The sequence below is a fragment of the Muntiacus reevesi genome, chromosome 14, assembly GCF_963930625.1.
Source record: "Muntiacus reevesi chromosome 14, mMunRee1.1, whole genome shotgun sequence".
NCBI lineage: Eukaryota > Metazoa > Chordata > Mammalia > Artiodactyla > Cervidae > Muntiacus > Muntiacus reevesi.
In genome coordinates this window covers 15,124,734-15,268,912 of record NC_089262.1, presented here as the reverse complement: position 1 = coordinate 15,268,912, position 144,179 = coordinate 15,124,734, and the positions used below count along the sequence as shown (strand labels likewise).

General features: G+C 41.5%; 1 protein-coding gene across 1 annotated transcript; it reads right to left on the bottom strand.

The window, feature by feature from the left end:
* Window positions 1-48,259: 48,259 nt before the first annotated feature.
* BASP1 (brain abundant membrane attached signal protein 1) lies at window positions 48,260-100,112 on the bottom strand. The gene is made up of 2 exons (XM_065905330.1): window positions 99,885-100,112; window positions 48,260-49,847 (listed from the first exon to the last, which is right to left on the bottom strand). Exon 2 carries the CDS (start codon window positions 49,836-49,838, stop codon window positions 49,158-49,160), a length of 681 nt encoding a protein of 226 aa, XP_065761402.1. The 5' UTR covers window positions 49,839-49,847; window positions 99,885-100,112; the 3' UTR covers window positions 48,260-49,157.
* Between the last annotated feature and the right edge of the window lie 44,067 nt (window positions 100,113-144,179).

Genomic DNA, 144,179 nt, shown 5'->3' with positions numbered 1-144,179 from the left:
GATTTATTTTTCCCATTTACTCTGTAAAATCATCATCATTCATTTGGACCACCATTATGTGAGTGACCCTATAATGTACCAGGCAGGCATTTGGGGTTCAAAGAAGTATAAATTATTGCTCCTATCTCCACAAAAGATTCACTTTTTTGGAAAAGGTATAAAAAGACGATCAGCAAAAGACTTGAATAAAACTTTCCTCGGTGAAAGTATATGTTGAAAACAGGCTCCACATCATCAGTCATTAGAGAAAAGCAAATGAAAACCACAATGAGATGTCACTTCATACCCACCAGGATGGTTATAATCCGAAAAAAACCAATAACAAGTATTGATGAGGAGGATGTGGAAAAACTGGAATCCTCACACATGGCTGATGAGATGTAACATAGTACAGCCACTCTGGAAAACTGTGTCTGTTTGTTAAAAAACTAAACATGAAGTTGCCATATGACCCAGCAATTCCCTCTTTGGAAATTATTCAAGAGAAATAAAAACATATGTCTACATGAGTATTCCTAGCAGTACTTGTATTTCATAACAGCCAAAACGGTGGAAACAATCCAAATGATCATGAATTGGTAAATGGGAAAGCAAAATGTAGGCTATTTGTACAGGATATCTGTATGCATTGTCCTGAAATGTAAATGAATGAAGTATTAATACAAACTGCAACATGATGAACCTCAAAAACACATGGTAAGTGAAAGAAGCCAGTTACAAAAGAGCACATATCATATAATTCCGTTTATTTGCAGAGTCTAAAAAGGGCAGATCTACAGGGACAGAAAGATCATTAGTTGCCTAGGGCTGAAGGTAGGGACAAGGAATGCCTGTGAACAGACACCCAGGAGCTTTCTGAGATCACACAAATGTGCTAAAATTGAATGGTGCTGATGGTCTCATGATTGCGAGTAGGGTATATTATACTTCCACAAATCCGTTTAAAAAAGATAATCACATATGGTGAAACATGATAAATGTCAAATCAATGGTTTGAAAAAAATGGTCTTCAAACTTCTAATATCATCTGATCATGCATCTCTCTCATTAAAAAAGTGTCCATCATCAACTTATATGCATCTGTGTGCTTAGTCACTCAGTCATGTCCAACTCTTTGGGACCCCATGGACTGTAGCCCACCAGGCTCCTCTGTCCATGGAGATTCTCCAGTCAAGAATACTGGAGTGCGTTGCCCTGCCCTCCTCCAGGGGATCTTCTCAACCTAAGGATCAAACCCAGGTCTCCCACATTGCAGACGGATTCTTTACCTTCTGAGCCACCAGGGGAGGCCTTATGTGCATTTATTTCTTAACAAATAATGAAGTAATGTGTTGATATACTGTATAAATGGTAGAATATACCCCCAAAATAAAGCTAAAAGAAGAAGGATTGAAAACACATAACCAGGTAACATTTTAATACAAAATTATTGGTTTGATCACAAGATTTTTAAAAAGAAAGGAAACTAGGGGTTAGAATTAGTGAACAAAGTGAATTCTAGAGTAATAATGTGAGTGCCGGAAGCTGCCAAAATTGACTGGGGATTCTATGACGGACAAGACCATACATGCATAATAAACTCTCAGAATATTCATCAACTGAAAATCATGTCCAAAGTGATGCTGTGTTTGCATAATGAACAATGAAACATCCATCAAAATAAATCCAGCTGTTCCAAGGATGGCAAATATTTAGGAACGTGGGACAGCAGGAGTGTTAATAACAAAAGTCAAAGAGGAGAGTTCAAAAGAAAATTACAGAGAAAGGAAGCTGCAGGAAGGATTCGTATGAAGAAGAAACTCCCTATGCAATGTGAACTTTTGCTTCCAGGTGGAATGGATTTAGTCACATCACTCTGTCTAAACCACCTATTGTGACCAAAGTACAAAGAAGAATGTGCCGAGTTTCTGTTTCAGGAAATTTACATCCTTAAGTAAGTTTCCTGCATCCATTGGTGTGTTCCCTTAACCTTCTCCTCTGAGGTTTCACAATGTAAAAATAATAATCTTTGTTGGTTTTGATGTTTACGACGTGGTTCTCGCAGGGAGTTATAAACAATAAATGAATATAACCAAGATAGAGGCTCCTTATTAGTGAGCTGTAAGAGACAGCTAAAGCTGGATGAGGACGTGAGGGCCAGGCCCTGAAGGGACTTGAAACAAAATGATGGAGTTTGGGCTTTTCCTGTGTAAGCCATCCATCATGGGGGCCACTGAATGTTCTTGAACACAGGGCAAGTTGAGTTGTGCTTGCCATATTGGACTTGACAGAGTGCCATACACACTGTGGGCAGGTGTGGGGAGAGATGAGAGGTGGTATTTTAATGTGAAGAGGAGGGAGAAAGTGAAGAATTCCTAGATGGCTGATGGTGATGTTTGTGACGGGTGATAGAAGCAAGCTCTGATGCTGTAAAGAGCAATATTGCATAGGAACCTGGAATGTTAGGTCCATGAATCAAGGCAAATTGGAAGTGGTCAAACAGGAGACGGCAAGAGTGGACGTTAGCATGTTAGGAATCAGCGAACTAAAATGGACTGGAATGGGTGACTTTAACTCAGATGACCATTATATCTACTACTGTGGGCAGGAAATCACTGCAGATGGTGATTGCAGCCATGAAATTAAAAGATGCTTACTCCTTGGAAGGAAAGTTATGACCAACCTAGATAGCATATTAAAAAGCACAGACATTACCTTGCCAACATAGTTCCATCTAGTCAGGGCTATGGTTTTTCCAGTGGTCAAGTATGGATGTGAGAGCTGGACTGTGAAGAAAGTTGAGCACCGAAGAATTGATGCTTTTGAACTATGGTGTTGGAGAAGACTCTTGAGTCTCCTGGACAGCAAGGAGATCCAACCAGTCCATCCTAAAGGAAATCAGTCTTAGGTGCTCATTGAAAGAACTGATATTGAAGCTGAAACTCCAATACTTTGGCCACCTGATGCAAAGGGCTGACTCATTGGAAAAGACCCTGATGCTGGGAAAGATTGAAGGCAGGAGGAGAAGGGGACATCAGAGGATGAGATGGCTGCATGGCATCACCGACTCAATGGATATGAGTTTGGGTGAACTCCAGGAGTTGGTAAGGTTCATGGGGTTGCAAAGAGTTGGACACGACTGAGCAACTGAACTGGACTGAACTGATGGTGATGTTGGAGTTTATAAATCCTGGTGCCAAAAACCCTCCAACACCAGGCCAGAGGGCAAATTCAAATGAAGTACACAAAGATACTCTACGAGCTCAGGCTCCACTGGGCACCTCTGAACCGGCCATGTGGCCCAGAACACTTTGGAGCAGGCTCAAGAGCCAACGGTGCTCTATCTTGTCTGGTTCAAAATGTTCCCACCTCCTCAGGCCTGCCTCACTGCTTCGCAGTGGACTATTAAAGAGAGAGAGGAAAGGATTGTCATCGATTTTTTTTTAAAGTACTAAATAAAATCATCTTACTTTGAAAAGGGGTACTTCCTCTACATCCATACTTGAGGAATTTTTTAAAGAAGACTCAAGTAAGAATTAAAAGATTCATAAAGTCCTGATCCAGTTGACTTGGGTACATTGTGGTTGACAACTAACTCCAGCCTCCCTGGGAGAAACAAGGCCGTGATTTTCAGAAACTTGCTATCTACATGTTCTGATGCACCTTGGAGGCTATAATCAAGTGACCAAAAGAGACACAATAATTCGTACATCTTGAGGGGGAAAAAAAAGTTAATAGTTCATCCATGTATTTCTGTCATCACTATGGAATCATTCTGAAGGAAATGGACTTGGAAGTTTGTCCTAATATTCTATTTTCTTATTTGCATATGTACTTACCTCCAAGGGCTTCCCCAGTAGCCCAGCTGGTAAAGAATCTGCCTGAAATGCAGGAGATCCCAGTTCGATTCCTGGATCAGGAAGATTCACTGGAGAAGGGATAGGCTACGCACTCCAGCATTCTTCTGCTTTCTAGGTGGTTCAGCGGGTAAAGAATCTGCCTACAATGTGGGAGACCTAAGTTTGATCCCTGGGTTGGGAAGATCCCCTGGAGAAGGGAACGGCTACCCACTCCAGTGTTCTGGCCTGGAGAATTCCATACATAGAGGTGCCTGGCTGGCAGGCTACAGTTCACGGGGTTGCAAAGGGTCAGACATGACTGAGAGACTTTCACTTTACATCCAAACTCAAGGTTTGGATTTTATTAGAGAACCAAACTGGAAAAAAAAAAAAAAGCAACGGAAGAAAGATACTGTTTTCTATATCATCTGGTATCAAATTTTAAGATCAAATTATCTACCAGATTTGTTCTTTCACTTTCCAACATTTTCAAATTTTCAGGTTGGTTGATGGTGATGTTCACTCAAATTGTAGAACTTCATCTGAGTAGCTTACTTGCTAGACATTTGGCTTCTTAGAGAGTCTGTTCTAAAGACCACAACCATCAAAGTCACCTTTTGCTCTCACTTCCCTTATGGAATTGCCTCTTGGGGGTGTCTAAAGAAACATTTTCCTGCTCTAAAGATTAAGAGTAGAAACCACATCTTCTTATTTAGTTTGCTCATTATTTGGTCATTATTTAGTTTCCCTGGTTTTAAATGGGCAAAGCATTCATTTTTAGTGTCACCCCCATTTGCTGCAGGAAATTAAAAAAAAAAAACAAAACTGAGCATCTGGTACATGGTCAGATGAAGTTGATGGTTTGTTTAATGTTTTCTGTTTTGAATTTTATTTATTTATTTATTTTTGGCTGCGCTGGGTCTTTGGTGTTGCACGGGCTTATCTACTTGCTGCGAGCAGGGGCTACTGTCTAGTTCTGGGGTGCGGGCTTCTCCGCATAGTGGAGCACGGGCTCTAGGACACACAGGCTTCAGTAGCTGTGGTGTGCGGGTCCATAGTTGCAGCTCCCAGGCTCTAGAGCACAGACTCAAGAGCTGTGGCGCACAGGCTTAGTTGCTCCACGGCATGTGGGATCTTCCCAGACCAGGGATTGAACCCGTCTCCCACACTAGCAGGTGGATTCTTTACCAGTGAGCTACCAGGGAAGCCCTGTTTAATGTTTTTGATTACAGTAAAATAAAAAACCTCATCGCAAAGGTTTGTATACCATCAGTATTCTAGACTACTTCAAGACAAGACATTAAACTCCTGTTGAAATTGTCTCTCCCTAGGAGAAACTCAATATGCCAGCAAATTTGGAAAACTCAGCAGTGGCTACGGAACTGGAAAAGGTCAGTTTTCATTTCAATCCCAAAGAAAAGCAATGCCAAAGAATGCTCAAACTACCACACAATTGCACTCATCTCACACGCTAGTAAAGTAATGTTCAAAATTCTCCAAGCCAGGTTTCAGCAATATGTGAACCGTGAACTTTGAGATGTTCAAGCTGGATTTAGAAAAGGCAGAGGAACCAGAGATCAAATTGCCAACATCCGCTGCATCATTGAAAAAGCAAGAGAGTTCCAGAAAAACATCTATTTCTGCTCTATTGACTATGCCAAAGCCTTTGACTGTGTGGATCACAATAAACTGTGGAAAATTCTGAAAGAGATGGGAACACCAGACCACCTGACTTGCCTCTTGAGAAATCTGTACGCAGGTCAGGAAGCAATAGTTAGAACTGGATATGGAACAACAGACTGGTTCCAAATAGAAAAAGGAGTACGTCAAGACTGTATATTGTCACCCTGCTTATTTAACTTATATGCAGAGTACATCATGAGAAACGCTGGGCTGGAAGAAGCAGAAGCTGGAATCAAGATTGCCAGGAGAAATATCAATAACCTCAGATACGCAGATGACACAACCCTTATGGCAGAAAGTGAAGAAGAACCAAGGAGCCTCTTGATGAAAATGAAAGAGGAGAGTGAAAAAGTTGGCTTAAAGCTCAACATTCAGAAAACTAAGATCATGGCATCCGGTCCCATCTCTTCATGGCAAATAGATGGGGAAACAGTGGCTGGTTTTATTTTGGGGGGCTTCAAAATCACTGCAGATGGTGATTGCAGCCATGAAATTAAAAGATGCTTACTCCTTGGAAGGAAATTTATGACCAACCCAGACAGCATATTAAAAAGCAGAGACATTACTTTGCCAACAAAGTTCCATCTAGTCAAGGCTATGGTTTTTCCAGTAGTCATGTATGGATGTGAGAGTTGCACTATAAAGAAAGTGAGCGCTGAAGAATTGATGCTTTTGAACTGTGGTGTTGGAGAAGACTCTTGAGAGTCCCTTGGACTGCAAAGAGGTCCAACCAGTCCATCCTAAAGGAGATCAGTCCTGGGTGTTCATTGGAAGGACTAATGTTGAACCTGAAACTCCAATACTTTGACTACCTGGTGCAAAGATCTGACTCATTTGAAAAGACCTTCATGCTGGGAGGGAGTGGGCGCAGGAGGAGAAGGGGACGACAGAGGATGAGATGGTTGGATGGCATCACCAACTCAATGGACGTGAGTTTGGGTAAACTCTGGGAGTTGGTGATGGACAGAGAGGCCCAGCGTGTTGCAGTCCATGGGGTCGTAAAGAGTCGGACACAACTGAGCGACTGAACTAAACTGAGGAGAAAGTCATATTTTTTAATATTCTTCCCTCTGATCTTAAGGAATAATTTACAGGACACCTCCTTCTGGAAGTATGATCACGATACTACTGAGTGTACCCCAAAAGGGGAACCTAAAAACCTAAAAAGCAAGCCAGTCCCAAACTGGCTCTATTCTGGGGGGGTTGTGCTGAACCCTGGGAATATGATGAAGCCCAGGAACATCCAAGCTGAAATCTAACAGGTAAACCTTTATCTAAAGCTGAGACCCCAAAGGGAAATAAATATATCATGCACAAAAGGAGACCAAAACCAAAATGAAACAAAACAAAAACTGTACATCCATCTCAAAGCTGGTGTTGGATGAATGAAAAAGAAACTTCCTTTAGGATTTTATCATGGTAGTCTGGCCTTTAAATGAGTTTTCAGTCTAAATGTACACTGGCCATGTGATCTAAAACATCTCAACAGAGAGTTTCATTAAAATAGTCTCAGTTTCATTGCGAACAAAGTCAAGATACATCGTCTCCCAAAGATTCCAGTTCAAACCAAATCTCAAAGAATTGCCACTAATAAACTCCCAAGGGAAATGGGGAGCTCTCATTCAAACTTCAGGGAACACACAAGAAACAGACATCTCAATGAAATTCAGCAAAAAGAGGAAACATCTGAAACAGACATACTAAATTTTAGATACTGGAATTATTAGGCACAATATAGATAACTAATAGTTTTTGAAGGACATTTTTTGAAAGAAGCTTTAATATATAAGGAGGAAAGAGGCAAATTTTTTTAAAAAATCTCAAAGTGATAAATATAATATTAGTAACTGAAATAAAAACTCAGCAAACATAAATATTTTATAATCTGAAGGAATTATTTTTAATGATTATTAAGTGTGATAATAATATACTGGGGAATGTCCTTATTTTGAAGCAATGCATGCCAAAGTATTTATGAATCAAAGCTGATGATATCTGCCACTTATTTTCCAAAGGTTCTAGAAAGAGAGACAAATAGGAAGACACATCAGTGGGTGGGTGCTTGAATGGATGAAGGAATAGAGAAATGAGGAGATAGAGGGCCAAGTGTTAGCTGAACAGATAGATAAATTGATGGGTGAATAAAGCAAAAATAGGGACATGTGAACAATTTGTTTAATCCAGCTGGGTGGATATACAGGAGTTCACTATTTTTTCTACCCTTCCACATCTTGAAATTTTTCAAAACAGAAACTATAGGAAATAGCAATCTGTATAAATAAAACAAAGACCTCCTTCTCAGTCCTGGAGTCTTTTCTCCTTCTAAAATTCCCCATGCCTTTCCTTTTTTCTCTTCACCTGAGGCTGCCCTATTCTTTTCTTCCCAGACAGCACAGAAGAAAAATGCAGTTTCCTACCCTCTCAGTGGGCACTTCTGGAAAGCTGTTCTTTACAGGGAAATAGAACAAGATTGTCTAAAATAAAATTTTTGTTAATAATGAAATGTAGATCCTTTCGTATTTATTGCCTTTGGAAATTTCCATGATGATTCTCCTTCATTATTTTATTTTATTGATTGAGACATAGTTGACATTTAATGTTATATAGGTTACAGGTTCACCACATGATGATTCACAAATTTTAAAGCTTATACTCCTTCATTCTTTAGTGCTAAGTCTAGAACTCAGTGTCTTTCCCTCCTTACAAGAGGACACATGTGTATGTATACACACACACACACACACACACACACACACACACACACACCCCCACACACACACCTTTTCTGCTACATCAAATTAAAGTCCAGCTGGCCCTATGAGAGTTGAACAGAGAGCTGATGAAGCAGACCACACAGTATACTGAGACGGATCCCTGGAAGGAGTTGAGAATTCCTTGATGTCCCCCCAAGGAAAACTAAAGCAAAATGGTGTCATTCTCAGACACTCACATAATTAAAATCACATACAATTAAGGCCAAAATGAAATCTTCTTCTTTGTGTTAAAAGTAGTTCATTTAAGTCGTCCATGTACTATTGGCTGCTCCTACTGCACATGAATAAGTGATTGAAAAGATAAATTTTAACAGAAATCACAGTTTCGGTAGTTATTAGGCTAGCATTAAGCAAAGCAGCATCCTGCCTCTGAAAGAAGCTGATGGCTGCCGGGCAGAGAGAAAGAACAGAATCACCTAGTTTTGCCACAGGCAGTACAATGGCGTTCATATTCCTCATTTCAGTTTGCAGCTTGCATACTTGCCTGTATGCAAGCCTTCTACTTGTGACATGTCAGGAGAGGACCCGTTTCAGGAAGTGAGAGTCTGAACTTGACATCTCGTCTCATCTAGAATGACAACTGCCTGGTTCCTAAACCACAAGTATTCATTTCCACAATTTGCGACCATCAACCCTGCGCATGCCAAACCATTCTGGACAGAACCAACAGTAGCTGGCTGGTCTTCTGGCCCACAGCCTTTTCTGCTAAAACCAGGTCCCTAATCAAATAGTAAGAAAATATATGCCCTAAACCCTGAAACAAAAATGTGAATGCAAATTATATGAAAGGAAGGTTCTCCGGGAGCAGAGACGTGTAAATCTAGTTTGCGTATGGAAATCGAGGTTGCTTTGCTAGGTACATCACGCTGAAACAAAGGTTAACAATTTCTTTGACCCTGACTGGGAGATAGGAGACTATTAGTGACCCCCAATGACACAAGCTGACCTCAGCCTTGGGGAGGACAGAGGGTGGAAGGAAGAGAATAAAGGAACTAAGGGTTTAGAGCGGGGGGTTAGAGCAAACTCTTTCTGGGAAGGGTCAGAATAGTATATTTTTAGGCTGCGTGGGCCACTGCGTTTCTGTGGCAGCTCCCTACCTCTGCCCCTTGGAGTGTGAAAGCTGCCAGAAGTGATCTGTAAATGAATGGGTGTGACCATGTTCCAGTGGAACTATTTGCAGACACTGAAACCTGAATTCTTCATTATTTTTACACATTATGAAACAGCGTTCCCTTTTTGAAAAATCATTTTCAAATGTAAAAACCATTTCTATTCCATCCTTGATCATTTGCCAGGTTATGGCACTTTGTTCTAACAGTCTGAACAGAGTAAGATAATAGGTCTGGGTCCCAAGGGTGGAGAACCCACACCTAGCAGTGTGCAAACACTTAAATCTTCTTGAATGAATGAATGTATAAGTAATACTCATCTATTGCCAATAGAATTAGTCAGTAAGGAGTTCATGATCTGATTAGTTTGCTTAATTGTATTTTATAGAAGTAACAGCCCAGAATGGATTTGAAATTTAAAAAAAAGCAAACAGAAACACAACATTTTTTTCATAGATAATTATTAAAGCTCTAGTTTGAACAACTTAAAATGTAAGTTAATTTTTCTCAGTGTGTTCAAGGTTTCAGTTCTATTAAAAAAGAAAATCTGTCCTATGAGATTATTGCATCTATGAGACAATCTATTCAAATTAAATGATACAGATAATTTCAACATGGAAACTCAATCTAAAGCCTTTTGAAATGAAAAAATTATTAAATATCATTCCCAAAGTTTCTCCCCAACTCTTCATATTCCACTTGTTGTAAGTCTTTTCACGCTTCTAGTAGTAAAAACACTAGTGGTGGCCCTAGCAGTAAAGAACCTACCCACCAATGCAAGAGACATAAGAGACGCAGGTTTGAGAAGAGCCCCTGGAGGCAGGCAGGGCAACTCACTCCAGTATATTATTGCCTGGAGAATCCCATGGACAGAGGAGCCTGGCAGGCTATAGTCCATGGGGTCACAAAGAGTCAGACAAGACTGAAGTGACTTAGCACGCACGCACACATAAACTCTTTCCATACGTGAAAGATCATCAATTGGCAATATTTTCAATTTCATGAAAAATAACGGTTTCATCTTTTTTGTCTACTCTGCCATCTACACTGAACTTGTTCTTCTCATTATTGAAATTTAAAACTACTAATTAGAGCAAATCATTAGGACATGATCTCATAGTTTCACTTGAAGCAGGGCTTCTCAAAATACCTGGAAAACTTGTTAAAACACAGACTGCTGGGCCCACCCCTGGAGATTCAGATGCATTTCTCACAGGCTCCCAGGAGGTGCTGATGCTGTGGCTCTGTCAATCATATTTGGAAGAAGGAGCAAAACCACCAGGTTACTTTGTGAACTCAGCGGAAATATTAGTTCATTCAATTATTTTTATATGGTAAATATTGAAAAATAAAATGTAACATCTTAAGAATATTTTTAAACAGATTCAGATTAAAATCCAAGATAGTTGAGAACCATCCTCTTTTAAGATGACTCTTGTGAATGATAAACTTGACACACTTTCTAGTATGTAGCTTTTTATACACAGTAGGTGTTTCATGAATGTTTGCAGAAAAGGAAATCAGGAGTGACAGAGAGTGTACCCAGTTCAAGAGAACAATTAGAAATGGAACTACTGTTATTTCAGATCATGAATGCTTTAATCTATTCTAGTATAATCATGAGCACGTCACTAAACCAGATTTTGCCAAATATGCTATCCCTTTCATTTGACCCTACTCTCAATTTAAAAATACTCCCAAAGAATATTCTCAGATGGTTTACAGTATCACAAAAGTAGCAGAGAACTCTCATTCTGAACTTTCCTATACATGTTCCCCAGGAACACACCCCAGATCTCTGTTCTTCTGTGTGTTGCTTGGTCTCCAATTCAGTCTCTAGTAGCAGACATCCTCTCTGTCAATCTCCCAAAAGATTTAGTGAAGCATTCTGGATTTGTCCCATTTGTCAGTCTATTGTTAGGGTGTATGCAACCTAGCAAGCTCATGTCTTTATCATCGTCATTTCTTGGTAATATGCAAAATACTTCCTAGTTGAATATTTTATCTTAGACTATCTCAGATTGATCGTTAATCTAAGACATCTATTACCATTCTTCAGCTACATCTTGCATGTCTGTGCAACTTAAATAAACATTTAGCTTATGCTAATATAGGGTCAGCTTAATAGCCTGCCACACAGTAGCCATCTGGGCCATATTGCCATCATTCTTCCTGACATCTATGAATTACAACTCAAGGTTTCCAGGGATGAATTGAAGAGATTACTTTTCCATGTTTTACTGCCTGCATATTTTACAGAAAAGAAAATTGAGGCCTAGAGAATTTAACTAATTCGTATGATGGAATGATACTTAGAAGCATTATAACCCAGTTCTTACTCTCATTCTGTTTATTTCATCAAAGAACCATATCAAGTATATTCAGCCAGAGTCCATATAGGCAGGAAATACGGCAGAAGGGAAGGAAGGAAATTCTAGTTTTAGGGAAAAAGGGGAAAAGTTAAATACATATATAAGCCATTCTCTTCTCCAGGGTATCTTCCTGACCCAGGGACTGAACCCAGGTCTCCTGCATTGCAGGCAGATTCTCCACCATCTGAGCCACCTGGTATGTACCTAAATATATGTACCTAAATATATGTCATTATAAGTAGTATGACCCCGGAGGAGGGCATGGCAGCCCACTCCAGTATTCTTGCCTGGAGAATCCCATGGACAGAGGAGCCTGGTGGGCTACAGTCATAGGCTTGCAAAGAGTTGGGCATAAATAGTAGGAAACAAAATAAAAGAACAAGTATGGTGAAAAATAATCAGGCATATTTCAAGGAATAGAGGAAAAAGAAAGAAAATTATATTCTACCTGAAATTAATGCAGAAATGTTCCCAAAAGGGAAAAAGAACTAAAAGCAAGAAATTAGTCATATGTTGGGTCACATTTATACAATAACCTTTAGATTGTTAAAAAAAATTCAACCTCGTTTTTGTTTTCACCGCAAAACAGTATGTGTCCCAGAATAGGTACTCAATAAGTGTTTGCTAAATTGAATTTAAATTACTCTAGTTTAGCAAGATTATTTCTTTTTCATAGTGCTCTGAGGAGAAAATCATTAGATGGATTTTTAACCCACCTTTTATAAATGATTCTATAGTGCTGGCCCACTTGAGGATTTTCCTTTGTTAGATCGTAATATTTTGCTTTTGGTCTGTTGTAATTTCCTTCTCTGCTCTGGCACTAAAACTGCATATAAGACAGACTCTCACTTGCCAGGTCCCTCCTGTCAAATTTCAAAGATCCCAGCAAACATGTTAAGGGTCTTCAAGCCAACTCCTTTATTCAAAGAGCCAGCCGCACCCTGATTTTTGCTTGTCTGATATTGCTGCCCTTGTTCCATTTCAGCCATCCCAGGCAGAGAAGAGCATTTTTGTTTGGACTTCAATGCCATGTTCATGTTTATCTAGAGTTTGTGGCTATACTATTATAAACAAGAAAAATGTCTGGGGAACTTTAGAACTTCAGTTGGAGAAATCATCGCAATCAGAGCTTTCTCTGGTGGGTAGCCTTAAAGATCCACTGAAGATCCTATCAACCTTTAAGAATTTCATTTTTCTGGTACAGTGATAAATTTCCCTGAGAAGTTGACATCATGAATAAGCCAAACTTCATGAATGTATCATTTTCCAAATAAGGATTGTTGTCTCAAAAAGCCTAAAATATAACTTAGAACTCATTCCCACTCACATTTCACAAAATTATATATATATAAGCAACAAAATTTCACATTTGAAGGAAATTTTCTTCTTTAAACTTATCCCATGTTGGGGGGGCAGGGTGGGGTGCTGGCGGAGGAAGAGTGACTGATCTGATAACTTTCCTATCTCGGGTGATTTTCCATTTATTTAAATGCATAGGACTCTTTTCCTTTGCCACGCACATGTGCATAATAATTATAGTTTAGAATGGGTCAGAGAGGCCATCTGGTCCTAAATTCACTGATGAGAAAATTGAGGCCCAGGAGATTAAAATCCTCTCCTGAGAGGAAGAAAAGAGCCAGAATTAGAAATGAAATCTAATGCCTCCCAGATGATTCTTTCCTTTGCTCTAACAACACGTTATTCTTTTGCATTGTCATTTAACTTTTTGTTTACTATCTACCTCTCATCTTGCCAACTATATTGACCTTAGTTTAGTTCCAAAGCTACTCAAGGAGCATCATTTTGCTCTGGATGTCATCCTAGATCTTGGAAGTAAAAAGTAAGTGACACCTATCCTTCACCCAAGATGTTTGTCTTTATAGTTCCTGTGATGATGAATGTTGAAGAAAATCAGGACCCAGTACTGATGTTCATTCATGCACTCCTTCACCAAATATGTATTGAGCACCTGTACTGTGACAGGTATTCTTTTTATATACAACAGTGAATAAAAATAATAAAAATTCTTGCTCTTGTAGATTAATATTCAATTGGAAGGAGAGGCAGGAGATTAACAAATAAATACATATGCCTGTTGGTGAAAAGTGCTATAAAGACAAACAACGGATGAGGGGGCCAAATGATGAAGGCACTGTTATAAATGGGCCAGAAAGTCCTTTCTGATAAGATGACCTTTGAGCCAAGATCTCAAGTAAGTTAGACAAATCAGCAGTTTTGCTGGTTTCCATTGGGCCTATCAGAAAGGTTACAGTTGGGAATGAAAAGGTGTGACCATAAGAGGTATAGAAAATTAGGGTCCTTTTGTTTTATTCTAGGTTTAATCTTTTTATTTTTTTTCTCATTTATTTTTATTAGTTGAAGGCTAATAACTTTACAATATTGTAGTGGTTTTTGTCATACATTGACATGAATCAACCATGGATTTACATGTATTCCCCATCCCGATCCCCCCTCCCACTTCCCTCTCCACCCGATTCCTCTGGGTCTTCCCAGTGCACCAGGCCTGAGCACTTGTCTCATGCATCCACCCTGGGCTGGTGATCTGTTCCACCCTAAATTACTCATTGAGATGAAATCCACTTAACATAGAATGAACTATTTGATGTGTACAATCGGGTGGTATTTTATGTGTTCACACGTTGTACAACCATCACCTCTATTTCTGAAAGACTGTCATCACCTCCAAAGAAAACTCCATTTGCATTAGCAGTCAGTCTCCACTCCCAGAAGCTCCAGGTAACCCCCTCCATCTACTTCTTGTTCCTCTAGATTTATCTTCTGGATACTTCATGCAAAGGGAGTCGTACTGTCAACTACAAATTGGCACTTGTCATCCAACCTCTACAAGGATTAAATCATGTGCTGCTGCAGCTGCTGACCTTCACCACCCCCTGAAAGGAGTGCAGGGTGGAGAGCAGAAATGAGGCTCTCTGTGTTCAGGGTAGTGGCAGCAGGGACTGGCAGAACAAGTCTTCAGATAGTTAGATATTTTCCAGCGAACCAGTGAAGTTGCTCAGTCGTGTCCAGCTCTTTGCGATCCCATGGACTGTAGACTACCAGGCTCCTCCATCCATGGACTTTTCCAGGCAAGTGTACTGGAGTAGGTTGTCATTTCCTTCTCCAGGGGACTTTCCCGACCCAGGGATAAAACCCAGGTCTCCCGCATTGCAGGCAGACGCTTCACCATCTGAGCTACCAGGGAAGCTTGGGAGCTGATTTTATGAGCGTAGTTCTTGTATCTCCTCATATCTAGAAAAGCACTAAAATCCTTCATGGTGATGACTGCCTCTCATGACTAGCAGAAACCTTCTAAAAAAAAAAAAAAAATATATATATATATATATATATATATAAGCTTGACTGCATGTATTACCCCTTCAACAAAATCACATATATATTGACCTGTCCCCCTACATCTTTGGAGCAATTTCTCAGAGCTATCTGAAATTCTGTGTCCCAGGCCACAGTCCTCAATTTGCCCCCAAATAAAACTGAACTCGCAACTCTCACATTAAGTCGAGAGTACAATATGTGAAACATTTTGTCTTGGGCTTTTTCTCTGGGAAGCATGTTTACAAAGTTTATCCACATTGTGGCATGTGTCAGTACTTCATCCTGTTATAGCTCAATAATTTTCCATTGATTGTATAAGCCACAGTTTATAGACTATCCACAGATCAGTATTGGGCTCTTTCTACCTTTGGGCTATTGTGAGTAATGCTCCAAGGTAACTTTTGTACAAGTATTTGAGCACCTATTTTCCAATTTACTATTGCATTGCCCCTCTTTAATCCATTTCTGAATCTGTTCACAAATCATCTTTGAAACTGAAAAACATTTAAAATGCCACAGTGGTGATGGAATAAGTATACTTGAAGCCTCTAAATGAATGCCTGGTATATATTGCTGCTGCTGCTAAGTCGCTTCAGTAGTGTCTGACTCTGTGCGACCCCATAGACGGCAGCCCACCAGGCTCCCCTGTCCCTGGGATTCTCCAGGCAAGAACACTGGAGTGGGTTGCCATTGCCTTCTCCAATGCTTGAAAGTGAAAAGTGAAAGTGAAGTCACTCAGTCGTGTCTGACTCTTAGTGACCCCATGGACTGCAGTCCACTAGGCTCCATGGGAGTTTCCAGGCAAGAGGACTGGAGTGGGGTGCCATTGCCTTCTCCAGCCTGGTATATAAGAGGACTTCAATAAATGGCAATTGTTATAATTAAAATGATAACCAACAGGGACCTACCGTATAGCACATGGGACTCTGCTCCATGTTATGTGCAGCCTGGATGGGAGGGGAGTCTGGGGGATGAGGGATACATGTATATGTCTACGTATGGCTGAGTCCCTGCTCTGCTCGCCTGAAACTGTCACATTGTTAACCGGCTATGCTGGGCTGTGCTTCGTCACTGTCAAGTCTGACTCTTTGCCACCCCACGGACTGTAGCCGTCCAGGCTCCTCTGTCCATGGGGATTCTCCAGGCAAGAATACTGGAGTGGGTTGCCATGCACTCTTCCAGGGGATCTTCCCAACCCACGGATTGAACCCAGATCTCTCGAATTACAGGCAGATTTTTTTTTTATCACCTGAGCCATTAGGGAAGCCCAAGAATACTGGAGTGGATAGCCTATCCCTTCTCCCGGGGTCTTCCCAACCCAGGAATCAAACCAAGGTCTCCTACATTGCAGGTGGATTCTTTACTAGCTTGCCATCTACACCTCAAAACAAAAATTAAAAAAAATATATATATATATATATATAGAAGATGTTATTTTCAATAATAAGAATTAAAAGAACACAATGTTAAATAGCACACAGTGAGTGCAAACGTCCCAGAGAATTTTTCCAATCTGGAGGGTAGAAGTCATGAGAGAATCAGATCCTGGTGTAGAGTCAAGCTTTTTGCAGCCTTTCCCTACACTCTTCAGCGACCTCATCTACTTCTCAGTAGTTGGAGAAATGGGCTAGAATTTTTCTCAGCACTCAAGTCATTTATCTGCCATATTCTAAGCTGTTCACTAGTCTCCAGATTTGCCAGTGGACCTCCTCTGGGTTTTGCCCTGTAGTTACACAAACCTTGTGGTGAAAAACGAATGGAAAGAGATTGTTGTGTTTCTGATTGTGTCCCTTGGCATGAAGTGAATCTCTAATTTATTTCTTTAACACGCTACTGCTGACATCATTGCCTGAAGCATATCAAGCGGGTCTGATTCCAACTTGTTTGCCACCCACACTCAACACCATTTACATGAATTGTGACAGTAGAAATTCCATTTTTATCTAGAGCACTGCTCAAATAATCACTCAGTCTTTTGAAGGGCTGGGACTTTGGAGATGCTCTAGAATTTAGGTAGTCTTGAGGTATTCCTAGTCCTTCTGTGACTTGTTTTGACCACCAAGAACATAATCTTTTCTTTATTCTACTTCCTCATTATATTAAGGTTAGTTTATCTGATGCTATGTACTTCACCAAAGGTTGCAACACTAGGTCTATATTTTTGCTTACCTAGTCCAATCAATTCCTTCAACATGGTTATGAATTGTACAAGTCATTTAACATCAATTTTGCCTTCTCTTTTTAAAATTTCATCTAAAGTTTCTTTTATATATTGTTGCTGTTTAGTTGCTAAGTTGTGTTCAACTCTTCCCAACCCCATGGACTGTAGCCAGCCAGGCACCTCTGTCCATGCAGTTTTTCGGGCAAGAATACTGGAGCGAGTTGTCATTTCCTTCTCCAGGGGATCTTCCTGACCCGGAGATCGAACCTGCATCCCTTGCATTAGCAGGCAGATTCTTTACCACTGGGCCAACAGGTAAACCCAAAAAGGGCGTGTTCTCTCCCCACTGGGGAATCAAACCTCAGTCTTGAGTGACAGGCTGGGATACTCACCACCATACTAACAAGGACGGCCTGTCGTGCACTACAATGTTAATAATGTCAATGAACGAAAATTGTGACAATTGAACTAACTCTGTAATTTGTAGTTCCTGGCCAAAGTCAACTTAATATCCTCACAGGAGGGAGGCGGGAGGTGGGATCAGGATGGGGAACACATGTAAATCCATGGCTGATTCATGTCAATGTATGGCAAAAACCACTGCAATATTGTAAAGTAATTAGCCTCTAACGAATAAAAATAAATGGGAAAAAATATATATCCTCACAGAAGTGGCAATTTTAAGAAAACCAGGTCCTTCTTAAGCAAATAAAAGAGTCCTCTTTACAATAACCAAGATCCCTGCTCCTACATTTGTACTTGGAGCTCCTCTACTTACAGAAATCACTACTGGCTCTGTTTTTAGTCCCTCTGTAGCCGTCTACCTTTCCCATGTACCATATTGTAGACAGAAGGAAGCTTTCAGTAAATTCTCTGCAAACATTAAAAGAAAAACACAGCAACAAGATGCCTTCACTGTTTCAGGGCTGAGTGACCCAACAGACTTACCATCACAGCTGGGGCCAAACACCAAATAAAACAAATATCACTGTAAGCAAAATTTCTCTGCAAGAAAAATATTTTGCAACTTTGAAGCTCTATTGTCATTGACTCGGTAAACTATACCAGGCAGACAACGATGCAAAATGAGTTTCTGATGCTACAATCTCCACCTTCCTGCTAGAATGTCTTTAAGAACAAGGATTTGTATCTCTGGTGCCTGGTGATTACTATAGTGATGCTAAAAGAATTTGGAAATGAATAGGTACTTAATTCATGTTATTTTTTGGGCAAATAGGTCCAATAAATTCCTCTTCCTATAAGTATATGTATATGCATATCTGATTCATTTTGCTGTATACTTGAAGCTAACACAATATTGTAAATCAACTATATGTCAATAAATTTTTTTTCTTAAAAAATAAATAAAATATAGTAATTTTCAGTAAGAGAAAAATCCTCTTCCTAGAGCTAGAAAACTCAAGGAATAGTCAGTAGGTAAGTATTGCCAAGTCTATTAGAAGTATATTAATCCTTTATTTGTAAGTATTGAATAGATTGTTTTGGAATAATAAACCCAATCATTTTGTAAGAAAGAACCATTTTTATTTATTTCAAACTTGCCCCACTATCTGTCTTTCTACTCCACTGGACAATAAATTGTTTCACGGAAGAAACTCTATCTTACTCATGTATATAACTATAGCAGCTAACATAGTACCTATCATTAGTTTAATAATAATTTCTAGAATTTCCAGTTCCATAATAATTTCTGTTACTGTTAAATCGAATCCTTAAGAGGTTAATTATGGAATAAATAAGTAAGATGGGATGAAGGCCCCACTCCGAAAAACAATGACTGATAGACTGAGGGTTCTGCACAGAGGCAAACATGGTCCCATTGAACCTATTGTTGAGGAAACTCTCTTCCATCTAGTATTGATACAAGTGCGTGGGAGAGGACCTGGGTTTTGGCCAGCAGAGGCCAGTGGATTTTGGCCACCCTGATTTAGAAATGCCGTAAGTCTTTCCCAAGTCCTGTCTCCGTGGTGCGCCAGCTCAGAGACATTATGCCCTGTGTTGATTTCTCCATGGAATTGAGGTTTCTTGATGAAATTCCACTGCTTTCCCTTGAAATGTAAATACATTTCCTTAAGTGCAAGAGCATCTGTTAGGAATCTTTCATCATAAGGTTAGGATTTCTGAGACAGAGGATGTTGCCTACAGAAAGGCTTTCTATACAAACCCACACCTTCCACCATTCCCAGCTTGCTGTTTTGGACCACTCTCAAGGCAGTCTAGTCCCTGTCGGAGTCCTGAGAGTGGTAAGGGCTTCAGAGAAAAAGGGTCCCCAAGATGTGGGGGAAATTCCTTTGGAAATGTGAATGAGTGAATTTTCCAAAAGTTGTGGTATAGTAGAAAGAACACTGGGAGAAAGAATGGAAGAAAGGTAGGACAGGAAAGAGGCGGAGAGTGCCCAGAGGTCTGGAGCTCATGGAAACCTTATGAGCAAGGCAAGGCAGGGGGCTTATGTTCACTTTACTAGTGAGGCGACTGAGCCTCAGAAAGGCTGTTTGGTCTAACTCTCACAAGGACTGGAGCTGAGGCTTGAACTCAAGTCTCCTGACTCCTGGCTCTGTAGTCTTTCTGCTACAGAGACTACAGTATCTTTCTTCCTTCATCTTCCTTAGAGTTGTGCCTACTGGAAATTTCTGTGAAACATTGATTCACACCTGGATGAAAGGGCATGGGTACAAGGACCTCTGCCCTGAAGTGTCTGTGATCAAGAAGTTTGGCAGCTCATCAGGAGGAGAGTGATGAAATCAGTTATCCCAGGGGTTCCCTGAGCGTGCAAGACGACCTGATATGGCGTCATCCCAAGACATATCGTTAGGTGTAAAATAAACCTGATTTTTTCTTTAATTGGAGTATAACTTGTTTACAATGTCATGTTAGTTTCTGCTATACAATGAAGCAAATCAGCTATACATAAAAAACCCTTCCCTGTTAGGCCTCCCTCCCACCCACCTTCCATCCCACCCATCTAGGTCATCGCAGAGCACTGTGCTATGTATCAGCCTATACAGTGTCAACCCAAGGTTCCCCAGGGACAGGGCTTCTCAATCAAGAAAGGAAAAGTCCTATGGCCTCTGCTCTGCCCCACTGGAATCCACAGTCACTCGTCTGCCCCACCCTCCAGCTTAATTAAGGTGCAGGGCTGTGAAAGCCAACTCCAGAGTGCTCCTAGAGCAGCTCTCTGCAGAACTCTGGGCTGTGTCTCCAGAGTGAGAAATCCTCTAGCTAGGACACCTGGGAGGAGCCCCAGAGGAGTCCGCTCCTCCAGGGAGCAATTTACTCCGGCTAGATGTCACAGAGTAATAATAAGAGGACCCGTCAGCAAGAAAACCTGGCGGCAGACAAACAACTCAGAGCTGTATGTAAGACGTAGCGAAGTAAGTGTCCAGCAGACTTCAGCAGAAATCCTGGGGCAGCAGCAGAAGTGGGGGGTGGGGGGTTTTCTGCAGAAGTGGGGGTCACAGAAATAATGTCTCAGGTGGAAAAAGTGACATTGCAATGGGGACCTCGACACAGCGGTTCAAGCAACTAATTGGTTGCTTAGCAGAGCGATGGTGGAGTCTTTGAAATCCTCAGAACTGCAAGGCTGGTGTGGATGTGAAGCTTCAAGGCTGAGAGAGGTCCAAAGAGAAGCCAGGTGAGTATATCCGTGGTGAACTAGGACCTCCCTGGAGATGAAACTGCAGGAGCCAGGCAGCGGGACTCTGTGATGACCACCATCATGGAGGTGATGAGCATCTTCAGGGACACCTGAGAGTTCACATCAAGGGAATGAAATGTTTTGCTTTCCTCTCCTCCCTTCAACCTGTGTAATTAATTCAACTCATTTGGCATGAATCTTAGTGCCACAAAGTCATCTCAAAGCTGATAAAAGATCCCTGAATTAGCCTGAGAATTTTATTACCCAAGGCTAAATTGGGGGGATACAAAGCCAACATCAAAGGAGATAAAGGAAATTATTAGCAGCAGTGGGACTGTCCAGTGTTTATTAAAGGCAAGAACGTTGCAAAGGGGTCCGTATGACAATGTATATCTGCCAACAGAAACTGTTAGACCAAATGAAATTTTCAATAAAGTGTATCTCATAAATTATATAATCCATTCCGACTTTCCTGTTTCCTACTTTTTTTTAACTAAAATGCATGTTTGTTGTACTATAGGCATGATCATAAGTACATTTTACTTAATCTGAATTCTATTCCTAAATCCTAAATATGCCCCAGGACACATCTTAATAGTTCAGGGAGATTTACAGCTACCAAAGATTATTAATTAAAACTTTCTTTTGTTCTATTATGAATTCAGGTTTTTTAAAAAATAAATTATATATAAGCTTTCTTTCCCCTGATGTGTAATTTATAACTAAAGGATATACAATTCTTTGGGAAATATATTGCTGTCCACGGCTGTAGTACTACAACACACTATTATTATTAGAGTATATATTACAGCATATTATTACACAAGATTACTGTTATGATCTAGCTTGAAGTCATGTCTTAATACACATCTTTGTCCTTTATACATATTTGATTAGACACAGGTCAGGTGTGGAGAAGACCCAGAGAGGAAGTGAATTTCAGAGATAGCTGAAGCTGAGGTAACAGACTTGAGCCTATGGACTAGACGTGTCCTAAAAGCTGTTGTTTTCATTCCACATATTTAAAGATGTTACATTAATTTTTTTAAATTGCTGAAATCTCACATAAAAACTATAACTGGGGGCTTCCGGTGAGAGAGGCCTGGCTTTTCTGTGCCCGGCCTCGCTTATAACCACCGTCTGTGGGAAGGGAGCGCGTGGCCCTACACGGCTCCCGTAGAGGCCGCCGGGGCCGCAGCTCCGGAACTTGCAGCCTCTGAGCTGAGGAAGAAGCAGTGTGAGGGAGCCAGGCGGGGTGAGACGGGGCAAGAGCTGTGATGGGAGGAAGGTGAGGATGACGGCCACCGTTCTGTTGGCTCTACGCATACGGTGTGTGAGGCACGTGCCTCTGCAGCTTGTTGTGACCCCAGAATGCTTTGCTTAATGCTGAAGACTCTCGCACTCTGTCCTTCTACTCAGAGACGTGACGAAGAGACAGAGGAAGAGGAAGCAGCCGCTGACAGCAGCTAAGTCAGGAGCATTCGTCACTTGGTTTGGTCTGACTCTTTGTGACCCCCATGGACTGTCGTCTGCCAGGCTCCTCTGTCCATGGGGATTCTCCAGGCAAGAATACTGGAGTGGGTTGCCATTCCCTTCTCCAGGGGATCTTCCCGACCCAGGGATCGAACCCAGGTCTCCTGCATCGCAAGCAGATGCTTTACCACCAGAGAAGCCTCCGAAGAAGAGACCAAGGAAGAGGAAGCAGCCATTCCTGCTCACAGCATAACCAAGGAAAGTGAATATCTGGCAGAGGAAATGAAAGAAACTGAGTCAGGAGTGACCCTGAGCATAGTGAAGCTTTTCTTTGTGATTCCGTCATCCCTGCTGCTGCTATTTAGTCACTAAGTCGTGGCCGACTCTTTTGCGATCCCACGGACTACAGCCCACCAGACTCCTCTGTCCCTGGGATTTCCCAGGCAAAAACCCTGGAGTCGGTTGCCATTTCCTACTACAGGGGATCTTCCTGATCCAGGGATCAAACCCACATCTCTTGCATTAGCAGGCGGGTTCTTTACGGCTGAGCCACCAGGGAAGGCCTTGGTCACCTCCACACACATCAAATCTTTTTGTGTGCACTTCAAGGCTTCTTGGGAAATGTTGGCAGAGATTCCTAAAATTAATTTTCAATTTTTCTGCCCTTATCACTTCAGTAGAATATAATTTGTACAAACTTTTATTTTTTATCGAGGTATAATAGACAAAACATTATATACATTTCAGGTGTATAACAGAATTATTTGATATTTTATATATTGTGAAAAATTACCACAATGTCTAGTTAACATCTGTCACCACATATAGTTACAGAACTTTTGTGTGTGTGATGAGAACTAAACATATTTTAAACAAGAAAAAATAAGGAGTTTTTCAAATTCAAAAAGATACATGCACCTCTATGTTCATAGCAGCACTAATTACAATAACCAAAACATGGAAACAACCTAAATGTCCACTGACAGATGAATGGATAAAGCAGTTATGGTATCTATATACAATAGGATACTACTCACCCATTAAAAAGAATGAAATAATGCCACTTTCCGCAACATTGATGGACCTAGAGATTATCATTCTAAGTGAAGCAAGTCAAAGAAAACTATCACATATCGCTTGTATGTGGAATCTAAAAAAGAATGATATGAATGAACTTATTTTACAAAACAGAAATAGACTCACAGACACAGTAAAATTACAGTTACCTAAGGGGAAAGGGGGGGTATAAATAAAGAAGTATGAGATTAACAGATACACAATACTATATATAAAAATAGATTTTAAAAAAGGAATTACATATATATATATAGTATAACTGAATCATTTTGCTATTCACCTGAAACACTATAAATCAACCATATTTCAATTGTTTAGAGAAGATAGGAGAAAATAGAACAGCAACAATTAAAAAAAAGAAAGAGTCCCTCTGACCTATGGCATCACTTGCCCCAGGCTTGATGGACTGACTGTGGTACTTCTGCCCAACTTTTACAGATTCTCTGTCTCCTTTCTCTATAGACAACCATTATGTAATCTGTCATTTTTCTTATCCACTACCTTGTATGCAGGCTACTATCTAAGCAAGAGACTGAGAACTTCTGGAGAGCAATGCCTAATAAGTTTCATAACAAGAATTTTCTTTGATTTCTGCTCATGGTTTTCGTTGGCTTATTTTGGGGTTTGCATCTCATGAGCTTCCATAAGGTAAGGTAAGAGGAAGGTCACAGCACTTATGTGTCCACAGACTGAACTTTTGGGTCTTCATAAAAAACACTTAAAATATTTCATTGGTTAAAAAGTTTTATTTCTTTAAAACAAAAGCGCATTTGTATTGTTCGAAATGTGTATGGCTGTGCTTACCAAAGAGCTTCAGTTTTTAACTGTTTATGACTTTAACTCCAAATATCTACTCATGAAGGATGTTTCCCTAACTTATGAGTAACACAGATAACAAATAAACATTTCTCAAAGGCTAGAAAATGTATAATAAAAACAACTTTATAAGGTCCAATCATTTTTCCATTCTCAATTCTGCTCTGGTCTGACAGAAAAAAAAAAATGAACTAGTTCTTCTAGAAATTGCCCTTAATGCAGCAATAATTCTTAGATTCTGCAGTCTCAGGAGAGTTATGGCAGTGATGTCACTCTTCCTATAACGCATGAGTGTCAGCAGTGCTGTGAAATGATCACTGGTGTTCTGTGATTATTATCTGTTTCTTCAGTGTGTTCGCTTTCCAGCTGCTTAGATGCACCTACATGCACATGCAAACAGACATACACAGACACGCTTTCTACCAATTGCAACTTGTCCATGTCTAAACTCAAAATAACCAAAAATCTGTGTCTAAATCTGCAACATTTAGGTTTAATTTCTTTTTCCCTCTTTCTATCTCTAATAAATATGGTATGTCAACCACACCTTCATTTGAACCCACTATCTATAAGTAATAGCCCTTCTCAAACCATATTATACTTCTAGTGGTCTCTTTAGCCAACAAGGCATGAAGCTCCAGCCTGATTTCCAACATGAAGAATAACTTTTGTTTTAAATCATGATTTTTCTCTGATGAAAATAGTGAATTTAACTTTCAGTGACCAAAGCACAATGCCTCAAGACAACAGTCGAACAGCATCTCCTTTATTCTAGAAGTCAGGCTTTGGAGAAATCTAGCCATCTTGAACACAAATATGAATACAGAAGTAAGTTAGGCATGTGTGTGGAAAAAATCCAGATCATTAAGTCATAAAGTATGCCTAATGTTGCATTTATTTAGCCAGCCGCTTGCTGAGTACGCACCAAGCATGTTTATTATGCCCTGTGCTCATTGCTTCCCCCTTGCAATAATTCAGATCAGAGAAAAAATTACTGTCAAATAAAATGGCAGTTCAATCAAGAACAAGTAAGGCTTTAAGGCAGATTTAAACTAAGACACTAGCCATAAATCCACAGAAAGTCAGGATATTAGAAAATAGCGGTGTAAGAACATATGGATGCTGTCAAGCATGCATTTGAGATTGAGATTTCTATATAGTATAAAATTTTCCAAGGGCCTGACATTGTTAACCCCATCCATCCCCACAAGAACCCCAAAACATAGGTACCCATTTTACAGATGTGGCTGAGGGTAAGTAATCCAGCCAGCATTATCCTCAGTTAGAGTCAGAACTAGATATCAAGTCATGGGAGATGAAACCTCTGAGTCTGTTATTAATAAACAACGCTGGGCATCCCTGGTGGTCTAGTAGTTGGGAATCTGCCTGCAAACATAGGGGACAAGGGTTGGATACTTGGTTGGGGATGATCCCACCTGCCATGGAGCAGCTAAGCCCACCATGCTCCACAACAGCTGAGCCCAAGCTCTGGAGTCCACAAGCCACAACTAATGAAGCCCTCAAACTCTGGGGCCTATGCTCTGTAATGAGAGAGGCCATCACAATGAGAAGCCCGCTCACCACAACAGAAGGTAGCCCCCACTTGACACAACTAGAGAAAGCCCACTCACTGCAACAAACACCTAGGGTGGCCAAAAATAAATAAATAACTCTTTTAAAAAAACTGCACCATCTATTACCATGGTACCAATGAACAAGAGAAATAAAACTTTTTTTTTACCTGAGGATGTAGCATTTTGTAAGGACTTTGAAATGCTAAAACATGAAGTGTGGTTGTTGTTTAGCTGTGTGCTACTCCTTTGCGATGCTATGGACTGTAGTCTGCCTGGTTCCTCTGTCCATGGAATTCTGCAGGCAAGAATACTGGAGTGGGTTGCCATTTTCCTCTCCTGGGGATCTTCCCATCCCAGGGATCAAACCAAGTCTCCTGCATTGCAGGCAGATTCTTTACCAAGTGAGCCATCAAGAAAGCCCCAAGCCCCTCCTGATTTCCCCTAGTTGTCAAGGCAACACATACTAGTGAGCCTTAATTTTCAGCCTTACACCGCAGGTGGAGGAGTATGGAGAGAAACCGAAGAAGAGAGATGAGAAAAAGTGGAGAACTTAGCACCCGGAAGCTGAAGGAAAAAATTATTTGAAGGGTAGGCTAGGGGCAGCTCCAAGCAAACCCTAGGGGGAAACCCCTCAAGGGCAGAGGCAGTGTAGAGACGTAGCAAATTATTTCCTTTCCTTAACTATTATTTATTAATACATATGAAGTGGCAATAAGCTAGTGACAGAGTCAGTTAAAGGAGCTCTCCAATACTATTTAAAAGAGGACTGTATTTGATCAGATTCACCTTTCTCTTTTCAGCTGACAGTGTTAGCAGCTTAGGTGCAATAGGAACTATGTTCAGAGCTGCAGGAAGATGGTTTCTGTTTAGCATGGGCACAGCTGGATCATTGATTTCCATGCAATGTGATGTCTATCCTGGGGACTGGCAAGATGATGTTAGGTGGTTCCAGGAGCCAACATAAATAAATAAAAACACACAGTGGTTTCCTTTTCAGCCTTCTTCAGTCTTACTAACGAAAGCCAGGTTAAAGTCTCAGTTTGATCTACCAGGTCTTTGTCTCCACCCTTGCACTGACTAATCTCCTCGCTGGAGTCAGGGTACCTCCCAGCGAGAGGCTGTGGCAGCCCACGCCATCTGGCTAGCATTCAATCCTTCAGGTATCTCCTATTCATGCCAAATGACAGTGGTTTTCCATTTTAGTAGTGAAATAAATGTTCCTATTTAAATAAATGTGACTCAATAGAAACAAACCAGTGAATAAATTTGAGGCAAACACTTAAGTAAACAAGTCCAGGTGTTATATAAAGGTAGCAAAACTATCAGTTTTGTAGATGATAGGCTGAAGAAGAAAACACTAGGTTAGAGACATTTTTAATGTATGTGTATGTGTGTATGCATACCTGTAAATTTATTACATATATATATATCCTGATTAGTTTCAAATCTCCTTGTCTGACAAAGAATATCCTTAGAAAAATCTAAAAAGGAACTAAAAAGTATCTATGTAGTAGCATTAGTCACTCAGTCATGTCCAACTCTTTGCAATCCCATGGACTATAGCACACCAGGCTTCTCTGTCCATGGAATTCTCCAGGCAAGAATACTGCAATGAGTTGCCATTCCCTTCTCCAGGGGATCTTCCCAACGGGGGGATCAAACGTGTGTCTCCTGCATTGCAGGCAGATTCTTTACCATCTGAACTGCCAGGGAAGCCCTGTGCCTATTTTAAAAAAATAAATAAGTTGTCAATTCCCAATGATAGTACCAAGGGTAAACATTTATTTCACTAAAGAATGCTTTTTCCTAACTAACTGAGAGTTAGCATAGTAGGTAATCAGTAAGTACTCTGTAATCATTTCTAGAGATGAAATGGTAAAGGAAGACAGTAAGCTTTATTCTTCATGGTAATGGAATATGAGTGGTTCATAGAGTCTGAGTTCCTGACCAGAGATTAGGCAAAAAGACTCTTCCCCCAAACTTTCTGTAGTACCTTTGTCTCAAGATTTGATCACATGGTTCTTCTATTGGATGACCACCACCAAACACTCAAAACCATCAGGAGCATCCACCCCTCTTGGTGCCCAGGTTTCATCTCAGGACATTGTCAGGCAAAGTCAGAGTCATTGTGGTGGAAAAATTAGACCAGAGGAGGTGGACCCAGAAATAGGTATGCCCCTTAATGTGGTGAATGTTCCAATTCCTGCCAGTTCAGGGGTAAAATTGAGAAAAACTCAGAATTCAGAGAATTTGGTAAATTACCAGTCTAGGCAAATAGTCAGGGTTAGGATATATAAAATGGAATAACAATATCAGGATTATCTGTACAGGTAAGAGGGTCAGGAAAGTGAAAGTGTTAGTCACTCAGTCATGTCTGACTCATAACAACCTCATGGACTGTTGCCCTCCAGGCTCCTCTGTCCACGAAATTCTCCAGGCAAGAATACTGGAGCTGGTTGCCATTTCCTCCTTCAGGGGATCTTCCCAATCCAGGAATCAGACCTGGATCTCCTGGGCTGCAGGCAGATTCTTTACCATATGAGCCACCAGAGAGTCATGGGATCCAGGTAAAAGGCAAAATTCAGAAATCCTGCAGGCAGCAGGACAGTTCACGAAGGCATAGATTCCAGGATAGGCTGCTGATCCTCTTATCCTAAGTAGGTCCACGGGTAAATTGGGTCCCAAAGCCTAGGTCGTACTGCCATCATTAGCCTCAATGTTGGGCTAAGGCTAAGTCCCCTGACGGGACTGAGGTCAAGAAATGGTCCTCTATCTTGGAAGCAAAGATGAATCTTCATGTGCAAGTAAAGTCTTCCCAGAGGCAGGAAGAAGAGCAATTCAGAGCATGGGAATCAGGCAGGGGCTGTGCACATAATGGAAGGTGATGGTGTGATCTTTCTGTGATTACATGGAGCAATCATGACCTGTGAGGATCAGCAGTTCAGCCTTCTAAATTTGGTAGGTATGCTTCAAAGGTGACTCAATGATAAAGAATCCGCCTGACAATGCAGGAGACTCCGGTTTGATCCCGGGGTCCAGAAGATCCCCTGGAGAAGGGAATGGCTCCCCACTCCAGTATTCTTGCCTGGAAAATCCCATGGACAGAGGAGCCTGGCAGGCTACAGTCCATGGGGTCGCAAAGAGTCGGACACAACTTAGTGAAACAGCAACAATACTCTGATCAGTGGTTCTTCCAGGGGCAGGGATGACATGAGTCCATTCTCTTTGAGAAGATCACTCAGTGATGAGAATTCTTACATGCCCCAGCATTCTATAAATCTCTGCTATGAACAAATCAAAGTTATGCAGGCTTAATTTAACTTAATTTAACTTTGGGGGGGGGGGTCACAGCATGGCTTGTGGGATCTTAGTTCCCTGACCAGGGATTGAACCCATGCCCTCAGCAGTGAAAGCATGGAGTCCTAACCACTGGGCCCCCAGGGAAGTCCCAATTAAAGCTTATTTCTATTTTAGTCCTCTGTGAATGTGGGGGTGGAGGGTATGCTGGGAAGCTTCTTCCTTGAGAAAAAGAAAACAAAACCTCTCCAAGTATTTAAAGACACAGAAACTGTCATTTAGCCGGTCTCTTGTTGGAGGTCGAGCAATGTCTGTTCAACATTTCATGAATTAAGTTTAGCAATCATTCAGATATAGACAGCAAAGCAGAGAGCCTAGGAATTTTTTTTTTTTCAGTGCCAGACTGGAAAAAGTTTTAGATACACACCTATGACATACATTTGAGAAATAGACAGTTTCCAATTGCATAGAATGAATATCAATAATTATTTGAAATCCCTTAAGACCTAGCTATTGATATGTGGAGTAAGGACAAGCAGTGTGGGCATCCCTTGGGAGGTTTTCAGAAATGATGAGCCTTTGCTTCAGCCTAGACCTACTGAATCAGAATCTTTGATTTAATAAGGTTTCCCGGTGATTCATATGCATGCTATGTTTGAGAGATACTCTGAGATATTTATTAGTACCTTTACCTTTTCAGTATGTGCAATAAAGAAAATTTAGAAAACTACATTCATTTCATATGCAGAAAACTCTCCATCATAGTTACCATTTTTTGTTTGTGCTGTTTGGTCAGTAAGTTGTGTCCAACTTTTTGAGAACCCATGCCAGGCTCCTCTGTCCATGAGATTTCCCAGGCAAGAATATTGGAGGGAGTTGTCATTTCCTTCTCCAGATTTCTTCCTGACCCAGGGATCAAACCCGCATCTCCTGAATTGGCAGGCAGAATCTTTACCGACTGAACCATCAGGGAAATGAAGTTACCATTTGTTACCTTGAAATATCGCTTTTAATTTGTGAAAATAAATATACTAAGGAACTACTTCCTATCTCCACCCTCCACCTCAACCATTTCAAAATGGTGAAAACTCCCTTATACTCAGCAAACTTATGAGAAACACAAGTGGGATGAGGAATGGTGTGAGTAGCAGAAAGGAAGTCCACACATTCAGGAAAAGCCCTGGGAGGACTGGGAAGAAGGCAAAAGGCTGAAGAGATAGACTGGGGAGAAATTGAAAGCATGGATCATCTATGGTAAATGCACACATGGTTGGATGTTTGGTTTCATAAATCACAAAAATCTCCGATTTCTGACCTTGCCTCTTGACTGGATGCTCAAGTAGAGAACCAGCTTCTCCTTCATCTGACTTGCTAGTTCCCAGTTAATATGCTTATACCTGGGCCCTGTTGGTTTTCGGGTATCTATTCTCCCTGCAACTATTACTTCCACACTTTTATCTTTCTAAGTGATCATCTTCAAAGATCACACAAGCCTCTCTTCTAACTCTTCCATAAGCCAAGTTATCTCAAGGTAAATTGGAGAACCATAGTTTAGAACATTTTTTTTAAAGGAGCCAAAATTCAAATGCAAAGTATCTTTTGGCTCAACTTAACAAAGCCTTCTCAATCAGGACCCATACTTTGGCCACCCCTTCCTTCTGGGCGTGGTGGTTGCTTGTAGCTGGTATGAAATCTCTCATGAGAATGAGTTTGTGTTTGCTTCAGACAGTTGGAATATGGGCAAAGTTTGAAGAATTATGATTAGAACATCAGAAGGACCTCGTGGGAGTGACTTTGAGCTATGGAGTATAGACGTTTGGGCAGCTGATAAAATGATGGTGCTCAAAAAAAACAACAAGATTTGATCTAGCAACTTCTCAGTTGATAGACCCATTGATAGATCCAGATGTTTCTTCAAAGACCAAGCTTATAAGAAAGTATCAGCCAAAAAAGGTAGCGTGACTAGCCAGAATTTCTCCCTAAAATCAGATACCTAGGATAAACTACCAATGTGAATGCAGTTTATAACAAATATAATAATCCATATGTCTATAACCTTATACAGACTTTCATTGTATTATAAATTGGATAACTGAACAAATTTAAGGAAAATAGTGGGATTTTTTTCTTTTTAAAGGTGCATCATGATTGCAGTATCTTTTGGTATGTTCTCTGTAAGTGAAGAATAATGTTATTTTTTAATTATTGAAATATAATGAGGATATAAGTCTTCCCTTGTAGCTCCTGCCTGCAATGCTGGAGACCCAGGTTCAATTCCTGGGTTGGGAAGATCCCCTGGAGAAGGAACTGGTAATCCACTCCAGTATTCTTGTCTGGAGAATCCCATGGACAGAGGAACCCAGCAGGCCACTCTCCATGGGGTTACAAGAGTCGGACACGACTTAATGATTAAACCACCATCAATGAGGATATAGGTATATGCATGGTAGCATAATATGCTTGATGGAAATCATGAAACATATAATTTTTCCATAAGAAAAAGAAAATACCATGGTTCATAAAAAGAAAATCTGGAAGAGAATAATGTACATTTCCACTAGAAGTTACCAAACCATCATCCATTACATAGAGAGAGAAGATAACTTGTATGCTAGTTTACTTTAAGGGCTTTGCCAGAATAAATTCACTCTCTAGTTACTTAATAGCTCTGATAGATTGATTATAGACTTAGTGTGTAAACACCTAGTTTCTTGTTTTAAAAAGATAAAGCAATTCAAAGATTATTAGTGGTCTTTAGGTAAATTAATACCAGCTCTTCTGACTGAACTTCTTATGGAACTTTCAGGAAAAGGCTGAAAATCCAAGACTATGCAACAGACTTCAGATTTCCAGAAACCCATGAAAAACTCAATAATAAATGTTACTTTCCCCAAAGAATATCAAGCAAAGCAGATTGTTACTCTAATTGCTTTCTAATTTCTTTTATTTTCTCCAAATTTACGCTGAAAAATACAGCATTTTTAGCAAGATCACAGTAAGCTCATCTGCTCGTTACCACCCAGTTCCATAGGAAAACTATTAGAGAGCCACTGGAATCTATTCTGAGATAGAAAGCATATGAGGTAATTTCATTCAACATCTTCATAAAATAAAAATGACTGGCTTCAATTTGTGATTCACAGATGCATGTTTTTTACTTATAATATTTAATTTAGGACAAGTACTCACATCTCTTCTTTTCCAAACACTAGAGACTGCTATATTTTAAATTCCTTAATAAGATAACAAACTATGCTGTTTTCATATCATGTATTTGTAACAAATACCAGATACAGATTTGACTTTATTAGTTGAGAAAGTCAAAACCAGCCACCCATGATGCAATTTCATTAGTTCTAGGAAGATCTTCATCAATAATATTGTTTTGCCCACCCAATGTCACCTCAATCTTCCCCAAATAAATACCTCTCCTATGCCTAACCATCTACCTGAAACTGGACAATTGAGTCATTTTTACTTAAACCTTTTGTCTTGTCTAATAAAGCAAATAAGTCTGGGAGAAGACATAAGAAATGATATTACATAAACCACTTAACATCTCAACAAATATTTTAAAAATACTCAGTGTGAGACAACATTCAAAAGACTAGAGATAAGAAAAGGAGAAGTTATATTTCTGTCCTCAATCACTCCCAGCTAATAAAAGACGTCTATGACAGAAAGGATTTGAAAAAGTCCAGTAAGGCTGGATTTTAGGAAATATTTGGAGAAGTAGAGAGAGATAATCCCTCAGGTTTTCTTTAGTCTGTCATTGGACTCCGGGGAAAGTGAAAATTGGATTCCAGGTACTGTGCATCCGGTCCCTGATAGCATTGATCTTGGTGACAACCCTGCAAGTTGGGTGAGAGTATTATTCCCATTTTACAGATAAGGAGGACAATGCACAAAGAGGTGAAGTAATTTGCCCAAGGTCGCTGAGCTCAGAAAGTCTCAGAGACAAGCTTCAAACCAGGGAATCTGCTAACATCTTCTCGGTGTAGGGAGTGAGAGAGGAAGGGTCCACGAGAATGGAGACATGGGAGGTCTTTGGAGAGATCCAAGGTGATCAGAGCAGTGAATGCTGAGCCTAAGTGTAAAGCAGATTCACCAACATAGACATGTGCTTTGTCTGAGGTCCAGCCTGCAGGGTCCACTGAAGCGAAGTGGAGAATACATCTTTGCCCACTAGGGCCAGAATTCACTGTCCTCAAAGGGAGCATTAGAGCTTAATCTCCACGTCTCTCATCTCTGATTACTATCGGCCAACACAAAAGTCTAAGTTACTGGGGTCACCTATTTGGTGCAAGACCATCATTCCCATAATGCACTGCTTCCTTGCTGGGCCTCTGCCCCGGAAGCACAGCCTCAGAGCAAGGAAATGCCTTTTACCCTCCATTCTCTTTATGAAACATCCCCTTCCCCTCCTTGCCTTAACTGAAGCCATGAGGATGAGCTCCCCAGAGACCTCTCACGTGAGGCTGGTGAACTTTTTGCCTCCTATGGCAAACTCCAGAAGTGTATTTGGCAATGGTTCTGTGAAAAATCTTCAGTGGAGACCTGGATTCGTTTCCTGGGTGGGAGAGATCCCCTGGAGAAGGGAACGGCAACTCACTCCAGAATTCTTGCCCGGAGAATTCCATGGACAGAGGAGCCTGGTGGATTGCAGTTCGTGGGGTCACAAAGAGTCAGACATGACTGTGTGACTAACACATTCACTTTCTGTGAAAAACAGCACCGTATGCTTTGAAGTTTATGCCCTCTGGCCACAGCATTCCCTACTCCTCACATTTTCATGCGTTCCTGTTTACGCCTTCTCTTTCCCCACGTCTTGGCCACTATCCTTGTGCGTGGCGTCGCCTTTCACATGGAGAGCTTAATTCAAGTCCTGGCTCTCAATGGCTTAACGTCCTCTTATTCCATAACACATTCATCTCCTCAGCAATCTTCTTCCTCAGTCACAAGGAAAATTGTCACCGTGCAAAACTTCTCCACCTCCAAAACTTCCTATTCCAGTGTCCTCCTCCATTTCTCAAACATGCTTTTCCAGCCACTCATCACGACTGTGACTCAGCTTTCTCAGTGTGTTGTCCGCTCCCTGCTTTCCTTTCTCCCCATCCACCAGTTTCCTGTTGGTCACACTCCCTTGGTCTTATTGTCATGTAATGGCCACCATATCAACAAAGACCTTGCCAGTTCTCTAGTTGGATTTTGAGGCCTGTATTTCTGTCACATGCACTGGAAAAGTCCAACCCTGGAGGCCCCAACTGTGGTCTTTTTATATGTTTGCACCCAAGTAGTCAAGGAACTCTGAGGAAGAACAAGCAACAGAGCCTCATGACTCATTAGTCAAGATAAGCCATCTCGGATGGGCCCTCAAGTGTGTCTTAAAAGAATTAGTCATTCAGTCGTGTCTGGCCTTTTGACTCCGTGTACTATAGCCTCATGAACTCCTTATTGCCAAATTAAAACTTAAACTGAAGAAAGTAGGGAAAACCACTAGACCATTCAGGTATGACCTAAATCAAATCCCTTATGACTATATAGTGAAAGTGAGAAATAGATTTAAGGGACTAGATCTAATAGACAGAGTGCCTGATGAACTATGGACAAAGGTTCGTGACATTATACAGGAGACAGGGATCAAGACCATCCCCATGGAAAAGGAATACAGAAAGGCAAAATGGTTATCTGAGGAGGCCTTACAAAGAGCTGTGAAAAGAAGAGATATGAAAAGCAAAGGAGAAAAGGAAAGATATTCCCATTTGAATGCAGAGTTCCAAACCCATAGCAAGGAGAGATAAGAAAGCCTTCCTCAGCGATCAATGCAAAGAAATAGAGGAAAACAACAGAATGGGAAAGACTAGAGATCGCTTCAAGAAAATTAGAGATACCAAGGGAACATTCCATGCAAAGATGGGTTCAATAAAGGACAGAAACGGTATGGACCTAACAGAAGTAGAAGCACCTCTTTAAGAAGAGGTGGCAAGAATACACAGAAGAACTGTACAAGAGAGATCTTCACGACCCAGATAATCGCGATGGTATGATCACGCACCTAGAGCCAGACATACTGGAATGTGAAGGCAAGTGGACTTTAGAAAGCATCACTACGAACAAAGCTAGTGGAGGTGATAGAATTCCAGTTGAACTATTTCAAGTCCTAAAAGATGATGCTGTGAAAGTGCTGCACTCAATATGCCAGCAAATTTGGAAAACTCAGCAGGGCCCACAGGACTGGAAAAGGTCAGTTTTCATTCTAATCCCAAAGAATGTTCAAACTACTGCACAATTGCACTCATCTCACATGCTAGTAAAGTAATGCACAAAATTCTCCAAGCCAGGCTTCAGCAAATACGTGAACCGTGAACTTGCAGATGTTCAAGCTGGTTTTAGAAAAGGCAGAGGAACCAGAGATCAAATTGCCAACATCTGCTGGATCATCGAAAAAGCAAGAGACTTACAGAAAAACATCTATTTCTGCTTTACTGACTATGCCAAAGCCTTTGACTGTGTGACTCACAATAAACTGTGGAAAATTCTGAAAGAGATGGGAATACCAGACCACCTGACCTGCCTCTTGAGAAACCTATATGCAGGTCAGGAAGCAACAGTTAGAACTGGTCATGGAACAACAGACTGTTTCCAAATAGGAAAAGGAGTATGTCAAGGCTGTATATTGTCACCCTGCTTATTTAACTTATATGCAGAGTATATCATGAGAAACCCTGGGCTAGAAGATGCACAAGCTGGAATCAAGATTGCTGGGAGAAATATCAATAACCTCAGATATGCAGATGACACCACCCTTATGGCAGAAAGAGAAGAGGAACTAAAGAGCCTCTTGATGAAAGTGAAAGAGGAGAGTGAAAAAGTTGGCTTAAAGCTCAACATTCAGAAAACTAAGATCATGGCATCTGGACCCATCACTTCATGGGAAATAGACGGGGAAACAGTGGAAACAGTGTCAGATTTTATTTTGCGGGGCTCCAAAATCACTGCAGATGGTGATTGCAGCCATGAAATTAAAAGATGTTTGTTCCTTGGAAGGAAATTTATGACCAACCTAGACAGCATATTAAAAAGCAGAGACATTACTTTGCCAATAAAGGTCTGTCTAGTCAAGGCTATGGTTTTTCCAGTGGTCATGTATGGATGTGAGAGTTGTACCGTAAAGAAAGCTGAGCACCGAAGAATTGATGCTTTTGAACTGTGGTGTTGGAGAAGACTCTTGAGAGTCCCTTGGACTGTAAGGAGATCCAACCAGTCCATCCTAAAGGAGATCAGTCCTGGGTGTTCATTGGAAGGACTGATGTTGAAGCTGAAACTCCAGTACTTTGGCCACCTGATGCAAAGAGTTGACTCACTGGAAAAGACCCTGATGCTGGGAGGGATTGGGGGCAGGAGGAGAAGTGGACGACAGAGGATGAGATGGCTAGATGGCATTACCGACTCAATGGACATGAGTCTGAGTAAACTCTGGGAGTTTGTGATGGACAGGGAGGCATGGCGTGCTGCAATTCATGGGGTCGTAAAGAGTCGCACACGACTGAGTGATTGAACTGAACTGAACTATAGCCTGTCAGGCTCCTCTGTCCCTGAAATTCTCTAGGCAAGAATACTGGAATGGGTTGCCAAATCTCTTCTCAAGTGTATCTTACCACCTTACTAAACTTGGAGGTCATCTTGCAGATATTCCTTCTTCCTCATCTTTAGGTTTCCTACCAAGCTATCTGCCCAGCACTCCAACTGGTCTGCCTCAGTCACAGTAAATACTCTTTCCTCAGAGGAATAGTCATGACTTATCTGAGAACAAGGGTGTGACTTTACCTGGAACCGATGCTACATTCATTTTCAGTAGTTGTATGGGCTTTTCTGGTAACTCAGACAATAAAGAATCTGCCTGCATTGCAGGAGACCTGGGTTTGATCCCTGGAAGGGGAAGATCCCCTGGAGAATTGAATGGCTACACATTACAGTATTCTTGCCTGGGAAATCCCATGAACAGAGGAGCCTGGATAGTTACAGTACATGGGGTCAAAAAGAGTTGGACACAACTGAATGAATACCACTTGCACTTTTGGGGCTTTTCTGGCTGTTATGGCAATTAACAACTGTCATGGCCCTGGTGGGTGTGTCTTTAGCATTCTAATGTATTATCATGAGTGTATAAGGAGGTTCAAGGTCTACTGGAAGTCAAGGCTTTCACCATCTTGGGCCTAGCAGGTTCTATCCAGTTCTTGCTTTGTTCTCTCTGCAGCTTCCTCCTGAAACTTAGATAAGGGTAGTTTGTTTCCGTCAGGGAGAGGCAAGGTTATGATTCTAGGGTAACAGTCTTGGTAACACTTATGCACTGTGCTAAACACATCCTTTGATTCTCTCCACAATCCCCCACCCCCACCCAGAGACAGGCATGCTCTCTAATTTTCAGATTAGCATATTGATGCTCTAAGAAGGTAATGCTGTCCTCAGTTCACAAAGTTAACTACACAATAGAGGTAGGATTCCAAGGTCTTCACCTGCCATACACAAAGGGGATTCATTCTCCCTCATTGATTTATATCTTAGTTATCTCAGTGACTTAATATGAACATTCTCAGGAAAGCCATCTTGGATTTTGACCTTCCCCACCTCCCCACACCAAGTGGTTTCTATGCCTTGCATGTGTGTTTTATTTTTTACCTACTGTTAAGTAGTTAGAATAGGAAAACGGAGTCCAAAATGGCGGTGGCTAAAAGACAGACAAAGAACGGGAGAGGCCCGAAGAAAGGGAGCAAAGGAAATATCCTCAGACCTGAGTGAGAACTTCAGGTGAAACAAACATCTCCCCTGCTGGCTGGCCCTAATTTGCATAGGGCAGGCTCAAGGGGGAAGAGACAAAAGGTGTAAAAAGAGGGAGCCAAGGCTTGTTGAGGCTCCTCCTTTGTGGTTGGCCTCCCCTCATGCTTCTTGCTGCAGCAAGACAAAACCAAGGAAATGACACAATCTCCCAGCACTACAAACTAGGCTGTTTCGTCTAGGATAACCTGGGTCTCGAGTCCATAGTCATTGTCTTTGTATGTCCAAGAAAACATTAAGAAATGTCTTCCCATTACATTTTCCTTTGCAATTTAAATAGGATAGACAAGCCAGAGCTTACAATCTCAGTTTTTTTTTTTTTTTAGAAACTGAAAGCCTTGCTGTGGTTCACTGAATATACGTTAAGAGTTGGTTACTTCTGGCTCCTGCTAAAAATATTCACTGCAACTTATTATTATTCCCTTTTTTTCCTAATGAGGTAAGTGAGCCTCAGAGATGTTAAGCAATTTACTTAAGATTAAATTATCCTGAAAAACAGATTCTAACTCAAGTCTCTTTGAAAATTGTATGAAAGTCACACTATCTCAGTGAACTCCCAAAGAAGGGCTTTGTGAAAGTCTTCCCCTCCCTCTGCCTTCCATAGGTTCAAAGTCATGGCTTGGTGCCTGGATTCTGTTTATTTCAATGTCCTAGAAGTTTTTAGGTAGTCAGGTTGTATGGCATTTCAGAACCACTGCCCTGCCTTCTGGAACAGTTTCTTGATATGAAACCTTTAGGATTCCCTTTTAATGAGCATTCCACATCAAAGACCATTTCAAATTATGTTAGATTCTGATTTAATCCTCCCTTAATCTCCCTGTTATTCTTATAGATAAATGGGGGGAGGGGGAAAGTAAATAAAGTACAGATGAATTCCAAGAAAAGTACATCGTTCTTCCTAAGCAAAGAACAAATGAATAATATGTTGTGCAAAGTAGAAAACAAAACAGTACACTTAATGTGTATTTAGGAAGTACACACTTAGGATATATATACTTTTTATAGTTTTTACCCAGGGTTTGTATTTGCCTCAGTGTGAATTCAGTGAGAAAAAGGAAGGAAGGAAGGAAGGAGGGAGGGAAGGAAGGAAGGAAGGAAAGGAGAAAGGAGAGAGACAGTGACAATATCTTTTTAGAATTTTATTAGCTGACCAAAAAAATAAATAAATAAATAGAAGCAGGAGACATGATGGGAAAGACAAAATACAGAGGAAGAGAGGGAATAGGAAGAGAGGAAATATAAGATTTTAAAAAAGCTATAATGAAATTCTGGCTAGCATCAGAAATGTAAGCAACTCTTTTTTGTCTTCTAATTACATTATTTTTGGTTTCATTGTTTTTACTAGTGTGTGTGTCTGTGTGTGCATGTGTTATTTAGAAAACTTAGAATTTGCCCTGAATGTCAAGGTATTTTTCAGCCCCTGTTAGAGAAAGCAGATGAATAGGTAGCAAGCAAAATATAGGCTCTATTATACTCAGTTTAAATATATATATATATTTTTTTTTTTTTTTTTTTTAAGAAGAAGAAGGAAAAGAACCCTCTGGGGAATTTGCATACTAGTCAGACTCTGGTGGCTGCGGTGGGTGGTTCCGGCTGAGAGGCAGCTCTATTCTTAGACGTCTGTGCTGAGGATGGAAATTGTTCACTGCTGCTACAGGACCTTCTTCTAGTCAGTGCTTTTAATGGGGTTCACCTGTCAGATCAAATTTCCCAAACCTGCGTAAAAGGCAATTGTAATCAGACGTGTCATTCCCTTCTGCTCATGGCAAATCTCCAAACAGGGCTCTTTCTGTCAGTAAAGCACTGAAATGTAGTCTTTCCCTTCCATTAAGAGGATTGCTTTCATTTTAGGGGCTCAAGGATTTTTTTTTTTCTTTTGCAGTTTTTTTTCACTGTTCTTTTTGTTAACAAAAATGTATTACAAGTGACTATAGTTTACTCTAGTTTTTTTTAAAAAGTGCCTTTTTCCTTTGAGTAACAACATTGGTGAGCCTGAGTTTCTGAATATGTGGCTCTTAAATACAAACCAATTGATATTAAGGATTAATTTAGTCAACAAGGCAAGAATAGTCTTTGGTGCCTGTTTCACCGTAGTTTCTACTTGAATAAATTCATAGCTTAAAAAGCCAAAAGATAGTGAGGTTGCCAGTAGTCTATCTAGTGATTGAAACTGAGTCTTGAAGATATACATGTTTAATGTATCAGAATATTTACATAAGTTTAAAACAGCAAATTTCATTTTAAGCTTTAGTAGACTTTCTGACACCCATGGCTTTGGGGAAGCCTGCAGCCTGTCTGGCTTTGTTTTCGTTATCTGAAACTGCCTTAGAATTAGGGAAATGGATGTAAAGCCATATTCAAGATGAGAATTCCTCAATACAACTTCTTTGGACTCTTTTCTCTTACTCTTAAATCCTGGACTATATAATGAAAAACATATGTGAAGAAAGCAAATACAAAAGTTTCTTGATGATTCTTATCGCACCATTATTTTGTCATTTGACCAGTAAAGACATGAATTTGGGGGAGTTAAAACAAAAGTAGATACATTATAGAAGGCTTATTAATTTGTAAATGAATGATGCTAAATGTGAATTTTCCTAGACTCAGAGGGAAACTTGGGGGAAACATAAAACCACCTTCAAAGGAAATGAAATGAGGAACAAATGTGATATTTGGACCTTAGGAAAATATGAAGGTCAAGTGTACATGAGATAGAGCTATATGATATTGCTATTTGATTTTCTATTTCAATGTGTACAGTTGTACCAAGTATCCTTTGAGCGTAGTTCTTTTGCAAAAAGATTTTCCTCCAGGAACTTAAATATGTAAGTGAATGGAAGTACACCGCTTTAGAAGAAAAATTGCCTTTAATAAAATGACTGAGAAAAGTTTGGAGAATTGTACTTAACCAATGGTTGATGGATTTTGAGATTTCATACACTAATAGAATTTCTATCCTTAAAAAGGCACAAGGCATATATATGCTCATGAAAAGAAATAATTTTTTTATTTTTAATGAAGGACATATAACTTTATTTAAAACTGTACTCCTAATACAGGGGGCACAGGTTCGATCCTTGTTTGTGGAACTAAGATCCTGCAGCCTTCATGGCACAGTCAAAAAATAAATAAACTTTTAAAAAGACAAATACCTGTATGAAAAATTCTCTGAATTACTCTCTTCACTTTCCCATGAGCAGGAAGGGTTAAAAACTCCTGGCCAAATAGTAGTAGTTGACTAAACATTTAAAACATGAGCTACCTGGCTGACCAACACAATGTCAGTTATAAATGAGGAAAGCTTGGTCTCCTTTTATAAGGATGCATAGAAAAATTCATCTGATTAATCCCACAAATATTAGTGGCACTGCTATTTGGTATATTGTTTTTTTCTTTACCTTAGCAGTTTTTTCTAATTGGAGGATAATTGCGTTACACTATTGTGTTGGTTTCTGCCATATATCAACGTGAATCAGCCACAAGTATGCATATGTCCCCTCCTTCTGGAATCCCTCTCCCATCTCCCTCGCCATCCCACCCCTCTCAGTTGTCATAGAGCAATGGGTTGAGCTGTGTCACACAGCAAATTCCCACTTGCTACCTGTTTTATATATGGTAATGTGTATGTGTCCATGCTATTCTCTCAATTCATCCCACCCTCCCTTTCTCCCACTGTGTCCCTAAGTCTGTTCTCTAGATTTGCCTCTCCATTTCTGCCCTGCAAATACGTTCCTCAGTACCCTCTTTCTAGATTCCGTACACGTGTTAATATACAACATTTGTCTCTTTCTGACTTACTTCACTCTGTCTAATAGGCCCTAGGTTCATCCACCTCATTAGGACTGACTCAAATGCATTCTTTTTAACAGTTGAGTAATATTCCATTGTGTATATGTATCACAATTTCTGTATCCATTCACCTGTTCATGGGTATCTGGTTGCTTCTGAGAGAGCCAATTCTTAGGCAGGTTGATAAGAAGTCTGGGGTCCTGGAGGAGTTGAAAGGGGTCTGGGGCTCTTAAGAAGGAGAAAAGGATAAACTTTTTTTCTACATTCCTTCATCTTAATCTCATAAAACGTTTTTTTCTTTAAGCCCAGAGCTGATGATTACAAAACAAACAACTCGGCTTAAACTCTGTGCCAGTGATTATATAACAACAATGTACCCTGCTCCAGGACATGTTTCTACTTCTTAACACCCTTCTGACTAATTCTGTCATCTTTAAATGTATATTATGGGAGTGGATCTAGTAAGATCTTTCTATTGTTAGCTCTAATCCCTTTATCTTAAAATGTAAATCATGGGAGTGGGTCTGGTAAGACCTTTATAAAATTGAGACATTCTTTTTATTTACTGTAATAACCAATTAAAAAAGTATATAGCTCTCTTGCTAAGACTAGCAAAGGGGCACTCTCCATCCCCCTTCTGATGTCTATGTCAGAAGCATCTTCTGTTCCTTTTTATACTTTAATAAAATTCTGCTATAGCAAGGAGAGACAAATCTCTTTAAGAAAATTAGAGATACCAGGGAAATATTTCTTGCAAAGATGGTTACTATAAAGACAGAAATGGTATAGACCTAACAGAAGCAGAAGATATGAAGAAGAGGTGGCAAGAATACACAGAACTATACAAAAATGATCTTCACAACCCAGATAATCACGATGGTGTGATCACTCATTTAGAGCCAGACATCCTGGAGTCTGAAGTCAAGTCACTGTGAACAAAGCTAGTGGAAGTGATGGAATTCCAGCTGAGCTATTTCAAATCCTAGAAAATGATGCTGTGAAAGTGCTGCACTCAATTTGCCAGCAAATTTGGAAAACACAGCAGTGGCCACAGGACTGCAAAAGGTCAGTTTTCATTCCAATCCCCAAGAAAGGCAACACCAAAAATGTTCAAACCACCACATAATTGCATTCATCTCACACTTTAGCAAAGAAATGCTCAAATTTCTCCAAACGAGGTTTCAACAGTACATGAACCGAGAACATCCAGATGTTAAGCTGGATTTAGAAAAGGCAGAGAAACCAGAGATAAAATTGCTAACGTGCGTTCTATCATGAAAAAAGCAAGAGAGCTCCAGAAAAATATCTATTTCTGCTTTATTGACTATGCCAAAGTCTTTGACTGTGTGGATCACAACAAACTGTGGAAAATTCTTAAAGAGATGGGGATACCAGACCACCTGCCCTGTCTCCTGAGAAATGTTTATGCAAGTCAAGAAGCAACAGTTAGAACTGGACATGGAACAATAGACTGGTTCCAAATTGGGAAAGGAGTACGTTAAGGCTGTATATTGTCACCCTGCTTATTTAACTTATATGCAAAAGACATCATGCATCATGTGAAATGCCAGTCTGGATGAAGCACAAGCTGGAATCAAGATTTCAAGGAGAAATATCAGTAACTTCAGATATGCAGATGACACCACCCTTATGGCAGAAAGTGAAAAGGAACTAAAGAGCCTCTTGATGAAAGCAAAAGAGGAAAGTAAAAAGTTGGCTTAAAACTCGACATTCAGAAAACTAAGATCATAGCATCTGGTCCCATCACTTCATGCCAAACAGGTGGGGAAACAATGGATACAGTGACAGACTTTATTTTTTTGGTTTCTGAAATCACTATAGATGGTGACTGCAGCCATGAAATTAAGACACTTGCTTCTTGGAAGAAAAGTTATGGTCAACCTGGACAGCATACTAAAAAGCAGATATTACTTTGCCAACAAAGGTCCATCTAGTCAAGGCTATGGTTTTTCCAGTAGTCATGTATGGATGTGAGAGTTGAACCATAAAGAAAGCTGAGTGCCGAAGAATTGATGCTTTTGAACCATGGTGTTGGAGAAGACTCTTGAGAGTCCCTTGGACTGCAAGAGATCCAACCAGTCCATCCTAAAGGAAATCAGTCCTGAATACTCATTGGAAGGATTGATGCTGAAGCTGAAGCTCCAATACTTTGGCCATGTGATGCGAAGAACTGACTCATTGGAAAGACCCAGATGTTGGGAAAGACTGATGGCACCAGGATAAAGGGACAACAGAGGATGAGGTGAATGGATGGCATCACCAACTCAATGGACATGAGTTTGAGCAAGCTCTGGGAGGTGGTGATGAACAGGGATGCCTGGAGTGCTACAGTCCATGGGGTCACAAAGAGTCAGACGTGACTGAGTGCCTTAACTGAGCTAAACTGAAAACTCTGCTATACAAAACCTTTTGAGGGATCAAGCCTGGTCCCTGGTCCGGAAGCTAAATCTTCTTTGGAGATCACGAATCTGACATCGTTCACTGTAAGCTATCACTTCCATGCCCTAGCTATTGTTTAAAAAGTGCTGCAACGAACATTGGGGTATATGTGTGCACACTCAATCACATTGGTTGTGTCCAACTCTTAGTGACCCTTTGAACTCTAGCCTGCCAGGCTCCTCTGTCCATAGGATTCTCCAGGCAAGGATACTGGAATGGGTTGCCATGCCCTCCTCAAGGGGATCTTCCTGACTCAGGGATACAACCCAAGCCTGCCTTGTGGGCAGATTCTTTACCACTGAGGAACCAGGAACACCCAGGGTACATGCGTATCTTTCACCTGTGATTTCTCAGATTATATCCCCTGTAGTGGGATTGTTGGGTCATAATGTAGTTCTATTCCTAGCTTTTTAAGGAACCTCCATGCTGTTCTCCATAGTGGCTGTATCAATTTACATTCCCACCAACAAGGAAATAGTCACCCAAATCCAGGAAGCCCAGAGAGTCCGACACAGGATAAATTCAAAGAGAAATATACAAAGACACGTGTTAATCAAGCTAACAAATATCAAACACAAAGGAAAACTATCAAAAGCCACAAGGGAAAAGCAAAAAATAACGTACAAAGGAATCCCCATAAGGCTAACAGATGATTTTTCAACAGAAACTCTGCAGGCCAGAAGTGAGTGGAAGGATATATTTAAAGTGATTAAAGAGGAAAACCTAAATCAAGGTTACTCTACCCAGCAAGGACTTCATTCAGATTTGATGGTAAGAAAATTATCTTCCAAGCATCTGATTTCCAATATTGTGTAAACTGGTTAAAAATAAAGACTAAAACAACTGCGCTGTTATGCTGGAAAACAGAAATCAAAAGAATGAGGACTAATCGCATCAACCTTGAGGAAAGAATTTGGATTACAACAAAATAGTAAATTCTCTAAATAGATTTTTTTTCCATAAATAAAACTTGAGTGAAATTTAGTGTATATCAAAGCCTTATGTCTGTAAAGAAACAATGTCAATTTGTGTTCCTAAGCCAGTTTTGACAGTGGATGGACATCAATTGATATGTTGAGTGTTACAATGAAGATAATGTGTTTCACTAGAGCATGGTATTTCATTTAATGAAAATTAAGATTTTGGGATGTTTTGTGAGAACAAAGTGTGTAGCTGCTGCACCTAATAATTTTCCCAACTGAGGCAACTAAAGAATGTCTAGCCAGGTGGTTGACAGCCACTTGCCTAGTATATACCGAACCTTGGCCTTGACTCCACTAAGAATGGCAAGTAGGGTTCCTGAATGGTAGCCATATGAGGCCTCTGCCTCAGTGACCACCGACAGGCTGAAGATGGCCTGCTCTTAGGGTTGAGGCCAGGTGGGATCAGATCACCATGGCACACACCAGCTCTTGAGGACTAGAGTCTATCCCTACCATGCAGAGGCAGTGTCAGCTACTGGACCGGACATTCAAGGTGAAGGGACAAAGCTGGTCGCTGTGGAAAAGTTCATTTCACTCTCCGTTGGTTTTTGCTGTAGGTACTTAGGCACCCAATGAGTGCTAGCACCTGGAACCCTTTCTTCTCCGTAAAGCAGATGTTAAAACACGCATGAAGTGGTGAGCCAAACATGTGGTGAGTCCCCAGATAACTTGCCAGTGACGCACAAGTCTGTGCAGGACCTTCCCTTTATTTAAGACCATTCACGAGAAGGGAGCAATTGAGCTTCCTCCAGATTGAAAATGGACGCTCAACATTTCCGGGCTGAGTGCATCACTCCCACACACAAAACACGTTCTGCTGAATACACAACTTCAAACCAAGGTTTTCTTCACTACAGTAAAATTAAATGTCATGAGCCATGGTTGGGTTGAAATTCTGATTTTGGTATTTAGGGGACCACATTTCTGATACTTTTTCATTGCTGGAACACTGACTGGAGTTAGAAAAGAGAAAAATAACTCAAATTTTTAAATTCTCCAACACAACTTTAAGTGTAAATAAACTAAAACTAAGAAAAATGCCTCCTTGCTTTTGTTTATCCCTCAACAGCAATTTATAGCGATAAACACTAATCCAGGAGACTGATTTGATTGTTCTAATCACCCAAAAGCCTAGTGAGTTTCTTATGAGAAAAGGATGAAGAGAGTGAATTTATATGACTTTCATCAACGAGCACGTCTATCTGCAAGAAGTGCATGGTACTTAATATTAGTAATCATTTAAATATCCTCCATGGTTCAAAGAATCTGTTACCGCTTTACCAGCGCCACCAATCCACCCCCGAGCTATTTTACATAGGCCAGGACACACTGGTAATAATGTGGACATTTCTCTGCTATTTTTTTTACCTAAAACAGCTGCTTGGTGGTTAATGTGTTTACACATTTCTTGCTGTCCTTTCAAGCATTAAGAGTTCAAATTTATTTCACTGTAGAAACAACCCGCATTGAACCCTAGTATCGTTTCACCATTTCTTCTTCTCCAGTATAATCCACTGGCAACATCTTAAGTATGGTACAGACTAGACTGAGATGATAATTGGAGGGGACTTCTTTCTCTTTTGAATCCTGTGTAATGTAACCCATAAAAACCAAATAAGGTCCCTCCTCATCCACTGTTCACTAGTGGATGAGGATGAACTAATTTTGGGAATTAATCCCAGTATACTGGCCCTTCACAAATCCTGAAGAAAATTTCCTAGGTTAGGGTCTATTTATTACTCTATTACTATTATTTATTACTCTATTACCACCCAACCCACTCTTCCCAAACCTGCCATTTGATGGACTCAATCATGATTCAATCATGAGAAATCTTTGTCTAGGATTAACTTCAGGGCTTCCCTGATAGCTCAGGTGGTAAAGAATCTGCCTGCAATGCAAGGAGACCCTGGTTGGATTCCTGGGTTGGGATGATCCCCTGCAGAAGGGATAAGCTACCACTTCAGTATTCTTGGGCTTCTCTTGTGGCTCAGCTGGTAAAGAATCCACCTGCAATGTGGGAGACCTGCGTTTGATCCATGGGTTGGTTAGATCCCCTGGAGAAAGGAAAGGTTACTACCCACTCCAGTATTCTGGCCTGGAGAATTCCATGGACTAACAGTCTGTGGGGTCACAGAGTCTGACACGACTGAGTGACTCACTTTTCAGGATTCACTTCACTTTTAAGTGCTTTATATTTGAGATTTGGCTTTTAATAACCAATTGCAAAAGACCCAAACCACTATCAAGAGATTTGAGACAATTCCTTCTTATCTTACATTACAGGACTGATGTGCCTGCCTCCCTGCTCCATAAAAGCCACTGATGATACCAATTTTCCAACCCCTTCCCCATCTATGGAATATGGGCAAACTGAGGGCCGCCATTCCAGTCCTGGGGGAGAAATCGAGGAACAGAGGTGACATACCTTCTGTTGGGACATACCTGTCCACCCCATAAAATCATCACCAGGCATATACACAAATTAGTATTTCAGAAATGAAACAGGTTCGCTTTAACCCTCTTACATGTAAGAGAGAAGCCTGCAATTAGAAGTGACTTAAAAGCCGTAAGTCATCAGTGCAAAACCGGAACAGCTATCCGGTCTCTGTAAAGGTCGGTTCCAGGTTTGCTTTCACTCCACAGCTACCATGAATATGGTACACAAACAGATAAAATGACCTTCAGTGGTTTCACAACTTACATGCATGTTGTCTATCTATAAGGCCTCATCATTCTCTTCTACCCACCCTTCAAGTTCAAATCCATTTATTGTCTCACAGTGTATTTGATTCAAAATATAACTTTTAATTAATCACATCTTCATTTTTTATAGAGTTTATCTCCATAGACTGACACTGATCTAGCTCATTGTTTAAACTAATAACCTTGAAGATTCTGCTTTTTATTTCTATTTAATTATACCCAAGAAAACTCTCGATAATTGTTCTGTTCTCTACTGAGGCAATGACCCAGGAGCAGGGAAGGGTAATGGTGGTAAAAAGAAAACCAGTAGTCTTCTTGACTTCATTTTAATTGTTTAACTTTATTACTGTTGCACCATTTATACAATTACATATAATTTCAATGCATCCATTGTACATTTTTTTTGTTTTTTTTTTTTAATTTTTATGTTTTTCCATTTTCCAATGAGTGGTGTGTTGGTGTCTGTGACACAGAATGGAAGAGAAAACTGGAACTGCAATGAACGCAGACTTTTTTAAATTTTTTTTTCATTTCCACTGACCAATAAACAGAACTACAGGTGCACCCAACCACGGACATGCATTAACTCGTCATGAGAAATCTAGGGAGGCTAAGTAGGATGAGAGAATGTTTGTTATTCCCAAAAAGACCGGGGGAGGAAAAATGGAGTATTGGCATCAAGATACATGTGGACAGGCTACGGTGGGTTGTCTGAAAGTTGGCATTCATCCACAACATTAAAAAAATATCAAAATAAGAAAGGCTGTAAATGAAAAAGAAAACACAGAAAATACTGCTTTCATAAACATCTGATTGCCTTGGCACAGCCCTGCGGGCAGAATCACTCCCCACCTCCCGCCCCTTGCAGAAAGACAAGATGTTCAGATCTTTAGCGGCAGGAGCGCATGTAATAGCAGTTCAGGTACAAAAGATGTACTGCACTTTCAGACATTGATCTTGAAAATCCAGGGCTGATTGGTAGAGTTGACTGAAGGTATAATTAGATATTTCCCCACAAAAATACTATTTGGATTCTCCCCACCCCCTCCCTCCCTTTGATGGGACCACATCCTTATTCTTGGGCAATACATATGATTACTTCCGATTTGAAACAAGTTAGTATAGGAGAGAGAGAGACAGAGAGAGAGAGAGACAAGAGAGACAGGTCGTCGTCGTTAAGCTGTATTCTTTTTTTTTTTTTCCATAGGCTGTCCTTTGTTACTCTTTCACTGCTACGGTTTGATCGGAATTAGCTGCCGGGGTCTCGGCAGGTTTGACCTCGTCTGCGGGGGCTGCGGGGGCCTGAGCCTTGGGCGTGGAACTCGGCGCTTCCGTGGCTGCCGGCGTCTCCTTGGAGGATGGGGCAGCCTCGCTGCTGCTGGGTTTTGAGTCTGAAGCTGGGGCCCCGTCACTTTTCGTCTCCTGTGCGGCAGGAGCGGCGGGAGCCTCAGTCTTTGCGGGGTCCCCTCCCTCCTTGCTCTTGTCATCCTTGGTGGGCGCCGCGGGCTCCGCCGCCTCGGCCTCCGAAGCTTTGGGGGCGTCGCCGCCCGCGGAGGGGCCGGAGGCGGCCGCCGGCTCCTGCTCAGCATCTTTGGGGGGCTCCGGCTTGCCCTCGGCCCCCTCCGTCGGCTCAGGCTCTGCCTTCGGGGCGTCTTCCTTGGCCGCCTCTGCGTCTTTCTCGCCTTCCTTGTCTTCGGGCTTGGCGTCCTGGGCATCCTTCTCTGGCTTCTCCTCTTTGCCTTCCTTCACCTCTGGGGCCTCGGCAGCCGCCTGGGTCTCATTCTCCTTCGGGGTTCCCTCCTCTTCTGTGCCGGCTCCCTCGGCCTTCTTGTCCTTGTCCTTGGCCTTCTCATCGTTCACATTGTATCCCTTCTTCTTCTTGCTCAGTTTGCCTCCCATCTTGGAGTTCTGTAACAACAGGACACACAAAAAAAACGAGGAGTGACTCGAGGCTCTAGACAGAATCCCCGCGTCCCCTGCACATTCATGGCTTGACATTCTAAACCCCAGGGCGGCAGTATTAGGGGGCAGGGTGGGGTGGGTGGCCTTCCGGAGGTGATTAGGACATGCGGGTGGGGCCCTCACGGGCAGATTAGCACCCTCATAGCAGCGACCCCGGCACAGACCTCTCTGGCCCCCTTCCCCATGTGCCCTGGAAGCCAGAAACCAGCCCCCTATAATCTCAAAGCAGGTCCTCACCAGATACCAAATCTGCCCACACCTTGACCGAGGACTTCCCACCCTAGCAGAACTGTGAGAAATCAATTGTTATTGTTTATAAGCCACTCTGCTGCTGCTGCAAAGTCGCTTCGGTCATGGCCGACTCTGTGCGACCCCATTGACCGCAGCCCACCAGGCTCCTCCATCCATGGGATTTTCCAGGCAGGAGTCCTGGAGTGGGTTGCCACGGCCTTCTCTGACAAGCCACTCAATCTATGGTAATTAGCTACAGCAGTGCTAAGATGCTTGTCAAGCATTAAAAACTGAAAGAGGCTTCTATTTACAAAGTAAAGGGTTCAGAACACTACTGAACCATGCACCTTAGAATGGTAAACGTGGTAAATCTCATGCTACAAGTATTTCATCACAGTTAAAAATAAAATAAAATTTAAACAATGAATCATTTTAAGCATCTGATCAGTAGTAAGCCAAGGACATACCAAGCTAAAATCAAAGAACAGTGATTAAAAAGACCATCAACTGCATAGAGAAGCGGAGCCACTATTTGTGTATCTGCTTCCTCACGTCCAGCTCAAACACCAAGGACTGAACACAATTGCAGTGACAGCCATTTTAGATTTATAGGAGAGCTAGTGAAAGGTGTCATAATTTTAAAACACATTCCAGAGAAATGACACAGTTGGGAAAAAAAAAATCACACAAATCTCAAATTTTGACAAAATAATCTCAAGCTTCAAACTCCACTATTCATATATACGTTCACATATGCACTCACATCTTCAAAGACCAACTCCACTATTCATATATACGTTCACATATGCACTCACATCTTCAAAGACCAAAGGCAAGGAGGATTTGGTCTATCTCATTATTAAGAAGGACCCATTAAAGGAAAACTATTGCTCAGAAAAGGGTGTCACAGTTACATTTGGTGTGTTAGTTGTGTCAGATTTGTATTCATTGCTCTTCAAGGTATTTTTGGCTTAGAAGAAATAGTTTCATAGTAATATAACAATGTCCTTCATGATCAATTTCCTGATGAGAATTCAAACTAGATACTCAACTTTATTGGTCATTAATGGCCTTTTCACTCAAAGGTAAGTCTCCAACTTCCTTGAGGCTGACACTTCGACCTGGCATAAGAACCTGGGAGTGTACTTGATCCTGAATCTTCCTCCTCTGGCACTAAAGCATTCATCGAAATCAATAATCAGGTATAAATTTAGTTCAAATGTATTTTTATGGCATCATTTATCAGTGGGAATCCACTGGAATGTTGCTCTTTAGAAGCAAATTGGTTGCTTTTCCTTGATGAAGCATGGCAAAAATTACATGGCAATATCCTCTTTCACTCCCACAAATAAGCTCAGGAGAAAAAGAAAGAGAGAGAGAGAACGCACACTTTGCTTTGTGTTCCCACATACAGGTGACACCTCTGGTTCTGTTTCAGGTCAGAACTGACCCCTGGCAGAATTATACTGTACTCTGTGATGTCTTTTTTTTTTTTTTTTTTTAAAGTATTTTCCATTTAGAATAGAAAATTTTCTGCTTATTCATTCCATCCCTTGGACTCATGATTCAGGACAGTGATAACCTGCATTTATCTTATTTAAATAGAGCCGGGTGTTAGATACAAAAGTGCTATTCTTCAGTCAAAATTTGTCTCAACATGATGTACGTGAATTTCCTATCCAGAATGACTTTAATAGTTGGGGAGGAAAAAAAAGCAATAAACCAAAACATGATGAAAATACTGTTCCTGTTCTCAAAGAAGACCTTTATTATGTTATCAAAGTAAGAATTTCTCTTATACACATTTCTTTTTCAAGAGGGAGTGACTTTGGTCATAACCTACTTCAGACATCCGACAGGCTGTATTTGATTTAATTTTTGGTTATTTTCCCCTCAGAAGTGAAAGCAAGCATATATGGTAAAAAATACTTTAAATGCACCTTTATCCTGTAAGCAATCACAAAACAATAAATGAAAATATGAAGAAATAAACTGGAGCAGTATTTTAAATTATAATTAAACTCTTTCACTGAATTCTAAATTACCCAGTATGTATGAATGGTGCATGTCAAAATGTCAACTCTGGTATTTCAAGATATTTTGGTACATTAGGTTAGAGCTAAGAAACCGAAAACCTGACAGGTCTGCCTGTAGGATCTTCTCCCAATTTCATAATAGAAACCCATGAACCAACTTAGAAAGTACAGAAGACCAAGTATAAATGTGGTGGGCGTATGACCATAACCAAGTGTCCTCTCTGAAATACAGAGCATGAAATTGTATACAGCTATCCCTAGAGACTTAAAATCATGTTAGTTTACAAACCTAAAATCTACTTTACTAAAATTGGCGTTCTGAACACAATTAGGGCCAATTTCTATTCTTTGTTTCTGGGCAGGAAATGAACATACATAATCAAATTCTAAGTAAGAAAGTATGTCTCAATTCCTACTGGTCTCTGAAAATTAACAAACACTATTACTTTTTGCAAATTTTCCTGTGTTAGTTATAGTGAGGTATCAGAGGAAGTCTTATAGAATTGTCTAGAACACTGGAAAAGCAGGACAGTTTGATTATTTCTCAAGAAAATATGGGTGAAAACCTTGCCAACAACCAGGGATAAATTAGAATTCTAATTTCAAGTCTATTAACTATTTCCAGTGGTCCAGGAACAACCTTAATCCCAAATGTTATTAAAGTTTTCTCAACAGCACCATGAGATCATAAGTATACCATTATTATCTTCCTTTTATACCTATCCAAATTCTAACTAGCTGAGTTCATGGAGCAGTGTCATAAAAGAAAAAGGCCAAGTCCTACAAATTAGGTGAGGCAGGATGGCACTGTCTAGGTTGTCATAAGGAATTTCCACTGAGAAAGTGGCAAGTGGGCAGAGTTCTCATCTCAGGAACAGTACCCATCCTGAGTCACACGGTTGGTGGTTCAGCTGTCGTGTGACTTATCTGCTCCTCTAATCTTATGAAAGTGAGCCTCTATCTAGTTAATTAATCCCACTTGGCTATACACAAATACTCCAGAAGAATGACAATTCTGCTTTTTGGTGAAGAGAGAAAGTGACATTCTAGCATTGCTATGTGATCAAAGCAACCTGGAAGGGAAGGTAGGGAAACATGAGAAGCCGTGAGAATCAGAGGGAAGACTGGTGGCAAGTGTGAAGCCGTGGAGTCTAGTTCTTTGCCTACATCACATCAGGACTCAGAAAAAGATCACATCCATGTGATACAGTACCTTCTGTGCCTTACCTTAAGTAAAGTAAGGCATTTTTTGGCCTCAGAAATAAATACATGAAGTAAATAATAAATGGCCTTGATATCAGATTTTAATTGTTTCTCCAAAACAAATATTTGGAGGATTTTGTCACGTCTTCGAGCTAACAAGTATTTATTTTCTTGTAAAAGCAATTCCTGTTTATAAGGTAATGGTCAACTACCAAGTGTATATACCATTAGTATATATACTAATAATATAGATCTATGAAGAGAAAAAAATGTAATCCTACATATCACCACTACTGCAAACCTTAAAAAAATTTTCTTTGAGGCATTCAGGTGAAGAAATACTTTGAAACATTATATGTTAATAAAGATACTCTAATAGACAAAGATAGTCACTTCCAGAAAGTGCTTCAAATTCTTTGATCCTTTTGCTCCAGGAAGGCTGTCAGAGAACATGGAAGATGGTCCTTAGCCATTCAAATCATCTAAATTTGTGTTTGTTTTGTACACACAATCCCAGGACAAGCTGGGCAAAATTACATCTGTATTAGATGAATTATCATGGGATTTCACTCAAGAACCACAATTCTTGCAAATTCTAATATGATCAACTCATCCAGGACTTTCCTAATATATTTTTAAAGAACTCGCCTACAATGTAGGAAACGTGGGTGGGAAAGATCCCTTGGAGGAAGCCATGGCAACCCACTCTAGTATTCTTGCCTGGAGAATCCCATGGACAGAGACTGGCAGGCTAAAGTGCATAGAGTCACAAAGAGTCAGACACGATTAAAACAACTGAACATGCGTATCAGCATAGCCTACCAAATTAAAACTTAGCTTTCATTTTGGGAAAATAAAAGTAGACAGGCAGAGGACCAAGTGTCGTTTTGGAAAAATTATAAATATTTTCTTTACAACTCATGTCAAAAACAAGCCACCTAGCACTCACTCGCAGTATACCATTTCCTTTGAAAGGAATCATTTTTGCTTTGTTTTGCTTTGAACTGCATTAAGCCTAGAAAATGGAATATATTTCTTCTAAGAAGAAAAAAAAATTTTTCACCACAGCCTCATTGTTACAGAACTATTTAGAATGCAATATTTTAGAAGATTTTGTTTGGAGTTTATCATAAGTTGGGAAACAGTTCCAGCCAGTTATAGATTTTTAATACCAACATCTTCGCTTTGGGAATATCAGCATGAGGTCATGGTGACTTTAATACAGTAAGGGCAAAGATTCACTGCGTGCTAAGTTGCCTCAGTCACGATCCGACTCTGTGCAACTCCATGGACTGTAGCCCACCAGGCTCCTCTGTCCATGTGATTCTCCAGGCAAGAATACTGGAGTGGGTTGCCATGCCCTTCTCCAGGGGATCTTCCCAACCCAGGGTGAACCCGAATCTCTTTTGTGTTCTGCACTGGCAAGTGGGTGCTTGGCCACTTCTCCAGAGGATTGCAAATGCTCCTCTTTACACCTCTCTTTATTGCATATGAATATCTGCTCTTCCTCTGGATCCAGTCTTTCTCTGCACTTTAACTTATATAGACACTGAAGCCAAATATTCAATCCCACAAGCTTCTTGAGGAGGACAGCTTCAGAGGCAAGATAAAAGATCCAGCAGTAAAGGATTTAAATCTTGACTCCATCCTGCACCAAAGGTAAAGGGATGGTAGTAGGACTGGAAGCCCACTGGAGTAGTCTCCCTGTTCCCAGTGCCAAGAAAAGGAGCCAACTGGTAGACTCTGTGGGTGCAGTCTCTGAGCCAGCCTGGTCCTGGGTCGTCTCTATAGGAAGCAGTTCTGCCCCTTCCAGTGACTAAGGTTCTCAAATAACCCGGTTACCATGAAAACACACAGCTCAGTCACCCTGCCCACATAATCCTTTGCTTTCCATCACAACTCTCTGTGTCTTAAGACACAGGAGCTCAAAACCCTACCTACCAAGATAGGACCTAATCAATATTTTAGCCATTATGAAAGTGTTCTTATGGTTTTCCAGAAAGTTAAGATGTTTCTGGGCCTCCTATTTACTCTTTCCTTTCTTTAGTCTGAAATAAAGCACTAAGTAATCTGGTTGCGTTCAGTGAGAGAGAATGGGGTAAATATTGGATTGAAAGGAGTTTTAAGTTGGAGAAATAAAGAAGGTTGTCATCACCAACTTTAAAATTTCAGTTCTTAGAGGCAGGTCTAAGGAACAGCATGCCTTTGGGCATTCTAGAAGAGTCCCTCTAGATAGCTGGGTCATCCAAAGAACTCTCAAGAACCATTCTGCATTCTGAAAGCAAAACTATTGATGATTAAATGTAAAATATTTATCTCAGCCCATGTACTGAATTTTAAAGGTTCTGATATGCAGATGATCACCTAAGTGATGATCACCATCATTTAGGTAGCACTTTGTTGGTTACATTCATTAGTTAGCTTCCTATATCTTCAGATGAAAAATGCAAGTCCCAATTATAGCAATGACTCATCAGAAAATGCAACCTTGCATAATGACACAGTTTCTAGGCATTAACTACCTGGAAACCACAGGGATTATGTGTACTATATTCTTCCTACAATGAGTACATACTTCATGACATTTCCCAGTTCCATTTCTCCTTAGCATAAATCTGTATTTTTGTTACTTTGTCAATGAACAATGATGTAATGCTGTGACAATGAAAATCACTGGCATACATTAACTGGTGTATAAAACAAAACAAGAAAATGATTAATAGAGTATTTCTCCATATGGCCTGAAGGTTATAATATTATGACTTCAATGCTATTTCTATTTATATCTTCTCTCTCTGCACTATTATCTAGGCATTTTTCTATATAGGACAGCTTGAATCATACAAAGGTCCCACCCACTGCCAAGTTTCTACTTTGAAAATACGAATTTGGATTAATTAATCATTTCAACTAGAACCAGGAGACTATAAAGTTCTTAGGGATAATGTCAAACAGATTACAGTGAAAAAGATGACGCCAAGTCAATGGCAAAACCTAACATGAATATGCAACAGTATGTGTCAGGGACTGAAGTGTTATTTCTGGTTTGATTGCCGTTTCATGGTGTGATCAAGATGAGGAATAGTGTCTCCTTTTGATTCTGTTTCCATCTGCGAGGCAGATATATTTTCTGCTGATTATAAGATGGAAACAGAATCAAAAAAAGACTACTCGTCTGATCACGTCATGAGAACCAATCAAGATTTCTTGACAAATATGCGGTCATAGCAAATTAAACTGTGTCACTCTGCAAATTCAGGGCTACAAAATCTCAACAGGCTTAAATACAAGACAATCCAATTATTGTTGTTTTGTTTTTTTTTAAGGTAACATACAAAGTTAGAACTGACTCATAAAATGCATCAAACATCACCAGACATGCTGGTTTCATAATGATTCTGGCTGAAAGAATCCAAGTTGTTGATCAAACCTACTTGCATTTGCTTCAGGTAGGTTTGATCAACAACTTAGATTTTTTTTTTTTTTTTACCTTAAGGAAAGAATTTAAAAAATACAGAGAAACATAACAAATTCAAAATACATTTACAATAAGAGTAGAGGGGGGAAATCTAAAACATGATTGTTTATGTCCAAAAATTTGTTTTTAATAAATGACTGGCCCTTTCCTTTCAAATGCCAAAACTTTTATTCTAGAAGAGGAAAATGAAATGAAGATAATATTGCCTATGTGTATTTTCAGTATTCCTACCAGGACGCACTATGTCATAATGATTTGCTCTTAAGTGTTATCAATGCCTGGTGATAATATCGATTATTGGAATTATTGTTGTTGGTATCTGATTCAATGAAAGCTTCCATTCAGAAACATAACCAACATTTAGGGATGGGAACGTCCTCCAGGGAGAGGGTACTACAGTAAGAACTGTCAACTCATGTCTAAATTTCTAAGGCAAACCTATTATATACGAGTAAAATTTTAGAGAAACATTTTCAAAGTTAATTTATATCCTTGTCACAATAAAAATGTTCAACATGGTAAAAATGTACTGTAAAATGTGCAGATCTGTGGAAAGCACACAGATACACAAACACTCACCCTGCTACAACCCAATTTTCCTAGAGAGCTGGTTAAGATGAGTTGTAACTACAAAGTCAGAAAGCTCTCTTACAGAAAGGGAGATTAATCACAAATGACATTTCCATTCTCCTTTATGAAGTCCAGGCCCTATAGAGCATCCTCTAGTATCTTTAAGGATCTCTCATCAAAAATTCAACACGCACAGACTTCCCTGGTAATCCAGTGATTAAGGCTCCGTGCTTCCAGTGTAGGGGGTGTGGGTTCAACCTCTGGTCAGAGAACTAAGATCCCACATGCTCGGATTAAAAAAAAAAAAAAAAAATCCAACATGCAGAGTTGCCTTAAGAACTTAAAATCTTCAGAAATTATTCTAGATTTAAAAATAGACTTGCTCCTTAGTAGGAAAAGGAAAATTTTTTTTCAAGTTAAGACACAGCAGAGACCACATGAGAGCAAAAAGTCTACTCGAGTCTAGCAGGAGGGTTAGACATACAGAGACAATTAAAATGAGAGCAAGCTAAGCCTCACGAGACAGCAAAACATAAGTTTTCCCAGAAGAGATGACCTTTAGTTGAAGTTGGGAGATAAGAAAACTTTTACAGACGAGGTGGAGTTGGAAACAGTAGAAATATCCAAAGTATTTATACAGTAGAACTCACTCTGTCTAGGACTGTCTTACTATTTAATTTTTACATATATTAACCCATTAGCCCATAATCTCATCCATCCTACAAGGAAGAAATTATTACTACTTCCACTTTATTACAAGAAACCTAAGCCAAAGAACCTACCCAACATGACACAACTAGTACTCTGGAGACAGTGGTGTGAACTCACACACTCTGGCTCTGGAGTGAGGACTCTTAATCACTCTGATAAACGCCTTGAAACGTGACTATGCTACCTTTAGGTGAAAATAGGGAAGTGGAAAGCACTTCCGTCAGAGCAAACAAACAGGATGCTTTCAAATTGTGGGGCTGGAGAAGACTCTTGAGAGTCCCTTGGACTGCAAGATCAAACCAGTCAATCCTAAAGGAGATCAACCCTGAACATTCACGGGAAGGACTGATGCTGAAGCTGGAGCTCCAACACTGTGGCCATCTGATGCGAACAGCCAACACGTTGGAAAAGACCCTGATGCTGGGATAGATTGAGGGCAGGAGGAGAAGGCGGTAACAAAGGATGAGATGGTTGGATGGCAACATCAACTCAATGGACATGAATCTGAGCAAACTCTGGGCCACAGTGGAGGACAGGGAGCCTGGCGATCTGCAGTCCATAGGACTGCAAACAGACACAACTTAGTGACTAAACAACAAACAACAACAAGTTCTTGACTGGAAGAATCCAGTCAAGAGTGTATGAAAACCTTATCTACACTTTGGAGCTAGGTGAGGACTCATCTACCTGGAGGGAGGGGTGATGGAACATACTCTATCAAGGTTGCCTAACAGAATGTTTATACCTACATGGCAGAAAGCAGAAAACCAGATTTTTCCAGAAAGGAGGAAAAAAATATATGTGTCAGAAGTCAAGAAAGAATTTTAGGAAGCAGCTTGGAGGAGTTAAGATTCTGCTGCAAAATGATTTAAAAAAAAAAAAACAAAAAAACCAAGAACAGAAATTGTGCAATTTGATCTTGTGATGAGTTGTTTACTACTGACCCTGGAGTGACTCAGGTAGGAGTGAAGACATTCGCCTCTTTGGAAAAGGCTCAAAAAAGACATGAGCCAGAAGAGATATCTACAAAGGCCCACACTGAAGTGTTTTGGTGAAGTGAAAGCAATCTCAGGGCAACAATTTACCATTTTGTCAATATTGGGTTTTATTTGCTTCTAAGAATTTGGAAGAACTGAAAATACATATGGGAAGATGGGATGAGACAAAGAATAGAGAAACTAAAGTGGAAAGATAAAGAAGAAATAATGGACAGGGCACAGTTCTGAAAGACTCAGGTCAGTCAAGATTAAGTTTGGTAAGCAGGTACCCTTGCTATACAGACAGAAGAGGGAGAGAAGTTAAGTGAATTTCAAATCCAGTGGTTTTCCCAGACTGGCCATTGGCACAGCTCTCTTTCAGGTGCATGTAGTCAAATCTGAATCATTCCAGACCAAAGACTCAGTAAGTCTCTCTAGAGTCAACATGAGGTCATGTGTCTTGGAAACAGTCATTGACCTATGGTACTTCATCTTCTCGTTTCTTTCATGTAACAGTTAAGCGATTTCTCAAGTACTGGGAGGAAAAGGACTGATATTTCATCAACTAAAATGTTTGAAAATGCTAAAGAATGAATACAGTGACCACTAAACCAAGAGAGGCCTTATTGTGAAACAATCTGATGTGCAAAAGGAGAGCAAATAGGCTTAATGCATTACAAAGGAGTTTATGAGTTTCTTAGATAACGAATGCATAGTTGATATCTAGACCCATATTCATATGTAAATATAAAGGAAATTAATTTCCCTTTTGCTAAAGCCAAAATTTATTTTATTTTATTTTTAATTTTTACGTTGGAGTACAGTTGATCTACAATGTGTTACTTTCTGGTATAAAGCAGTGATTCAGTTTTACATATACATGTATCTATTCTTTGAAGGCAGGAGGAGAAGCGAATGACAGAGGATGAGATGGTTGGATGGCATCATCGACTCAATGGACATGAGTTTGAGTAAGCTCCGGGAGTTGGTGATGGACAGGGAAGCCTGGCGTGCTGCAGTCCATGGGGTCGCAAAGAGTCGGACATGACTGTGCGACTAAACTGATTCTTTTTCAAATTATTTTCGCATTTAGGTTATTACACATATTGAGCAGAGTTCCCTGTGCTGTTACAGTAGAACCTTGTTGGTTATCTATTTTAAATATAGCAGTGTATACCAGAAATGTTAATTCTTAAGAACCTAATTACTACCCTATTATTTCCTTATTATGCAATCTAGTCTTAGATAAGCCTCTATCTTTGGTTATTTATCTATATCATCATTTCTTAACCCTTTTACATTGTGTTGTATTGTGTTGGAAGTTTTAGGAGTAAGATAGACTGGACCCCATTTCAACACCAACCTGTAGTCTAACTTCAGATTTATTCAACGTAAATATAACAATACCAGAACAAAGATGCAGTTTAAGTTATAAGCTCAGAAGATGAAAGTCTAAACAACCATATAAATTGAGTCATATAAACTCAGCTTTCACTTAGCAGTAGCAATAAGGCTAACTTAAAACTGAAATGTCCATTCCATTAAATGGGACATGGCCAAGATCCAGGGATCATCCATGATGACAAACTCTAAAGCATTAGAAGCCATCACATAATTAAAATGAGAATCACAGAAACTACTACACTAATATTGACAAGGCATTTTTCTTATAGATCACTATGTGTATATTGTAGAGATCAATTTTTCAAAGTATATCTCCTAATTGAGACTGCAAGCTTTGAGCATAAAACTCTGAATTGATGCTGCTGTGATAAATATGGCAGGTGATGGTTAAGCTTGTCTTGGAATAACTAAATGCAGACCTCATGCAGAGGGTTTCTTATTCCCCCACTTTTAAAATATCCTACCATACAGAGCAAACACTATCAAAGAACATGTATTATTCATTCTCATCAATTGTCTAATACGCTTTTAGAGTCTGCTGTACACACACATCATTATTTATTTGCACTTAACGGGTGAGGTGGTCCTTTCAAAAGCCATGCTTAACTTCATTCTAACATATGAGTTTAAATGAATCACCTGCTCTTTTAGTCAATAAAGCTGGTAAAGGAACAACAATCAACCCAGGAAATGCAAGCCACTGAGATCACTTCTGAACCATTCGTCTTCTTCCACAGACACAGGAAACTATCATGTCTTATCACCACAGGCCATTTTGAACTCTCAAAACAGAGTTTTTAAAGCACAGGGAAAAAACTTACAGGAGCTAAGATGGATTAGACAGACCATCATGGGCTCTGGAGCTGTAACAGACTTGCTCAGTGAGGCTCACCCAACAAAAACAGGCTGGTGGCCAAGGAGACAGAGAGGCGGCCCACCTACACTAAGAACTGCAATTTCATCCCAGTAACTTCTACATCCAATCATAAAGGGAGGCCTATACTTTCTGTGAACACCTAAAGTTACCACATATTAACGTTTTAATGTGTCTTTTTCTTCTCCCATGGCACCAACAGCAAATGCAGTATTTCCAGTCCTGACCATTTTTGATGAAAACCATTCCAAAATTCTCTATATGCATCCTTGATTTTATTTATTTTAATTGGAGGCTAATTACTTTACAATATTGTAGTGGTTTTGCCATACATTGACATGAATCAGCCATGGGGGTACATGTGTCCCCCATCCTGAGCCCCCCTCCCCCTCCCTCCCCATCCCATCCCTCAGGGTCATTCCAGTACACCAGTCCTGAGCACCCTGTCTCATGCATCAAACCTGGACTGGCGATCTATTTCACATGATAATATACATGATTCAATGCTATTCTCTCAGATCATCCCACCCTCACCTTCTCCCAGAGTCCAAAAGTCTGCTCTTTACATCTGTGTCTCTTTTGCTGTCTCACATATAGGGTCATCGTTGCCATCTTTCTAATTCCATATATATATATATATATATATATATATATATATATATATATATGCATCCCTGATTTTTAAACAAAGAATCTGCTTTTTTCCTTGGTATTGTGCTTAGCACAAATAAGGATTCAATAAACGTATTCTGAATTAAGATACACTGCATTAAATCCACAGGCAAATAGTATGTGCTATATCTATCTTCAAGAGGCTATTGCAATAGAGTTTAAGCAAGAGTGTAACATTTAATGTCATATGTCCTCCAGCCTCTCCATACAAATCAAATTTATTTGTCAAAACTTCTCAATCAAACATTCCAGCCCAAGCTGCCCATGTTCACACTACCTGTGAGGCTTTTGCCATCTTCAAAACTGAGCATCTTGGCTACTTAATGAAGCACTGAAGAGACATTAAAGGTTTGAGACTCAGGGGGCTATGAGATTTAAAAACACAACTGAGGGGTATTTCTTCCTAACCATGCAACTACTGAAAAAAAGAGACTGCCTTTTATTCCCAGACCAGGCATATGGCAAAAGCTCAATAGGTATCTTTTCAAGTAATGAATCAATGGGAAAGAATTCTAATTAAAGCAACTAGAATTCAGTACCAATTTGTTCCTTATTCATGATGTCATCTGAAGAAAAGTCACTCAAATTTTCTTTTTGGTTGATATTTTAATATAATGTGTCAAACAGTAGTAGTGAAATCTGTGTACATAGAAATCACCAGTGAGGAGCCTGTTAAAAATGTAGAACCAGGGTCTCATTACAGAGGTTAATTAGGGGGTCCAGAGTGGGTCCCAAGAATCTGCTTTTCAACACATTGAGCAGGTGGAGCCAAACCTGGTGACTCAAGAGTCATTATTGAGAAATACTAATATATGGAATTTGAAGAGACATTGAGTCAGTTAAGGAATTTTTCACCATCTATAAAAACTGAAACATGGAACCAGTGTGATTACTGGTGGTTATAAAGCTAAAAACAATCATGGCAGGACATCTAGTTGGGTCCAACCCAGAGATAAGGATGGAAAGAACAGGGTGGTATCAGCCTCAATGAATGAGCCATTTTGTCTTTGAGTTCTCTTTGCTAACAGAATTATCAGGGCTTATTCTTCTCCCAAACGCCCCAGCATTCAATCATCCCCAGCTTCCCTGGTGGCCTAGATGGTAAAGAATCTGCCTGCGATGTGGGAGACCCAGCTTCGATCCCTGAGTCGGGAAGATCCCCTAAAGGGCATGGCAACCCACTCCAGTATGCTTGCCTGGAGAGTTCCATAGACTTAGGAGCCTGGCAGTCTCCAGTCCACGGGGTCACAGAGAGTCGGACACAGCTGAGCGGGTAACACACACACACCACCCCTCTACCACCCTCTCCCCACCACTCTCCTCCCTAGGCCCCTCATTTTAGCCATGTGGGACACCGCGTGAGCAGCCCACTTAGAAGAGCAAGGCTCCTTCCGTTGTTACCCTGGCAACGCTGCCCATCACAGGAGAGGAAACTCCCTTCTTACATAACGTGGGGCTTCCACTGCTGTTCAAGGTTTACAGTCTGCCCTGTAACGCCCTGAGACAATGCCGTTTTCAGAAGCATCCATTTTACGTAATTAAGAGTTCACGTTTCAGAAAACAGGTTTTCCTTTTTTAGTTTCAAACGGAACTTTGATGGCTTGCCAATGAGTTTTGAGACCTGATCCAACACTCTGTGGGGGAAAGTGTATGGGCAATGGGGTCAGCAGGCCAAGTTCAGCTATGTGAACTTGGGCATGAACGTTAACCGCAGCAAACGCAGCCTCAACCATAAAAGAAAAAAGGAGGAGAGGAGGTTATCAATAGCACTTAAATGGAGAATTTTCACGAAAGGACACAGTTCAACTAAAGACACACGGTAGGTATTCAGTAAATTTTTTGTTTACTCTTTTACCTAAAACCATCTCTCAGTTGTGTTAATATATAATAAGGAGTAATCTTGAATTTCAAGATTAAGGAAAACAGAGGTGAATACAAATTACTGTATTCAAAACAGGCAAACAAATGAAAATGGATCCAATTATAATCAAACTAGTAATCACTTCCGTTAATGTTTACATTCTATACTGAAGCCCACAATATCCATTCTATAATCTGTAGATTTTAAAAGCAAGTAAATGTTACTAAATGGAAAAAATCTTGAAATGATGAGAACAGATGTTGGTTCTAGGACATGAGCCTGCCTTCTCCCAAGGTTACTGGCCTCCTGAATAAAGCAACCTTTCCTTCCCAATCAACAGTCTCTAGTATTGACTTTCTAGCAGTGAGCAGCCAAACTTGAGTTAAGTAACATTGGGAAAAGATGAATGCCAAACTGGAATACCAAAGGATCAAGTGAGCCCAGCATACATGAGAAAATGCTACAGGAAAAATCAGAAGGGACAAAGGGTCTTAAGATATGCTTTAAAGCAACCTTGGGGGGAAGGGAGAGTCCCTTCCCGACTATTTTTCTAACTTGCTTTAGATTGAGCAACTGTGGCGATGGGCTATACAGAGTACCCTGTTTTGCCCACTTCACCTGTCTGGAGTTCACACCGTAAGGAGGAATGAAGTTTGGGCACGTGTTACCCCATAGATGAACCTTGATGACTTTACGAAATGAGCCAGACATCAGAGGACAAACACTTTATCATTACACTTATATGAGGTACCCAAAGGAGTTAAATTCACAGAGACAAGAAAACAGATGAGAGGCTACCAGGGGCTGGGGGATGCTGATGGTAAAGGGGAATTTTTACTTAATGAGTACAGAGTTTCTACTTGAGATGATGAAAGTTTAGGAAATAGAAGTGGTGATGGGTGCACAGCACTGTGAATGTAATTAATACCCTGAATTAACTGCACACTTAGCAATGGTTAAGATGGCAAATTTTATGTTATATGTATTTTCCTATAATTTAACGGAGTTTTAAATGAAATACACAAAAACTATGGTGTGTACACTTAAAACAGGTGGATGTATGGTATGTGAATCACATATCAATAAAGTGGCTATAAAATGATAATATCAATAAACTTTTTCCTTAGGGATATCTTATTCTTCACCTTCAGCTATAAAATAATACATTTAAATACAAAGTAAAGGACGGAATTACCAGATATCCTTTCTAGGTCTCAGAGAAAAAATTCAGCAAGAAGCCAGTCACTTCTCTATTTTTGCCTATAGACTTAGAAAAGCAAGCTAAGAAAATCCAATTGTCTGAATCCATGAGCATGTTTCTTAGGAGTTGGACAGGTCCTAGGGAATGTGGCATTGAGTTCTGAGACACACCAGCATCACGCTAAGACTCAGTCTGTTGACCAAGTGTTAAATACCATCCCAACATGGGGAACTTAAAACAGGCCACCCATTTCATGCCTCAGTGGAGTCCTTCTGGGGCCGTTCAAGCCACACAAAAATTCACCTGAATCGCTCTCGCTCAAAAAAGAACTGACACCACTCCCTGTGAACCTGAATCTTTACAAATATCTGTTAAGCCTGAGCTTGAGTCTCACCATAACCAATGTTGGCTGCTTATGTTAAACAAGGCATGTTACTCCCCAGGGCTTGGTTATTTCATTTGTAATATAAACAACTAGAACTATATCCCTTAGGTCTATAATCTTTCGTCTTTACCCAAAGAAGCTGTAATAATGCACAAACTTAATGAGATGTTGCTGAGCACTCAAATCTGCTAATGCGTTTATTTCAAGAATGCCACTAACGTCCAGGCGCTGTGTTGGATGCCCAATGGGAAACAAAATCAACACGGATAGCCCCATCCTTTAAGTCCAGGTCAGAGGAAAATTCTGCCTCTGAAAAAGGTCAAAGGTAACAGCAAATGCTAGTTTGTGGGCTGGATGCTAATGGTATGGCTTAAACTATTTCATCAAAAACATTTCCACTCAATTTATTTTGCAAATGTTAGAGCAGAAGTAGGGACCGAAATCTTTGCCAATGAGGCTTTCCTTGGGGTGTCCTTCAAATTTTTTCCCCAGTATCTGAGATGCAGACCAAGGTGGGAGCTGAAAGGACCACGAAAAGCGCTGAAAGGCGGAGTGGGAAGGCATGCTGATACCAGACAAAGGAAGGACGAGGGACACCTCTGATGTCAATGACAGATACATCAGGAGTCACTCGGTTGGGCACAAATTCCTTCTGACTAGGAAACCAAGGGTCCCATCCGTACACTCAACCCGCGTCTCCTATGTGCGGGTACCTGGAGTTCACAGTCTATAAAGTGCTCTGACCTGTAGGACGTTGCTAAATGGAATACACCGGTGACGGCCTGAGTCTTAAGCAACCCTGGAGTTGTGACAGATACATTTGATGAGAGGTGTGCTGTCTTAATAAGAAAGTCAAAGGCAAACATAAAATCCGTTGAAAACAGAAGGTGGAGGTGATAAAGAAGATGCATTCAACGTGACAAAGTTTACCTGATTTAGACAAGCAGGAAAAAGTAAGCCTCACTAAAATCCTGAGGCTTCTACAACTCATCCCCACCACCAAGCTTGCACCCCCACAACTTCCTGCCTGGTAACACTTTCAAGGGCAGTGGGTAACAATTACCACATTTCCTGATTGACACTAGGCATCAGCATGGAGCAAGAGATTTCAAAAGACACAAAGCCTTAGTCTGGCACAGGTACCACAGATGCTACACAACTCTTAAGATCCCTACATCCCAACAAGTTCTGTTCCAGTCAGTTCAGTTCAGTTTAGTCGCTCAGTCGTGTCCGACTCCCTGAGACCCCATGAAGCACAGCACGCCAGGCCTTCCTGTCCATCACCAACGCCTGGAGTCCAACCAAACCCATGTCCATTGTTGAGTTGGTGATGCCATCCAACCATCTCATCCTCTGTCATCCCCTTCTCCTCCTGCCCTCAATCTTTCCAAGCATCAGGGTCTCTTCCAATGAGTCAGCTCTTCACATCAGGTGGCCAAAGTATTAGAGTTTCAGCTTCAACATCAGTCCTTCCAATGAACACCCAGGACTGATCTCCTTTAGGATGGGCTGGCTGGATCTCCTTGCAGTCCAAGGGACTCTCAAGAGTCTTCTTCCGTTCCAGTAGCACATTTTAAAGTCCAATTTGTTCGTAAGTCCCACAGAGTTAGCCTAGGTGCCCAACTAACACAATCAGCTACACAGTATTATACTGCAGTGGGTTTACAGTATTAACATTGGAGAAAGAAAGGGCACCCACTCCACTATTCATACCTAGAGAATTCCATGGACAGAAGACCCTGGCAGGTGACAGTCCATGGGGTCACAAAAGAGGCGGACATGACTGAGCAACTAACACTTTGACTTCACACAAATAATACATAAAAAACATGTGTGTACCTAAATACATAAAAAAAAAAATCTGTATACCTATGGCTGATTCACGCTCATGTATGGCAAAAACCAACACAACACTGTAAGGGAGTTATCCTTCCATTGAAAATAAATACATTAATTAAAAGAAGTATATAAAAATAAAGAGAATATTTTTAACCTTACAATACAGACCCTTGAAAAGTACAGTGGCACAGGACAACAGCTGGCGCTGCGTGGACAGGCAAGTTACCGACTGGAAGAGGAAGAGGTGGGAGGTGGTGGAGATGAAGAGTCACAGCAACGGGGGACAGAGGACAAGCTGCACTTCACTCACGTCTGACACTGATGGCAAAGGATCCAGCTCCTTGCTGGAACCAGACGCATGTCCACATCTCTGAAAGTCTGCATGTAGGGCTCTTACTGTGCAGAATCAAAGAGTGGAAGGTAACACTAGGCTATGACTCATGAATCTGTGTTAATGGGAAAATCCTAGTGAACCTATTATAGTGTGAAGTGGGTATATTATTCTACTCTGTCATTACCAGGAGCCCTAAAATAGATTAAGTTGAACCAAAGGGAAGGAGAATCTCTGTTAGAATGGCATCCGCTTGCTTATATCACGGTCCACCTGTTCCCCACCTCTCTAGACATGTAATGTTTTTCTATAAAACAAAGGGACTGAGTTATTTCCTCTCTAAAATATCATGTGTCTAAATGATGATTACAGTAAACACAAATAAAGAGGAATTCGCATGTCCCAAATTATTAACTTGTTTGCCAAGATGGGTCCAAATAAGTGAATAAATAAATGTTGCTGGTTAGAATTATCATGTAATGTGAAGAAAAATCAAAGCTATACCTTCAGTCAGATGGAAGGCTAAAAGGAAGCACAAAGTGAATTAAAACTACCTAAGACCACCTACAAGAGATGGAGCATGTATTAAGGGCAAGATCAGTGTCTGAACCTTGTTACTTCCTTTGGTGCCAACTGAAATAGGCCATCCAAGGTGCCATCTAGTGAAATAAGGACATTCAGCATAGACACTGCCTTAAGATTTACTCCCTCCATTTTAATATTGGATCACTTACTAATTTAAGCCGAAAATGTCTTAGGGATCATTACCAAGCATGGTGTACAGTAAAAATTCCTTATGGTAAATCATGATTCAACTTAGTGATGACTCAAACATGGGATTTGCGATTCGTACCAAATTCTTCCCTGAGAAATGAACACAGTTATTGAAAACTTATTGAATTCTTCATTAAATACAGACGATCTTTTGCAAATTAAACACTTCTAACAACTTACCTCACTTTACCTATTCACACAGATTTATTTCCATTTATAACATAGCTGTCAAAGCAGACAACATTAAAATCCAAACCATCTTCTTTGGCAAAACTCTCTGTTTTCACTCGGAATTAGTGAAAAAAAAAAAAAAAATCCCAGACTGTCACAGGTGATTATAATAGACTCATTATAATAGACATCCAAACTCCACCTGGACTTCTCAATTCCCCCAGGCATTCAAATTTCAAAGACCTTCTGTGCAAGAATTGTATATTTCCTGTAAGCCACGAGGAGAGCCAAAGGGCAAACAGATAAGCGGGACTCAGCAGTCACGAGGGGGCCATTCCCCAAAGGTGTATCCTGTGTTACTGTGATGCACGCAGCGAGCCTGGCCCGGGGGAGGAGGGGCTCTCCGAAACGCACACCCACGACGGATGACAACTATTTTAGCAAAGATTTGCTTTTTCAATTACAAATAAATGAGAACTGCTAAAGAGAATCAAGAAGCTGCTTATGATTCTTTTACAAATTCATTATGCTCATTTGTTATAATCAGCGCTTATTTGCATATAAAGTCCTGGGAGTTTGTTCTTTCATGAGAAAAAGATAATTCCCTTAAAAACCCTGTGTAGCTCATATCACCCCCAATTCTCTACTATAATGCAAAAGCAGATTTGCAATTTGAACCTACTGTAAAACTATCAACAGGCGAATTCCACTTAGAATGCTTTTCTAAGATATATATATATATCTGCATAATACAAATTTAAAAAAAAAAAAACAAAAACAGGAGATAAAGTAACTGAGGTGCAGACGTTTTCTATTCCATAAAGTCCCCTAAATGTCATAGTGATCTTTTCATTGGTAAGTAAAATGCAAGAAACTTTGCTAATAATGCAAGTACCCAAACATTCAGATTCCAGTCTGTAACCCCACAGATGTTGGGATACGTGCACATGGATGATGATCAAAGAACCCAATGTCTCAGTTAGGTAATCAAGGCTTTCGATGATTTAGGGACTGACTTGAAAGATATGAATTACTTTGAGAGATGTGGAGGGACCTTCATAACTCAGAATTCCATCAAGACTACACAGGAGAAAATAAAATAGAGAACAAAGGAAATCCAATTTCATACTTTGCAGCTGCTCTTCCCAAACTGTCATTACACTTATAAGAGATCATTATAGAGGTAAGTTAATTTTAAAAACAAAATTGGCTAAATATTTTGAGTTCTGGAAATGAGAAAGAACAACTGCCTTTTTTTCACAGTTTTGTCAGATGATTTTACTAGCAGCATTAAAAGCAGAAATTCTAGAACTTGGCTTTCTTCTAGAGCAGGGGTCAGTAAACTGGGCCACCTGCTCGTTTTTGAAAATAAAGCTTAACTGGAACACAGCCATCCCATTCATTTACACATTACAGCTGCTTTCATGTCACGAAAGCAGAGTGGGGTAGCTATGGTAGAAACTGTAGGGTCGGCAAAGTCTCAAATATTTACTGTCTAGTCCTTTAAGAAGATGTTTGCTGACCCCTGTCTAGGCTAGAGACTTGGATGAACATACTTCACCAGTGACTCAGTTCCTACTATCAGATGAAAGTGTGATTCAAGCCTGAAAGATGCTACAAAGATTAATCAGGCTCTTTTGAGCCTGCAACAATATTATCAGTAAAGAAGAATGTCACATGGAAATGTTTTAAGATTGGGAAACAAGATAATTTTTTTTTAAAAAAAAAAACCTCTGATCACATACTTTGTACTGTGACTGCCTGAGAACAGAAAGACTTAGGTTTGATATCAACACAGCACCTCCAGGTTAAAAACTCTGGACAAGCCAGTAGCAGAAAATTAGGTTGATTTTTCATACTTATTATAAAGTCAATGCAGGTAATCTCACACACACACACAATAGACAAGTTCACCAAAGAACACACTTTCTGTAAAGGGCAAAGTTTTTATAAAGAACAAAGTGACTTCTTATAGTCAGGAAGATCATCCATCAACTGAAATAGCAGGTGCAGTTTAGTCAAGATGGATCAAACAGCATAAGCAAGAGTGACTCTTAGCTGTAAGAAAAAAGCAGAAAGGAGCTCTAAAAACACATGTTTAAGGGTGGACAAGAAAAAAGTTGAGGGTTGAAAAAAATTAAGTAGGAAGGAGCAAAGCAACCAAGGATAGAGACGTGCTGCTATGAGAGAAAGAGCCCTTTATAGAAAACATGATAGAATCTGTTTATTGGGTTGGCCAAAAAGTTCATTCAGTTAGTCAATCTGTTGTTCAATCAAGTTCTTGATGAAAACTGAAAATATGTCTTATTTTTACTTAAAACCAAACGAACTTTTGGACCAACCCAAGAAAATGGCAACCCACTCCAGTATTCTTGCCTGGAGAATCCCATGGACAGAGGAGCCTGATGGGTTATAGTCCATGGAATCGCAAGAGTCAGACAGGACTTAGTGACTAAACCACCACCAATGAACTGATGATCAAAAAAAGAAAAGAGGCTGTGCTTAGCAAGTGACTTTAAATAGTGTGTGTGTTTTTTGTTTTTTTAATGTATGATGGGAAATACTGCCTTGGCACTGATTAAACAGGACTCCTAGGGTCTCATGGAACTAGTACCTGAATCTGGCTTGGAGAAGTACCCTGAAGAAGGACCTGAACACTGCAACTCAGGGAGATACAAGCTCAGAAGCTCAGATTTGTTGCTACAGGCTTAGAGGAGCAGATGTCTTCTCACCTGTGACCAAATTTTTTTCCGGGTGAAAAATAAAAGGCTTCAGGAAGACTGACATATACTGAATCCTTTGGATAGCAAGGAGATCAAACCAGTCGATCCTAAAGGAAATCAACCCTGAATATTCATTGGAAGAACGATGCTGAAGCTAAAGCTCCAATACTTTTGCCACCTGATGTGAAGAGCTGACTCACTGGAAAAGACCCTGATGCTGGGAAAAACTGAAAGCAGGAGGAGAAGGGGATGACAAAGGATGAGATGGTTGGATGGCATCACTGACTCAATGGACATGAGTTTGAGAAAACTACGGGAGATGGTGAAGCACAGGGAAGCCTGGCGTGCTACAGTCTGTGGGTCAATAAGAGTCAGACACAACTGAGCAACTGAAAAACACAGGTCAGACCGACCAAGAGCGGAATTCAGCAAGGCAGAGCCAGCAACAGGGATGGTCCCAAGTCAGGCCCTGCAGGTATACGGTTGAGGGTGTCTGAGTTCACAGGGGCCCCTGGAACGTATAAAATTTTGAGATCTCAAAGAAATTAAAGACAGCCTCCAAATGCAAAAAGAAGACCTCCAGATTTTAATGAGTAAGTATTTAACTGTTGCTACAGATCGAATGTTCCCTCCCCTCACCCAAAATCCACATGTTGAAATCTAATCCCCAAAGTGATGGTGTCTGGAGGTGGGGGTCTTTTTGAGGCATTAGGTCTTGGAGGCAGAGCTCTGATGAGTGGGATTAGCGCTCTTATAAAACAGGTCCCAAAGAGCTCCTTGTCCCTTCCAGACACAGGTCTGCTGGTGTCCTGATCCTGGACTTCCCAGCCTCCAAAGCAAAGTGAAATTAATCTTTATTTTTGGAGCCCAAAGGACTCAGACAAATGCATCTACAGTAATACTTATACCAATGAGCACCAACACCTCAACACAACGAGATTTAGTTATGTAAATTATATTAATTTGGGATTCGAGTGTTTTCATGTTTAATATGACATGGAATAAGCCTTCCATAATTAAGAGATGCTAGAACTTGGTGGAATGGTGGTATATGACTAGAAAAAGGTAATGAAAGAGCCTAAAAGAAGTGCACTTTACCATAGGTAAAAGTGCTCAAAAATGATAAAAAAAAGCACAAGTGCAATGTGGCATGTGCTTATAAGCAATGATATTTGTTATTGTTATAAACAAGATATTGTTATTGTTCTAACAATGATACTGTCTGATATGGTATCAGAGTCATCCAGTGCCCTCCTGTTTGACAGAGGGCCCCAAACATGCTTGTTTTAGGACATCATGCTCTACCACGGACTGCAAACCACCCAGGGCAACACACTGCTCCTTCCTTCTGAGTTCAGGAGAACACTTCCGTGACTGAACTTGGTTTCATTAATCCTCCGGTTTATGCAATGGGAATGTTCCACGGTAGAATAAACACTGGACAGTGTAATGGCCAACTCAAGCTGAAGCAGATCTTTTTCAACGGTTCTGCTAAAGGGACTTCCCATTTAAATTCACATAGTCGACTAGAGCAGCAACAGGCACTGACATTTGGAAATAAATTTGAGTTACAAAATCCTTATCTGGCACATGATGAAAACAGTAGCAGCACATGATGAAAACACCTTTTATTTTAAAGTATGATGTAGCTGTTTTCACACCAAATCAAGAAATTAAGGTCACAACAGAGGCTGCTCTGAAATGCACACTTGTTGATCACTTTCTCCAGGTAATAGACACAGGGTGTGAATGTGGTCCTTTCGCTGCAGTAGTTTATAAACAATAGCTATACTTAAGTGTGTGCAGAGAAAGTCACACTATTAAATGAGAATTCTGACAATATGACTATAGGTGACCATCTAAAATATATTTAATGGAATACTGACCAGCATGAAACCATCTGCTCACTATCCTAGATCTGGAATACTTAAATGTTTGAACTGAAACAACTCATAAGCAACCAGCAACAAGACAGAGGAAGCCTCAAGACCGTGGGGCTTTGGATCAGTCCATGCCTAAGACAGCTTCATGGTGGCCCAGATTCAAAGAGATTCACAATTTCTCTGATCACTAATGTTGCTTTTCCAGGCAACAGTGGGGCACTGCTAAAGAGACCACAAAAATGCTAACTATTTCCCAAATCCTCTGCAATACATTTATCCCCTGCTTCTCATAACACAAACTCCACCGATTCTTTTAGTTACATCTGGGTCATGTGAAGTGCCAAAGGATTTCTTCAGCCACACTCATGTACCTCATTCCTACCACTGTCTTATACACTGAAAGAGATACATTTTCAGACACATTGCTTAAATCTGACTGAGGGGCGATTCCATCAAAGGCAGGCTTAAGTGCCGACCCAGGAAGCTCATGAGCCACATCAAAGCTGATTCCCGACCACAGATACCTTTGAAGGATCACCATCCATGATACAGTTACAGCTTCACATCAGTCTCGAAAGCCTTACAGCACAGGGAACACACACCCACTGGACGATTCAGATAACTGCTTCCTTAGTTGAATGAAGACATGGTAACATGTATGTTTTCCCCAATCTCAGAACTAAAATGCAAATATCTCAAAAACCCCTTGCATGTATGAAGTCAGGATTTGCATCCTTTAGAGCCGATTGGAGCCCCCTTTACACACGGTAGGCTCCTGGATCAATAGCCTCCCAGATCCAGTGACCAGTACTTTCTATTCTGCGAACTTTAATCCAAGTAAGAAGCCAACCTTCAGAAATCCCGATGACTTTTATAAGGTAACACAAAATGACAGAGAAGACAGGGCAACTTTCCTCTACAGTCACAGAGTTCAAAAACCCAGAGACTCAGAGGTAGAAAAATGCATTTTGAAAAAGATCCCGCTCTTCAGATTTTGCCAAGTTACAAGTATCTATACAAGCTTGTATCTAAATGCAGGGATGTGAGTTGACCCAAAGCACAGTACCATTCCTTTCACAGTGAGCTGCATTTAACAAAATTTGAACTAAATCAGCCATTACTGCAATAATAACCTGGGTTGGAGTCTAAACCTAAAACTCCTCTCTCAAGTTTACTAGTTTGTATGCAGGTTAGCCCCTGGCACATGAGTTTCTCTCTCTCCCTCCGAAGTAACACCTTTATGCATTGGAGAGCTGTGGATTTGGGGAACTTGGTGTATTCAGTTAGTTACCAGTCTAACTCCCCACTGCCATCTTGCAAGCCCCAGTTTTAACCTATTAATATTAATTATTATTAATAATGGGATTCCCTGGTGGCTCAGATGGCAAAGAATCTGCCTGCAATGCAGGAGACCAGGGTTCAATCCCTGGGTCAGGAAGATGCCCTGGAGAAGGGAATGGCAACCCACTCCAGTATTCTTGCCTAGAGAATCCCATGAACAGAGGAGCCTGGCGGGCTACAGTCCATGGGATTGCAAAGAGTCAGATCCGACTGAGCGACTAATTATTATCATTAATTAATATTAATAGGGTTGTCTTCTGGTTCCTGGGATCTAGGCTCTCTCCCTTCCAAAGGTCTTTATAGGGAGTCTTTTGTTCTTGTCAACACAGTCACGACTGTCCTCTGAAGGGGCTAATAAGTCTATACTCAATGCAGGGACAAATCTTGTTGATAAAGCCTGCTTCAAATACCTTTGGGGGGACTTCCCTGATGGTTCAGTATAAGACTCCATGCTTCCACTGTAGAGGACAGGGGTTGGATCCCTGATCCAGGAACTAAGATTCCACATGCCGTGCAAAAACAAACGAATGAACAAAAACCACACAAAAGCTTTGAGTACGATGAGGCTCGACTATGAAGCCTTTCCCAGTAATTCTAGAAAACTCCAGGGAAAAAATTCTAGAAAAAGCTATTCCCTTTCCTTTTTGAGAGTGCTCTTCACACGTTTGTCTCTATCCGTACATTTACTGATATCATTCAACACATCAGTACCTCGACGCTGCACCCCAGGTTTGTTCTGACTCCAGGAAAACAAGCACAAGTTCAAGCTTGCACACACCGTTCTGAATCCTGGTATTTCAGAGCTATTCTGAGCAACGTATTTATTCACTCTGATCTCAGTTTCTCCTCCTCTCTCTCCTTATCTTCCCTCCCTTGTTCTTTTCTCTATTTTTACCTTTTCCCACCCAGCAAGTTCTCTCTCTTCTTTTTTTTCCAAGTGAGACAAACAGTAAAGACCAAGGAGATTCTCTTTCTAGAGGGGAAAAAATGCTAACTTTCTGTGTGCATGCTCAGTTGTGTCCAACTCTTTGCAACCCCATGGACTTTAACTAACTAGGCTCCTCTGTCCACAGGATTCTCCAGGAAGGAATACTGGAGTGGGTCACCATTTCCTATTCCAGGGGATCTTCCCTACCCAGGGATTGAACCCATGTCTCCTACATTGGCAGGTGGGTTCTTTTACCATTGAGACTCCTGGGGATGCCCCAACTTTCTATGTAGAACCTACTAATTTTTAAAGGCCTATAAAATTATGTTTATCCTTAATCTCAGGGTCTCATATATTAAATTGCTGAGGTGAGAGTGTTTATAAAAGAAATAAAATTAATAAGGGAGGCAAGGTGGCATTTATAGATTTGTATTAGTCTATATGCAAATATTATGTAGCTAGTGTTTATATTTAGCATTTATAAAATGTCTGTTAACCATTAAAAGAGTGAAACCAATCAGTGTTAATCAAATAGCTCCACTGAGACAAAACAGCATAAGGATAAAACGAATTCCATCTTCAAAACCAGTTAAAAAACTAATTTTTTTAATTTTAGTTTAAAAATAATTTTAATGTTAAAATACTAAAATTTAAAATAACTTATATATAATGTATTTAACATCCACTAAAAGAAAAAAAAGTTGTAACTACCTTTTTAAAAACTGTAATGACAGTATTTTGCACATAAATGTAATTATACATATTCAGTGCCTAAACACCTATCAAGCCCCCTACACATTAAAACATAACTTTAGGATCTGACAGTATACATAACAGCAGTGTTTGTGGGTAACTCATAGACCCTCTGGTCATCAGTTCCTCACCCCTACAAGGGAGAACTGAAATACAAGGCTTCCAGGATTCAATGTCAGACCTCAACTCAGCAGAAGCTACTGGCTAGAATGTAGGTCCCCAGATATCCACGGATACCATACTCCCAAGTCATTATGTGTTTCCTGATACTGGACAGCTCTTTGATGTTTTATTCACGTTTGTGACTTGATATAATTTTTACCTGTCCTCACAAAGCAAGTCAAACAAAAGTGACATTATACAAAATTTGGTCTGAAGTTAAAGCAAGATCACTCAGAAGTATAAATCCAACTATACTGGCATGAGTTAAATTACTAAATTTAATTAGCTAAATTAACTAAATTTAATTTAGTTAATTACTAAATTACTAGTTTGGAAGGAAAAAAAAGCGTAACACTGGACCAGCCTTTCATCTATTCTGTCCTCCAGACCTTGCGATGTATAATACATACTGATACATTCTTACTCAAAGGGCATATATTGAAATATTTAACACAGAGATCCTCACTGAATAAAAAGTTATCATCCAATATTTGAGAGCCTGAACTATCAAAGAGAAACCTTCAACTCTGTGTTACAGTTTACAGTGTGAGGATATATTTGCAAGGAAGTAATGTTACCTGATTTCACGTAATATGCAGCACGTATGGCCCTGGAGAAACTGTGTCTGATAAACTCTTTGGAAAGAGCTCCAGTGCTTGGTTTTCTGCCGGCAGGGGATAATTATGCACTGAGGATGTGTAAGGGGCACAGCGCTGGAGAAAGACCTGGGCTGGTAGCAGAGAGCTTACATCACTGCCTAGTAAGGAGATAGACAGCGCCACACACATTCAAGACCAGACCATCAACGATAAGATCGGTAGGATAGGATACAGTCCACAAATACATGTTATAACAGAGATCTGGATTAGAGCCAGGAGGGGAATAACAGTAACTTATCACTCCTTCTGGAGGGACTACTCCAGGGCAGAGGAATCCTTATAGCAACAGGAGGTAGATACAGTTCGTGTCAAATTAGACACAAAGTGATTGAAGCTAAGAAGGATGGAGGAAGTGACCCAAGTCAATGTAGATACAAATAAGGCAATATAACTAAATAAGGCAAAGATTTAGGTCCAGGCGGGTCTATCACGACTCCCTCTTACCATCTGTTGTGGGACCCTGGTTGGAGACAGTAGGGTACAGGTGTTCCAGAATGTTCTTTTTCCCTTCACATACAAGATCCAGTCTTATACTCAGATTTTACGGAAAAGGGCAAACTTCTGGGGATGGAAGGGCTTATGAACACATCATTTCATTGTGCTGGCCAAAAAGTGCATTCAGGTTTCCCCCTATGACGTTGCTGCAAAATGTGAACAAAGTCTTCGGCCAACCCAATATTAGCACCCCTGGTGGTTCAGATGGTAAAGAATCTGCCTGCAATGCAGGAGACCCGACGTTGATCCCTGGGTTGAGAAAATCCCCTGGAGAAAGAAATGGCAACCCACTCAAGTATTCTTGCCTAGAGAATCCCATGAACAGAGGAGACTGGTGGGCTACGGTCCACGGGGTCTCAAAGAGTCAGACATAACAGAGCACGCATATACACACACGAACTACAAATTCAGTGTGCTGGTGGAGGTTTAGTCACTCAGCCGTGTCCAGCTTTTTGCAACCCCATGGACTGTAGCCCTCCAGGCTCCTCCATCCCTGTGATTCTCCAGGCAAGAACACTGGAGTGGGTTGCCACTTCCTTCTCCAACAAAATCAGTGTAACTGATAGTAATTCCCAAAACATCAAGACTCTTTCCACTCTAGGGAGCAGCCCGAGAAGCTAGCGCCTTACTGTGGTTTCACTCCTCTCTCTGCCACTCAGGAAACCACACAGAATGTGAGGGAATAGGGTATCTTCTCAGAGATAACCTTTCCTTAAAATACGGCACACCTCGTATTTTGTAGGGAGACCACAGTATGGTTCAATATTTCAGTTAAGAGTCCTCTGATTTAATTCTTTAAGCTTCAATTTGAGTCTCAGGAACTGCAGAGTCTGCATGCTGAATCAGTGGACTAGCTTTGCAGGTTGGTGCCCGAGTCCCCATCTCCTGGTCGCCGAGAGGGCTGGGGTCTTGGTTTTCTTTTGGTAAATTGACCCACAGGGTCAATTCCCACCACTGCAGCCAAAGGGGCTGGATGAGAGGCAATGAGACACTGGGGGCCCTCAGTCTCACAGGCAGACACAGGGACCTCTGCGTACACTGGCTCCACTCCAGCCCTCCAACAGACATAGCTTGACTCCGGTTCTATTTCCAATACAGCTAATGTATGGCACTTACTTAAAGAGGTCAAGAGAAGTGACCCAAATTGGAAGCAACAAATTAAGTTTTTCCATTGACTGGAATGCTTCTGGCAAGTGAAGAGCATGGCTTGTGGCCCAGAAAGGGTTGGTCTCACAGGCTGTGTGACCTGGGATTTACTTCTCTGTGCATCAGTCTTCTCATCTGTACAATGGGAGGATAACAACACTCCCCCCCCTCAGGTTGCTGTATCCTAAAACGTCGGCATCTGCGAAGTCTACGGCACTGCCTGCTTGATCCCTGCTAAGCTTGTGTTCAACACACTATAAGGCTTTATTTTATAACATAATTTCAAAGCATTATAAAATGCTGTGAAATGCCATTTGAAAACCATATCTTTGTATTGTTTTACCTTCCCTGTAATGGTGGTTAAATGTTGTCAACTTAGAATCAGAACCATAACAACCTAGGCCTTTTATTTAGAAGAACCTTTGAAACTGCATCAACTATTAACAGTGTCGAATACAGGCCTACAGGTTGAAAGTCTGAAAGAAAACACAACCACTACCACACTACTGGGTGGCTTTCCGGAAGACTCCACTGTGCAGAGGTTACCAGTCAAGAGGATTTCACACACGGGGGTGGAAGGGGAGGGGAATCCAAACTGGAGCAGTTTCGCTTCCCTAAGGGAAGCTTCTGTTTTCAACCATTAAAGGTCATTAGCAGACGCATATATGCCAGACACATCTCAATTCCTAACTGGGTCCAAACTGGGATCAGTCTTACATTGCAAAGATCCTGGACGGAAGGTAACTGAAGCTGTAATTAAGATGATGGCCCTGGCTATCTCAACACATCCTTCAGGACTCTCAGACCTAGGTTCCAGCTGAGTGTGAGGCCAATGGTTATCACCAAATACATGGTCCTTTGTGCATGGACTATCATTGACCTTCTTATCTGGACCTGGGGTCTGGCAACTTAAAAAATGGTTTACCTGAAAATCACCTGAACTTCAATTAAAAAAAAAAAAAGAAAAAAAAAATTGAGTGAGACTTTTCATCTGTGCTACACGTTCTTTCAGAAGGAGCTAGAATAATGAATAATATTTGGTCGAAGAGAAAGGGAAAGTCACTCAGTTGTGTCCAGCTCTTTGCAACCCCATCGGTTATAAATGCCAGGCTCCTCTGTCCATGGAATTCTCCAAGGAAGAATACTGGAGTGGGTTGCCATTCCCTTCTCCAGGGGATCTTCCTGGCCCAGGGATTGAACCCGGGTCTCCTGCATTGAAGGCAGATTCTTTACAGTCTGAGTCATCAGGGAAATCCAATATATTCAGTCAAGTGTTGACTTATCAGTCAGTTAAGAGTAAGGACTCGGTGGTTTTACTATCACTACTGTACACATTCCTTTGGCTCAAAGCAGCTGAACTGACTTCTTACTGGACTGAAATGAGCAAGCACCAGACCAGTCGTCCTTTTCTAGCCATTCACTAGAGAGCTGTGTAGTCTTCACCTGAGAAGCTGGGTCCTTAAAACATGAAGATAACCAAAGTTGGAGAGAGGTAGATGATTAACAGTTTACACTCAGAAAGAAGTTTCCACATATTCTTTGGGAAACCATTGTGATATCAATATTTAAATGATTCATAATGAATCACGTTTAAAGAGTCATATTCTTTATGCCACACTTCAGGTATTTATGAGAAATTAGGTGCCAACGTGGTGCTGGAAAATGGGATGGCAAACTGGAGATGCCATGAGGCACAAGAAGAAAAGATGAAGAAAAGGTGGGATAAGTTCAGGTGGGAAATGACTGGGGCTACCCATGGGTACATTTGGTTGGGGAGCCAAGCAAGCATTTTAACTCCAAGCTTTCATGGATTCCACAGAAACTCATGATCAGAGAGCATCAAATGCTCAACAAAAAATATTAAAGGTTTCTGCACACTGTTCTGAAGCTTGATATTAGTCTCTATTAACACCTGACTACATGTTTCATCAAATAAACCTCAAATTACTCCCAAGATAAACATTAGTAGGTGTTAGTTGAAAGGGAGAGAAGGGATGCTCAAGCTGCTTCAGCGTCTTTGAAGTTTTATTTTGCCTTCAATAAAAACTCAGATAGGCAGCTTCGTGAAGTGAGGTGGCTGAAAATGGTGACCACTTTTCCTGGATGAAACTAAGATGCTGAGGAGAACCAAATAAATCTGGAATGAGTTTAAGGAATAGAAGGTGCAGTGCTGTTCTGAAAAGAGAAAGCGGTTGAAACAGAGGGGGAAAAAAAGAAAGGCACCTAGACAATAGAATAAGTATAATTCACAAACATATTCCAAGTCACACAGCTAATAAAGTGTTAGGGGAAGTGTCTCAAAACTGCTCAGAGCCATGCAAGAGAATGTGACTGAGAACTGGGGAAAGCCAAGACTCCAAATAAGCATTTGTAACATGAAACAGCCTCTTCACACACACGTTTGTACTGGTTTGGGGACACAGGTTACTGTCATTGTTCAGACGTGTCTGACTCTTTGCAGCCTCATGAATGGCAGCACATCAGGCTTCCCTGTCCTTCACCATCTCCCAGAGTTTGCTCAGATTCATGTCCACCGAGCTGGTGAGGCTACCTAACCATCTCATCCTCTGCCACCCTCTTCTCCTTCTGCTCTGGCCAGGTTACAGAAGCCTCATTTAAAAACCTGTCTCTAGAGGGCTACATGGTAATGCCTTCAACCCCAACCCCAGATTTAGGCAGTTTTCCTTCTTCAGAATGAAAAGCATCCAAGTCAGTAACATTAAAAACAGATCTTTAATCTGTGCTTTAATTCAGAAATGCATTCCTGATGCGCTCAAAGAGGGTTCTTTGCTTCCTTCTCAGAAAGCCTTATCAGTCTTACTTACAACACCTCCAGAAAGAATTTGCGGTTGTTTACTGCAAGATGAGCTGGAAAATTCCACTAACAAACTTTAAAAGGTATACAGAAAAATTCCAGCTCTTGACAATTTCAGGATTTACACAGTGGCTTGTTTGATATGAAGATCGATATATTTACATGAAGGCTTTCTGTTAAGAATTTTTTAAGATGGATTTAATTAGAAGTGTGCTTTACTCAGTACATTTGACTTACTCAATGTCTAGATATTAGAGTCTACAAAGATGATATAAATAACAATGACATGAAAACTAAACTCTTAGAATATGGTCTCAGGATATATCCCATAGCCATTTAACTATTTAAGAGACTATCAACAAAGCATGAATACTGTAATTCCCATCTATCAGCCAGGAAATTAGTTCTCTGAATGACTTGCCCAAGGGACTCACAAATGTATCACAAATTTTTAAAATGTAAAAAATAATCATTCTTGCATTTCTCCCTCAAGGTAGATAGTCTCTAAGACTAATATATTCATTTATGTTGAACAATATTTCTGAGACAACTGTTGCCTAAGTTGTAGCAAGAACAGCAGTCAGTGGACACGGTTTCTATGTCCAGTGAGTTTCCCTGCGGGGTTGAAAAATAATCATTTGTCAGTCAGCTGGTACAGACGACAGGTAGTACAAATCAAACGAGAAGGTGAAGGTTAGAGGAACAATATGAGATTGGTTACTAAATTTGCCATGAAGTCATTGAGATTTCTTTTTACACTTTAGAGCACAAAGGATTAGACACATAAGGAAATATAAGCCCCATGACAAAACATGGAATATTAATGGGAAAATGATCTGTTATTAACTTTAGCACTGCAAACTTGCCCAATCCAAGAAACTCTAGAATTAAGATTTTCCAAACCACCTTTTATCAAAATGAACTTTGTACAGAGATACTCCTCAGTCCCAGGTCAGAGTCATTTCCTCACCCCTCCCACTGTGTTCCTAGAGATTCCATCTCTCTCTAGAACAAAGGACAAGCATCATTCATTCCTGATTCAGGGAGCAACTTCCCGAGAATAAAGATTTGAAGGATCCTACAAACCATGAAGCTTTTCTGAGACTTTCGAAGAAAGAGCAAGGGAAATTCTTCCCTCTTATTTCTCAGGCTGAGCAGCTATCTTAAAGTGGTCAGGGGGCACCAGCTGGGAACCCTTCCCCAGTAGGTCCCTCAGGTACTGAAGAGGCTGCTCTGCTTGGGACCTAAAGCGTATTCGTATGTGTTCCGAGAACTAACTAGGCTTGAAGGCTTTTTCCTAGTTTATAACCCCAAAGTACTATGTTCTTAATGAAAATGTAAGATATGTAAATTACTCCTCTACCGAGTGATTAACACCTTGGAATTAGATGAAACCAATGCTGGGTTCTATATTCTCAAAAGTGATAGTTACATAAAACTCTTTAAAAAATAGCCTACTGAACTCAGAATATCCCACATGGATGGCTGAGTCAAGTGGAAGAGATGAATCTACCAACAGCAGAACAGAGAGAGGACAGAGGTAATGATTGATCCATGCTGCTAATTCAATAATTCTCTAATCTCTCTATGTGGATACAGACTAACACTTTTGTCTCACTGTAATTACTGGTGTACCTGTTTGCCTCCATCAACTGTAAACTCCTTAAAAACAAGGTTAACAGGTCTTTGCGTCTCTCAGCTCACTCAGTAAACAAACATTAACTCTACAAGATTTTAATGTGGTTTGTATTTTCCTACACTGCATTTAACAGAGTAGTAAACTCCCACGTCGGCTGCTCATTTGAACTGCTTTTAAAAAGCTTAGTCTTAAAAATATGCTTACCAAAACCACTGCCTTTTTTATTTTGTTTTTTAGAAAACCACTGATATTAAAATAAAGACTGAATTCATCACCAAGCAATACCTGTACCTTTTAACTATATAAAATAAATTTTTAAGCTTACATCTTCAAATGTGTGAGTGTACATCATGTGCATCCAACCCAATAATGCATTTATAGAACAGAGATAGAATTGTCTTCACAAAAAACTGAAGGGGAATGACGTAGGTATCCACAACAGCAGGAGGCCCACACAGAATGCTTCCTGGAGCTGGGGGATGGTGGGACCTGAATATCTAAGCCAACCATGCCTTGGGCTTCCTCACTGCATCCACAGCAAGTTTTCTGTTTATAGTCCTTAACTTCAAAACCAAAATGACATCTTTACCCTAGCAAGCCACATTAAGATGACTTTTTTCTTTTTTAAATAAAGCAAGGAAAATATTGCTTAGTAAATTGCTTGGAAATACACATCCAAGGTCTATCAGTCATCCAGTTACTCATTTGTGTCATAAACCGCTGCTCAACCATCAATACCATGTCATTCCAGCTAATTACATATTCCAAGTACATAATCTACAACCTCAAGGCTTCAAAACAAGAAGTCTGGTATGTGAGAAGCCAGCTGTCAGTATGGTGAGTTAGGGATACTCAACAGCACATAAGATCGAAAATTAACTGCAAAGAGCCATCACTGCCCTTTTCATTCTACTAGTCAATTTAAATCCAACTCATGTGACCCTACAGAGTCGATGATCCCAGGCTGAGCTCTCCCTTCTGATAGCCAGTTTCCTTCAATCCATACAGAAGTGCCATCCTGTGTGTTAGCGGGGAGGGACATCAGTAAGGAAGGGGGAGATAAAGGAGCCACAGCTGCAGAGAATGTCACTGGCTAATTCACAAACTGAACTCATTTAAAATGAGACCATGCAAGTCTACAGCCATCTTGTAGAACGCGCCCCATTTCATCTTAAAATGAGACCATTTTAAGACAAAGTATTGATTTACTAGTAAAAGTAGCACGTGTTTATGGTATTAATCATGTAGATGGCCGACAGCCCGATAGCTGGCCAGAAATCATTTCAACTATTCAACATTGAATATGTTTTAAAAAGTAGACAATTAAAATAAATGCTGCAAATAAAATATCAATATCTAGAAACGTTTTGGAATAAGTCGTATTGCCAGATTAGACTTGCTTTAAACTGGAACCTTGCATTATTATTTCATAACTACAGGTTATTTTAGAAATCAACTTCCTATGATTGTCACAAAGTACAAACTTTTTTATTTAGTAAGAATTCTAGCATTAAGAATCAGGTTTAGGGCACCAGATACTGTCCTGTGAGAGATCTCAGGGCTGAGAAGAAAGTACTTACCTCTAAGAATCTTGGTTCACGCTGAAGCTAAAGACACTCAGGGATGAGACAATGAAAGCTGAATACTGACCATCAGAGAGTATAGGTAAATGGTAGGGATGGGGTGAGGAGTAAATCACAAATGTCTAAATTGTGTTCACCCCAACCAACCCAAAGGAAACACTGTGATATTTGCTGAAAGTCTGTTACAAGCTGGTTCCTGGATGTGAAAGTACAGCAAAGGTCAACGTTCTGAAATATGCCTTCATCTGCATAGCATGATGTCACATGGTCATAAAACATGACCTCATGCCTTCAGTTCTTACAGGACCATAGGTTTTGTGCTAGAAACTGACATCCAAAGATGAAAGAAACAAAGCCTTGGTCTGGAGAAACTCACCATTTAGAGTAAGTGGTCACAGCATAAAATCAGAACTGTGTGCTCAGTCACATCTGATTCTTTGCAACCCCGTGGACTGTAGCCTGCCAGGCTCCTCTGCCCATTAAATTCATATTTACTTCATTAGGTTTATAATCTACTAGTGTTAAAATCATTATGCTCATCTGGGGGCCTAATACTCCTGACCTCACAAAGACTGTTATAAAAATTCAATGGTTAAGATGCTTAATACGACTGATTCATGACAGACCCGTGACATTCAACCTCTTGAAAGAATTCATGAGAAGTACAGCTACAATCTGCCCCGACATTCACGTGCTGTTTCTGTCTGTAAAGACCTCACAGGGTAATACTGCTCGTTTCCCAAATAACAACACGATTTCATTCTTTGACACCCTACCTTAGGAGGAAGCCTGGATGCATGCGCCATTAGTACTAATTACTCCATAATGTCACAAGCCTGCAGAACAATTACCACTAAGGTTAGTGCTTGGAAACAGAATAATTACACTAATTGAAGTTCATCAGGTATTCATCTTCACAGTAAGCACAACTGATGAGGTGAAATTGCATGTCAGGACATGGAAGTTAGCTCAGCCGCCAAAGGTGACTTTCAGAGGCTGTGTGCCCTCCACGAAATACATGGTCCTGTGGGCAACCTTGACCCCGAGCAAATATGAAGCGAATATGGACGTAAGTCCCAGAACTGCTGGACAGCTCTGTCACGGATCAACAAAACTGACGCATCCCTGCCTCCTGGGTCTTTCCATCCAGAGAAATGGAGACATTAAATCATCACATCATGTTTTGATCAATTAAGAGCCAAAAATGCCAAGTACTCGCAGAGGTATGGGGACAGCCAGGAAAGGAACGTCTGAGAAAGTGGCAATTCTAGGTTGAGGAGTACTTGGGACAATGGAACAAAGAGTATTCCAGGCAGAAGAACGATGGGAAAGAGCTTGGAGCATCTGGAAGAACTGACAGGCAGGACGCATGGGTGAGAGTGGGCATGAGAGGAGGATGAAGAGGAAAACAGAAGGTGAAGAGGAGGGAACTTACAGATCGGGAAAGGATTTTGGTAATTTTGTTCTCAGTGTAACAAAAAGTCATGATAGAAAAATGTTCAGCATAGGAATGCCATGCTTGCCTTTAGCAGAGTATGACCACAGTAATCGAGGAAAGGCGTAAAAACTTCAACTAGAGTCACAACCTAGTGTAGAGAGGAATGGATGAGGAGCAATGACCAGGGAGATAGATGCCAGACCTTTGTTTGCAGGAAGATCCCGTTTTCTGGAACGAATGGAAGAAGGTGCTACTGACCAGAAGCTAAGCACCGACAGAAGACTACAGACATGGGCTCAAAAACAGATATCGCATAAATTAAAGAGTTTAAAAAAAATTGTACAGTAACTCACATTGCAGGTTTTATGAAGAAAATTATTCCTATAAAAGATATTAAACAGTACCAACTTTCAATTAGTTTAGGGCCGGTGGTTCATCTAGTTTTCTCAAATTGAATTACTATATTCAATTAGACTGTGGCTTAGTGAGGTAATATTTTTATTGCTATAGTTAAACACAACATGACGTGACCCGCAGCTTGAAACAGAAAGGCAATGACTGAATCACTTGAGAGGGCACTTTCAAAAGTCGTAAAGTGCTTTTTGAAAAAGAGCTGCCAAAGTGTTACGTGAAGATACAGTCACATCCACATTTGTTGAGAATGCCCCCTCAAAGAGTCCCTTCAGTATCGCTACTTCTTGGAAAGGCCCTAGAATTCATAAGCCTTGTTTTTTTGGTTATGAAAAACTTCATATATCCCTGACACGCACTTTCCTATCCTCACTGTCCCACTGTATAGAAACCTATCAAAAGTCCAACCATTCTTTCCACATTTGCTTTCTGTTAAAACCTGTATCTTCTAATGTCTTCAAGCTTCCATCCAATAAAACTTGCCCACAGTAAGATTCTTCTGTATCCTGAATCCCTACCAACAAGCATGGATGCTGGTATAGGATTTTAAACTAGCTTACACATCTGGTCAACCCTTCCAGCTACATTAAGAAGGTCTCTTGATCAATGCCACTACTGGTAGTTGTCTTTTTTCTTTTTATCCCTCCCAGAATACCTCTATTTTAATTTACCCAAGAATAGGTGTCCTTTACAAGACCTGGGCTATGTAAATCCTTCTCGCTTTCTTTATTTACTTGCTATATTTAGAAATATGGATAACCAATGGAAAAGGCTTAATGCAGAGGAAAAGCATGATCATGTAGTTCTGGAATGAAAACAGGCTTCACCACATATTAATGCCTACTGATTGGTGGCAACTGCCTAGAGCACTGTGTCAAGAAGGATTCTGAGGCCTCATCCCACATCTATCCTGAGTACAACAGAGAGAACAGTACCTGCATACACCCTTTGCCATCCCCAGCCCGAGGGAGCCATAGAAGCAGGCTTTGAATTCCACATAGGTTCTACCTTTCCTAGTGATGTGAGTCTCAGGGAAATTAACTTCTCTGCATCTCATGTTGTCAAAAGAGAACACTACTCAGGCTTGCCTCACATGGATTTGCAAGGGTTAAACCACAGGCATTGGAAGGAAGGACTGATGCTGAAGCTCCAATACTTTGGCCACCTAACGCGAAGAGCAGACTCTCTGGAAAAGACCCTGATGCTGGGAAAAACTGAAGGCGGGAGAAGGGGATGACAGAGGATGAGATGGTTGGATGGCATCACCGACTCAAAGGACATGAGTTTGAGCAAACTCCGGGAGATGGTGAAGCACAGGGAAGCCTGGTGTGCTGTAGTCCCTGAGGTCACAAAGAGTCGGACTTAGTGACTGAACAACGACAAAACCAGAGGCTCCAGGGTAGCTGATTCTCCCCACCTCCTACATCGTGAGGGCAGGGAACGGGGCACTTTGCACGGGGCTTTGGCTATTCCTCACTCTAAACCACCTTTCCTGATGTGAAATGTTATGAGCTGTGCCCTGCTCTCATTCATATGCTAAAGTTCTAACTTTCTGTACCTCAAAACTTAAGAGGTAAATTAGGTGAAAATGAGGCCATGGAGGTGGGCCTAAATCCAAGAGAACTGGTGTGTCCTTATACAAAGAGATTGGGACAGAGAGAGAGAGAGAGACACCAGCGGTGCACGCTCAGACAGAAGACCCTACGAGGACATAGCAAGAAGGCAGCCATCCGCAAGACAGGGAGAGACATCTCAGGAGGAAACTGAACTGGTCCACACCTCGACTTTGGCACTGGAGCCTCCAGTCCGGGGCATTCTGTCACGGCGGCCCTAGCAGAGGAACCCAGGAACAAAGGGTCCTGCCTCTGCGACTCCTATCACAAACGAGGATCTCCAGCGCTCCTCCCCTGCCCTGCCTCCTCTCCCCCTCCAGTCTCCTTTTCTCCCTGGAAAACACTAGAAAGAGGGGGCTGGGGCTTCGAAACGAGCTCACCAAAACCTGATCTAGAACAATGCAGTTTTGCTTCCTGTATTGTACTTACCAGAATCCCGCCCACACAAGGGGAATCCAGACACTCTCAGGAACAGAAAGGAACGGTGTTCCCCTCTCTCCATCCAGAAAACACAGCTGCAAAAATACCCCGTGGAAACTTCCCTCAAGCATAGCCATTTCCTTCTTTTCAGAAGGATTTTCACAAACCTCAGTATTTAATAAGAAATGCTATTTCTCCCAAAGGCCTCTCCCTCTCTCAAGACGGGATGGTTTAGTTAGGGTAGTAGTCAAATGTGTTATCAGAATCAGAATTCAATGGACGTTCTTCTGCAGCCAACTTACACCTCACACTAACTACGGAGCACGTTAGCGATCTAAAACATTTGTTCTAGCAGTTATATCTTCTCTGCCAGGTAAACTATGCAAACAATTGCTAACATGTCAGGGCTTGCTGGTTCACCATGCTGTGTGCTGCTAACAGTAATTTTATTATATGATGCTATCTAAATACCCTAAGGGTTTAGGAAATTGAGGGGGTTGGTTTTTAGATATTATCTGCCCCAGATGACACCCTCTTCCAACAGAAATCATGCTCAACTCTATTGGGTTGAGCTTTTCTTCATTCCACTTATAACAGCAGTAACATTTTTTGCAGTATTACATCATTCTGGACTTCTTTACCATTTATCTGGGATCCTTGGCTATCTCATTACAGATATGACAAAGAACACTCCTTAAGTAGTATGCCTAGCAAAGGGGATCACTAACAGGAAAGACATATGCAAGTGGTCACTCTTGGTCATAAAGAAGGCAAGTTAAAGGTGGCAGCGTGTGGACAAATCCTAATTTAACTGGGGACAAACCCTAGTTTGCCAACTGATCCCTCTAACCACCATGTCTCCCCTTGACATGGTAATATTTGTTGCTGGAAATAAGGATACGGTCATAGAATGTATTACTACTGACAACGTTAAAGTAAAACCATGTGATACTTTTCAGGCAGGAAAGGACCAATTAACATGGTTGGGTGAGGCAGAGACATGAGAAGCTTGGTGACCTTCAGACTTCAGTAGTCAATTAAACATCATAGCTGAGAAACATTACAAAACTCCTTCCCCATTTAGAACTACAACTCTTACCTTAGTGAAAATATGTGTCATAACCCCATCATGCAGTTGTTTCTCTGCATTGTAGCCAGTAGAGTTCTCCTAGGAGGACCTCGTACCCACCCACCCAGGAGACTTTAGTATAAATGAAATGAAAGCTAAGCTCTCTGGAATGTAGAAGCAAAGCCAGTTAGAACAGAAAGGGTGGAGGTTAAGTGGAGTGAGCTATTGGTTCTGTCTCTTATACCAATGAAACTTTCAATGAGATTTTTCCTTAGTCGACCACTGGGTTAGGTAATGGAGAAGAGTGATACTCAGATGTGAGTCACATGTAGAAACACATATGGAGGAAACCATCAACCTTGTGTTAACAACCTGTGGGAGACCATTGCTACAAACACTTGTTACTATTTGTCTGAAAACCACACAGGAGAAATTCTGCAACCAGGTTTCTGAAGTCCAGCTGGGTGAGCCCTGGGAATTCAAAGCTTGAAGTCTCAACAAAAGATGACCAGGGTTACTGAGAAACTCTAGCACTGTAATAACCTCTGGTCAATTGTATTCACTGAGGCTGGGCGATCACAAGACTCTGTAAGAGCTATTGTCACCATTAATTGTTAATCGAAACTCTTTTTTTCTTCCTTAGGAAAATGAGTCATGCGAATTAGATTCCAGAACACCTCATTTAATCAATCTTTAGTGAATACCCACGTGGTCATATAATCTCACCCTACCTTCTGGATGGAATACAGGATAAGGGAGGAAAGCCATCTCAAATCTCTCCATCTGCAAGTCACTGATTTCTCTAGATTTTCCTTTTTCCCAATAGTCTTAAACATGCCTAATGCAAACTCAGATGCTCTTATCCCATGTTGAAACAGCTGAGAATATTCATAAAGGTCAGAGTCAGCAAATATTCTACAGCCCTATAGTTTCCAAGACAAGCTCAGAGAGGCTTAAAACAGGACTGTGGGAAGATCCAGTGATTCCAAGGAAATCTGGATGTCCTCAGAGGCATTGTATGCTTGTTATTGCTTTCTCTTTTGATATACTATTTCCCCAAGTAGATCCTGTTACTGTTTAACTTGGCTATTATATTAGTCTATTGGCAATGGTGTTTTGACTGGCCACCATCAGGTAAATGATGTGGGTCTTTTCAAAATTAGTTGGCCAAGCAATCTAGGATATTCATAATTTAGAAAGCTTAACCAGGAGAAGCTGTTCTCTGATATCCTTTGCTTCAAAAACTTAAAAAAAAAAAAAAGGTTTTAATTTGGCTTTATTTAAGAAATATGTCCATTTCTGAACCTGCAAAACTATAATAATTTAAAAGCATTATCAAAATTGCAAAGTCACTTTTTTATTCAGGGTTCCCTGGGGAAAAAATATAAATTTATCTAAGACTCATTCTCTACTTACTGAAATGTCTAAATAGATTGTTTTAAATATGAATTTGAACTCTCTTATCTAAAAATAAACTTATCATAGCTTCTCCAAATACAAATGCACACAGTTTACATTGCTAAAATTCATTTCAAACATCTGAATATTAAGCTTTATCAACTGTTTTAACAACTTAAGTACTTCGGTTTCATATTTTAATGACTACTTCAGAAAGTTACTGCCCTTTTAAATCCTATAAACCATCCCAAATACCACAAATGATCATTCTGATCATTCTAAAGAAAAAAGATCAAACCTTATGTTTCATGCAGCTCTTGAGCCAGTAAACCAGACTGTCTGTGTGTGCTAAGCCGCTGTGTCCGACTCTTTGCAACCCTATTGACTGTAGCCCACCAGGCTCCTCTGTCCATGGGATTCTCCAAGTAAGAATACTGGGCTGGGTTGTCACGCCCTCCTCCAGGGAATCTTCCTGACCCGGAGATCAAACCCACTGTCTTCTATGTATCTTGCATTGGCAGGCAGGTTCAGTACCATTAGCACCACCTGGGAAGCCCAGATAACTCTAGGAATGGACAGAAAAACTCATGTCCATCTCTACAATACTGTGCAAAATGGATCTTCCAAGAGATTCTGGAGCATTTCTAGGGCTCAATGCTTCACTGCTCTGCTCACTCCACAGCCCCCAAATTAGTCTAAAACCAACTGGCTTTCTTTTCAAACTCCTACCCTCCATCTGCAGGCTCCAAACCCTGCAACATTTGTTTATTTTAGGAGAGAAACAAAGATACGACACAAAAATTTAGTCTTCTGGGCGAAATTATTTTAGCGCATGCCATAAATTCTTCAGCCTCTGAAGGAAACCACACGCCTATAATAAGAAGAAAGCGGAGAAGATGGCATGTAGAAAAAGCAGCAGCAGGCATTAAGCACAACTGGTGTTACTGAGAAGGCAGAACTGGTTCTCTGATGGAGAGAACACTGGATCAGGACCGGATTTTCAAAAACTGTTATCAGGGACTTCCCTGGTGGTCCAGTGGTTTAGACTCCCCCTTCCAATGCACAAGGTGTGGGTTCCATCCCTGGTTGGGGAACTAAGATCCCTTGAGGGTCAAAAACCCAAAACATAAAAAAACAGAAGTAATACTGTTAACAAATTCAATAAAGACTTTAAAAAAAAAAAACCCCAAAACTGGTATCAGAGTCAAAGAAAGGAAGGAGTTTTTTTCTTAAGTTGAAGACAGTAAGAGTTTGACTCAATTAGACTGAAAGGAGGGTTGGTAGGAATGGAGCTTTAGTGGGAAATAACCTGGGTTTCCACTTGGCCACTAACCAGCTCATGGGACCGTGACTAAGTCACTAACATTTCTAAGGTCCTCTGAGTTCCAAAAGAAGTATTTTAGTGATGAGCTTACAATTCTTCTGTTAGGATGACACAAGAATTTACAAAAGACTGAGGTTGCATTGATAATTAGGAGAGTATTTAAATCCAGCCACCGACTTTGTGTAAATGAATCCTGCATGGAGGCAGAGTGAAAATGGGGTCATGAATTTAGGACTTGGTTTATTTCTAATCAGGCAACTACAGAGCTGAAAGAGGGCTGACTAGTGTCTCTGATTAGTATTTCAAAAGTAGAATTACAGGTAAGGTATTTGAGTGATTATTTCCACCTGTGAAGTGCCACGAGGTCATTTCTCTATAGTCCTCAAAAGCGGCCTTTATCATCGTCATCCCAGAAAAAGAGATGACTTAAAGACACCAGCCCATATTCACACAACAGGAAGCATTTCTAATCTAGAGGCCACTAAATGTATTTATCGATTAAATATTTATTAGACAGTGTATCTCTTCTAAGATAATTTTTCAGAGAAGAAGCTAGCACAACTCTCTCTAAATGAATATTGAAAAGGTTAATGTGTTATAATATATTAACCATTTTATCCCAAGTGTCCACATTACATGAGATAAAAAAATAGCCAAGGCTTATGGGAAAAAGTAGCATTGGCCAGCAGAATAGGACTATTAGACATGGATCCAAATTCTATTAATTTCTGTTAGCCCTAGGATCTTATGCACGTTATTTAACCCTCTATTTTTTTTTTCACTTATTCATAGGTAAAATGCCTCTTACAATTTGTTTGAGGGGATAAATTTCAGTTAGAGCATAAGACACATAATAGTCAATAGAGGTCCGATTTCATCCCTTAACTTCTCCAGATTTATAACGAGAAAAAGAAAAACCTTTGATGGAGGAAATTTCTACCATACCCAAAACCACTTTCCCACAGTGGATACCTGACAAATTAATTTCCCTCCTGATTCCATAAAATTCAAAATCCTGTTTAAAGAAACTATTAGAAAAATAATTTAACCAAAATGAAAATGATTTTACCTTCACTCAACAGCAAAGCCCACTGTCCAAAAGGCCAAAGATGAATCACTTAGGCAGAACCCTGAATTAAATGCCTGAAAACTCAAATTCCAGGATGAACCATCTCAAATACCTGAAAGGCCAAAGAACTTCCTTTTTTGTTTTTTTGTCAGTGATTAAGGTTGCCAGGGGGATAATTATTTCCAGAGATTTTGTCAACAGGTAACAATACCTTCACGTCCCTGAATAAGACAAGCTTTGGTTTTACTCCCGGTGTGGGTGGTGGGGATGTGGAACTGTGTCCTCAGGATTTTAAATATCTAAATTGGTTTTTACCAATCTTTGTACTAATGACTAAGACACTCCTTTCAGATGCTAATGAATGTACCTTGATTCAGGACACCACAAAGCCAAGTCTTTTCAGGTTATGAATGAATTGTGTCTACACCCCAGGTCATCCAGTGGAGTCCAGATCAAAACAGAGAGCCTTTCTCTGAAGATCTCCAATGGAGTGGGTTGCCTTATCTCTCTTCAGGGGATCTTCCTGACCCAGGGATCAACCTGGGTCTTCTGCATTCCAGGCAGACTCTTTTACCGTCTGAGTCACCAGGGCCTTTAAGTTCCAAGGACTTCCACAGTATTGTTTTCCATTGTGATACTCATCAATACGGGGGCTGGGCTCGTATGAGTCGACTCACTCTGGACTTTTAAAACTGGTACAAGTGTCTTGGCAACAACTACATGGTATCAGAGCTGCATTTGGAGGGTTTTCTAAACCAGATTTCTATGTTCTACCAACTCCTGTCCAAGGTACCCCCACCAGACCTTCTTGCAATAATAACCTTTGAAATAAAAATACAGAGGATGAAATAAGGCAAGCTGGTCCTCTCACCACTTCACAGTGAAATGTGCATTATAAAGGTACACAGTATGTGTGAGGCATTCTCCTGTTTGGTTACTTAATCTTTACAGAAATTCTGTATTGTAACCTTCATTTTACAGATGAGAATTGAAGCACAGAGAAGCCAAGCAATTCGACAAATGTCACACAGCTAGTAAATGGCTGAAATGAAATTCTTAAGTCATCCAAAATGATCAGTTCAAAAACAAGTTTAGAAAGTGTCTTAAGTGATAAGAGGGAAATGTGGAACTACTTGGCCTTCCCTGCTGAACACCATTTTCTTATATAATCTTGAAATGTGTCCTTATGACCTGGGTCCCTGTGGTGCCTGCAGATGGCTTCCATTTCAAAGACTCTAAAACTTTCAGGAATTTATTCCTAGACTTCGAGGCATGCTCAGTTACAACCTCCCCTATCTGACGTCCTTGGCTAGTCAAAAAAACTCTGCTTTCCCTGTTTTTGTTCAAAAACATCTACTGCCTTTGGAAAGCCTGATTTTTAATGTTACTTAAACCCTTAAACCCTTAGGGTGCAGAAGAAGAAAAATATACTATGAGATTCTGCATCCACGTCATCCCATTTCTGAGTTCCAGAGCAAAGAAGAGAATGCCATTTAATCACTTTGCTTCCTAGGCTGGTGTCTTTTCAAAATTACAATTTAACTATCCACTGGTATGGCTCAGAGGTTAAAGCGTCTGCCTGCAATGCGGGAGACCCGGGTTGGATCCCTGGGTCAGAAAGATCCCCTGGAGAAGGAAATGGCAACCCCCTCCAGTATTCTTGCCTGGAGAATCCCATGGACAGAGGAGCCTGGCAGGCTACAGTCCACGGGGTCACAAAGGGTCGGACACAACTGAGCCACTTCACTTCACTTCAAGATCTATATGATTATCATTTACTTCTGATAAGGTTTACTGGACATTTTCTTCTTACATAACACTTACCTAGATGTCTGTCTTGATAGCAGGGGAGGGGATGGTATTTAACAAAAGCTTTTGGCAGGCTGGGAACTTCTGTGGTTTTAAGACCACCCCTGTATTTTCTCAAAAGAATTGAAATGCCATGTCTTGAGTTACGTAGGCAGCCGTGGGAAATTCAGTGAGGGTGGCCATTCTGGCGTCATTCATCCCACATGGGAGCAAACTCCCATATGGTGTCTCAGAGTTTCAAATATGTATCTCCATGAGGTTTGAAATATCCTATTTCTCACTGAATATACTGAAACCCTCAGGTCTTAATCAGCATGGAACAAAAACACAGCTCAATATATAGAAATCAGTTACTGATGTCAATCACACCGATGACTGTGTTGAAAATGCAGACTGAGAGGTCCAGGGGCCCCGAAGAGCCAACCACTGTACTTACACCCTTTTCAGACATGTGTGATCTTTTTTATAGCCTAAAATTAAGAATTATTACTTCAATTTTACAATTGGATAAAATGAAATTCAGAGCAGTTTGAAGCAATTTGGTCAAAGTGGCCCAGCCAAGTGCCTAGAGATTTTTCAAATTGACTCTCCTTTCGACTACACCCTAGGAAAAACCCCCCATTAAGAATATTTTCTCTCTAAAAAACATTCTGGCTATTCACAGCCTGGCTTATTTCCTGATACTAATCCACCAGACTTAAGCTGCAAAGTAAAGTTCCCATTGCATTGTATTACCCAAAGTCTTAAGAGTCAGAATAAATGGAAAAGATTCAACGAGTTAGGAAAACTTGATAAAACAACAGATTCCGCTCCCATCCCCCCCACCCACCTCCAGAACTTCAACTCATATACAAGCTCAGTTTTACCTCCACAGTACCTGGCTTCCAGTTTACCAACTAAAATAATCATCAGGATGTTAATCTTCTGATAGAGGACACAAAGTAGTACGTTAAAACTACATATTAGAAAGATAAAGACCTAAGCAATTCAGAACATCTCTTTCAACAGAATCAGACACCAAAGGAAATCAATTGCTTTTGACGAACAATAGTGAGCAGGCCTCTTTTTAAATATTTTCGAAACAAAATTTTAAAAACAATAACAAAAATAAGGCAGAGCAACTTTATAAATCTTTTGTTTAGTATAAGCATTTGTTTATTACAGCTTTTAAAATGCTTTCATGTGAATGTTTAAGGCCCTAAATGAACACGCTAATTTAAGATGCTCAATGCAACCCATTTATTTCAGGGGTACACTGGTAAAAATTGGAAATGAGCATCTTAGTAGACTAGCTAGGCTCTCCCTTCTATATACATAGTGAGAAAAACAGAAAACTGATTATTTTCCAAAGACCAACATGAAGCACCATAAAATGATATTCTGTACCAACTATTTTGTTTCATATCAGTATTAAAATTTTAACAGTGACCAAATCTCCTAAGTTTTTCATACTCCCCTTATCTTGACCATGGAATGAAAATGGTTTGAAATTGTCCTTAATATGAAAAAATAGACAGAATACGTCACACCTTAGATTATAATATGGTTTGTTCTATTAAATCCAAGAAGACTGCAAGGGATGCCTCCAAAGATAAGGAGCCAGAGCCCTTTAGGACTCTTCCATTCAAATTAATGTTCAAATTAGGGTGGTCTATGGGGAGAAAAGGTTCTCTTCTGCCTGCATAATGAGAGCAAGTGCATCAGTTAAGGCGAGATAGGCCACTGGCGCCACTGATAACACGGTCATTGTTGGCGTATTTTGTCAAAAGGCTCAGCTCCCTTTCTCCACCTGCTAAAGCTTGCCAAAAAGCTAGCCGGGTAAAAGAATAAGGTGACCGATCATTTATAATTCAATTTAAAAACTGTCTTGCTCAAAAACCTGAGACTCATCGAATTGGGGGCATATTGGTATATATTTGTTATTGCATATGATCTATTCTCCGACTCATCCGTTCCTCAAAAACATAACCTAAAGAAAAAAATCCCTACCTCTAGCCCTCTAAACCCTAAAAAATCCACCCAATACTATGGAGGACAGTGGGTAGCAGGCGGCTACCCTCCATATCAAATAAAGGTCCTGATACATTCAACTTGATCAATATCAAGTTTTATTAACAGGAACAAAAGAGATAATTTCCATTTTCCTGCCACGGGTTGTTTTACCAGGGTGTACTGAGAATACTAAAGCATAAAATTCTTTCAAGTGTAATGTACCACGGCAAAAATATAATTATTTAGCTCCTTTTTATACACAACAGTTAAGTCTCTTTTTAGTTGGTAGAACAAACTGGCCCAAAAAGAGGTCATAGTCTGCATCACTGGGAAGAAAATCAGTCATCAACCATCAAATGTGTGTGTGTATGTCCATATATATGTATATGGCGACATCATATCGATATACATGGAAAAGAAAAATTAAGAACTTAATAGACCATCTTCACCCCAGCAGCCCCATCTGCCTTCTTCCTCCCCTACCAGTGGTTTCCATCTCCATGGAGTTCTTCTTGGATTTTCCTAATGAAACAATGAGGTAGGAATCAAAAGAAAACAGCGTTAGGATCCTGACAAAGTAATCATTTTCTCAGCTCTGGGTTTTGTAGGCCCTCTTGTTCGAATAAATGCCAAATGTCTTAATTTTTCCCCAGTAGTGACACCAGGGGCAAGACCTACTGTCATTTTCGAGACCAATGTCCCTTCATCAAATGGCCAGCAGCAAAAATCTTTCAGACAAATGGTTAACTGATGCAAATTAATAGGGCCACCATCACTGCAGTGCGATATGTTACAGGGAAAAGAACAATGAACCGCACGAGAAAGGAAAAGAGCAGTGTTCTGTTACAAAAACATTAAACCCCAGTTTGCCCTCAGCATCAAGGCTAATATTTTTCATCAATTGAAACAGCTAAGAAGGCAAAAGATGAGATTGCCTGGGAGAAGAAATATACGCACGGGGTGGGGGGGAAATGTCATCTGTACCCAAGGGTTTCACGCAACATTTAGGGCAAACGCCTTTGTTCCTGGGCTAGGGAGGGGAGTGGGTGGGTGGGTGATGGAGGGATCAGATGGGTCGGCCCGGGCCCTCCACACCCTGCTCTCCGGCGCATGCGCGAGGCCAAGACAAAGGAATAGGTAATTACAGTCCGGATTCATTCATTTTGCCCGCAGTACTGAGGTCTGTGAGCCCAGGTTGTAATCCCTGCGAGGCTGATCCACACCCCTAGTGCAGGAAGACCACCTCTATGCCAGCGTTTGATTTTAACCTGCCGCAGATATGCTAGTGGCCTCGCGGCAGACCGAGGCGTGGTTGTCAATCCTGTTCCAGGTACTAAAAAATGTACCCGTGTGCGCTGCGTTATTTTAAGCAGGGTGAAAATTACACAGGCAAAGACTGTTCACGGAGTTCGTTTCAAGGCGGAAATGTCTCTTGAGGAAGCAGATAAGGAGCCCGGCCAAGCGTTCGATGAATATTCATGAAAAGAATGCGGTTTGTAGCCACGCATTGTGTGTGCGCTCGGATCCAAGGATTCTGCAATTTTTATTCTTTGGGGAAGCGGGGAGGAGGCGATTGGGCGAAGAAGGGGGAACAGGGGCCAGGCGTCGGGTTTCAGTGTTAGCGCTTTAGGCAAAACCTACTAAACCGCAAACCTTCGCCCCCGGCCGGGCTAGGCGGCAAGGGCCGCGGGCTGTCAGGTTCAAGCTCACACCCTCCGGGCCAGGGCCGCCAGGGGAGGCGCCCAGCGCATTCTCACTGAGTGCCGGAGACAAGGAAACGTTCAGATGCAGCCCACAGGTTAATGGCAAGGCAGCTCGGCCCGGTCCGGGGCTGGGGCTCTGATCGGCTCAGTGGTGCTTCGGGAGGCACGCTGTCGTGTGAACCTCGCATTCCTCGGCCACCCCAAGCCAAGATTCAGGAGTCCCAGCGGCCAAGGAAACCCATTTGCTGAACCAAAAAGGCACCTCCTTCCTTCTGATCACACCACGTCCCCCCGCATCCCTTCTCCCCCTTACACTCCCGCCCCACCCCACCCCCGCCCTTCGTCTCCTGCCACTGCGACCCCCGCACCCAGCGCCGCCTTCCAGGCGGTGACCGCGCGGGTGACAGCCTCTCCCACAAGACTCACAAACCCGTCTCCTCGGGACTCAGTGCACCGCAAGGGCTTCACGTTCGGCAACCTCCTGCTGCATTAGCAGCTTTCCTCCCGCTACCCACCACCAACTCCGCTTAGCAAGCTCACCAGCCCCCCACCCCCCCCCCAGCCTCCCCACCCTGCGAGTGGCTGCAGCCATCCACCTCGGGGGGCCGCCCCCCATCTCCCCAGTTCCCCGCGACGCGACGGAGCCCTCCCCGAGGGATCACCCCCCACGACCAGCGCCGTCTAGTCGGGGGCCCCGCACCACTCCCCCTCCCCACACCCCCCATCCCGGGCCGCGGCGCCGAGAGAACAAAGGGCCTCGGGGGGGTGGGGCGGGTGCAGAGGGGGAAAGAGTGGGGGTGGCGGTGGGGGGAGAAGGAAACGGAGGCCCCCGGGGTGGCCGGCACCCCGGGTCCGCGGCGGCTGCGGGGGCCACCGGGGCGCGCCTCCTTACCGGGTCTGGGTGCCTGTGGCCGCCCCGAGGTGATCGCGGTGCCGCGGAGGGGCCCGGGTCGCTGGGCGTCGTCCGGCCGGGTGCCTGGCCGCTAGGCGGGAGGCTCTCTCCCCGGCTCGACGGCGGGGAGCCCGGAGAGAGGAGCGAGCTGTCGCGCTGCTGCCGCCGCCGCCCTCGCCGCTGCCGCTACTGCCCTCGCCGCCGCCGCCGCAGCCTCTGCATTTCTCGCGCGCGCGCTCCCCCTCCCCTTCCTGCCCTGCGCCCTCCCCCCGCGCGCCGCCCGCCCCGCCCCCGCGCGCCCCGCCCCCCGCTCGCCCCGCCCCTCCCCTCCCGCTGGGGGCCCCGCCCGCCTTCCGTCCGCTCCCCTCGGTCCCCCAGCCCCGCCTGCCCCGGTACCCCCGCCTCCCTTCTGCTTCAAAGGGCTGGTTCCCCTCCTCGCCCCCTCCCCTTCCCTCCATCCCCGAGCCCCTCCTGCCTTCCTAGCCCACTCCCAGCCCACCTCCCCTCCACTCCTCTCCAGTCCCTGGCCCCCCACCCCCGTCGCCTCCCTCCCCCCGCAGCGCCGGCGATGTTTGGGGCACACACACACACTCTCGCTCTCCAATGCGCCCCCCTTTCTCTCTGTCTATTCTGTTTGGAACGGTTGGGTAAGAAGGGCTCGGGCTCTCGCTCAGACCTTGAGGGGCCGCCTCGAGGCGGTGCCTGACGCCCCCTGCCCCTTGCTAGCCTTTCTCAGCATCCCACCCGAACGCTCGCGACGTCCGGCTGAAATTCTGATACTCGGGCGGGCAGTGAGGTCCGGGGAGGGAGTTGACCTGGTGGCTCCTTTCGGCCCATCAGGACCGACGCCCGAGGGTGGACAGTGTTCTCCCGGGGCAGGCGCGTCTGGGCGGCGCCCGGGTGCCCCGAGTGTGCTGCGCCCCGGCAGGCTGCGGCTTTGGACCAGCGCGGCGCGGAGGTCCAGGCGGCCAGGCTCGCGGCATCGCCCCTGCGAGGATGGTCTCAGGACTTGGGAGAAGAAGGAGGGAAGACCAGAGCCCTAGGCACGGAGCCGTCGGGTTTTTGTTTTTGTTTTGTTTTTTGATGTCTGTGCTTTAACGGAGGCACCAGTTCTCAGGAAGAGCGAGTTAGCCGAGACAAGCCGCACAGTGCAAGCTCAGAAACGCTCAGGTCAAAACCATGGCCAACAGCGGAGTGTGGGGTGTCCCGGCGGGGGCGGGCGGGCGCTGCCACTTTATCACAGGAATGCAAAATAACCACCGGGGCGGGGATGTGTGCTCACCTTGCTTATCAGTGGGTCAGAAGCAAATGCGAAAAATAACGTAACACGACATCGCTTAGAACGGTATAGCTCTTTTCATTAGACAAAAGCCAATTTTACCCTTCCTGCAAAACCCCTCTGAGGCTTTGGAACTTTCATTTGCGGCATTTGCGCGCCCTCTGGCGGTATCTGGATTGCTTTCCGGCTCGCCCACATCGCCGCAAAGGAAACCAAAGTATGCTGCTGCTGCTTCTCCAGGCTGGTTCTGCCCTCTTGACCTGGGCGAGGATTCGAGGATAGGAATGTTATCCAAAGCCGGAATGACACAGTGTAACCATATGTTACAAAGAGGCAGACGCCAAAGGCAAGTGCATCCGCATTCAAGTGGGAAAAGGTAAGTCCATTTTCGATTAACAAGGAAAAAACTTACCAGAATTTAAATGCTCTATTTAAATTTAAGCTGGGTGACAGTGTGAACCCCATGCAAGCCTCGAAGTTTTGCAGTGGAACAAGGCTCCCCGACTGTACTGATATTTACAGTTTATGCAGGCCACGCCAAATTAGACAAAGGCGTGAAAGCTGGAAATGTTCACCTATGAAAGCCAAAGGGGCAAAGGAATTTTGCTGTCTTTTTCATTTTTTTCTTTTGTCTGTTTCCCATTTAAATGAAATAGCGAAGTGTGTGTGTGCGCGCTCAGTCGCTAAGTCGTGTCCAACTCTTTTCGACCCTTGGACTGTAGCCTACCAGGCTCCTCTGTCCACGGAATATTCCAGGCAAGAATACTGGAGTGGGTTGTCATTTCCTCCTCCTAGGGGATCTTCCTAACCCAGGGATCGAACCCACATCTCCTGAAGCTTCCGTATTCGCAGGAGGATTCTTTATCACTGAGCCAAAGAAGTAAAATATAGTAGAAAAACAGGGAAGCAAATTACAAATAAAAGCATTTTATTTATTTGAACATAAATGTTCAATAATTTTCTATGTTCAGTGTATGGCCCTCATTCCAGCACATTGTTTATGAAGTTAGATGTAGGGTTACTCAGTCTCCTGTTTTGGACAGATAATTTTCTGATGGAGGTGGGTATTGGGTGGATCTGTCCAGTGTACTGTAGGTTGTTCATCATCACTATTGACCTCTATCCATCCACTAGTTACCAGTAACACACAGAGAAACACACACCCGTATCACCCGCCCCCCCCACCACTTGTGACAGGCAAAATGTCTCCAGACATTGCCAAACGTCCCCTGGGAGGCAAAAATCCCTCCAGGTTGAAAACTACTGGGCTATAATTTTTTAAGTCTTCAAGTTTTAACCCTATTCAATTAAATGAGCATTTACAATTTTATGCTCAAAACATGTACTGAATATATTTGTTAGGGCATCTGCATAGTTATTTCATTTAGTATTCAGTTTTTATCCCTGTGATTTTCCAGTCATGTAAACTCATCCCAAAATGAGTAAATATACATTCCCATTGTGTTTGCGTGGTAAGTCTTTAGGTGTTATCTTCTATCTTTTCCCTTTTCAATTAAAAAAAAAAAAAAAAAATAACAATTAATGTTTGGTACTTTCAGTGCTCCTAGCTAAATTTTCATGCTGAAGAAAACAAGCCTTTCAAAGGTGTGGTTAGAATATAGATCACAGGTTACCATAGAAACGGGAGGCAAAAGCTTACATCAATGAGACTTCAGGTCTCCTTAGTTTGGTCTTCCATCAGATTTGTTTATTTAAAAGATTTTTAAAGGAATTCTTCTTTAATGAATTAGTGATGTAACTGGCTGATAGGGCTATTAATCTTAAGAATGAATATTTTCCAGAATTTATAGACATGCACCATGTAGTACCCAACATGCTGTATCTGTTATATCTCTATACATTATAAAATCCAATTTGTTGATGTTTTTAGTCTCATTTTTAGTTGTTTATCTAACATCTTACATTTTTAAGATGCATGCTCTTGAAAAGTTGTTTTTATTTTTTTTTAAACCCACACTTAGGGAATTAATGACTAAGCAATTTAAAGCTCTGCAGTTCAGAAAATTGTTAATGTAAACTACTATGGATGCCACTAGCTGTTTAGATTATAGACAAATTAACTTGGAAGTAGATGTTAAAGGTGCAGTTTATGACAAATGTAATTAATTTTCACCATTATATTCCTGAAACTAAAAATTGCTTAACTCTCTAAAAGGAGTGAATAATTTTTAATAAAGCTAGGCTTCCTGGTATGTAAAATGAATTTCACTGTCATTTTCAATTGCCTACATATTTTGCTTCAGTGAGGCGTAACCTGCATTATGAAAATATTCATCAAAAAGATAAATGATTCAGTGACTACTGATTTTTACTAAAGGCTTTGCTGTAGAATTGCTTGCAGTGAAATGGACTCATGTCACCTAAATTAGTAGGCTTACAAAACCTCAATGTGTGTTCAGCTTTTCAAATCATATCTATTGTCATTGAGACATATAGGGTAGTTTATTATGTAGACCTCATCTCACCTCCAAAGCTCACCCACAACTCCCCTCTCGGTACCTCTCATATCACCCACCGAGGCCAAGCACCTTCCCAGTTCCCCAGCCTTTCCTCCTAAACAGTGAAAAGAGAATTACGACCCCAAATAATACCTGTGGACCAACATGAATGAAGCAAAAGCATGGTGACAGTTGTGTCACCCCACTGTTCCCCTAGCCACCTTTGCCTGACATCTTTTTGACTAGCTCTTGTTCAGGACTACTGAATTAATGCAAACCCACAGAGACTTCTATAGAGAAGTTGATCAATTCAACAGGACAGCTGAGTATTGGGCGAAGGACTGAATTGCTGCAATTTGTTGACAAGATCTCTTCTATGAATTGCAAGCTAAACATTAGACAGGCCGTATTACATATGAAAGTAGCTAGCTTTTCTTTCTTGAATACATTAATAATTTTTAATGAAAGGAAAATGTTGACATTTGCATATTTACCTCCTCTTTCTGCCCCACTCCCCACACACCCCCCCCCCCACCACCACCGTTATTACAATCTCAGCCTTCACATAGCCAAGAAAGGACTTAGTTCTCAAGCGAGGGCTCTTCTGAGTCCCAGAAGACATGTGGCAATATCTCCAGGCTTTGGGGAAAACCCATAACGGGGGAAGTGCTACTAATAGATAAAGATCAGGCATCTTTAGATTTAACTAATTCAACTAATAGATAAAGATTCGGGTTACTGTTAAACCTCCTACATTGCACATAGAACAGCCCCATAACAGGCAGTTACCCATCCTAAAATGTCAGTAACAGCGAGTGGAGAACCCTTGGTTTAACACCTGATGTTTCTGAAGAGCACGTGCTGCCTGAGGAACTGTCTCCTGCTGTGGTTCAAGGTGTCAGTAGAGGCAGCAGGTCTGGAGGTGCGAAGACTTAACAGATTTTCCTTTGAGCAGGGGCTGCATTGCTCCCTGAACCCCTTCATCACCACCTTTCTTGGCTAGATCACAGATCTAGGTGGTGACTTCCAGAGCCGCGGCGAAGATTTTTATTTCCACTGTATTACTACATGCTGAATAAATGGAAGAAAACAACTTCCCTGGTCCCCTGTTTCATGCTCCTCTTTATGTCCTGTAAGAGGAGAGCTGGAAACCTGAGCCAACGTGTGTTTACCACCGAACAGCCGAACAGTGGACCTGAAATGCAAGGAGCAACCTGGCCTTGGCACCACACTGGGAACATTTTTGCCCAAGATAAAAGACGGATAAAAAACAAATCTTATCCTCTACCTGAATAGTTCTCATTCCCAACTCCCTCCTCCCTTTCACAGACAGGAATTTCCCCACCTATCCTGTAAATCCCAAAGCACTTTATCTACTCACTAGCATTTTCTATGAAGAAAATACACAAAACTAGACATGGAAAATGTCAGCTACAAATTGGCACTTGCCAAGAGCATTGACTATGACTGAACAGCAAGGGCATTTGCCATTTGCTTCTGCAGAGATGGGCTTCCCTGGTGGCTCCGAGGGGAAAGCGTCTGCCTGCAATGTGGGATAGCTGGGTTCGATCTCTGGGTTGGGAAGATGCCCTGGAGAAGGGAATGGCTACCCACTCTAGTATCCTGGCCTAGAGAATTCCATGGACTGTATAGTTGATGGGGTCGCAAAGAGTCAGATACGACTGAGCAACTTTCACATTTTGATCTCAATCCTTGCATCTCCTTATATTTAGAAAAGCACTAAATCCCTTCATGGTGATATCAGATCCTCACTACTAGCAGAAAACCTTTTGTAAAACAAGTGCTTAATGGTTCTGAACTTGGCCTTCTCCAAAACCTTATATATTGATCTTCCCCCACTACCTCTTTGGAGCAGTCTCTCAGAGCTATCTGAGGTGCTGCCTCCCAGGCTGCAGTCCTCATTTTGCCCCCAGATAAAACACTTAACTCACAACTCTCAAGCTGTGCATCTTTTTTCGTTGACAAAAACAAACCTGTGGTCACCAAAGGGGAAAGGTGGTGGAGGTTTAGTCACTCAGTCGTGTACGACTCTGCAACCCCGTGGACTGTGGCCCGCCAGGCTCCTCTGTCCATTAAAGTCTCCAGGCAAGAATACTGGAGTGAGGGAAGGTTCCCTTCCGCAGGGGATCTTCCCCACCCAGGGATTGGACCTGGGTCTCCTGCATTGCAGGCAGATTCTTTACCAAGTGAACCAACCACCAGGGAAACTCCAAAGGGGAAAGGGGAAAGGGATAAATTAGGAGGTTAGGATAAACAGATACCTACTACTGTTTATAAATATGACCTGTATAAACAAGGACCTACTGTATAGCACAGGGAACTATACTCAATAGTTTGTAATAACCTATAAGGGAAAAGACTTTGGAAAAGAATGTGTGTGTGTATAACTGAATCTGCATACTGTATACTTGAAACTAACATGATACTGTAAATCAACTTACTTCATATAAATAAGTGAAAGAAATACATAAAGCCAGTGATCAAAGGATGTTTGCCTCCCTAACCAGTGAGGGCTTTTTTCAAGCACTGCTTACCTGTTTCTGCAGACACAGGGCAGGGGGTTAGAACAGAGGGACCTTGGTCTTGGGGAAATAGCCCTTCATTCTTTGGCTGCCCTTCCTCCATAATCACCCATTAAGCTCTTCAAATAACAAGTGACTTTACAATGGCATAAAGAATGTTGTAGAACACTTTTTCACATGGTTTCCCTTTTGAGTGAAAAAGACTGTAGAGGTTCCAACATCAATTATTGTGAAGCTTAAGACCAGCCCCGTTTCTTGTTACCACCTGCTTCTCTCTCAGATCAAATACCCTGCTGGCATTTTTACTTTTAACTTCAATGCAAGAAATAATGCCCCAAATAAATTGGTTTTTAAGTACAAAGTAAGTTGCCAAGCAGAAGGCAGAGAATGCACTTTTTTTTTTTTTTTTTTTTTTTTTTTGCTGTAAATTAGTAAAGCGATGCTGCTTTGCCTACTCCTCCAAGTGCAAATACTGTCAAATTCCAACATCTCCCCAACTCTGCTCTTTGGAAAGACTCCCCAGGACTTCCAAACAGAAACCATAACCCTCTTGCTTCTTAAGCCGAGAAATCTCCTACTCAACAAAGTTCAACATAATGTCAAAAAGAATGATTCCTCCCCAAACAGAAAAGCAAAATAGTAAGAAATAAGAAACCAAATTGCAAATGTATTCAAGAAAGAGCTGGCGAAAATGACTGAGGATATCTAAACCAACCAACCACAAAAACAGCTATTGTATCAGTAGTTTTAATGGGACCTGAAAGTCATCTGTGAAAATGAGTGATGGGCCAGGAAATTGGACAAGCAAGAAAAGCATGGTTCCTGTCTTAAGGCATCAGCATTTCTGGAGGATTTGGAACAAAAAGGAAAAGCAGTCTCATTGTAGTAATTAAAAGACTCATGTGATCAAAATCAAACACAAGGAAAGATGTCAAAAACAACTTCTTAGGTGCCTAAAATAAGTTCCTGAATTATATAGAAAGTGTTACTGTTCCTATATTATGCTATACATACATACACAGGGAAGAGCTGCAGGATTTTAGCCCAAACTGTTCACTGTAGCTCTCAGTGGGAGTCGGTGTCGTTTCAGAGGTGGGGCAGAAGGTTACTCAGCTTTCTAATATCATGTTCTCAAGTTCCATATTGAATGACTGTTTTTGCAGTGACCACTCATTACTTTGGGAATCACAATGTATAATTTTGTACACTGCTTGGGAGACCTGGGCTAAGAAATCACTACTTGGAAACTGCCTTCTCATCAGCATCCCTGGCACTCTGTATTTTAACACCATACTACTGCTTCTTGAATCTCTCTGCTTCTTCACCTTGAAATTAGTGGCTCAGTTTGGATGAAGAACGTGGCCGCAGCCTTGGCATTCTCCTTTGGGCTTCTGGCCGAGGTCCCTGGGGTGCCCTAATCCAGTCCACTTCTAATGCAGAGAACTGCCTCCCACTCCCAGATTCTGAGACGGGGATTTCATTAATAGGAGGAACAAGATTTTAGTCTATAGCTAGCTCCTGCCACTCCATCCATGTAGTAACTTGTTTTTTGTATTTGCATAATCAAAACAGTTCTGTTTTCTTTATAATGTTGTTTGTTATGTCTTCCTCAGTGTATCAGTGAACTTCTAGTACACAGCATTGTTGCTGAATCAAAACCACCTGAGCATTTTATCTTCTATTGAAGACTAGTTATCTCCTTTCTGCTAACAATGCTGCGGGTGACAGTTTTGAACACATGGGTCTCATCTTTTAAAGTATTTCCTCAGTTCCAGTTTCTAGAAAGAGGACCCATAAATTGACACTATGCTGATTTTTATGGTTTTGTCCTCCAGTACAATTAAACAAATTTGCTGCAACCAAAAGAACCTAAGAGAACCTACCTCTCCAGAGCCCCAATGCCAAAACATTTTATAATGGTTTTAAGTTGCATATTAATTACAGACAAGATTAGACTCTTTTCCCAATGTCGATTCATTGCTTGGATTTCATTTGATGTCACAGTCTCAGTCTCTTGTGAAAAGGTTAATATCAATTCTGTGTATAAAAGTCTTCTATTAGTAATTGTTCGTCCTATCAATCATTTTTTTTCAATGGAAAAATTGATTGCATTTTTACAGAGCCGGTCTCTTTGGCATCTGTTGAAACCCAGCAGAATGTGGCTGGGTGAGACTGTCCTCTCAGTGACTGAGTTGACAAGCTTGGCTTTTAGGTGATAAATGGTATCAAATCCTAACTTTGCCTTCACTTTCTAGCTTTACAGTCCTTCTTGGCTTTTAGCCTTAGTCTTTTCATCTGGAAGATGGGAAAATTACCAATTTCATTGGACTGTTCTGAAAATTATATGAGAAAATTGATGTAAAACTCTTAGCCAATTCATAAAACATACTCAGAAAATGTGTTCTAAGGAAGCTAATTTTGCAGCCCCACCAAGATGACCTTTGAGGACGGGATAAAGTAACAAAACCTAAGTAATGAATCAGGGAAGACAGAAGGGTTCAGAAAACCATAACAGAAGGCCTGAAGTTTGTTGCTATGTTTGCACTAAGAATTTAGCTCTAAGTTTCTTGGAAGCCATGAGAAAAAAATCAAAATATTATGAACTACTAATTTTTCTGATAAGGGAAAGCATTTCAACTGTGTCAGAAGGAACAACTCTTCCTAGCAACCAGCTTTAAGAAGAATGTATCTCTATATCCCTTCCTGTAAAAGATAATTTCTTAAAGGCAAAATTTTCGGTAATGACTTTTACTGGAGATATGGCAGTTTTATCATGAGGCCATTTATTGTATCAATCTGCAAATGCAGAAACTATCTTAGTATAATTCTGTGAAAGCGTTTTTATGTAAAAAGGAATAATAATGAGGGCCAGACCAGCAACTGTGGCCGGAGCACAGAGACAGATTCTCCATGTGGGTGGAGGGCACGGGAAGGGAGCAGGGAGCGTCTCCTTGGATTGGGCATGGTGTCCACTGTGGGAGCAAGGTCGAAGCCAAACATGTGTCCGCTCTCACCCCCAGGCCCTGGCGCTGCCTCTCCCCTTCAGTCTTAGGCAGAAGGTTTCAACCCAGGACTCCAGGCTCCCAGGGGACTAAGGAGTGGCCATCCCGGAGCTCCTCAGCCTCCCTCTTGGTTCAGTCCAGTTCAGTTCAGTCGCTCAGTCCTGTCCCACTATCTGCGACCCCATGGACTGCAGCACGCCAGGCCTCCCTGTCCATCACCAACTCCTGGAGCTTGCTCAAACTCATGTCCATTGAGTCACTGATGCCATCCCACCATCTCATCCTCTGTCATCTCCTTCTCCTCCTGCCTTCAATCTTTCCCAGCATCAGGGTCTTTTCCAATAGTCAGTTCTCCCCATCAGGTGGCCAAAGTATTAGACTTTCAGCTTCAGCATCACTCCTTCCAATGAACACTCAGGACTGATCTACTTTAGGATGGACTGATTTGATCTCCTTACAGTCCAAGGGACTCTCAAGAGTCTTCTCCAACACCATAGTTCCAAAGCATCAATTCTTCAGTGCTCAGCTTTCTTCATGGTCCAACTCTCACATGCATACATGACTACTGGAAAAACCATAGCTTTGACTAGATGGACCTTTGTTGGTAAAGTGATGTCTCTGCTTTTTAATATGCTGTGTAGGTTGGTCATAGCTTTTCTCCCAAGGAACAATCATCTTTTAATTTCATGGCTGCAGTCACCATCTGCAGTGATTTTGGAGCCCAAGAAAAGAAAGTCTGTCACTGTTTCCACTGTTTCCCCAACTATTTGCATGAAGTGATGGGACTAGATGCCTTGATCTTAGTTTTTTAAATGTTGAGTTTTAAGCCAGCTTTTCCACTCTCTTTCACTTTCATCAAGAGGCTCTTTAGTTCCTCTTTGCTTTCTGCCATAAGGGTGGTGTTATCTGCCTATCCGAGGTTATTGATATTTCTCTCTGCAATCTTGATTCCAGCTTGTGCTTCATCAGCCCAGCATTTCGCATGATGTACTCTGCATATATGTTAAATAAGCAGGGTGACAGTATACAGCCTTGACATACTCCTTTCCCAATTTGGAACCAGTCCGTTGTTCCATGTCCAGTTCTAACTGTGGCTTCTTGACCTCCTTTCTCAGGAGGCAGGTAGGTGGTCTGGTATTCCCATCTCGAAGAATTTTCCAGTTTATTGTGATCCACACAGTCAAAGGCTTTGGCATAGTCAATAAAGCAGAGCTAGATGTTTTTCTGGACTTCTCTTGCTTTTTCTATGATCCAACAGATGTTGGCAATTTGATCTCTGGTTCCTCTGCCTTTTCTAAATCCAGCTGAACATCTGGAAGTTCTCAGTTCATGTACTATTGAAGCCTAGCTTGGAGAATTTTGAGCATTACTTTGTTACCGTGTAAAATGAGTGCAATTGTGTGGTAGTTTGAACATTCTTTGGCCTAGCCTTTCTTTGGGATTGGAATGAAAACTGACCTTTTCCAGTCTTGTGGCCACTGCTGAGTTTTCCAAATTTGCTGATATATAGAGTGCAGCAGTTTCACAGCATCATGTTTTAGGATTTGAAATAGGTCAGCTGGAATTCCATCACCTCCACTTTGGCTGCTTCTTACTAAATGCCAGATATTTTGGAGTAAAGGTGGCTCAGGTGGTAAAGAGTCCGCCTGCTACACAGGAGACCCGGGTTCCATCCCTGGGTTGGTAAGATTCCCTAGAGAAGGAAATGACAACCCATTCCAGTATTCTTGACTGAGAAATCCCACAGACAGAGGAGCCTGCCAGGCTATAGCCCGGGGGTTGCAAAGAGCTGGACACGACTGAGCAACTAACACACTTTCACACTTAAGTAAAAGCTGAGGTGCAAATATCAGCTTCTCAAGTATTGTATTGACTGAGAAATTATAAGAAAGTATTTGTATTTTAAAGTTTTCTTTTTCTTCTTTTAAATTTAAGTCTCTGGCTTGTATTTTGGCCCAGGGAGGGGTCCCCCAGGTCTGCCTGAAGGGGTGCTGTGGGAGTCTGGCGATGGACATGCTTCCAGTGGGGCTCGCTGCAGACCCTAGCAGAGCACAGAGATGGGGGGGCAGGGCAGAGCCCTGAGGGCTGAGAAAAACAGGGTTGACCGAAAGGACTGCTAGAATATACCACCCACTGCTTAAATGTGTACGCTATATGATGTTTCTTAGAGTTATTAACTGATCATCTCAAAGGGATTGATACTTTTTTAAAGGTAAATTTAAAAACTGAAGTTAAACCTAGAATCCCTGACTTCAAAAATAAACAATCTAGGGAATTCCCTGGTGGTCCAGAGGTTAAGACTCCATGCTTCCACTGCAGGGACTCAATCCCTGCTCAGGGATTAAGATCCTGCATGCTACGTGGTGTGGCCAGAAAAACTAGGCAAATTTAAAAGCCATAATAAAACTACTTTAAACAATTAAATGTTTTTTTTTTCAATTAAATGTTTTAAAAAACAAAAAGAATCTAATGGAGAAGCTTATAAGGCCCTCCTGGAAAGGGCCAAAATACTAAGTATTTTAGGTTTTGCAAGCCATGAGATTTCTGTCTGCCACTGGGACTCCGCCATATCAAAGGAAAGCAGCCATACAGACCATAAAGCCAAATGGACATGGCTGTGGCCCAATAAAGCTTTATTTACAAAAACACATTGGCAGGTCAGCTTTGACATAAGATCAGCAGTTTGTCCCACTCTGGTATACATCATTAATAATTTCCTCCCACTAAAGTCGCCAATCTCTATCCTTTCTTTTCACTGAGATAAACTCTACCCATTCTTTTAAGTCTCCATGTCCATTCAGGTGTTTTTTATCCATTCAAAACATTTATGAGTGACTGGGTGACCTATGAAGTGATGAAAATTTGCATATAATCTTGATTTTCATTAAAAGGGGCTTACACTCCCTTCTGGGATTCATTTTATCTTAATCTCATTAATTTCACATTTCTTATTCCCATAATGGAAATAAAGCTTGAAATATTTGTCAGTCTAGTCTGGAATTATCTCCTTGTAAAGAAGCAAAGTGGAAGAAAAGAAAGCAAATGAAGCCAGCCAACTAGAAGAAAAGATAACACATCTAGGGAAATAAAATAATAGACATAATAAATGCCAGACAGTGCAGGACATTTTTCTGAAAGGAACATTTTTAATATACAATAAAATGCTTTCCTTTCAAGATATAGGGTATCAGATGAATTCTAGTTAAATAAATAGATGCAGATCCCTTTCAATTCATCTTAGATTTATTCCTGGAGATTGCAGTTTATAATTTTGAGTCTGAATTGAAATCTTACTCTATCATTAAATGTTGGGAACTGCTCAAAGTTTTAAATCTAGTTCAAATCTAAAATGCAGTTGAAACAACAATGTTTTGGGAATCTGTCTTTTTAAATCACTTCACATTTAGAGCTGAAGGGAGCCATGTAACCCAGGAATGCCCAGCCAACACCGCCTTCCACATTCAGTTGGGGACTGCTAATCAGTCAATATCAATCAATCACAGCATTCTTTCCCTGGGCAAAAAATTCTTTGTTACACTATACCCAAGATGCCAATTAGATCTTACCCCAAGGCTGACATGTAATCGTCATCTCCAATGTATTCCAGCCCCTCACTTCACAAACTAAGAAGCCATAAGATTAAAGCATCTTTCCAAGTGCCAAGCACAATTTTTATCACTGTAGTACCTTTTCAGGGGCTTCCCTGGTGGATCAGACAGTAAAGAATCTGCCTGAAATGCTGGAGACCCAGGTTCGATCCTTGGGTTGGGAAGATCCCCTGGAGAAGGGAACAGCAACCCACTCCACTATTCTTGCCTGAAGAATTCCGTGGACAGAGGAGGCTGGAGGGCCACAGTCCACGGGATCGTACAGAGTTGGAAATGACTGAGCGACTAACACTTAAACTTTCTCGTGCCTCTTCTACTTCTGTCTTCCAAATGCCAGACTACCCAGAGACCAGAGTTGGGTGGGAGTTGCCATTCTTGCAATATGAATTCATGTGTAAACTAAACATTTATCAAGCACCTACTAAATGCCAGGAACTCTGCCAAAGTGCTGAGAATTTAGTAATAAAGAAAGCCGACAAGGTCCTTTTGGGCCCAAAGGATACAAACAAAACCTTGAGGAGTTTTATTGTGATGGGAAACAGAGAAAGGAAGCATTAGCTAAAGAGAATTTGGAACAAAGGAAAGTTTTTTTCTGTGTTTTTTTTTTTTTTTTTTTTCCTTAATGACAGCTACTGGAGCCGGAGAAGCTCTATACAGTCAGCAAAAACAAAATCGGGAGCTGACTGTGGCTCAGATCATGAACTCCTTATTGCCAAATTCAGACTTAAATTGAAGAAAGTAGGGAAAACCACTAGACCATTCAGGTTTGACCTAAATCAAATCCCTAATGACTATACAGTGGGAGTGAGAAATAGATTTAAGGGACTAGATCTGATAGAGAGCCTGATGAACTATGGACAGAGATTTGTGACATTGTACAGGAGACAGGGATCAAGACCATCCCCATGGAAAAGAAATGCAAAAAGGCAAAATGGCTGTCTGAGGAGGCCTTACAAATAGCTGTAAAAAGAAGAGAAGCAAAAAGCAAAGGAGAAAAGGAAAGATATTCCCATTTGAATGCAGAGTTCCAAAGAATAGCATGGTAAGATAAGAAAGCCTTCCTCAGTGATCAGTGCAAAGAAATAGAGGAAAACAACAGAATGGGAAAGACTAGAGATCTCTTCAAGAAAACTAGAGATACCAAGGGAACATTTCATACACAGATGAGCTTAATAAAGGACAGAACTGGCAGGGGCCTAACAGAAGCAGAAGATATTAAGAAGAGATGGCAAGAATACACAGAAGAACTGTACAGAAAATATCTTCACGACCCAGATAATCACGATGGTGTGATCACTCACCTAGAGCCAGACATCCTGGAATGTGAAGTTAAGTGGGCCTTAGGAAGCATCACTACGAACAAAGCTAGTGGAGGTGATGGAATTCCAGTTGAGCTATTTCAAATCCTAAAAGATGATGCTGTGTAAGTGCTGCACTCAATAATGCCAGCAAATTTGGAAAACTCAGCAGGGGCCACAGGACTGGAAAAGATCAGTTTTCATTTCAATCACAAAGAAAGGCAATGCCAAAGAATGTTCAAACTACCACACAGTTGCACTCATCTCACATGCTAGTAAAGTAATGTTCAAAATTCTCCAAGCAAGGCTTCAGCAATACGTGAACTGTGAACTTCCAGATGTCCAAGCTGGTTTTAGAAAAGGCAGAGGAACCAGAGATCAAATTGCCAACATCCGCTGGATCATCGAAAAAGCAAGAGAGTTCCAGAAAAACATCTATTTCTGCTCTATTGACTATGCCAAAGCCTTTGACTGTGTGGATCACAATAAACTGTGGAAAATTCTTCAAGAAATGGGAATACCAGACCACCTGACCTGCCTCTTGAGAAACCGATTTGCAGGTCAGGAAGCAACAGTTAGAACTGGACATGGGACAACAGACTGGTCCAAATAGGAAAAGGAGTATGTCAAGGCTGTATATTGTCACCCTGCTTATTTAACTTATTAGCAGAGTACATCATGAGAAATGCTGGGCTAATGAAGCACAAGCTGGAATCAAGATTGCTGGGAGAAATATCAATAACCTCAGATATGCAGATGACACCACCCTTATGGCAGAAATCAGAGAGCAACAAAAAATCCTCTTGATGAAAGTGAAAGAGGAGAGTGAAAAAGTTGCCTTAAAGCCCAACATTCAAAAAACTAAGATCATGGCATCTGGTCCCATCACTTCATGGGAAATAGATGGGAAAACAGTGGAAACAGTGTCAGACTTTATTTTGGAAGGCTCCGAAATCACCGCAGATGGTGACTGCAGCCATGAAATTAAAAGATGTTTGTTCCTTGGAAGAAAAGCTAGGACCAACCTAGACAGCATATTAAAAAGCAGAGACATTACTTTGCCAACAAAGGTCCGTCTATTCAAGGCTATGGTTTTTCCAGTGGTCATGTATGGATGTGAGAGTTGTACCGTAAAGAAAGCTGAGCACCGAAGAATTGATGCTTTTGAACTGTGGTGTTGGAGAAGACTCTTGAGAGTCCCTTGGACTGCAAGGAGATCCAACCAGTCCATCCTAAACAACATCAGTCCTGGGTGTTCATTGGAAGGACTGATGCTATAGCTGAAACTCCAATACTTTGGCCACCTCGTGCGAAGAGTTGACTCACTGGAAAAGACCCTGATGCTGGGAGGGATTGGGGGCAGGAGGAGAAGTGGACGACAGAGGATGAGATGGCTGGATGGCATCACCGACTTGATGGACATGAGTTTGAGTAAACTCCGGGAATTGGTGATGACGGGGAGGCCTGGCATGCTGCGATTCATGGGGTCGCAGAGTCGGACACAACTGAGCGACTGAACTGAACTGAACCGAGCTGACTGATTGGAGCATGTGTGTGTGTTGAAGGGAATGTACAAAGACTGAGAATGTAGAGAAATGAGGGGTTAATTATAGTTGCTAAGTCCTTGGGAGGGCAAGAGGTATTTGGATTTGGAGAATAAAAAGGGGATGAGCTGACCTTTATAGGAAGAGGTTATTTTGGTTAAACATAGCAGGAAGAATGGTAAAGAACATGGGGTCACATTTCCAAATTTTAACTTATATATGAAAGTCTTTCCGCTTTCAAACTTAAGTTACAGGAGGGTGGAGATTCTTGTCCATTTCACTCAGTGTTATAAGCCTAGTCTGTAGGACATTGTTTGGTGCACATTATGTGTGTGCTCGGTCACTTGGTCTTGTCCCTAACTCTTTGGACTATAGCTTGCCAGGTTCCTCTGTCCATGGAAACTTCCCAGGCCAAGAATACTGGAGCAGGTCACCATTTCCTCCTCCAGGGGATCTTCCTGACCCAGGGATCAAATCTGAGTCTCTTGCATCTCCTACATTGGCAGGCGGATTCTTTACCACTGCGCCATCTGGCATTGTTATTATTGTTCAGTTGCTAAGTCATGTCCAACTCTTTGCAACCCCATGGACTGCAATATGCCAAGCTCCTCTGTCCTTCACTATCTCCTGGAGTTTGCTCAAATTCGTGTCCATTGGCTCAGTGGTACTATCTATTTCATCCTCTAATACCCTTTTCTCCTCTGTCCTTCAGTCCTTCCCAGCATCAGGATCTTTTCCAATGAGTCACCTCTGTGTATCAGGTGGCCAAAGTATTGGAGCTTCAGCTTCAGCATCAGTACTTCCAATGAATATTTAGGACTAATTTCCTTTAAGACTGACTGGTTTGATCTCCTTGCTGTCCAAGAGACTCTCAAGAGTCTTCTCCAACACCACAGTTTAAAAGCATCAATTCTTTGGCGCTCAGCCTTCTTCATGGTACAACTCTCACATCCATACATAACTACTAGAAAAACCACGGGCTTTGACTAGACAGATATTTGTCTGCAAAGTGATGTCTCTGCTTTTTAAAATGCTGTCTAGATTTGCCATAGCTTCCCTTTCAAGGAGCAAGTGTCTTTTAATATCATGGCTTCAGTCACTGTCCACAGTGATTTTGGAGACCAAGGAAATAAAATTTGTCACTGCTTCCACTTTTTCCTCTTCTATTTGCCATGAAGCCACCTGGCATTGGGAGGTCAAAGAATACTTATTCAAGGAAAAGTACTGCAGAACACTTGTTTTACCAAATCTGATTTTCCGAATGACCACAAGATGGCAGGCTCATACCAAGAAAACACTGTCACATGGCTGGCTAATTTCCATAATGTAATAAATGCTAAACCCAGGGAAGTGTTGGCTTTTTAATGAATATTTCAATAAACTGGAAAACAATTTCCAGTAGTGAGACGTGTATGAACTTGTCTTCACAAGTACTTACTTGACAGACAAGACTTTATGTAACAATTAGAAAGGAAATAAAATGCAAAGATTGACAAGGTACCCATGAGTTTAAGATACACTTCTGGTGATGGGAAACTATTTCCTCTTAAGATTACGTCCCCTTAAAATAATAACACTTAACTGCCCCAGGTATTCCTCACATTTGGCAAATTTAGAGTCACGTGATAAATGTAAAACACTGCAGAATCCCCAAAGGGAAACAGGATCCTCTCTGAGACCACCTAAGTTGTCTGAAATCTAGATTTTAGAATCTGAGTTTAATTTGCAGAAATAACATTAGACTGGTCCTTTTGTAAAGAAATCTCTTGGTGTTATTCCTCGTAGATAATACCTTAACGTTTTCTTTTTCCTTCTCAACTACCTCCTAGAGTAATAACCGTACAAGGGAAAATTGTTTCTTTTTTTGAAAAAGTTGCATACAGGATTTGATTCTCACATTTCTGCATTATGAGGTCCTCCACGTTGTGTTTTTGTCTTGTTTTGCTGATTTTGTTTTGTCTATGGTGGGTTGTATTCCTCAAAATATTTGCTGCTCTCCCTGAAGAACAACTGGACTTCTCCACCCACAGGGAGCAGGCATGGACATGTGATTTGAGATGTGTTTCCATGAAATAGGACTTCCCAGGTGGCACAGTGGTAAAGAATCCCTCTGCCAATGCAGGAAATGCAAGAGACACAGGTTCAATCCCTGGGTCGGGAAGAGCCCCTAGAGCAGGAAATGGCCACCCCATTCCAGTATTCTTGCCTGGAAATCCCATGGACAGGGTAGCCTGGTGGCTTACAGTCCATAGGGTTGCAAAGAGTTGGACATGACTGACTGAGCAACTGAGCACGCACACACACACACACACACACACACACACACACACACACACATTCCACGAAACAGAATAAAACCTCCCTGACACATGCCGGTCAGGAGTGACCATGTGACTAGCTTTGGGCATTCAATGGAGGGAAGAAATGACATGTGTCACCGAATAGGAATTTTGAGAACTAGCTCCTTGTTTACCAGCTCTCCTCTTTCATCACCTGAAACTACCCATATCCACCACCCAGGAGCTGTCCTACCGTGGGTCCCTAATGAAACAGTCCCACGATGGACATGTCATGTGAATAAAAAGCAAATGTGTGTTGTCATAATCCTTTGAGATCTATTTTTATCTGGGGGTTATTTTTTCTTTTTAACTGCAGTGTTACTTAATCTAAATTGACTGATACAATATCTTATATGGTAGTTCTAAAAATAAGTCAACAAATACCTAAAAAATGCTTACCCTTGTGTGTGGTGGATATTAAGTAATAAATGTTAAGTCATTCATTAGTATCATTGATCATTTCCATTCATCCACTTTACATACCACATTCATGATAAAAACACCTTTAGGTCTTATCTAAGTTGCATTAGAAGGTTTTGGCATCGTTGTGAGATTTAAAATGAGATTTGGAGTCCAGTAAAAAGACTTGGGCTTCCCTAATGGCTCAGACGGTAAAGAAGCTGCCTGCAATGCAGGAGACCCAGGTTCCATCCCTGGGTCAGGAAGACCCCCTGGAGAAGGGAATGGCTAACCCACGTCAGTATTCTTGCCTGGGAGATCCCAAGGACAGAGGAGCCTGGCATGCTACAGTTCATGGGGTTGCAGAGTCATATATGACTGAAACATTTTTTACGTAGAGAGTGATGGGAAGTATGAGCCATTAATTGCCATTCATGGCTCCATGGAATGCACATACTCAAGAATATTTATTGAACAACTAGTGTTAATTTCCCTGGTGTTGCTACTCTGCCTTTACATCCTGTTAATCAAAAAGTACTCATTTCTCTCTCTCTATTTTTAATTAAAATGTATTTTATTTGTCACCATTAATTGAACACTTTTTATCATTGTTGAGAATCTACTGCTATACTAGATAAATTCTGTGAATACAGAAATAATGTTTTTTAAAAATGTAGTTTCTACCCTCATGTCCTCTTAGGGTTCAACAGTCTGGTGAAGGGGATGAAAAGAGGCTGAATATCTTAGTTAGCTCAAGCTGACTATAGACCAAATGGTAAAATAACATTTATTTTCTCACAGGTCTAGAGGCTGGAAAGTCCAATATCAAGCCAGCAAATTCAGTATCTAGTGAGGACCGTCTTCCTGGCTTGCAAATGGCTAAAAAGGTACACATTTCTTTGACTGCCAGGTACATTCAATGAAAACAAATTACTCAACCTAAGATATTCTGATTTTAAAATTCCATTTCATTAAATAATTTTGTTCTCTTCCCTTCTGTTCTTGGCATCAAGGAAAGGAAGGGACATCTCCCCTACTGGCCCCAGGGCACAGGAACAAAGCAACATCTATTTGGTGCCAAATTAAAATTATTTTTACATCCCTTTGATATTTCTGCAAGAATGCATTCTAATGTCCCAAAGAAAACAAATTTACTTTCCAGCTGGTGACAACTTAGTGTTCTTAATACAGCTTTCAGTGTGTGCCTCTTAACAGCCAACTTGCTGAGTCATTTAGATTCTAACCTGCAGTTTCTGCTGATTCTTTCAACCCAGATCGAGCATCACAAATTCTGCCCCGTCACACAATTCACAACAATACTTCTTCAACTAGTCCTTTTAATGAAAAACAACATGGTTTAAACTATAATTCTTTCCCAGAAGTACTGGAAAGTCAGCTTACCCTATAGAGCCTTCAGAGATCCAGGACTTCAAGGTGGAAGATAACCCAAAGGCAGTGGACTCTGCAAGGGTTTGGTTGACAGTCCCTGCATAGAACAAATGTACCCCAACTTCCCTCCCAACTATTCAACAGAGGCAACCATCTCCAAGCTCCCTGTCCCCAGCCTTCACTGGAAACTTGCTCTAGAGAAACTGACTCCAAGCTGGACAGACTTAAGAATGTGTCATACAGAGTGACGTGAGTCAGAGAAGAAGAAATATTGTATATTAGCACATGCATGTAAAATTTAGAAAAAATGGTACAGATGAACCTATTTCCAAAGCAAGGACTAGAGAGGCAGACACTGAGAATGGATGGATGGACCCAGTGGAAGAAGGGGGATGAGATGAGTTGGGAGACTTTGACTGACTTATACACACTACCGTACATAAACAGATAGCTATCAGGAAGGTGTTATATAATACAGGGAGCTCAGCCTGATGCTCTGTGATGACCTGCATGGGTGGGAATGGGGGTGTGGGGCTGGAGAGGTCCAAGAGGGAGGGGATAATTGTACACATACAACTGATTTACTTCTTATATAGCAAACACCAACACAACATTGTGAGTCAAAATGAAACAATCATGTCCAACTTTTTGCAACCCACCAGGCTCCTCTATAGCCTACCAGGCTCCTCTGTCCATTAAATTCTCCAGGCAAAAACACTGGAGTGAGTAACCATTCCCTTCTCTGGCGGGTCTTCTTGACCCAGGGATTAAACCCAGGTGTCCTGCACTGCAGGCAGATTATTTATTGTTTGAGCCATCAGGGAAACCCCGCTATACCCCAATTTAAAAAGAAAAGAAGCACCAGTCTAATGGTTCATGATGAGCACCAGAAAGAGGATGAGGCACAGGCCTGAAAGTAGCGGGATTAACTAAGAGTCAGCCTAATCATGGTAGAATACTCAGTCCACTTCCTCACAACTTGATGCAAGAAACATTTCTCAGAACGTGGTTCCTGCTGTATTTTCCTGTAACCAGAAAATAACATCTCCCCACCACCACCCAGTAGGAGACTGGAGGCTTCTCTGGAGAAATGGCTCTGTAATGAAAAGACCAGTTGGCCCTCTAGCCAAAATTTTAATTAGACTTAATTGTGAAGCTCACAGCTCTAACCACACAGAGAGCTTGCAAATTGTTTTCAAGTCTCTTAGTCTTAACTACAAAAGGACAGCCAAAGATTGCCAGGTATTTAAGAAAATTTGTACATGAGTTGAGAGGGTAGAAAGGATTTCAGGGAATATAGAGATGATCCAGGAAATAGATGTGTGTGTGTGTGTGTGTGTGTGTGTGTGTGTGTATACCATCAGAGCTATTAGAGAAGAGAATTTGTTCATAAAATAACAAAGAGCAAGAGAGATTTCCTGAGAATTAAAAAAAATTTAACTAAGATATAAATTTCAGTAAGAAGATTACAATGGAGCAAATTCTAGAAAGTAAAGCAAAAATATTAAGAAATAGAAAGACAAGTCTGGAACAAAAGGACCAACATTTCTGAAATTTGAGAAAGAGAACTAAAAGGAAGAAATTGTCAGAGTGTTTGTAGAACGTTTTCCCCAGACCTAGGATCACAAGTCTTCAAATGAAAAAGTTACACTGAATGCCAAGTACAATGAATAAAAAGATCACAACAAAGCAGACTCTTGAAATTCTCCAAGAATGAAGAAAAGATGGCAAAGCCATCCAGAGAAGAAAGACACCAATGGAATCGGGAATAAGAATGAAAACACCAGAAGGAAAAGCTAAAAAACTTTAAATTCTAAAGGAAAATTGTTCTCAATCTAGGATTTTATATCCAGCCAATGTAGCTTCTAAAAGTAAGAGCAGAATAGATGTTTTCAAACTTTAAGGATCCCAGGAGAATGAGGGCCAATACCAAAGAGAAGTGGGACATGGAACCAAAGGAAGAAAATGTTCAGCATAGGAAAGAAAGGGGGGTCCCGGTGGAACAACAGTGCTGCCAGTTCAGTCAGCAACTGGCCCAGACCAGACCCAGGTGAACAGAATCTGGGGGAGGAAGATTTCCTAGCAAAACCTGAACTGAAAGATTATGTGTTGCCTTTGAGAATTTGGAAAATAATACTGACAAACATGTTAGCTTTATGAGAGCATTTGGAAATAGAGTGAATGATGATTTCAGAGACAACAAAATGAAAGTTTAGGGAAAAAATAAGCTCATATACTCTGGCTCAGTGATAAACCATATTATATAGTCATAATTATGTAAATACTGACTGATAATTTAACAACAAACATTGTGATTTATTAGGAAAATGCAAGTTGAAAAGTGGGAGGATGATGGGAGGAAGAACACCCTATGTTTATATTCCTTAGCAGAAATTCAATAGATAGCCTATAAGTGACGATTCAAGAACCAGAGAAAGAAAAATAATACATGAAGGAATTCGCCAGGAAAACAAACTAAGAATTGAAAGGGAATTCCTGTAAGGAACGTGAAAAGAAAGATGAGAAGGAAAGAGTAGGGAAATGGTATTTTTCATTGTAAGTCTTTTCATACTGATGGCATTTTAAATTGTGTACACATATCATCTCGATTTTTTTAAGTTAACTAAAATTAAAACTTATCGTCAAAGAGTTACAATTTAGTTGGGAAAATAAGCACAAGATGTTAAACTAGATTACTAATAATAGAAGTTTCAATAACAATTAAAGACAGTAATAGAAAATAACTCAGCAAGTAGTTTGACTAATTTCCAAAAGACTATTTTCAGAGTCAGAGAGAGGAACACTCAATGAAGACTTAAGGTTGTAAGGAAAGACTTTTGTGAAGAGATGAGATTTGGCCTGAGTTTTCTTGGAAAGGTAGAATTGTCTACTTGATTATGGTGAGGGTAATTCAAGGGCTTTAGAGGCAAAAATGAGGACTACTTGGAGAGGATAGTGAGCAATCCATTTGTACCAAAGTCTAACTCTGTACCTTCAGTTTGGTCCCAGGTATATGACTGTCTGAACAAGAAAAGCCAGCAGAGGCCAGGTTCTGGAGGGTCTAGGAAGTAGGGCTAAACAGTTTGGACTTTATCGGAAGAAAATGGTCCCCAAAGAGATGATTCAGTTATAGTAACTGAACCACTTTGCTGTACCGCAGAAATTAACACAACATTGTAAATCAACATATATATATTTAGCTCAGCTGGTAAAGAATCTTCCTGCAATGCAGGAGACCCCAGTTCAATTCCTGGGTCAGGAAGATCCCCTGGAGAAGGGATAGGCTACCCACTCCAGTATTCTTAGGCTTCCCTGGTGACTCAGCTGGTAAAGAATCTGCCTGCAATGCTGGAGACCCAGGTTCAATCCCTGAATTGGGAAGAAGCCCTGGAGGAAGGCATGGCAACCCACTCCAGTACTCTTGCCCAGAGAATTCCCATGGACAGAGGAGCCTGGCAGGCTGCAGTCCATGGGATCGCAAAGAGTCAGACATGACTGAGTGACTAAGCACAGCATATATATATTCCTTTTCATATTCTTTTCCATTACTGTTTATGACAGGATACTGAATATAGTTCCCTATACAGTAGGACCCTGTTATTTATCCATTCTATTATAATATAATCCTGATCCCAATCCATCTGTCTCCCACTCCCCTACCTCTCTTGGCAACCGCAAGTTTGTTCTCTGTCTGTAGGAGCACTTTCTTGATGCTTTTAGCCTAAAGGAATAATTTAAGGTTATGAACACTCAGTCCTTCCCCGTTTTTAAGGTACTTTCACACCAATTGTATATTTGGGGTGTAAATGCATTAGTAATAGTTACGATTTCTGTGGCACTCAGCTTTCCCCAGATGGTGTTCTAGGCACTTTACACATGCTAACTCATTTAATCATTAACTCACTTAATCCTCACCAAAAGCCCTATGAGTCAGTATCCATTTTGTACTTATTATCATACCCACTTCCCAGATGAGGCAGTTGAGACCCAGAGAAGATGAATAAGTTGCCCACCATCAATTGGTAAAGCTGAATTCCAACCCAACAAGTCTAGTTCCAAACTACACGCTAAACTGCTACAAAGTGTAATCAGTGAAGTTGTTCATAAATACCTTCATGTGATGCATATTTCCTTTTGAGTTGCCAAATCACCTACCCCTATAAGTTTCTCAGACTTCTGCTCCAAAATTTGGAGCCAATTTATTTTTGTTGACTGCTAGAGAGTAACCGAAGCCTCCACCAATTCTATGCATTGCACAGCTCATAAACTGACATATAAAAGGTAATGATTAGAATACACAAAGGACTGAGATCAGTATCCTAAATGGGGCAGTAAGATGTTGACAGTTGGAAAAAAGCATTAAATATGGGAATAATGGATGACTAGCACTGCATGGCATATGTGTTGAATGTAGCCTTAGAATATTGGAGACTATAACAGTTTTCTGTGGCTAACTTAAAAAGTGATGACAAACCTGGTGGATTAAAACAACAAAAAGAAGAATTTCTGGCAGCCCAGTGGTTAGGATTCATGTTTCCACTGCAGGAGGAATGGGTTCAAGATCCTACAAGCCATGGAGTATGGCCAAAATATATATATTTTTAAATGTCCATAAAAATAAATAAAGCACAAGTAAATAAAATAGAATGGTATTCTTCCCCAGTTCTGTAGGCCAGGAGTCCATAATCAAAGTGTTGGCAGGGCCACATGCCCTCTGCAGACTCTAGGAAAGAATCCTGTCCTCACCTGTTCCAGTTTCTGAGAGACGCCAGGATTCCCTGGCCTATGGCCACATCCCTCCAGTCACTACTCTCATCATCACATCACCTCCTCTGTATGCCTTTCCCATGTGTGTCTTCCATAATGACACTTGCCACTGGATTTAGAACCCATGGAGATAATCCAAGATGATCTTCCTATTCAGAGATCCTAAACTTAATTAGATCTGTAAAGTTACTATTTCAAGTAACAACATTCCCAGGTTCCAGGGATTCAAATGTGAACTAGAGAATGGGATGTGATTCAGCTCATCATGACAGAGACATCATCAAAACCAAAAAACTCAGTCAACTGGTTGAAATATACAACTGATTCAAAGCTTGGCAACATAAGACAAGGCAAATGGAAAGATACACAGTCAAGAAAAATATGGGGAGAAGAAACAAGATGGTGGGGAAGTGAGTGGATGTGTAGTGTAACTGTCTTCATGGATGCTTCAGGAATACATCTTTAGGTGCAGAAGACCTCCCAGAGCACCAGCTGAGAACTGGCAGGAGTCCCTGACCACCAGAAAGGAGTCTATAGATTTCCACAAAACTTGGTAGGAAGAAGGAAGGAAGGGGGAAAGAGAAGAGTGAGCAGACCGGACCTGCACGCAGGGGTTGGGAGAGCTGAAACAGCGGTGAGATCTCCACACTGGGGCAATCAGTTGGGAGGAAGGGGAAGCGTTTGAGGCTCCTGGAGCGTGAAGCAGTGGATCTGTGACAATCTGCGTGGAGGGAGAACCACAGAATCTGTGCCGCAGCCCTGTGTATCCCAGACAGGGACGCAAGTCCACTGGAACATGCAACAGCTGGGAGCTCGGGGTTGGAGAGCGATCCCAGGGCAAGGACTACTGTCAACTGTGGGAGATGGTCTGAGGGAACCGGAAGGAGAAGACTGTGGCAGAGAGTGCGTTTGGAGGGAAGACAGGCAGCTGTGGAGGCAGAGTGCTACTGCTGAGTCACATGCATGGGATGGAGCCATCTATGTGGCGTCTTTCTCCCCATGTTAGCACCGGCAGCTAGCCCAGAGAGGAAGCCCTCAGAGAGGGTGGCATTCTGAGTGCCTGCTGCACCGAACAGAGAAGGACCAGCTAGGGAGGCCCTTTGAATGCCAGCCCCCAGAGGCTATCCAAAGATCCTAATAGCGCCATATCTTCTGTGCCCTTGGCCACTGGTTTACCCATGTACCCAGCACTGCCAGGGTCCCTGCAGTCTAAGCAGCTGTGCCCCCTCCACCTGTCCTCACTGGGGCGGACCCAAGTCCTCCGCGGAGGTCTCAGGAGCAAACGCATATGGATGACCCACAAGTCGAGGTAGGGATAAAACCACAACTGAGCTCCAAGAATGGAGTGGCTAGGGAAGAGGATCAAAAACCTCCCTACTAGCTCTATGAACTGCACATTAAATCCACAGGGTCAGCTGGATAGCCCCTGTGTCTATGGAATATGTGAAAAGACAATGAGTGTTCCCACAAAGGAAAGTGCCCCAGCCCCAACAGCCGGACACTGGGGGCAAGAACTCCGAAGTAGGGCCAGATTAGAGTCTGAACCGTCCCCACAGCAGGTCAAGAGATCAGCCTCCTCAGTGTTGGAGGGCCTCCTAGCAAGATGAAGCTTGGGCTGTGAATCAAAGCAAGGGAGAGGATGCTGACAGCTGAGACCCAAGTAAAACATTTATTCTTGTTCTTATATTTTGACTTATTCTGTCGTTGATTCTGAAGTTTTTTTTCTCTTTTTTTTTCCTTTGCTCTGTTACTGTGATTGTTGTTATTATTATTATATCCATTGTAAGTTTTTGAGAATTTTTGCTTAACTACATTTTTTATTTCCTTTGTATACTTCAACCTCTACATTGACTTTTTGTGGTTCTATGGGATTTGCTGTTGCTGCTGTTGTTGTTTTTTCCTCCCCCCTCTTTTTTTTCATTTGTTTTATTGCTCTTATTGTTCTTTCCTTGGTGTAGTTTTTCTCTTTTATATATATCTATATATAAATCATTTTTGTACACTTCTATTCTTTTCCTTCTTTTTGTCACCATGTTGCTTATTTACTTTTTTCTCTTTGCTTTCTTCTTCAGTAGGCTCTAGGGCTTTGGTCTTGTTTTCTGTTCTGTGTTTCAGCTATTATTGTTTTTAATTTGTTGATATTACTTTTGGTTTTGTCTGTTTCACTAGGTCACTCTCTTGTACTTTGTTTTCTTTGGGCTGTTTTGGTTTTGTTTGTGTGTGTGTGTGTTCCTTTGTGTTTGTTACTATTTACCTACTATTACCTTGACCAGTTATCTGGGGTTCTTTTTTTTTTTTTTTCTAGTTCTTTTTGTTGTTGTTCTCACTCCCATTCAGACTATTAAGAAAACAAAAATATTTCCATTAAGACAGTCAAGAAAATGTAAATAAGAACATACATATCAATAATTACTTTAAATGTAATAGGTTAAATGTTCCAACCAAAAGACACAGACTAGATGAATAGATATATAACAAGACCCATATGTATATGCTGTCCATTATAGACCTGCTTCAGACCTAGAGACACATACAGATTGAAGGTAAAGGATGGGAAAAGATATTCCATGTGAATGGAAATCAAAAGAAAGCTGGAGTAGCAATTCTTATGTCAGAAAAAGTAAACCTTAAAATAAAGAATATTACAAGAGATAAGGAAGAACACTACATAATGATCGAGGGCTCAGTCCAAGAGGACATAATAATTGTAAATATTTATACATCCAACATTGGAACACCTCAATAGAGGCAAACGTTAACAAACCTAACAGGGGAAATCAACAGTAGCACAATAATAGTAGAGGCCTTTAACACCCCACTTACACCAGTGGACAAATCACCAACACAGAAAGTAATAAGTCACAAGCCTTAGATGACACAGTACACCAGATAGACCTAATTGATATCTTCAAGACATACCATCCAAATGCAGAAGAATAGAGTTTATTCTCAAGTGTACAAAGAAGACTTTCCAGGATAGATCACATCTTGGATCACAAATCAAGCCTTGGTATATTTAAGAAAATTGAAATTGTCAATCATCTTTCTGACCACTGTGCTGTGAGACTAGATATCAATTACAGGAATGAAAAAAGAAAAAGAAAACCTGTAAAAAAACACAAACATGTGGAGGCTGAACAACATGCTTCTAAATAACCAGTAGGTCACTGAAGACATCAAAAAGGAAATTATTTTCCTGGAAAAAAATGACAATGAAAACACAATGACCCAAAACCTATGGGATGCAGCAAAAGCCGTTCTGAGAGGGAAGTTTATAGCAATACAAGCCTGCCTCAGGAAACAAGAAAAACCTCAAATAAACAACTTGACTTTACACCTAAAGCAACTAGAAAAGGAAGCACAAAAAACTCCAAAGTTAGCAGAAGGCAAGAAATCATAAAGATCATAGCAGAAGAAAATGAAGAAAATAATAGTAAAGATCAATAAAACTAAAAGTTAATTCTTTGAGAAGATAAAAGTACCAAATCATTAGCCAGACTCATCAAGAAAAAAAGGGAGAAGACTCAAATCAGCAAAATTAGAAATTAAAAAGGAAAGGTTACGACAGACAATGTGGAAATGCAAAGGATCGTAAGAGATTATTATTATGCCAATGAAATGAACAACCTGGAAGAAATGGGAAAATTCTTAGAAAAGTTCAACCTTCCAAGACTGAACCAGGAAAAAAATAGAAATTTTGAACAAACCAATCACACTTGAAGCCATGATCAAAAATCTCCCCAAAAACAAAAGCCTAGGGTCAGATGGCTTCACAGGTGAATTATGTCAAATGTTTAGAGAAGAAATAATGCCTATCCTTCTCAAACTCTTTTTAAAAATTTCAGAGGAAGGAACACTCCCAACTCATTCTGTGAAGCCAACCTCATCCTGAAAACCAAAGCCAGACATAGGCATCATAAAAAAAGAAAATTATAGACCAATATCACTAATGAACATAGATGCAAAAATTCTCAACCAAATTCTAGCAAACAGGATCCAACAACACATTAAAAGGGTCATATATCATGATCAAGTTGCATTTATCCAAGGGATGCCCAAATTCTTCAGTACATGCAACTGAATCAATTTGACACACCATATTGATAAATTAAAAGATGAAAATCATGGTAATCTCAATAGATGCCGAAAATGCTTTTTGACAAAGTTCAAACCCATTCATGATAAAACTCTCCAGAAAATCAGCTAGAAGGAAGCTACCCTAATGTAATAAACGCTATATATGATAAACCCACAGCAAACATTATTTTCAGTAGTGAAAACCTGAATTTCTACTAAGATCAGGAATGAGACATGGGTGCCCACTCTCGCCACTATTATTCAACATAGGTTTGGAAGTCCTAGCCACAGCAATCAGAGAAGAAAAAGAAATAAAAGGAATCCAGATTGGAAAAGAAGAAGTAAAACTCTGCAGGTGACATGATACTATATATAGAAAACCCTAAAGATACCCTCAGAAAATTACTAAGAGCTAATCAGTGAATGTAGAAAAGTTGCAGGATACAAAATCAATACACAGAAATCACTTGCATTCCTTTACACTAACAATGAAAAATCAGAAATAGAAATGAAGGAATCAATCCCATTCACCATTGCGACAAAAATAATAAAATACCTAGGAATAAACCTACCCAAGGAGACAAAAGAGCTGTATACAGAAAACTAGAAGACATTGATGAAAGAAATCAAAGATGACATAAACAAATGGAGAGATACACCATGTAATTGGATTGGAAGAATCAATATTGTGAAAATGACTATACTACCCAAAGCAATCTTAATGCAATCCCTACCAAATTACCAATGACATTTTCACAAAATTAGAACAAAAGTTTCATAATTCGTATGGAAACATAAAAGACTCAAAAGAGTCAAAGCAATCTTGAGAAAGAAGAATGGTGATGGGGTAATCAACTTTCCTGATTTCAGACTATACTACAAAGCTACAGTCATCAAGACAGTATGGTACTGGCACCAAAACAGAAATATAGACCAGTGGAACAAGATAGAAAGCCCAGGGATAAAACTCACACACTTGTGCGCACCAGATCTTTGACAAAGGAGGCAAGACTATACAATGGAGAAAAAGATAGTCTCTTCAATAAGCGGTGCTTAGAAAGTTGGACAGCTATGAGTAAAAGAATGAAATTAGAACACTTCCTAGCACCATACACAAAGGTAAACTCAAAAAGGATTAAAGACCTAAACGTAAGACCAGAAATTATAAATCTCTTAGAGGAAAACATAGGCAAAACACTTATTGACATAAATCACAGCAAGATCCTCTGTGAACCGCCTACTAGAGTAATGGAAATAAAAACAAAAATAAACAAATGGGACCTAATTAAACTTAAGAAACTTTTGCACAGAAAAGGAAATCATAAACAAGATGAAAGGACAGCCCTTAGAATGGGTGAAGCAACTGACAAAGGATTAATCTCCAAAATGTACAAGCAGCTTATGCATCTCAAGAACAGAAAAACAAACAACCCAATCAAAAAAAAAATGGGCCAAAACAGACATTTCTCCAAAGAAGACATCCAGATGGCTAATAAGCACAGGAAAAAATGCTCAGCATCACTTATTATTAGAGAATTCCAAATCAAAACTACAGTGAGGTATCACCTCACACTGGTCAGAATGGCCATCATCAAAAAATTTACAAACAATATATGCTGTAGAGGATGTGGAGAAAATGGAAGCTTCTTGCACTGTTGGTGGGAATGTAAATTGATATAGCCACTATGGAAGACAATACGGAGATTCCTTTAAAGACCAGGAATAAAACTACCATACGACTACTCACCAATCCCACTATTAGGCAAATGCCCTGAGAAAACCATAATTGAAAAAGACACATGTACCTCAGTGTTCATTGCGGCACTGTTTACAGTAGCCAGGACGTGGAAGCAACCTAGACGCCTGTCAACAGATGAATGGATAAAGAAGTGTGGGACATACATACAATGGCATATTACTCAGCCATAAAATGTAACACACTTGAGTCAGTTCTAGTGAGGTGGATGAACCGAGAGCCAGTTATACAGAGTGAAGTAAATCAGAAAGAGAAAAAACACGTGTCATATATTAACGCGTATATTTGGTATCTAGAAAAACGGCAGGGCAGGAATAGAGACTCAGACATAGAGAACAGACTTACGGACATGGGGGTGTCAGGGGGTGGGGCTGGTAGGAAAGATCAGTTCAGTTCACTTCAGTTCAGTTCAGTTGCACAGCTGTGTCCGACTCTTTGCAACCCCGTGGACTGCAGCAGGCCAGGCCTCCCTGTCCATCACCAACTCCCAGAGTTTACTCAAACTCATATCCATTGTGTCGGTGATGCCATCCAACCATCTCATCCTCTGTCATCCCCTTCTCCTCCCGCCTTCAATCTTTCCCAGCATCAGGGTCTTTTCCAGTGAGTCAGCTCTTCACATCAGGTGGTCAAAGGATTGGTAGGAAAGAGAGAGTGGAACCAATTCAGAGAGTAGGACTGAAACATAACCCTTAGCAGGTGTAAAGCAGAGAGCTAATGGGAAGTGGTCGCATGGCACAGAGCTCGGCCTGGTGCTCTGTGACAACCCAGAGGGACGGGATGGGGTGGGAGGTGGGAGGGAGGTTCAGGAGAGAGGGGACGTGTGTATACCTGTGGCTGATTCGTGTTGGTGTGTGTTGGAAACCAGCACAACACTGGGCAGCAATTATCCTCCAATAAAAATTAATTAAAGAAGAAATCGATGAGTAACAGTAGGCAGTGCACTAACTCCCAAAATGCACAGAATCCATAAACCATGTAAATATTTGGTGCCAACTGGACAATGGGACACTGTGGCCCATTTGGAGGAATATATGTGAAAAGGTACCTAAATTTGAAAAGAAAACCTAGCAAATATTTGTAAAATAAGGGCTTGGATAAGAGGAAGCTTAGACTCTAAAATAACTGATCCAAACCCAGCAGGAGAAGGCGCACAAGAAAGTTCTCTGCTGCTGTGTTTTCTTGGGCTCACGGGGCTCCTAGTAAGTAGAGAGTGTGCCCCAGAACATCTTTATGTAAAGGGGGGGTTAAGTGTAAGCTTAAGTGTCAGGAGACCCCAGCGCAGCCATCCACCATCCCCAGGAGATCTAAATTCAAGGCTCCATCACTGGGCACTGGTGCCTACAGGGGAATGCCAGCCCCTCCAAAGAGCATCTTACTGAATCCGCGCTTGTCCTTTGCCTCCTTCAGGTGAATTCATGACCTTGTAATATGGGGAAATTCAACTACACGATTTTAGACCCACTTTAAGTGTGAGCGCTACAGAGATTAGGATTGCTGTGTACAAGAATGCTTGGGCCCTGAGCGTGAGCACAGCCCATCTGTCCGGGATACTCCACACGCAGTTCTGCACCAACCCAGGAGGGTTAACTAGGCAGTGTCTTTGGGTCCTCTGGTCCCCAGGGTTCTGTGATCTGACTTTCTCGTGTACCCTCCCCAGCAACCAGAGCCCAGCAGGGACAAATTCTGTAACTCCAGAGGGTAGATTCTCTTTTGCACGGTTCCTCTCTCCTTATACAACAGTGGGCCCTGCATCTCAATTCCAAAGAAATCATATAGTGGAGGTGCACTCCAAAGTCCAAGTTCAGGGTCAGAGTTCACCAAAGTCAGTCCACAGACAGTTGCCAATTGAGGACAAACTTTTCCTTGTTCCATGGTGAAATGAAAGACAAGGAAGGACAAGTGTGTGCATGTGTGTACACAAACACATGTATTACATATATATAAAACACAACTTCCTCTGGAAGAAAGGTCCATTTATAATTACGTCTCATCTTTTGTAATAAATTGTTCTCTCTCTTATGAACTAACGTGGATAGTAGTTGTGTAATTACTACTTTTAATGCCATTCATTGGAGAAAACATTTTTTAATTAGCAATCATTTCTTAATCCCCCGTTTAGAACTTTCTTTCCTTTTTGGCTCGTTTGCAAAATCTCAAGTCTATCTATGCGATAGCTTCAGAGAGGACTTGAGAACCCCCCACTCACACCCCAATCTGTTTCCCGTACAAGATAATACCCTTGAATCCCTAGACTTTGCGCCGCACAGTCTTCTGGAAGCTACAGAGCCAGGAAGTGAGGCCAGGGCCTTCACCTCCACCCTAATTGTGGGCTAGAAGGAGCCAGAGCCCACAGGACTGCTGGAGATCCCAGGAGTTGCTGATTAAAATGGGGATAAAGTTCAGGGCAGAACATCTTTATGCGAAGCAGCAAGAAAGTGGCCTTTATCTGTGAACCCGCTGTTTCCTCCCCATGTACTTGTCACAAGCCCTCAGGCAGAAAATAGAGGTCAGACTCTGGCTGCAGAAATTCATATCCTTATCCTGTTTTCAAAATTGTTTAGTCATGTTAATCTCAGTTTTAAAGCATCACCATGAACTCTGTGGGAGAAGGTGAGGGTGGGATGTTTCAAAAGAACAGCATGTATATTATCTATGGTGAAACAGATCACTAGCCCGGGTGGGATGCATGAGACGAGTGCTCGGGCCTGGTGCACTGGGAGGACCCAGAGGAGTCGGGTGGAGGGAGGGTGGGAGGGGGGATCGGGATGGGGAATACGTGTAACTCTATGGCTGATTCGTGTTAATGTATGACAAAACCCACTGAAATGTTGTGAAGTGATTGGCCTCCAACTAATAAAATAAAACAAACAAACAAACAAAAAAAAAAAAGCATCACCATACCGCATTTCCAGCGTTTTTGTTTTCTAGACACATACACCATGTTACCAAGCACAGTTCTAAAGTCCTCATGGTCATTTCCTTCTGTGCCTGTTTCATTACATCTCCCTTCCTTCTCCCTTCTTTCCTGAAATTACCAGGGGATGTGCAGAGAATTTCATGTGAACAACCCGAGGATTATACATATACATAATTTGGTCGTATATTGATGTGAACTTTCGTTGGAATAAAAAAGAAAAAAATACAGACCTACTTTTGAAAATGTTTGTTAAAATGGATTCTTCTATTTCTGGCAAGTGATCAACCATGAGAACCTTGTTAGAAAAGTATCCACTAGGGGGCACTGCAGTCAAAGCAGACAGGCGTGAACAGCCAAAGGTTTCATCAATTTGGATAAACTCGAGTCATTTCATTAATATTGTCAAAAGCATATTGTTTTTGCAAAAATGAGGGGCCACCATGTTCAAATTTTGTTGAAAGGAAAATAATTCATTTTCTGGCAGCAGAAGCTAAAAAGTAGCTGACTCCAGTCATTCAGAATTGACCCTGTACTAAGATTAATGTACATGAACCTGCATGAGAATACGAACCAAGGCTATCAGGCTGGAGGGGACAGCGAGTCTTGGAATTGTCCCCCTGGCTCAGCGGTAAAGAAGCTGCCTGCAATGCAAGAGATGCAGGTTCGATCCCTGGGCTGGGAAGATTCCCTGGAAATGACAACCCACTCCAATATTCTTGCCTGGAGAATCCCATGGACAGAGGAGCCTGGCGGACTGCAGTCCATGGGGTTGCAAAGAGCTGGACGCGACTGAACACACAGGTGTGCATGCACTCTACTGGAAATATCCTCCCCTGTCTTTCCTGCTCTCCTCCCATCCCATCACCCCTGATGATAATCATACACAAGAAAATGTAGGAGACTCAGAGAAACTTTAAAATAAGATTTAGCAGTAGAAGGCACTTAATTTTGTAATGCATTTGACATCACCAACTGCTTCCAGCTGAGCGATGGCATCCTCTCGGGGGCGGGGAGGGGGACATGGTCTTTTTGCTGCAGAAGGTCACGAGAACTCCTCTGTGACTGTGGCAAACGGAGCCAAGGAAAATGAAGCAGAATGCAAGAGGTCAGGAATGCATGTTCTGACCCTTTTATTAAAAAATACACTTGGCCTTTTTATTTAACTAACTCCGTTTTCTTTAATGGGAGTATAATTGCCTTACAAAGTTGTGTTTGTTTCTGCTGAACAACAAAGTGAATCAGTTGTATTGTATACATAGGTCCCCCCTTCCAACTAACTCTCGTTTTAAAGTATTTGATTTATCTGTTAAACTAAAACTAAATGTCTTGGACAGAGAGCGGAAGGACAGTTGAGGCAGGGTGGGCAGTGGCTGGTTGATGGCACTGTGGTACCCAGGGGAAAAGTTGCACAAAGGCACGCACAGCACAATTCATATCTCCGCAGTTCAGTCCCTGGGCTTCCTGCCTGCCCTGGAAGGTGCCCCCAGGATGCCTCACCCACACAGAGTTGCCTTCATCTCCCAGGCAAAGTGAAGATTTAGTTTTAAGTCGGTCCGTATTGTAGGTTGAACTGTGTCCTCTCCTCAGAATGTGTTGAAGTCCTAGCCGCCCCCAACACATGTGAATGTGACTTTATTTGGAAATTAGTTCTTTGCAAATGTGACCAAATTAGGATGAGGTCGTTAGGGTGGATGACTGTTGTCCTTATAAGAGAAGGGGGTTTTGATGCTGAGAGTCACAGAGAGAAGGCCTTGTGATGAAAAAGGCAGAGCTGGTCATCCAACACTCACAGGCTCAGAGCATCAACTTGCAGTTGCTGGTGAGGGAAGGTTGGGGAAACAGATAGACTGGCACTTTGGGATGGACATATATGCACCGCTGTACCTGAAATGGATAGCCAGCAAGGACGTGCCGTCTGGCACAGTGACCTCTGCTCGGTGTTATGTGGCAGCCTGGATGGGAGGGGAGTATGGGGGAGAATGAATATAAGAATACATGTAGATGAGTCCCTTTGCTGTTCACTGAAGCTCTCATAATAGCATCGTTAGTCGGCTGCACTCCAATTGTTCAGTCACTCAGTCCTGTCCAACTCTGCGACCCCATGGACTGCAGCACGCCAGGCTTCCCTGTCCTTCACCATCTTCCCAAGCCTGCTCAAACTCATGTCCATTGAGTCAGTGATGCCATCCAACCATCCCGTCCTCTGCCCTCCCCTTCTCCTCCTGCTTCCAATACTCCAATATAAAATAAAATTTTTTTTAAAAAATTAAGGCCATCCGTCTGCAAGTGAGGAACACCAAGAATCGCAGACAATGTCTAGGAAGGACCAGATTCTCCATCAGAGCCCATAGAAGAAACCATCCCCAGTCAGACTTCCAGCATTCACCATTGTGAGAAAGTTAAGTTTTGCTATTTTAAGCCACCTACTTTGTTACTGTGTCCCTAGGAAGCTACTTATTTCTGTGAACTCAAAAACAGTAGGATGGAATTCTGGGAATGGCAATGAAAAGAGAGTTAATTGAGCATAAAGTTTTAAAGAATCTTTTTCTATCACTTCCTTTTTTTGCTTTCTACCGAATGCCAATATCCACTTTCTTATTAAACATAAGATATTGTTTTTCGTTTTCTTTAAATGCACAGCTCAATGCTTTCTAGAGATGTGTGCACATTTTTCCTGCTGCATTTTATAGTTCTTCTCAAATACCTAAAAACTTCACAGACCAGATGGCATTTTTAAAGCACTTTGCTCCCTGGAGTTACTCAAAGTATAACATGAATATTCCCTTATTCTTCATGACATCTTAAAGGAGATTTTCCTTTTTTTTTTTAATCAACAGTTATTTTAAACCTCAGGAAATGTAGAGCCAAGTTAAGCATCTTGTCCTAAATCACATGGCCTTTCATTGGATGAACAGAGTTTGAGAGGCAGACCTCCCAGCTCTTTGTATACAGTAGTTCCCACTTATCCAAGGTTTCATTTTGCATGGTTTCAGTTAACCAAGGTCAACCGCAGTCCAAAAATGTTATAAGGAAAATTCCAGAAATGAACAATTCATAAATTTTAAATTGCGCACTACTCTAGGTTGCATGATGAAATCTCATGCCGTGCCTCTGTGTCCCACCAGGAAAGTGAATCATCCTCTTGTCCAGAATACCTGCCCACTAGTATAGGGAAAAACATAATATACAGGATTTGTCATTATCTGTGGTCTCAAGCATCCACTGAGAGTCTTGGAATGATCCCTGTGGATAAGTGAGTGGAGGGGGTGCTGCTTCTCCGGTCTCTTTTAAATATTGTACAGTTCTATTTTATACTTAATTATCCACCTATAAGAGAAGAGTGAAGATGTCCTCCAGAATCGCGGTCAATCAGGAATTACCTTTTGGGTACTTTTTCTGTGTTTTGGATAGAACTGTTGTCTGTTACTCTGGGAATTCATAAAACCTCAAGCCATGTGGATACAAATACATTATCATGTTCTCATCTCCCAGTATCTGCAAGTTTCTTCTCCCTTCCTCCCCATTCCATCCTGAGAAAGGGACATGCCACCTCTCAGAATACAGGCAAGACCAAACACAAGCCAGGTTAAACCTCCTCCCCATCTTTCCTGGCTCCCCACGTCCAAAGGAGGGTCATTAGCTGCCTGGCTCTGTGTGCCAAGATCATTCCAAATGCCTTAGGAAGCCCTCCATTCAATTCCCACTGCTGTCCCTATTCCTCCTCCCAAAGAGCCATCTTCCAAGTCTGGCTCACACTCAGACAGAATTCCTTATCCTTGTTGTGACTCAGCAGGGTTGAGACAGACTGGAATTTCCAAAAGTCCCAGTTTAAGAGAAATCGAAGAAAGTCAAGGAAGCACAGTAGCACAGCTGGGTTTGTCCCAGGACTCCAAGGTCCTGTCCCACTCCTTGTCTGGGCTCAGACACTGAATTCAGGTGGTGAAGGTCACCTCCTGGTTTCCTAGCTACGGGGCCATTCCCATGTGAGAGTGCCACCCTGCCTCCCTGCCAAGAGTGTCCTAGACGATCACCCCCTGGGATCAAGGCCACTCCTGGCCCAGGGCCCAATCTCCAGATGAGAGGTAGAGGGTAAGATTCTTCCCACAGGGAATAGTTTAGTCCCATCTTCATCCTTACAGTAGAAGAATTAGGAAAATATAGCCTTAGAACAAGCCTGACATTTATATGAGATAATTACCTATACAGCACGGCCTAGGTAGGTTTAAGGAAAGTAAGTCATCTGACCAAGGCTGAAGGGTTCCACCTGGTTTTACAAAAAGACAAGGACAGGACTTCCCCGGCAGTCCAGTGGTTAAGACTCTGGCCTCCCAATGCTGGGGGCATGGGTTCAAGTCCTGGTCAGGGAGCTAGGATCCCGCAGGCCACATGGAGAAATAAAAAATTTTAAAATAGACAAAAGAAAGAGGCAAGGATATGATGGATAAGAAGACAGTGACCCTGGCAGTGAAGTGTGGACCAGGACATTGTCATAAAGAAGTGGGATGGGGGCACGGCAGAGATGCCCCGAATCAAAGAAGGCAGGGATCCCTGGTGGGGAACAGCTTGGGTCATTCCAAAGAACACTGAAGTTTCCCCAGACGGTGGTGGGATTTGGGAAGGAAAACAAGCAGCCCAGTGTGATCATAGTTAACAATTCTCGACTTATACCGGAACCGTGCCAATCACCTTATATGGGTCTTTTCACTTCATCCTTGCAACTACTGCATGCTAGAAGAACTACTGTTATCTATCTGCATTTTCCAGAAGAGTTAGCAACCTTAAAAACATTCAGGCACTTGGCCAAAGTCACACAAACAAATGCATACAAAGCAGAAATTAGAATTCAAGTCATCAGATGTTGCAGCCGGGGTCTTGACAGTATATAGGTACACACACACACACACACACACACACACACACACACACACACACACACACACACACACACACACACACACAGTCACATCTTAATTGAACTGGGGAAGTGGGAGGGAGCAATCACCAGGACATCCCAGAGGGAGACAAAAAGGAGGAAAGAGAGGAATTACACAGTGTCAAGGAGTCAACAGATAGGGGATTATTTTCCAAAAGGAAGAAGAGTGATGGATTGCAGGTGATTGGGGTGGGGGAACGGGTTGGGGAGGAGAGGACTGACATCCTAATGGCTGATGGAAAATAGAAAAGTAGAAAGAAAGCCAGGTTTCAGTTAAGGTTTGCATCCTTGGGAAACTCTGAGGATGCAAAAGGGATTATCCACCTCGTCGCCAGGGCCCAGACAGCCCAATGGGACCATTTGGCATGGGAGCAGAAGAAGAGTCAGAAGCCTATGGATGGGAAAGACCCACGGAGCGGCAGGGAGCAAAGGAGACAGGTTACCGGGGGGCCGGCACTTGGGTGATCCCTGGAGATGGCAGAGTGGCCAGCAGGATGAGACTCGCCAGCCTCCAGAAGCCCCGCAAGCAGCCAGTCCAGTTGTTTCCAGTCCTTTGAGCCTCCAGGGCACTGGAGCGAGCGCTCAATCAGCTGGCCACCGCCCCAGGTGGAAGGGGCGTCTATGGGGCCACAGGTGCCTCGGAGAAGGAAGGAATTCTGCCCCACCAGCTGACGGCTGGGAGCTGCCAGTCCTGCCGGAGGAGAATTAGTTGCTCTAGGAAGCTTACCCTGGCATGACAGAGGGAAGGTACAGTAATCTGCCTAACATACATTCCTTTTTCCACTGGAAAATCTGAAACAGAGAACAATTTGCCTTAAAGCATGACTGTTCCTTCTGCTGGTCTGGAAGGGGTGGGACGCAGAGTGACACCAAAGAGCCAGACCTGTAGTATTTACGATAATTAAGACCCTAGAACCGAAGCTTTCTCTTTTGGCTCCCAGGTAAAGTCCAGTACGTAGCAGCCACATAACTAATCTCAGGATCACTGGTGTTGGTCTATTTTTCTAACCTTCAGGTCCTGTTGCTATTTGGAAACCATCTCAACCAACTGCTAACGATATGTCATAGACTTTCTCAACCATCTTGTACTCTTGCCATCTCTGACTCCTCCCGGGCTGAGCTGTGTTGAAATAGTTTTTGAGTGTGTTTAAAGTTCCAGGAAATATTTTTAAGGTCTCCTTAAAAGATGAGTTGGAACTAAATGGAAGTCGTGCTTCTGTTTAGCTCTTTTCGAAGGTTCTGAGAACAGCCCCAAACTAGGGCCATGATCATTTTTTTTTCTTGGCACTGTTTCCTCTCTCCTTTTCCTTGTTTTAGTAAGGAAAGTTCCAAACTGGTACAGCGGCCTGGAGGGAAGAATGATGACACCCTAAGTATTCATCACTCAGTGCCAACGATCATCAGTTCATTCTGGCCGCTAGATTCAATAAACAGTATTCCTTTGCAAATGCAATGAAATGTTGCACACAGTTTGGAGTACGATCCCCATTCCCTCCATATTTCCAAGGGGGCATTGAAATAGTGCTCAGCACAAATGACAAACAGCATGTTTTTGCAAACTTCTTAGATTCTGAATTTCAAATAGATTTCAGGGAAATCATTAGGGGGTGGGAACTAGGGGCCTCCTTACAAAGGCACTTACCTCATTGTCACTTGCTGTTCTGAATGTGACTCTAAAACAAAAATGATCCTTTATGCCAGGCTCACATTTTACTTGTTGGGGATTTTAACCACATGAAACAAATTCCGGTAAGAAGCTTTAAAATTTTCCCAGCTAATGAAATGCTGGTGGTGGCAGGATTGGGGCGGGTACAAATAACTTTGAATTTCTGTAAACTCCAGCCAAGTCATGCAAGTTTACGTTGCAGACTGTTGACAAAGGGTCCATGGGAGATCCCTTGGAGGTGAATCAATGGAAGTTACTCTAGAGGGAGTCAGACCTTGAATAAGGAGAGATTGGTCTGTTTGCTGAGAGTTTCTCAAAAGTAGCTTGTCACTTCCTTCCTTCTTTCTCTTTCTTCGTGTCTTTTTAAAGAGCCTGGGCTTATTAAGAAAATGAGAATTTACCTCATCAGTATTAGCAGTCACACAATCACTCTTCTGTCTTCTGTTAGCAGGTGAAAGTGAAAAGAAAAATTATGAGCAGGAGCTTCCAATTCGTGCTCAAGATCTAGCTATGTTATATATTTCCAGAATCACTGGAAACTTTCCGTTGTGGGATTCAGTGAACTCAAATGATAGCCTCCAAATCCTGACTGTGTCTATGTAACAGTAAACAATAGGTTTGGCATGAAATAGATCAGGGCTGAAATCTTTGCATCTGCACTTCCACATGTATTCTTCCTTGGAACAAAATGTTTAAGACTTATCTCTAAAATGAATGCTGTCCCATGGAAGAGGCTGGATAACTTACACAAACACACATACACACACACACACACACACACTCCATACACAAATAGAAATAAGGAGACCCATTCTCTTGGGCCAAAACTGCCCTAGAAGGCTCCTTGCTAGGACCCTGAAATGGAAGAGTTTCCTCAAGGACCCCAAAGGTGACTACATTCACTTAGGACAACTTTTCACATTCTTGACCACCTGCAGAGATGCAAAAGGAAACCTCCAGAGAGTTAGTGGCCTGGGTTTTATCTGTGCTCCTTCAGGGATTTAAATTGCAGGATTTAACTTTCAGCTAATTTCTTTAGCTCTGATGATCTAAATGTCTAAACGCAGATCTAAATTCACAGTGGGCTGTGAACACAGACCGAGGCTTAGCATCTGATGGTGACAAGTCTTAGCTCCATGCATACAGGCTGTGTGTCTGTGGGAATGTCACTTGATTTCTTCCACAAACTAGAGAGAGGAATACCTAGGTCACAGGTTCTTGTTAAGGACTGCATTCTTTAAACATATAGAAAGTGCCTGACCTATGGAATATGCCGTAATGCTTATACTCTCCTTCCTAAAATGCTATTATTTCAAACATCACAGAGTCTGGGAAGGTTGCCTGTCTGGAACACAAGAAGATAACTTAGTCTAAAATATTTCCCACACTAATTTCTTACTCATAGTAGAAGGAAAATGCTGGGCTTCCCAGGGGTGCTAGTGGTAAAGAACTCACCTGCCAATTCAGGAGACACAAGAGATGTGGGTTCAAACCCTGGGTTGCAGAAGATCCTCTGGAGTAGGAAGTGGCAACCCAATCCTTGCCCAGAAAATCCCATGGGCAGAGAAGCCTGGGGAAGTTCATGGGGTCACAGATAGTCGGACATGACTGAAGTGACTTGGCACACACACATGCCCAGAATGAAAATTATACAAATTTGGGTCAGTACTACTGAAAAATACACACGAGATCAAAGTATGACATAGTTCGTGTCTTATGGGATATATTTTTTACATTTTTTTCCCCTTTGTTTGTTTCAGTTCACTCAGAAATTTAAAAAAAAAAATGATATATGCTAACCCAAGCTGGAGAAGTGAAGTCTTTACAAAGTTTATATTACTAATTAAATTAAGATTTCTAGCAGATCAAGGCCAAATGACTGGGTTAAGCCAAATATTTCCTTTGATCTTGAGATTTTTTCTTTTTCTTTTTACTTCAAAGGCTAACCAGTGGGATCTCACAGGCTGCCAGGGGCTCCTCCAGTCTCTGCAACAAGGGGCTCATGGTGAAAGAAGAGCTCGTGAGGGTCTGGGGTTTGTGTCTGTCACCTACCCACATCCCATGAGAAAGTCACTTATTTATCTTGTAGATTTGACATAATGCTGGGTCTTTGGATGCACCAAATACTCAAATCAGATTAAAAACTAAAACCCCAGCAGGGGGACTTCCCTGGTGGTCCAGTGGTAAAGAGTTCAGCTTGCAATGCTGGAGACTGGGTTCGATCCCCGGCTAGGGGACTAAAAGCTCACGTGTCCACAGAGTCAATAAGCCCGCGTGCTGCAGAGCCCGGGCGCCTCATTGAAAGACCCTCTGTGACACAACGGAGATCCCACAACAACTCAGACCTGATGCGGCCAAATGAACAAGCAATAACAAAACCCAGCAGGGTCCTGCAGCGGTTTCTTTTTCTCCCAGTTTGTTCACCATCGTATCTCTGGTGCTTTGACAGTAGGTGCTCATGATTCTTTGCTGCCGAAGCGAGGGACACGTAGACCGGGGACATCCCGTGTGTCCTTCCACTGCAGCCCTGCTTCTGCTTAATCCTGTCCTGTCCTATGTGCTCGGTCCCTTCAGTCGCGTCTGACTCTGCGGTCCCACGGACTATAGCCCACCAGGCTGCCCAGACCGTGGGATTCTCCAGGCAAGAATACGAGAGTGGGTTGCCATGCCCTCCTCCAGGGCATCTTGGGCTCAAACCTGCATCTCTTACGTCTCCTGCATTGGCAGGCACATTCTTTACCACTAGGGCCACCTGGGAAACCCACTTAATCCTGGGATATAGTTTAAAAAAAAGAAGAAGAAGAAGAAAGAAATACCAGAAATACCAGGGTTGGGGAGGCAAGGATAAGGGCAATGGAGAAGAAGATAGAGCCCCCCAGCCGCAGGCAAAAGAAGGGCGAGTCTGGGGACAGAGGGGACTTCCTGTGACACCTGCCTTGACCCAGCTCAATGCATCCCACGCTGTCATGGTCAAGAGCATCTCGTCATTATCCCCCTAAGCCCATGTTTATTTCTGACTGAATGGATCGAACATTCATAGGTTTCCAAATTTTCACCAGCCCCAGGAGACAATCACCCTCCTTACCAGTGAAGCACATCAGCCTGAATTCTTAGTCACAGAGGAAGGCTTGGGAGACGGGGGAACCCAGACATGGACTCCATGATGAGAACATAATGAATCGACTTGAAGAATCTGCACTGCGGCCGTTACAGATGTTTTTCAAGTCCCCCTGTCTCTCTGAGTTTCTCCTCTTCCACGTTACCTCTGGACAAGCTTCATTTATCAGAATCAGAGATAAGGGCAGGAGCTGAAAGGCCAAACTTTGTGGTAATTCGAGCTCCTGGGTAAGCCCGGGTAGAATTCCCCTGTGAGAATCTCCATCTAGATATTTCGACACCAGGGCTCCCAGGCCTCAGATGGATGGTTCTTCCCTGACATTGGGATGGTTTCCTAATCTGTGTCAGCAGTGAGTCAACCCCTGGCGGAGGCATGATTCCATGGACCAGCATGGTCGGGAATTCCAAAAGACAGGGACTCACTCAAAGATACGGTATCAGTCAGGATGTTTGGGGCTGCAAGTCACAGGAAACCCAGCCTAAAGTGGCTTAAACACAAGGACGTGTATTCGTCTCACATACCAAGAAGTCTAGTGACTTGGTGCTTCCAGGGTTATGCCATTCTCTCGGTTCTAGACAGGCAAGATGGTGTCACGGTGAGAGGCATAGCCTCTGCTCTCAGTGTCCCTGGGTTCAAATCCCAGCTGTGGCGCTTGGTTGTGGGACTTCCAGCCAGTTAACTGCTTGAGCTTCAGTTCTGTCCTCTGTGAAACTGGAGGTAACTTAGCACTTCCCTTCCAGGGGTCTTGCCAGCATTAAATTAGTTAGTATTAAATTATTAAATTCATATGTGTAAACTGCTTGGCCAGGGCCTGATGTGTGATAAACACTACATGAATGATAGAGGTTTTGTTTGGTTTTGTCTACTCAGCACGTGGGATCTTAGTTCCCCAATCAGGGATTGAACCGGGGCCCTCAGCAGTGAGAACGCAGAGTCTTAACCAATGGACCACCCATAAATGTTAGTTTTTATCATCTTCATTTATCAGTATCACCCTCTCATCAACACAAGAGGGTTGCCAAGCCAGCAAGCTTCACATTGCACGTGACAACGTGTAGGTCAGGGAGGGAAGTGTGGGCAGGGGACAAGGCAGGAGGTGAGGATGACAAGTGCTTCCTAGTGCAGCCCTCTCCATCCTCAAGGAGAAAAGTCCTTCCCAGACGCCCACATCCCTTTGCACCAGAGCCTGGAGGTCAGG

Excerpts from the sequence above, each read along its gene's own strand:
- BASP1 (XM_065905330.1), bottom strand. The coding sequence starts at position 49,838 with ATGGGAGGCAAACTGAGCAAGAAGAAGAAGGGATACAATGTGAACGAT.